Source organism: Balaenoptera borealis (genome assembly GCF_965194805.1).
Source record: "Balaenoptera borealis genome assembly, chromosome: 11".
NCBI classification, from domain to species: Eukaryota; Metazoa; Chordata; class Mammalia; order Artiodactyla; family Balaenopteridae; genus Balaenoptera; species Balaenoptera borealis.
In genome coordinates this window covers 17,496,969-17,641,147 of record NC_138868.1, presented here as the reverse complement: position 1 = coordinate 17,641,147, position 144,179 = coordinate 17,496,969, and the positions used below count along the sequence as shown (strand labels likewise).

Sequence of the window (144,179 nt, the reverse complement as noted above, 5' to 3'; positions counted from 1 at the left end):
TACTCCTTCTAATACCTATGAGGTATGAACTATTGTTGCTCTCCTTTTACATCTGAGGAAACAAGTTTATAGCATTTAAAGCACTTGACAAGCTTGTATGTGACAGAGTTGGAATTTGAACCCAGATTGTTAGTTCCCAGGGCCCAGGCTTCTGTCCTATCTACTCTACTCTGTTTACTTTTTACAAAAGCACCTCTGGCCCCACAAGAACACTTGACCACTTTTCACTGAACAGACACTGTTTTAATTTTTTTTTTTCTAATCATCCTTCAAGGCACATCAGCCTTCCCTCTGGGAAGCCTTAACAAACATTCCTGAGGTCAGTTAGTGGTAACCTGCTCTGAGTTCCCCTAGGGTTCCCAAATACTTCATACTTATGTTTCCCAGAGCTCTCACCCATTTGATGATAGTCAGCCACATGTGAGTTTGCCTCTGCTATTGGGTTGAAGCAAGGCATAGAGGAAGGGACATGGGCTTTGAAGTTAGTTAGAACTGTTTCAAACTCCAGTTCTTCCTCTTCTTAGCTATATGAACTTGGGCAAATATTTTAACCTCTATGAGTTTAAAAAAAGGATAATGCCACAAGAGAATGGCTGTGAGAATTTAAATGAAATAAGACTATGTTAAGCCCTGACATATGGTAGATACTCAATAGATAATAGAAATTATTATAACTGTTTGGATAACTGTTCAGTGAATGAAAGGCAATTTTATCTTGACCTACCATTGTCTCTGTTCTTCTGAAAATTTCATATAGCAACATTTCCTTAAAACATAAATTCCAAGGAACATACTTAACCTCCTCATTTAAGAAAAAGAAGATTTTTATAAGCACATATTTACAAACTATTAAGATAGTCCTTTAAATATCTCTCTAATAGTCATCAAAATAGATCCCAAAAGACTTCAGCTTCCCAATAGTTAGTTTAATTTGAGTTACTCTAAGACTTTAAAAATCATAAAACTACAACTGTCTTTAAATGGCTGACAAGTTCTAACTGAATTAGATTCTAACCTCTTTCCTCATATATCTCAATGAGTAACGTTTTTATTGTATTTCCATCTCAAGTGCAAGAGTAAAATAAATGAGACACAGAAATCTCAAATCCAGGGGCTTCCCTGGGGGTCCAGTGGTTAAGACTTCTCCTTCCAATGCAGGCGGTATGGGTTCTATCCCTGGTTGGGGACCTAAGATCCCACATGCCTCATGGCCAAAAAACCAAAACATAAAACAGAAGCAATATTGTAACAAATTCAATAAAGACTTTAAAAATGGTCCACATCAAAAAATCTTAAAAAAAAAAAAAAGAGAAGAAAGGAAATCTCAAATCCAAATGTTGGTGGAGACCAATAGCAAAAGGTTCTTTCAGGTTAACTGTAGGATAAAAGGTTTCTAAAGGAGCCTGAGAACAATTCTGTCTCCAGTAAACACATCCTCTGAGGGTATGTGTAGAGTGAGACTAGCCATGTGAGTGATGGGTACGTGGGGTTTCATTATATTCTCTCTGTATAGTATAGAGTTATTTGAAATTTTCCATGATAAAAAAAGTTTAATAAGAAGCCAAAAATATCATCATCATCATTGTCATCATCATGATCATCATAATATCACCATCATTTGCTAGATGTATTAAGAGTTTTCTAGGTGCAATATCTCTCTTAATTCATGAAATTACTACTTCCTTTTGAAGAGAAGAAAACTTAAGCTTAAAGAGATTTACAATACATTTCTCAAATTCACACTCCTAATAAGAGGCAGATTTCAGGACCAAAAATTTTAACCAGTTCAAGATATTCAGAAAGAGAAAGGGGGAAAATTGATATTCTCCAGGGAAAAGAAATGTTTCCTCCTTCTCTGTGAGAATTGTAAGCAGCATTCAAATAAAGACACCCCAAGCTGGAAGTAATGTGACAGCGGGAGACACATATGTGGCCCATGGACTCCTAGGGAGTGGAACCAGTAGAGCAGACCCCAGCACTAACTGGAGATGGAGCTGGCAGAAGTGAGAAAACAGCACCTCCATTGGGATCTATCAGAAAGGTAGACGAATCAGAAAATTTGTTGAATCAGAAAATTCAGAATGTACTGTGTGCAAAAACTGGAGAAGGAATCAATAACCCAATCTCATGGAGATTCGTCCAGATGTTTCTTCTCCAAGAAAAAGTGTGAAGTGAGTACTTTTCTTTGAATTTCAGGAAATGCAGGCAGCATAACCAAGGGAAGCACATATCCCAAGATTTCACAGGCAGAACAGTGTCTCCATGAGAGTGGAGGAAGAGAGTGGTCATTCAGAGCCCCAAGTCAGCCAGGAATTCTCAATGGCAATGTGAGATACTCACACTCAGTGTCTTTTGTCAACATGCTACAAATATTTATTGAGGAAATATTATGTTCTGCTCTGTGCTAGATGCTGAAATACTATAGCGAAGAAGACAGATTCAATCCTCCCAAGTCAGTGGGGGAAATCAACAAAATGAGTCAAAGAAAAAATAAATAAAATTTTAAAATTCTAAGTACTGCTGTGTTTGTTTTCTAGGGCTGCCATAGTAAAATATCACAAACTGGATAGATAATACATCAGAAATTTGTTTTCTCACAATTCTGGAAGATAAAAGTCCTAGATCAAGGTGTCAGCAGGTTTGGTTTCTTTTGAGGCCTCTGTACTTGACTGGCAGATTGCCTTCTCTCTGTGTCTATCTATGTGTTGTCTGTGTTCTAATCTCCTCTTCTTACGAGGACATCAGTCGTACAGGATTAGAGCCCACCCATATGACCTCATTTTACCTTAATTACCTTTTTAAAGGCCCTATCTCCAAATACAGTCACATTCTGCAGAAGTAGGAGTTAGGAATTCAACACACAAATTGTGTGTGTTGGAGTGGGGGGGAAGGTGGGGACACAAGTCAGTCCATAACAGCCATGAAGTTGAAAAACAAGATGCTGTGCTCTGAACATCACTGCAGATTTTATAGACATTAAAAAGACGGTAAGCAACAGCATACCAAAGAATATCACAACATAGATGAAATGAACAAATTTCTTGACAAATACAGCTTATCAAGAATGACACAGAAGAAACAGAAAATCCGAATAGCCCTATTCCTGTTAAGGCAGTGGTTATCCCAAGTGTGGTTCTCCAGAATGGCAGCATCAGGTACACCTGGGAACTTTTTGAAATGTAAATCCTCAGGCCTCACTCCAGCCAGACCTATGAAATCAGAATTTGGAGGTGCAGTCTCAGCAAGCTGTGTTTTAACAGACCTTCTTGGTGATTCTGATATCATTTGAGGACTGCTTGAATACCATCTCCCCACAAGAAACCCAGGCCCAGATGATCTAGCTAATAAATTTTATCATAGAAGAAAGAAAAATACCAGCCTTAGAAAAACTCTTTGAGAAAATAGATGAGAGAACACTTCTCATCATTACTTTTATTTCTACTCCCTTATGGAAGATGTAGGAGATTCTCTTTATCTGCCCTTTGATTCTTGTTTTGAAGTGACTCCTGGTTTCTTTGGGATGAGCCACTTTGACAGACAAGAGGTCCACAGTGTCCAGGTGGCCACACTGAATGCCTTCAAGTAGAGAAGTCTTTATGAATTGTCTTTTTTCCTTTGCTTGCAGCCCTCAGAGGAGTGGTTATCTACTTCTCTGCGCAGCAGCTAAGGCTCGAAACTCATCCACAAGGATACCCACAGCACAGTGACCGACCCTGCCCTACGCTGTCATAACAGACCTCACTCAAGCCAGAGCAGAGACCAGGACTCAGATAACAAAACTGATTAAAATCAACTATTTGTTCATGTTATTCTCTCTAAATAAATACCCATATGACCTTCCCAGAAAAAAGATGATATTCTCACCTCTTTCAGGAAGTCCTGCCTATCCAACCTGAAGGGTTAGACTCTGATTCTTTCTCATAGCATGGGCACCTGCCCCTCATGGTACCTTTACAGTTGCAACCTAATGTTTCCTTTCACGGTCACTTACTTAGTCTTCTTCCTTCTCCTCACTGTAAGCTCCAAGAAGGCAAGAATCTCTTCAGCTTTTGTCTATCATTGTATCCTAACACTTAGAAGTTAACAGTGCCTGGCATATGCCAAGTGAGATGTCCATAAACATGTTAAATAAAAGGATGAATGAATTAATGAGCTTCAAGATTGAGAGCAATGTTGGAGTGGGAGGTAGCATCTAAACTGAGATCTGAAGGATGAGATGCACAGCTAGCTCTGGGGATAATAAGTGGGAGAAAGACAACTCCCAGCCAGAGCAGAGTATGCATGAAAGGCCTGAAAAAAGAAAGAACCTGACATGTCAGGAAATAGTTGTATGACACAGGGCCATATGTTAATTAAACTTAATGTAGCATTGATGTAAGAATGTCTTGTGTTTCAGATATTCTTCGATATGTGGGGAAAGTTTGTAAGAAAGGGCTAGCAATACCCTATGAAGCTAATTACTTTAGGGAATTCAAATAAAATGAACCAATGAGGAAAGAGCAGGGATCAATAATTCCTAGTTTTTCCCCAATCTCAAACTAGGAAAGTATCTTCCTTAATCAGAAATAAGCGCTCCCAGATTGCAAAGAGTATCAATCATCAATCTGTAGAAATTCAGCTACCATGAATACCCTGTGACTATAAGACTTTATTATGATTTTATAGCTAAATTTTGTGTGGCTTTGGACTCAATTTATTGTTACTGTACATGGGTTTTTTAGAGCACTGAATCTGTTCCAGGAATTCAAAGGTTGCTCCATTGGTTCTGAAACACTTGCAGAGGAATAATTTGTTCTGTGTGCACATAACTTTGAAAGACTGCTAACACAAGGCTTTATGAGTCATCATGGAGAGCTGCAGTTGGTAAGATAAGCAATAAACATGTTTAAGCGTTTGCTCCTAAATTACACATTAGTGGAAATGCATAAATGTATACATCTTTCATTAAACACTCTCACATACAATGCACTGCTCACCAGGGAAAGAACAGAGTCTAAGAGTCAAAATATCCCATATTTGAGTCCTAGTCAGTAGACTACTGACTTCTTGCCAGTAGTCAGCTGTGTGACCTTCACTACAACATCATCATGATATATTCATGTATGTATGTTTATCTCCATTACTAGATTATAATTCCTTAAGAACAGAGGCCATGTTTCATTTTTTAAAAATCTGTACCAGCTCCTATTGTGACAGGCACTCATCAAATGAATGTTGGGTGGTTGGATGGAATAAATAAACAGTGCCTGTAATAGACAAGATAGGTATTATCCTGTTTACCAGTGAGTTAACTGAAATAAAACAATTGCAAGGTGAAAGGTATATGTAATTAAGGTGAAATTATATGGTATTGATAATAAATTCAATAAAGGGGAGAGAATAAGACAAACCAGCTTGTCTCCAAACTTAGCCAAGATTGTAGTTGACTCACTTAAGAATACCTCTGGAGGGGGGACCTTCAAGATGGCACAAGAGTAAGACGTGGAGATCACCTTCCTCCCCACAAATACATCAGAAATACATCTACATGCGGAACAACTCCTACAGAACACCTACTGAACGCTGGCAGAAGACCTCAGACCTCCCAAAAGGCAAGAAACTTCCCATGTACTTGGGTAGGGCAAAAGAAAAAAGAAATAACAGAGACAAAAGAATAGGGACGGGACCTGCACCAGTGGGAGGGAGCTGTGAAGGAGGAAAGATTTCCACGCACTAGGAAGCCCCTTCGCGGGCGGAGACTGCGGGTGTTGTTGGGGGGGAAGCTTCGGAGCCACGGAGGAGAGCGCAGCCACAGGGGTGCGGAGGGCAAAGCGGAGAGACTCCCGCACAGAGGCTCGGCGCCAAGCAGCACTCACCAGCCCGAGAGGCTTGTCTGCTCACCCGCCGGGGCAGGCGGGGGCTGGGAGCTGAGGCTCAGGCTTCGGAGGTCGGATCGCAGGGAGAGGACAGGGGTTGGCGGCATGAACACAGCCTGAAGCGGGTAGTGCGCCACAGCTAGCCGGGAGGGGGTCCGGGAAAAAGTCTGCAGCTGCCGAAGAGGCAAGAGACTTTTTCTTGCTCTTTGTTTCCTGGTGCGGGAGGAGAGGGGATTCAGAGCGTCGCTTTAAGGAGCTCCAGAGACGGGCACAAGCCGCAGCTGTTAGCGCAGACCCCAGAGACGGGCATGAGACGCTAAGGCTGCTGCTGCCGCCACCAAGAAGCCTGTGTGCGAGCACAGGTCACTCTCCACACCTCCCCTCCCGGGAGCCTGTGCAGCCCGCCACTGCCAGGGTCCCGTGATGCAGGGACAACTTCCCAGGGAGAACGCACTGCGCGCCTCAGGCTGGTGGAATGTCAAGCCAGCCTCTGCCGACGCAGGCTCGCCCCGCCTCCGTACCCCTCCCTCCCCCGGCCTGAGTGAGCCAGAGCACCCCAAGCAGCTGCTCCTTTAACCCCGTCCTGTCTGAGCGAAGAACAGACGCCCTCAGGCGACCTACACGCAGAGGCGGGGCCAAAACCAAAGCTGAACCCTGGGAGCTGTGCGAACAAAGAAGAGAAAGGGAAATCTCTCCCAGCAGCCTCAGAAGCAGCGGATTAAATATCCACAGTCAACTTGATGTACCTGCATCTGTGGAATACCTGAATAGACAACGAACCATCCCAAATTGAGGAGGTGGACTTTGGGACCAACAATATATATATATATATTTCTTCTTTTTCTCTTTTTGTCAGTATATATGTGGATGCTTCTGTGTGTAATTTTGTTTGTATAGCTTTTCTTTTACCATTTGTCCTAGGGTTCTGTCTGCCCGTTTTTTTTGCTTTTTTTTTTTTTTAAGCATAGTTTTTAGCACTTCTTATCACTGGTGGATTTGTTTTTGGTTTGGTTGCTCTCTTCTTTCTTTTTTTGTTTCTTTCTTTAAATTACTTTGTAATTTTTAAAAATTTTTAATAATTATTTTTTATTTTACTTTATTTATTTATTTATTTATTTATTTATTTTCTTCCTTTCTTTCTTTTTTTCTCCCTTTTATTCTGAGCCGTGTGGATGACAGGATATTGGTGCTCTGGCCGGGTGTCAGGCCTGTGCCTCTGAGGTGGGAGAGCTGAGATCAGGACATTGGCCCACCAGAGAACTCCCAGCTCCATGTAATATCAAATGGCGAAAGCTCTCCCAGAGATCTCCATCTCAAGGCTAAGACCCAGCTCCACTCAACAACCAGCAAGCTACACTGCTGGACAGCCTATGACAAACAACTAGCAAGACAGGAACACAACCCCACCCACTAGCAAAAAGGCTGCCTAAAATCATAATAACGTCACAGACACCCCAAAACAAACCACTGGAGGCGGAACTACCCACCAGAAAGACAAGAGCCAGCCTTATCCACCAGAACACAGGCACTAGTCCCCTCCACCAGGAAGCCTACGCAACCCACAGAACCAATCTTAGCCAGGGGAGGCAGACACGAAAAACAACGGGAACTATGAACCTGCAGCCTGAGAAAAGGAGACCCCAAACACAGTAAGTTAAGCAAAATGAGAAGACAGAGAAACACACAGCAGATGAAGGAGCAAGGTAAAAACCCACCAGAACAAACAAATGAAAAGGAAATAGGCAGTCTACCTGAAAAAGAACTCAGAGTAATGATACTAAAGATGATCCAAAATCTTGGAAATAGAATGGAGAAAATACAAGAAACATTTAACCTAGAAAAACTAAAGAGCAAACAAAAAATGATGAACAACACAATAAACGAAATTTAAAATTCTCCAGAAGGAATCAATAGCAGAATAACTGAGGCAGAAGAACAGATAAGTGACCTGGAACATAAAATAGTGGAAATAACTACCACAGAGCAGAATAAAGAAAAAAGAAAGAAGAGAATTGAGGACAGTCTCAGAGATCTCTGGGACAACATTAAACACAGCAACATTCTAATTATAGGGGTCCCAGAAGAAGAGAAAAAGAAAGGGACGGAGAAGATATTTGAAGAGATTATAGTTGAAAACTTCCCTAATATGGGAAAGGAAATACTCAATCAAGCCCAGGAAGCACAGAGTCCCATACAAGATAAATCAAAGGAGAAACACGACAAGACACATATTAATCAAACTATCAAAAATTAAAAACGAAGAAAATATATTAAAAGCAGCAAGGGAAAAACAACAAATAACATAAAAGGGAATCCCCATAAGGTTAACAGCTGATCTTTCAGCAGAAACTCTGCAAGCCAGGAGGGAGTGGCAGGACATATTTAAACTGATGAAAGGGAAAAAAATGTACAACCAAGATTATTCTACCCAGCAAGGATCTCATTCAGATTTGACAGAGAAATGAAAAACTTTACAGACAAGCAAAAGCTAAGAGAATTCAGCACCACCAAACCAGCTTTACAACAAATGCTAAAGGAACTTCTCTAGGCAGGAAACACAAGAGAAGGAAACGACCTACAATAACAAACCCAAAACAATTAAGAAAACAGTAATAGGAACATACATATCAATAACTACCTTAAATGTAAATGGATTAAATGCCCCAACCAAAAGACATAGACTGGCTGAATGGATACAAAAACAAGATCCATATATATGCTGTCTACAAGAGACCCACTTCAGACCTAGGGACACATACAGACTGAAAGTGAGGGGATAGAAAAAGATATTCCATGCAAATGGAAATCAAAAGAAAGCTGGAGGAGCAATTCTCATATCAGACAAAATAGACTCTAAAACAAAGACTATTACAAGAGACAAAGAAGGACGCTACATAATGATCAAGAGATCAATCCAAGAAGAAGAGATAACATTTGAAAATATTTATGCATCCAACGTAGGAGCACCACAATACATAAACAGACATAAAAGGGGAAATCGACAGTAACACAATCATAGTAGGGGACTTTAACACCCCACTTTCACTAATGGACAGATCATCGAAAATGAAAATAAATAAGGAAACACAAGCTTTAAATGATACATTAAACAAGATGGACTTAATTGATATATATAGGACATTCCATCCAAAAACAACAGAATACACTTTTTTCTCAAGTGTTCATGGAACATTCTCCAGGATAGGTCATATCTTGGGTCACAAATCAAGCCTTGGTATATTTAAGAATATTGAAATTGAATCAAGTATCTTTTCCGACCACAATGCTATGAGACTAGATATCAATTACAGGAAAAATCTGTAAAAAGTACAAACACATGGAGGCTAAACAATACACTACTTAATAACCAAGAGATCACTGAAGAAATCAAAGAAGAAATCAAATAATACCTAGAAACAAATGAAAATGAAAACACGACCACCCAAAACCTATGGGATGCAGCAAAAACAGTTCTAAGAGGGAAGTTTATAGCAATACAATCCTAAGTCAAGAAACAAGAAACATCTCAAATAAACAACCTAACCTTACACCTAAAGCAATTAGAGAAAGAAAGTTAGCAGAAGGAAAGAAATCATAAAGATCAGATCAGAAATAAATGAAAAAGAAATGAAGGAAACAACAGCAAAGATCAATAAAACTAAAAGCTGGTTCTTTGAAAGATAAACAAAATTGATAAACCATTAGCCTGACTCATCAAGAGAAAAAGGGATAAGAATCAAATCAATAGAATTAGAAATTAAAAAGAAGTAACAACTGACACTGCAGAAATACAAAGGATCACAAGAGATTCCTACAAGCAACTCTGTGCCAATAAAATGGACAACCTGGAAGAAATGGACAGATTCTTAGAAAAGCACAACTTTCCGAGACCGAACCAGGAAGAAATAGAAAATATAAACAGACCAATCACAAGTACTGAAATTGAGACTGTGATTAAAAATCTTCCAACAAACAAAAGCCTAGGACCAGATGGCTCCACAGGCAAATTCTATCAAACATTTAGAGAAGAGCTAACACCTATCCTTGTCAAACTCTTCCAAAATATAGCAGAGGGAGGAACACTCCCAAACTCATTCTACGAAGCCACCATCACCCTGATACCAAACCAGAGAAAAATGTCACAAAGAAAGAAAACTACAGGTCAATATCACTGATGAACATCGATGCAAAAATCCTCAACAAAATACTAGGAAACAGAATCCTACAGCACATTAAAAGGATCATGCACCATGATCAAGTGGGGTTTATCCCAGGAATGCAGGGATTCTTCAATATATGCAAATCAGTCAATGTGATACATCATATTAATAAACTGAAGAATAAAAACCATATGATCATCTCAATAGATGCAGAAAAAGCTTTCGACAAAATTCAACTCCGGTTTATGATAAAAAACCCTCCAGAAAGTAGGCATAGAGGCCATATAACCCACAGCCAACATCGTCCTCAATGGTGAAAAACTGAAAGCATTTCCTCTAAGATCAGGAATGAGACAAGGATGTCCACTCTCACCACTATTATTCAACATAGTTCTGTAAGTTCTAGCCACGGCAATCAGAGAAGAAAAAGAAATAAAAGGAATCCAAATCAGAAAAGAAGAAGTAAAGCTGTCACTGTTTGCAGATGACATGATACTATACATAGAGAATCCTAAGGATGCTACCAGAAAACTACTAGAGCTAATCAATGAATTTGGTAAAGTAGCAGGATACAAAATTAATGCACAGAAATCTCTTGCATTCCTATACCCTAATGATGAAAAATCTGAAAGAGAAATTAAGGAAACACTTCCATTTACCATTGCAACAAAAAGAAAAAAATACCAAGGAATAACCTACCTAAGGAGACAGAAGACCTGTATGCAGAAAATTATAAGACACTGATGAAAGAAATTAAAGATGATACAAATAGATGGAGAGATATACCATGTTCTTGGATTGGAAGAATCAACACTGTGAAAATGACTATACTACCCAAAGCAATCTACAGATTCAATGCAATCCCTATGAAACTACCACTGGCATTTTTCACAGAACTAGAACAAAAAATTTTACAATTTGTATGGAAACACAAAAGACCCCAAATAGCCAAAGCAATCTTGAGAAAGAAAAACGGAGCTGGAGGAATCAGGCACCCACTCTTAAGACTATACTACAAAGCTACAGTAATCAAGACAGTATGGTACTGGCACGAAAACAGAACTATAGATCCATGGAACAGGATAGAAAGCCCAGAGATAAACCCACACACCTATGGTCACCTTATTTTTGATAAAAGAGGCAAGAATATACAATGGAAAAAAGACAGCCTCTTCAATAAGTGGTGCTGCGAAAACTGGACAGCTACATGTAAAAGAATGAAATTAGAACAATCCTTAACACCATACACAAAAATAAACTCAAAATGGATAAAAGACCTAAATGTAAGGCCAGACACCATAAAACTCTTAGAGGAAAACATAGGCAGAAAGCTCTATGATATAAACCACAGCAAGATCCTTTTTGACCCACCTTCTAGAGAAATGGAAATTAAAACAAAAATAAACAAATGGGACCTAATGAAACTTAAAAGCTTTTGCACAGCAAAGGAAACCATAAACAAGACGAAAAGACAACCCTCAGCATGGGAGAAAATATTTGCACATGAAGCAACTGACAAAGGATTAATCTCCAAAATTTACAAGCAGCTCATGCAGCTCAATATCAAAAAAAACAAACAACCCAATCCAAAAATGGGCAGAAGACCTAAATAGACATTTCTCCAAAGATGATATACAGATTGCCAACAAACACATGAAAGGATGCTCAACATCACTAATCATTAGAGAAATGCAAATCAAAACTGCAATGAGGTATCACCTCACACCAGTCAGAATGGCCATCATCAAAAAATCTACAAACAATAAATGCTGGAGAGGGTGTGGAGAAAAGGGAACGCTCTTGCACTGTTGGTGGGAATGTAAACTGATACAGCCACTATGGAGAACAGTATGGAGGTTCCTTAAAAAACTAAAAATTGAACTACCATATAACCCAGCAATCCCATTACTGGGCATATACCCTGAGAAAACCATGATTCAGAAAGAGTCATGTACCACAATGTTCATTGCAGCTCTATTTACAACAGCCAGGACATGAAAACAACCTAAGTGTCCATTGACAGATGAATGGATAAAGAAGATGTGGCACATATCTACAATGGAATATTACTCATCCATAAAAAGAAATGAAATTCAGTTATTTGTAGTGAGGTGGATGGACCTAGAGTCTTTCATAGAGTGAAGTAAGTCAGAAAGAGAAAAACAAATACTGTATGCTAACACATATATATGGAATCTAAAAGAAAAAAAAATGGTTATGAAGAACCTAGGGGCAGGATGGGAATAAAGATGCAGTTCTACTAGAGAATGGACTTGAGGACATGGGGAGGGGGAAGGGTAAGCTGGGACGAAGTTAGAGAGTGGCATGGACATATATACACTACCAAATGTAAAATAGATAGCTAGTGGGAAGCAGCCACATAGCACTGGGAGATTAGCTCGGTGCTTTGTGACCACCTAGAGGGGTGGGTTATGGAGGGTGGGAGGGAGGGAGACGCAAGAGGGAAGGGATATGGGGATATATGTATACGTATAGCTGATTCACTTTGTTATAAAGCAGAAACTAACACAGCATTGTAAAGCAATTATACTCCAATAAAGATGTTAAAAAAAAAAAAAGAAAAATACCTCTGGTTGGTGTGTATACCTCCTGGCAAGGAGGCAACAAAAGGATTAGTGGTTGTGTGGTGCCTGGTTTCCCTACCCTGGTTTTCCTCCTCTCCCCCTCCTTAATCTCTTTTTTTTTTTTTTTTTTTTTTTAAAGAATTTTTTTTTTTTTTAAGGCATTGTTTACTTTATTTATTTATTTTTGGCTGTGTTGGGTCTTCGTTTCTGTGCGAGGGCTTTCTCTAGTTGTGGCAAGCGGGGGCCACTCTTCATCGCGGTGCGCGGGCCTCTCACCATCGCGGCCCCTCCCATTGCGGGGCACAGGCTCCAGACGCGCAGGCTCAGTAATTGTGGCTCACGGGCCTAGTTGCTCCGTGGCATGTGGGATCTTCCCAGACCAGGGCTCGAACCCGTGTCCCCTGCATTGGCAGGCAGATTCTCAACCACTGCGCCACCAGGGAAGCCCCTCCTTAATCTCTTTACTCAGGTTCTGCTGTAAAAGCTAGTGATAGCTTCCCTTTTTTGCAACTTTTATATTTTTTCAAATCTAATATTTTCACTTGGTTCCATTTTGGAAGGTTATTAATATCTTCCCTTATATCCTTAAGTATATTTATCATACTTATGTTAAATTTTCTTTCCATCTGTTCGAATAATTTTGCTTCAGATGGTAAATGTTAACCAGTTTTGTGTCATCTCTCATTTGGGGAAGTTCTACTCTGGTGTCTGGTTATTTTGGCTGGTGATCTTGTGTTCTCCTAGGGGTATCAGCCAGCTCATCTGGCCATGCATATTGGGAAAGGTCCAAAAGCCAGGCCCTATCTTTGTCACTACAAAGATTAAGGATGGGGAAATTATGAGTCACAGGGTAGAGAACCCCAGCACTAGAACCACCACTCTTGATTGCTGCCACCTCACCAGAGAACTCTAGCCAGTGTTTCACCTTTAAATCCTTATTTAGGGATGAAGGAGTTTAAAACAAGTTCTCCCCTCCCCTCACCCCAAATGTGCCACTTTAACATGTGGATTACTTTAAGCTGAAATCGATGAAAGCCCAAAAGACTCTGGAAGAGATATTTACCTTTCCTTTAATTGCCTAAAGGAATTCAGATAGAGGGCCTTGTCCGGGAAGAGAACCATCACCAGAAATAACTACAAAGAATATGGGCGAGGTGTTGTAAGGTGGGGAGCTCTGCAGGGCCTAAGGATCAAAGTCTCTGTGTCCCATTGTCTCTGCATGGAACAGCAAACATTTGTTTACCAAACCTTTGCTCTTCCCAACTTCCTGTGAATTGTCTTCCTCTCCTCTGCAGTCTCAGACCCCTAACCCCTTTTCCTTAGCTCAGAATGGCATATAAGCCTCAGTTGTCTGACTGCCTATGGATCTTATATTCTTATGGGACCCCATATGTATGTAATTAATTTTTCCCCTGTTAATCTTTCCTATGTTAATTTGACTATTAGACCAGCCAAAGAACCAAGAAAGGTAAAAGTTTTTCCTCCCCTACAGGGAGAAGCAACACAGGGAGAAAGCATATCCTCCCTTGCTATATAGTAGCCCCCAGGGTGGGGGGAATGGAGGAGCAAATTCCCAAGGTCAGTCAGTCCACACCTATTCCCACCAATTCTTCACCCCAACAGGACAGACACTAGCCCTAGTAGCCTAGCACTGGAAGAATTAGACATTGATTTGTCTTAAGGCAGAGGTCGGGGATGGGGTGTGGGGAGCTGAACCCCAAAGATTTTCTCCAGCCTCTGGCTTCCCTATGTCTCGAGCCAGCCATCCACCTCTTAGGCTCACCACCCAAGATAGTCCTCAGTCCCCCAGGGCTTCTCACGCTTTGTTTTGTTTGTTCCTAGCTTCCACTATCCTGGATAATTACCAGCTATAGATTCTTTAAGGTTGATTTTGAAGTTCGTTGCCGGAAGCCCATGCTGGTTTGCTTATTTTTAGGACCTGGAAGCCCATCTCCTCAATGGGTTTCTTGTAACAGACGTTTTGGCCAGCTTTCAGTTATGATTAGTCAACATGCAAATTGTGTTTGAGAAGCAGTTTAGCCATATGAACCAAAGCCTTCAGATGTGCTTAGCAATTCCACTTTTTAGAAATGTATCCTGAGGAGATAAGCTGATATGTATGCAAAAGTGTATAAGGTCATCTACTGCGGTGTTATTGCTAATAGGAACAATTTGGAAACAACTGAGTATTCATCACAGGGGATTGGATAAATAAAATCTGGTATACAAATGCAACATGATGCTGTTTAGTCATAAAAATAATGATATAGATCTATATTTATGGGTGTAAAAGATATACTCAGCAACTGTTAAATTGCATTTAGAATATGATTCCATTTATGTAAAATGAAAGAGAAAAAGGGAGTAAGAGGTCTGGACCACATACGGCAAAATGCTACCAATAATTCTCTCTGGGCTTGGAATTTAGGATTATATTTGCTTTCTTCACTATGATTTTCTATATTTTTTGATATGCAAACATTTATCTTTATAATCTCTATGATCAGAAAGAAATATGTCTATTTTTATCTTTGAAAATTAAAAACATGAAACATCCCCCAAACATGAAGCCACAGACTAAACTTCCCTGATGACTTTAGCCCCATTCATATAGTGGCAGGGGCTTCAGAATAACATGCTGCAGGCCTTCAGCAATAATTTGCTGTTTTATAACTTTTAAGCTCCTGTAACCCAGGGGCACAATAAAATAGGAAGGCTAATTCAGTGGAGCTGAAGAAACACTAATTCTGGGGAAAGGGTTTCCCCAGAGCTTAGTCACTTGTAACCCAGTGTGGGACCACCGGGGCAAAGACAGCAAATGCAAGCTGATGAAATATTCGTGGTCTTGACTGCTTGGAGGGGTTCACTGAAGCATTGTTTATGCTGCTATTTCCTGCAAGTCTGAGGGGTTCACTGAAGCATTGTTTATGCTGCTATTTCCTGCAAGTCCGAGGTGACCAATCAGCTGATAACAGGTTGGGGGAAAGGGGTAGCAGTGAACATAAACATTGTCAGAATACGGTGATGAAAGTAGAAATCAAGAATGAGTCAGATACCTTGCTGATGCTCCCTGGCCTTCCGACCTTGAGATTCTTGGCTTAGAATCTGGAAACGTAATTCAAATGAGCTAATGGGCTCCCCTGGAGCAAAATAGCTTTTGGTCTTGGTGAGAAATGAAGGAACAGCTAGTTTCCTGAGGCATCAGAAAAGGATCAACACTTGGGCCAAATACAATGGTTGAAGCTTCCTGGAGTGAGAGGAAAATGACTCTAGGTCAGCAAGATCGGGGCATTCTTAGTGTTTATTATTAATATTAAAATACATTTATATTTATTAGTTATTTCAAGAAATCAGGTTTTTCCCACTATTTAAAGAACAGATACTGAGAATGAGACCAAGTTATCTCACAGTTTACCTCCACCTACTATATAAGGAGGTACAAAAAAGCAGGCACAGCTTAGCAGGTGGACTAAATGACCCAAGAAAAAATCATTAATGCTGATGATTTCAGAGTCAATTTAGTGACTCTAAACTAAAGGGGAACTTACCTACTCTGTACTGCCCACTATGCTGGGCACATTATATGCATAATCTCATTATTTCTCACAAAACTGAATATCTCTAAGATAGGAAAATTATCCCCAAGTTGCAGATAAGGAAAAATGAGGATCAAAAAGTAATTATCTTGGCTCAGATTCAAAGCCAGTTAAGAGGTTCGTACCCAGATTCAAGACAGCTCTGTTTGGCTTCAGGAACAGAATAAATGCTCTTCACACCCACTCACCACTTTGGCTCCCAAACTCCTCTCATTGTTAAATAGCTGCAAATCAAATGTCTTGTAGTGTAACCTCCACAGTGAATGTTAAGCTAGAGTCTCTGATAACATGGCTAGGTTGGTTTGGTAGGAACACCAAGGCTTCTACCATGGTCTGAAAACTTGGTTGTTGATCCAGTATCCAGTCCTCTTTCCCTCTTCCTGATTACACCTCCAAGCAGCCCATGTACTTGAGGAAAGGCTGACTCCATCCCACAGCTCCAGGGCTTAACCCTAACCTACTCAAGCCAATCAGCACATTCCATCATCCTGGCCAGAATGCTTGGATGAGGGAGGAGGACATGTGATCCAAACAAGTCTATGAAGGTGAATTTCAGGATTCTTGCTTGGAATGCTGGTGGGACCTGGTGTGCAGATGTAAAGCCTGGAACTGCTGCAGCCTTTTTACTATCAAGTGGCAGGCCCAGTGTGGGATGAAGCTGACATAGTAAAGGGAAGAATGAAGAAAAAGAAAAAAAAGGAAAGAATGAAACTGGGTCCTCAATAACAGCACTAAATTGCTAGATCAGCCAAACTTGTGTCTGGATTTTCCTACTATGTGAGTCAGTAAATCATTATCTAAGACAGTGTGAGTTTTGATATTATTTCCCAACTGATACAGAATATGGTACCAGAAGTGGAGTTATGAAAGTAATAAACCTATAAATGTGGAATTGGCTGGATAGAGACAGTAAAGAGAAGGGGAGTGAGAACCCATTGATCTCAAACTGGGAATTTGGTGTCTTTGTTCCTCGATTGTGAAACAACTGGTTATACTATAGCCTATTAATAAAATGATCATATAGTTTATTGTCCAAACTAGAACATATTTGAGAATGAAACAGAGGTGCCATTAATAACTATGTCAGATAATCCTTCACTGTTCAGATTTCAACCCACTTTTTTTCCCTAACCCTTGGAGCCCAGCAGTGCATTTACAGTATGTATTTGTTGTAATTTATCCAGGATCTGGCATATTTTCACTTCCCCCTGCAGCATGTCTTTATAGTGGAAATAGAAATTCATACCAGTTCATTATGGCTAGACTGAAGTCACATGTGAGGAAGAAGCAAGCCAGGAGAATAGAAAATAGGCAACAGCCAAGGAGGTTGACTTTATCACAAAGGTGATGGGAAACCATTACAGGAGTTTAAGAAAAGTAGTGTCCTACTGAAACTGTGTAACTCAGATTGGGACTTGAACCCACGGTCTCCTAATTATTAGATCACACACCTGATCTCAGGACTTAATGAAGCTCAGGTTCTTGATGTCTCATTGCAGAAAGAATTCAGTGAGAGACAAAGTGATAGGTAAGAAGTGGATTTATTTAGAGAGAAACACACTCCACAGACAGAGTATGGGTCATCTTAGAAGGTGAGAGGCCCCCAAATATGGGAGTGGTTAGTTTTTATGGGTTGGGTAATTTCATAGGCTAATGAGAAGGAGGATTATTCCAACTGTTTTGGAGAAGGGGCAGAGATTTCCAGGAATTGGGCCACAGCCTACTTTTTGATCTTTGATGGTCAGCCTCGGAACTGTCATGGCACTGGTGGGTGTGTCACTTAGCTTATGCTAATGTATTACAATGAGCGTATAATGAGGCTCAAGGTCCTCTGGAAGGCAAATCTTCCGCCATCTTGGATCTAGTTAGTTCTAACCAATTTTTATCATGTCCTATGGCTATGCCATTCTTTTAAAGGTTGTGTTGCGTCCCCTTCCCTCCTGTTTCACTATCAATCTCCCATTTAAAAAAAAATCAGTATTGTGCAATGAGGAAGACAGATAAGAAGAGAGGAAGCTACATGCAGACTACTGTTCTAAGAATAATGAGCATTTTTAACACTGATAGTGGCAAGGTGGAAAGGAGGGGACAAATTTGAGAGATTGAGAAGCAAAAGGGGAGCAAAACGATTTACCTGAAGCCAATTCTCATAATGATACATTCACCTAAAATTCTAAATAACAAAATAGCATTTCAAAACTGATATGACAGTTTCAGCCCATTTTGAGAGCAATCATTCTTTTAGGTTCCTTTTTTTTCTTCTGCAATGTTCAAGGAAATTTCCTCAATTTATCTCAGGGCATTTTCACATTTAGATCATATGGCTCCTAATTGTTTAAAGGATACAATGAATTTTATATACAAAACATTGAGTATAGTCCCTTTTGTCTATTCATTCATTCAGCTGTCTTTTCCAGTTATGCCTACCACTGAGCTTTTCAAGGATTTTTGTCCAATTAGTCTAAGGGCACATCTGTCTAAGTTTCATTTTTCTAATGTGTTTATCACGTTTGTAGAATTCCACATGACTCTCCTAATTTATCCCTTTTGAGGATTCTTGCCTCTTGTTGAATTCTGTGTATGTGTTTTGCATTTTCTGAGTACTCAACTGATTTATTAAGCAAATTAGATCTTATCTAATATTTTCCCATGTTTTGCTAAGTATGACATTTTATACAGTAGAAATTAAAAGATGTAATGGATATAGAGAAAGTCTCTTTAGCTCCACAGAATTTCACTTTATACAAAATAATACTGGATCACAAAACCCTAAAAACAAAATCCACCATAATATCACATGTTATTAGGAATGGCATGCTGGTAATCAGAAGCATTTTTATGGTATAAGTTCAAGGTAGCTTGGCTAGTTTAATGAGTCCAGGACTTGAAGTCAGACTTGAACTTGAATACTGGCCATGACACTTCTAAGCCATGTGACCATGGCCAAGTTATTTGACTTTTCCAGGCCCAAATTTCCTTCATTTCTATAGTACTAAGATTTATTTCATAGGACTGTTGTAAAAATTAAATAAAATAAAATAATAAAATAAAAATTAAATAAATTAAATTTAAAATGATAATAAAATAAAGGACTCAATGCATACATGCATGGGAAGTACTTTTAAAATAGTAGCTATTGTCATAGATTTTATTCCAGGTTCCTCTGCCTTCAGTGAATTGCATAGAAACCCAGTGTTAGGACAGTAATTTTCTTATCTGGAAAATGGGATAAGAGTATTACCTCTTTTGTAGGGCTATAGTGAGAATTAAATGATATAATGTATGTAAACATACGGAATTGTGACTGATACATACTAGGCACTCATTATATTTAGTCATTATCATGATTATTACTACTTTTTACTCTGATTAAATGTAAATCAAGTAATACTTTTATTCAAATACTCACCATGAGTTGAGTTCTCGGTATCTTACATCTCAAGAACTAAAACCAGCACTGAATAAGCCCCAAACTTGGCTTTAGTTAAAACTGTAAGGAGATGGCTATATACAGTGTTGAAAGGACCTCTTATCAATTTCAAATGTATCTCTTGTAACATCTCAGAATCTGTTATCTACAGAAACAGGACACTGTAAGTGGGAAGCTGATAACCAGTACCTGAGTGCCAAGATTAGAGTTTGCATGACATCACTGAAACTTCCCTTTTCAACTTTGGCTAGACAAAAGAGGAGATTTTAGGGGCCGGAGTGTCCAGCAACCCAGTTAGTAGACTCAGACTGTGGAATTGCAACTTCTTATAATGTTGATACTTTATTGACACCTTGAAATAGCTCATGGAAACAATTGCACACACAAATGCACCTAGCATTATGGGCCTCCTGGAGGTGAGATCTCCTAGAACCCAGCAGATCAGTTCACCAAGTGGTGGGGGTGGGGGGGGGAAGAAACTTTATAAAACTTTGCTTGAGAGCCAGAATAGGTACAGGTCACTCATAACTGCAGCCTTTTAAAACGATGTGTTGATAGAGGGTTGTATTAGTTAGGATTCAGTTGCTGTTGACACCCAAAATTTATTTATCTCTCATTTAATAATCTGAATTTACATAAGCAGTCCATTGCAGCTGTCAGTGTCAGAGACCCAAGTGCTTTCTGTGTTTTTGCTCCACATTCCCTACAATATTACTGTCATCTTTAATTCCAAGATGGCACACCATGATGGTCTCACTCCAGCAGAAGAGATAAAGGAGAAGAAAGTCACACTTCTTTCCTTTAGAGGCATGACCCAGAATTTATATATGTCACTTCCACTCATATCCCATCAGCCAGAACTTAGCCACATGCACACTTACCTGCAAAGGAGGCTGGGAAATGTTATCTTTGTTTTGGGTGGCAAAGTGCCCAGCTAAAGCTTGGAGTTCTGTTAATATGGAAATTAAATGAGAAAACATAATAAGAAACAACTAGCAAACTCTATTTAAAAGGCAATTTAGATTGGTAGTTGAGGATACAGGCCTTGGAGGCTGAGAGCCTGGGTGTGAGTCATGAAATAGCAATTAAGTAGGTGGGTTAGCTCTCAGTTCACTGGGTGATCTTGGCAAAGACATTCATCTCACTAAGCTGCAGTTTCCTCATAATATAGTGCCTATTTCATCAGATTATTGAAAGAATTAAAACCACTAATCCAAGTAAATTTCTCAGCGTAATTCTTGGCACTTAGTAAGTACTCAATAATGTAAACTATTATTATCAGTAATTAGAAACATCATTTCCTCATTCCTGGAGAAGGGGTGAGTATATTTTGCATGCAGGATCTGTAGGGACAGGAAAAGATGTTTTTACGTATATGTTTTTTCCAAATAGTCTCTTAAAGTGATCTCAGTATATCTCTGTGTTGAGTGTTGAAGAAAATGTGTCAAGCTTTATATGGTAAGCAGTTATTCCCACATGCTGCTCTGGGCACTGGCAGCTTTAAAATCATCTGACTCTTAGTAAAACATGTGGATTCCTAAGTGTCCCACAAATAGAATCTCCAAGCGTATGACACTGTATTTTTAATAAGCTCTCTGAGATAAAGCTGATACGCTGCTAAGGTTTTAGAACCATTACCAGAAAAACCTTCCAGCTGACACACAAAATCATGAGCTAAATAAAACAGTTATTGTTTTAAGCCTCTAAGTTTTGGAATGGTTTGTTACCCAGCAAATGCTAACTGAAGCAAGGAGATAAATTATTAAAGGGAGATGTTTCAGAATAAAAAATGCCTGTGTTCAAAATTCCAGCTTTTCTTCTTACTAGGCATGAGGCTCTAGACAGCTAATTTAATTTCTCTGACTCTCCATTTCTTCATCTGTAAAACTGGGAAAACAAACATAACCATACCCTGAGTTCTTCTGGAAAATCAATGAGAAATGTGGGAACCACTGTGTTTGCTTTACAGTATTATTATTATTATTATTATATCATCATCATTAAGTTGCTTTGAACTGAGCTATATGCTAGAACAGAGCTATTGCCAGGTTCCGGAGATAAAGAAATAAATCTAACAATATATTGGCCTGAGCAAGGAGTCAATAGCAATCTATAGACAAGAATTGGATTGTGTAACCGCTATCGGAGGTTGCACAGGGTTTGTCATTCCCAGAAAACATCACTAAGGTTCCAATTCTCAGGTTTTAGGGAGGGGGGAGGGGGAGGACAGGAAGCAGCAGCAATCAAATAGGAATGGGGGCATCCTATTGCTACAGAATAGAATCTGGGAGAGTAGCGGGGAGCATTGGCTTTAGATAGAGAGAGGCGTCCAGGAGGAAGCCCCACTGGCCTTCAGGTTCCTTATGAAATAGAAACAAGAACCAAACATCCAGGAGAAGCTTGACATAATGAGAAACAACACAAATTCTGGAATCAGAAACACTAGTTCAAATCTAAATGGGTCTCAGTTTGCTCATCTATAAATTGGGACTATAGCACCAATATGATTCACATGTTGGTTCGTATGGTAGTTGTGAGAATTTGACAAAATACTAATATAAAATGCCTCCCATAGTACCTAGCACAGGGTAAATGATCAACCAACATAATTTCTTTCCCCATCTCTTCCATGTTCATAAAGTCACTTTGTTGTTCATCTCCTGACATAACTAGTGTCCTGTCACCTGGGGATGCAGTAATATCTGAAGGCCAGAACACTGACCACAAATACTATTTCTGGCTTTGTGACCTCGAACCAATCACTTAGCCTCTCTGTTTATCAGCTTCTCACTGGTGAAATGAGAATAATACTTCCTGTCCCTGATGCATTTCTCAAGGATAATGGGATGATTCATTCAATTTTAAAACCTAACTCGAGGCTTGATCATGCTGTGTAGAAAAACAAATAAAACACAAAAGGAAAGTCAAATGACTAATATTTAAAGTCCTGAGGCACTAGTGCATAGTCAGTGACATTTCCATCACCGCCAATTCCTTTCTCTCTGTCTCTGTTTTTAATCTTAGACCCTGTCATGGAGAGATGCCCTCCTTAGCCTGGCTTTGCTGTCTCTTTTCCCCCTTCTCCCCAGCCCAAGTCTACAGCTCTTCAACATGGACAGAAAACCAAGGTGAGGGATGAATATGCAGGCAGGAAGCAGAGGTAGAAACAGGCCTGGGAAAATAACACAATAATAATTTATTGAGCACTTACTCTGTGCTAAGCACCCTGCTATGTACTTTACACGTGTTATCTCATCTAATCCTAACAATTCAATGAAGGAGATACTGTTTTAATCTTAGGAAGTTTCAACAATTTGCCAAGGTCACACAGTTAACAGTAATAGCAGAGCTGGGATTTAGATCCAAGCTGGCTGACCTCAAAGCTCCCTAGCAGTTTAACCTTTAGAGTATAAAGTATATTCAAGATCAGTGTGGCATAGTGGTTGAGACTATAGGTTCTGCAGTCAGATGCCTGGTTTGATCCTAGATCTGCTTTTATAGAATGACTTTGAGTAATCACTTAGTAATATCTAAGATATATGATAATGTATAGTAGATTATATTATAGGTATATAATATGGCTCATACGTAATATAGGTAGTATATGTTACATATATAATACAAATATTAATATATTAGTATATTAATAATAATATATATGAGATATATTTTATATATAGTAGATATATACAAAGTAGATTTTACTTATGTATATAGTAGGTAGATATATAGGTAGATATATGTGTGTGTCTGTGTATATATATGTGTGTGAATATATATATGCCCAATCTGATTTTAATAATCACAACCCCACGAGGAAGATAATAGCATTATCCCCACTTTACTAATGGGGAAAGTGAGACACAAGAGGTCAAGAAACTTGTTCAAGATTACATAGCTAGTAAATGGCAGAGACAAGTTTCAAACTTGGGCAGTTTAGTTCCAGAGTCCATACCCTTGACCACCACACCATTCAGCTGCCACTATGTGTAGATGCTCCACTTGTGCTCTAGCTCCTCACCATGTCCTTGGGAGCTGCAGCTGCTTTGTTGCTTCTCCAGCCTTGATGCCAAAGTCTAGGAGGCACAAATCAAGTCGTCCCCAGAACTCTCACCACACTCCACTCTGGCCCAGTGGCAGCATCAGGTGAGCCCAGGAGCTCCTTCAGTGCAGCAAGCACCCCACCAGACTAGACCAGAGATGCGAGAGAAGGCAGGCTCTCCAGATGCAGGCAGCCCCGATCTCCATGACTGGGTCTCCTAGGGCCCTTCTTTTGGCCTGAAGTGCTGTGGTGGAGAGAAGAACCTCCTTCTACCCCCCAATTTTCTTTCTGTAGCAGACACTGCTGCCGTCACTGCAGTAAGTCCCTTGGGATCTCTTTTATCAGCTCATCCTCCAATTTCTGCAATGCTTTGCTGCTAATAGGGCAGCTGGGACCTCCAGAGGATGGCCTTGGGCACCGAGAGCTAAGAGCAGACCCTGTGTGAGAGTACAGAAACCCAGCTCCTTTGCGTCCAGACAGAGCAAACACTGACGTGTAACTCGTTTTCTAGAGTTCCCTCAGGGATCAGCCTGACCCAGGGAACTCAGCCGAAGTAGCGCCCTCCTTGGTCTTCCTCCTCCCTGTCCATCCTCCCTCTCCCTCGCTGGTTTCTCCAGGGAACACTTTCCTAATAAATTACTTGTGCATGAATCTTTGGTTCAGGGTCTGCTTCTGAAAGAACCCAACCTAAGAGAGAATCTTGGTTTTATTTTGTCTCAATGACTTTCTAGGCTCTTCTTAAATGCGCTTGCTAATAGTGACCGAAATTGGTGGGCATCTCTTAGCAAGTCTTGCATAGATATGACTGACAACTTTCTTAGTAGAAGGTGTGAGCACTTATCAACCAATGTCCTTAGCTTCAGGGGCTCAACTGAAGCTCCAGAAAGAGCAGGACATTTTCAATTCAACACCCTGTTATGTGATTTTCCCCCTTAGTATTGTCCAGACTCTGTGCTAAAAGAGAACCTCTATCTTTTCTTCCTTTTATGCCTGTTTTAGAGTGAAACTTTCTCCTCAGCTCTGACATATTCACTGGGGCTCTTATGCTTCAGCTGTCATGGAGATGAGTTTGCCTCCATTTGGAGAACTGACAGGTAGGAAAAATATTTATAAAACGAAAATCAAAACCAAGACACCTGGCTGCCACCGGGGAGCCTGGTAGTGTCACATGAAGGCTTTCTCCTCCACAGCCTCTAGCCAGTATCTCTCATTTAACAGGCTGCTCAGAAGTCCTCCCCATTCCTCTCTTAGGTTCATTTCACAGAGGCCAACAAATTCCTTCCCTGTGAAGCAAGTCATATCCTGGGAGATCATAGCCTTCAAGTCATGAAGTCATGACACTCACTGAGGTAAACAGATGAGGTTGCTAAGAGTTGGAGGTGACCTTCCCAGACCTCCTGCTGTCCCAAGCCCATCCCAAGCAGGCCTATCCTCTAATAGAAGCTCCCAGTCTAGGAAGTCCTAGTCTAGGGAATGAGGAAAGGTGAGAAAAGCATTTGGGGCTCCAAATATGCCTGGAGCAGTCCTGTGTGAAGTCTCTTACTTTATGTCAGTGACATCAGTTTCCATAAGAGTAGCACAGATGGATGCTTAGAGGAAAATCAGTGAATAGTGTCATGCAGGGGGTAAGAGCATGGGCTTAAAGTCACTCAGATCTGGGTTCAAAACACTTACTGGAATGTACCTTAAGGCAGTTTATACCTTTAAAAAATTATGTAACTTCTTCAAACTTAGTTTCCCCATCTGTAAACTGGAGGTCTTGCCTTAGAAGGTTGTTTTGAAGACAAATGAAGAACCTATGCAAAACAATTTTCACAGTGTGTGGTGGTTTTGTACAGTCAATTCAGCCAAGCTAGAACTATGTTGCTCAGAATTCCCGTCCCTGCCTGGCCCTGGGTTAGCTTGTGTGAGATTTGGAGAGGAGAAGTGAAGTAGGGATTCCCTGGCCGTCCAGTGGTTAGGACTCTGTGCTTCCACTGCAGGGGGCACGGATTCGATGGCTGGTGGGGGAACTAAGATCCCGCAAGCAGCATGACGGCCAAAAAAAAAATGAAGCAGCAGCAATTGGCTCTGAAGCAACTGGGTGCCAGGCACCACTGTAGCCCACCCACGTGGCTGCTGATTTGTTGGGTGTTGTAGTCTGGACTGCTTTTCAGCTTCTTTGAGTCTCAGGCCAGAACACATGCCAGCCACTTCTGCTGGTCACCCACATCACCAGTGGGGTGGGGGTGAAAGACAGACATGATTCCAGTTTGTCCTCTCTCTCCCCAAATTTATGGCTGGTTTTTCTCTTTAGTGGCTTCAGGCTCATCACCAGTGGTGGTGACAACAGCCTCCCATGCCCTTCTCCAGCTCCACAAGCATGCAAAGCCTAATCCCAGTAATAAACCCTTGATTGCCTATGACTCATAGACGTTCTGTTTCCCAAGCAAACCTAATGCTCACAAAAGGAAACACTGGCATAATTTAAGTATAGACAGTTGTTGAAGGTATTATCTTTTGGTTCCAATCCAAACTCCACTTTGGCCAAATCACTTAGTCCTTCTGAGACTCAGTTTCCTCAGCTGTGAAGTGGTGATAATAATATGATTTATTTCATTGGCCAATGGAAATGGTTAAATGAGGTTCATTAAAAGTAATAGGCAGACAGGCTTCCCTGCTGGCGCAGTGGTTAAGAATCTGCCTGCCAATGCAGGGGACACGGGTTCGAGCCCTGGTCCGGGAAGATCCCACATGCCGCGGAGCAACTAAGCCCGTGCGCCACAGCTACTGAGCCTGCGCTCTAGAGCCTGTGAGCCACAACAGCTGAGCCCACGGGCCACAGCTACTGAAGCCCATGTGCCTAGAGCCCGTGCTCTGCAACAAGAAAAGCCACCACAATGAGAAGCCCGTGCACCACCACGAAGAGTAGCCCCCGCTCACCGCAACTAGAGAAAGCCTGAGCGCAGCAGGGTAGAACCAACACAGCCAAAAACAAATAAATAAATTTATTTAAAAAAAAAAAAGGTAATAGGGAGAAAACTTTTATTTCCCATTTTAATTCATGGGTTTAACATTTGGAGATCCCTCACCAATAAATAAAAGCTTCATCCTTCAAAGGATCTTTGTCAATAATGAAATGATATTTTCATCCTCCATGTGTTTTATGCTATTTATCAATTGGTTTAGAACTGAGCCATGAAAAAAAGGATGCTGCTTATTAGACCCCTTCAAAGACACCTCCCTGCCCCACCGCCACTCAACAGTTAGGACATAAATAAATGATAATAATAACACTTTGCTTTTGTAAGGGTTCAGTAGGGACACTTCCATCAGCATTTCATTTGCTCCCCCATCAAGACTATGACCCAGACAGCATTAAATAGCTGGATGCTACAGACACTGCACCAGAACTCAAAGGACCTGGGTTTTCACCCTGGCTCTGCCAAAAAGCATCTGTCTCCTCACTTGTCTGAGCCTCAGTTTCATCTACAAAAGGGAGAGGGTTGAATTCATAAGGTCCTTCAAATCCCAGCAGACCCTAAGTCTATTATTATTTTCACTCTCCCTACGGGGTGGGGAGGGGGAAGGAAGTTACAAGAGATTAAAGAGCCTAATTAAATGCTTTGCAAGTTATGGTTCCTGGACGAGTAGCAGCAGCATCACACCAAAATTATTAGGAATGCAAATTATCAGGCCTCACTCCAGATCCGCAGAATCAGAAACTCTGGAGGTAAGATCCAGAAGTCGGTGTATTAACAAGACCTCCAAGTAATTCCAATGCATGCTCGAGTCTGTAAGGCACTGGCTCTATCAGAGTTTCACAGCAAAAAGTAAGTGGCTTAGCCAGGACTCGAACCCAGGTCTAGGACTCCTTTCTAGTTGTCCTATGGATCTGGAGAAAGGGACCTTATAAGAACAAATTCATTTGAAGACAAGGCAAGTCCAAAAATATAAGCAAAAGAACAGAACTAAATTGTGAGTAATATTCTAAAAACTCTCAGGGGTTTACAATTGGGAACCTTTGATCCCTGCCCCTAGACTAGGCTGAAGCTGGACTTTGTGCTGTCTCTGACCCAGACGTCTGAACTTTTCACTGGATTCTTCCATTGAACTGTCAGATGGTAACCAAGGAGGCTGCAACTAGTGGACAGGCATAGTGCAGCAGAGAAAAGAGAAGGCATTAACTGTTCAAATTCAGCATCTGATATTTTTCATTTCTGTTATTTCTTTTAACATATACACATATGTATTCAAAAATGCACAAACAAGATAAATTCATGTATGCACTAGGTATTTTTTTAGTTCCATATTTTACTTCTCCTTTTCCTTTTTCTTTTCTTGATTCCTACCTCCCTCTTCTTCCCTACACCCACTCAGATAATGCATGTAAATAATCTAGTATATTTTTCTCCATGGTGAGATAATCAAATACACAAACTTTCACACACATACCTTGTTTTACTCATACTTCATGTAAATTCTTCCACAATGAGAGATATGGTACAGCTCTCTCCCAAGCTTCTCAAAAGCTATGTAATAGCCCCATAATGTCAACCTACAATAATTTATATGGGGCAGTCCCTGACTAATGGGAATTCACTAGGTTTCCAATTTTTCACAACCTCAAGTGTTGTTGCAATAAATAATTTCATACATATGTGCCTGTGTAGTGGTGATTTTATTTGTATAGGATAGATTTCCAAGTTTAGAATATTGGACTCAAAGGCTTTATGTATTTTTAATTTAATAGATGTTGCCATGGCTCTTCAAAATGGCCATAACAATTTACATTTCCAGCACAATGTATGGGAGTGCCCATTTCTTGCATCCCAACCAACATTAAATGTTATCTGTCTTTTTAATTTTTTTTAAACATTGTAAAGTGATATCCAATTGCTATTTTAATTTGCATTTTCCTAATTTACATTTGAATTTGACCTTTTCATGTCAATGGACTTGCTCTTCCACGCCTGCTATGTCATCTTAAAAGTGGTCATTTTGCCTTAACTCAGCTATGACTGTAGGAAGTATATTTTTAGCTCTAAAAAGTCCTTTCAAACTGTACTTGAATCTTTTTAAATACACTTACTTTTCTGTCCATATTGTCATGTTTCCTTCAACAGCTCTATTTATGGCTGAATTCAGTATGCTCTGCTGGATCTGGCTATCTCTGATTTGGATATATTGTGATTTTTCTGGATAACTTAGGCTCAGGTGTTGTTGTTGGACTATCCTACCAGGTAGCAGTCCACAGTGGAGGAAGGCAAAATGTTGCTCTGTAGGAGCCTCCCTGTTCCTCAAAGGCAGGGATGACTAAGACTGTACTTTTGGCTATTCCTTGGCATCTCAGGTGTTGTGGAAACCCGGCACACACACATGGAGGGCCATCAAACTTCTTCCCAAAATCCACACATCTCTTTGGGCCAAACTCTTTATAGCATCCTCATTTTATAACCCCTGCCTCAGGGCTCTCTGTCACCAGTAGCTAGACATTGGCCCAACCCGCAGAGCAGAAAACCCTGTACAAGTTCTCTCCACTGGGACTGCCACGGAATCCATGGCCTCACTTCCACCTAGCAACCTGCAGGCCCAACTAGTTGACTCAAAAGAGGAAGATATATTGGAGTTGATTGATAATGGAAAAGAGGGTTAGTTTCATGTTGCTATCTTTCCAGAAGTCCCTCTAGAATCAGCATCTTCATCCAACCCCACATCCTAGTGAACCTGTTTCTTCCACCACAAAGCAGCAAGTCCTACTGAAAGATCATCAGCTTTGGAGTCAGGGATTTGTGTTCAAATCTGCCCCTTACAAGTGCAATCTTGTGCATGCTACGGAATCAGTATTTCTGAGTCTCAATTCCTTGTTTATAAAATGGTACTAGTTGTGAAAAATAAATGAAATAATATATTTAAAACACTTTGCCCTGTGTGTAGCACATGATAGGTTTTGCAGAAATATTAGCCTCTTTCCCCTGTGATTTGATTTTCAAGAAGTGATGGTTGACCAGTTGGCCTTCCTCTTGTTTTGACATTTCAGCAACAATAGTTCTACTCAGTTGCCATTCTTTATACTTGCTCTTACTCAATCCATCATCTTGAAGTATCTAGGTTAATGGCCAATGTTTCAGGCATCTTGGTGTCCCAATGCCTTCCTGGGGGTGGCAACTATGCCTTACAAATTATGAAAACCACATATCGCAAAAGGGGAATCACCACTGACCTCGGACATACAGTTAGAGGCCAAACTGGAAAGGAATGTTCAGAAATCGGCTCTGACAACAAAAGCTGAAGGCATTAAGAACATAATTATCCTTTTAAAGGTTATCATATAATTGAATCTCTAATCTTGCTTGAATGTAGATTAATTCACTCCACTGAGATCTCTAGGAAAAAGCAATATCCCCAGAGCTCTGCAGGAAAGCCAAAAGAATTTTTAATTGCAACAAATTACATAAAGAGATTCTGCCTTATGAAAGGGGAAAATATATGGCAAACTTTTCTGGGATAATTGAAGTGAAAGATATCAAAGACCTGTTAATAAGGGCCCTAAAACCCATGCACTGAAGAATAATGTCAGTGTCCACATTTTTGGAATACCCATCTCTATATATACAGGTAGAAAGAGTTCTCTCTCTCCTGTACTCCCTTCACCCCCTCAGAATAGGCAATGACAGTATTTTACACCGTATCAGAAAATTCTGGGCAGAATGATCTCTAGGTTGCCCCAGCAGACCTGAGTATTCATTACAATACCATTTTACAAAGATTAGTTGACTTGCTTAAAATCTTGCAGTTAGTAAATGATGGATCCAACACTCGAAATAGGCTTTCTGACTCCCAGTCCATTCTTCTATAGGAATGGAAAGTATGGGGACAAACCAAGCTCTTCGGCAAAATGTCAGAGAGAAAAAAATAGAAAGTGGCAAATACGAAAAATGTCTTCTCAAAGCCCCTAGAAATAGCCAAACTCAAAAAGGTGGATCATTTTAATTCACACTTTCATGACTCAACAATACATCAAACCAAAAAGTATTTACTGAGCTCTTACTATGTGGAAGACACTATGTTGGAAACAATTAAAAATGGGAAAGAGTAGTCCTTTTCCCTGAAAGTGCTTACAATCTTCAATAGGTAAAACAAGGCTTTTTTGATGCTTACTGCTACCATGACCTTGAAAAGAACTCTGTGTAAAGCTAAGTAGGAGAAGGTTGCAAAGAAACAGGCAGTAAGAACCCAAATGGAGAAGGAGAAAGACAAACTAATTTAGAAAATCTATTGTTTGTGTGTGCAAACCCATTTCCCTCCTTACCTCTACCCTAAACACACACGCGGACACACACAGGCACAGACATTTCACGCACTTTTTTAGATGTTTTACAACTAAAAGTAAATGGTAGGAGCAATTATGCAGGGAAGTCATTTCCTGATGTTACCGATAATGTCATCCTTGAGAGAGCAGCTAAAGGATTCTCCGGGCAATGCAGCTCAGGACGTGGCTCTGCCTGCACCGAGGTAGCTAATGATCTCTGAGTCAGAGCTTTAACCCCATCAAACCTTTTCCTTGTTTTTTCACTAGCATGGGACACTTATGATTCCTCACATGTTCTGTGCAAATGTACAAAATAACTTCTGCACCTGACAATGAAAACATTACCAGGGGGAAATTATATATGAGGGACATTTGTAGATTTCCTTCCTTGTTTTCTTAGAGGGTAATTTGAATTGTTGTCAGAATGACAAATAAAGGGATGAAAAAGCAGGAGGCAAACATGTAAGTCTGCTGGGAGGCATCACTTTGAAGATGACTAACATGCGTTGACAGGGATAAGGGAGAGAATAAAGAAAAGTGGTATTGGCCCTAAAACTAAATGCAGGGGCCACACGTGAATACATAGCTGAGCATTGATATAAAAAGTGCTGAGAATGAGTGGTACATTTAACCATAGAACCCTGCCCAACAATAAAAAGGAAACTATTGAAACACACAACAAGCTTCAGAGAATTATGCTGATTGAAAACAGCCAATCTCAGAAGTTACATACTATACAATTCCTTTTATACAAACTGCTTGAAATCACAAGATTATAGAAATGGACAACAGATTAGTGGAAGTCAGAGGTTAAGGAGAAGGTGGAGACAGGAGGGAAGGGGGTATGGCTATAAAAGGGCAACATGGGGGAGCCTTGTGGTGGTGGGAATGTTCTGTATCTTAACTGCATCCATGACAATATCCTAGTCATGATATCGTACTACTGTTACCACTGGGGGGGAGCAGATAAGGTGTACATAGGACCTCTCTATACTATTTATTATATGAAATAAATTGTATGTGAATCTACAGGGATATCAAAAGAAAAAGTTTAACTTAAAAGAGATAAGGAGGTAAAATCCCAAGCCAATAAAATCAAAAGTGATTTACTCTTAGAAGCAGATATTGAGGGTGGAGAAGGATAGGGAAAGGGGTTACTCATTTTCATTAAAAACCTTGTAGACCCATCTAAATTTATTGAATTGTGTGTTAATAATTAATTTTTTAAAGTGCTGCAAAATACTATTGTGATGAAAGAGACTAAAATGGAATGGACTTATGAGGTGTCACCTTTTTCTAATGGAAAAAAATACTAACATTTATTGAGCACTTGTTATTTGCCAACCGCTGTGCTGAGCATTGGACATGCACAGTCTCATTTAACCCTCAGGGAAGTCTCTGAAGTGAGTGCTTCTTTCCCTCCATTTCATTCACGTACAACTGAGGCTCAAAGAGCTTTAGGGATTTCTCAGAGTCACCTGGCTAGTAAACAGCACAGTCCAGAGCTTCAGGGCCCATGTTCTTAATGATACCCCTTGGGGAGGGTAAACAGAAGGGGTGAGACGGACCTTGGAATCAGACAGATCTGGATTAGAGACCAAGTTCTACAAATTATAGTTATGCAACTTTGGACAAGTGACTTAACCAGTGTGAGCCTCTGCTTCCTCATCTACAGTGTAGGAACTGTAGTACTACCCACCTCAGAGGGCTGTGGGGAGAATTAAATGAGATCATGTATACTAAGTGCTTGGTACAGTACCTGAGAAATAACCCTCAATAAGGGATGGCTATTATTACTATGATCGTTATGTTTGACAGTGTTACTTCTCATATGGGTTTCAGGTAAAGCTCTTTCTCCAAACCATGTCCGGAGGCTGCTGAACTTCCCTTTGAGATAATGCTGAACTTCCCTTTGAAATGACTCTGAACTTTGTGTTTTTTATCAGATGAGGGAGCAGGAAGGAAGGGTTGATTTTCATGAATGACATTAGTCAGAAAACCACCGGGGATTCTGTGACTGCTGAGCTCTCCTTTGGTATCCAGGAGACCCAGAGGGGAAAAAAATCACTGCCTGGCTAAGTAGCTACTGCTTTTTGCTTTGTTTTGTCACTTTGTTGTTTTCAAGTGAAATACATCAGACATGCAGAAAAAGGCGAAGACTATTAGAACACCCAAGTTCCCACCTCCCTCCCCAAGTGCTAACTTTCCAAGACAGCTTTGAATGAGTCCAGGTTTCTCATGCAGATCACTTTCTAGTCTTAGGGCTGACATCACATATAAGTCCATTTTGAAGTCATTTTTGAGCTTCTGCCCAATGTTAAGCATAAAAGAGGAGTCCAAAATTTTCCTCCTCATAAGAGCTTATCATCAAAATGGGATGACAGACATTGAGATAGACATATGCCCTGATTTCTCTTTGGGGAACCCCTTGGCCACAATGTTTGACTAGCTAACTATGCTCTGTCTCCAGGGCCTGACCAATGAGGATCCCCCTGGCTACAAACTTTGGCTCACTGGTAGACATGTAATCTGAGTTAGGCTAATTAAAGCAAGCCCCAGAATTTTACTGGGGCTATGAGAAAAGAGGTGCTACCTAATTGCTGGAGTGGAAGGATGTAAGCCTAATGCTGGAGGGGGCACCACAAATAGAGCACCTGCCTGGGAATCAAAGCAGCACAGAGAAAAGAACATTGCTGAGTGACACCACTGAGTCCCTGGTGTTAGGTCTATCACTGGACTTCCCAGTTAATGGGCCAATAAATTCCCTTGCTGTGCTTACATGTGTTGGAGTTGAATTTCTGTCCTGAATAATATAAAGCAAAACACTTAATGAGCAAGACAGGACATAACAGCAAGCACTTATGTCGTTCTTACTACGAACACTGCATTCTTCTAGGCATTTTGCTTGTAGAAACTCATTTAATCCTCACAAGAACACTCTAAGGTATAGGTTCTACGATGGTCCCCAGTTACAGACAGGAAATTGAGCACAGAGAAGTAACTTGCTCTGGAACACTGAAGTATTCAACGGCAGAGCTGTGATTCAAATCCAGGAAACCTAAGTTGGAATCTAAATAGTTAACCATGACTGCACAATTCAGAAAATGAATGGTTATAGGAATTCATGATCAAAGAAAAAATGTGAAACATGGTTACCAAAAATAAAAAGATACTTTTCATACAGGATATTGTGTTTTTTTAACTGGGCTTTAAAGGTTGAGAAGCATAAAATGACAGACATGGAAAGGGAAGGAGAATTCCAGGAGAGCGAAGACTTGAGCAGAGGGAAAGAAATGAACACAACAGGAGGGGAGCTTCAAGATGGCGGAAGAGTGAGACGTGGAGATCACCTTCCTCCCCACAAATACATCAGAAATACATCTACATGTGGAACAACTCCTACAGAACACCCACTGAACGCTGGCAGAAGACATCAGATGTCCCAAGAGGCAAGAAACTCCCCACGTACCTGGGTAGGGCAAAAGAAAAAAGAAACAACAGAGACAAAAGAATAGGGATGGGACCCGCACCAGTGGGAGGGAGCTGTGAAGGAGGAAAGGTTTCCACACACTAGGAAGCCCCTTTGTGGGCGGAGACGCCAGGGGCCGGAGGGGGGAAGCTTCTGGGCCGCGGAGGAGAGCGCAGCCACAGGGGTGCGGATGGCAAAGCGGACAGATTCCCGCACAGAGGAGCGGTGCCGACCAGCACTCACCAGCCCGAGAGGCTTGTCTGCTCACCCGCCGGGACGGGCGGGGCTGGGAGCTGAGGCTCGGACTTCGGAGGTTAGACCGCAGGGAGAGGACTGGGGTTGGCGGCGTGAACACAGCCTGAAGGGGCTAGTGCGCCACAGCTAGCCGGGAGGGAGTCCGGGAAAAGGTCTGGAACTGCGGAAGAGGCAAGAGACTTTTTCTTACTTCTTTGTTTCCTGGTACGTGAGGAGAGGGGATTAAGAGCGCTGCTTAAAGGAGCTCCAGAGACGGGCGCGAGCCGCAGCGATCAGCGCGGACCCGAGAGACGGGCGTGAGACGCTAAGGCTGCTGCTGCCACCACCAAGAAGCCTGTGTGCAAGCACAGGTCACTCTCCACACCGCCCCTCTCGGGAGCCTGTGCAGCCCGCCACTGCCAGGGTCCCGTGATCCAGGGACAACTTACCTGGGAGAATGCATGGCGCGCCTCAGGCTCGTGCAACGTCACGCTGCCTCTGCGGCCGCAGGCCCACCCTGCATCCGTGCCCCTCCCTCCGCCTGGCCTGAGTGAGCCAGAGCCCTCGAGTCAGCTGCTCCTTTAACCCTGTCCTGTCTGAGCGAAGAACAGACGCCCTCAGGCGACCTACACGCAGAGGCGGGTCCAAATCCAAAGCTGAACCCCAGGAGCTGTGCGAACAAAGAAGAGAAAGGGAAATTTCTCCCAGCAGCCTCAGAAGCAGCAGATTAAAGCTCCACAATCAACTTGATGTACCCTGCATCTGTGGAATACCTGAATAGACAACGAATCATCCCAAATTGAGGAGGTGGACTTTGGGAGCAATAATATATATATATTTTTCCCTTTTTCTCTTTTTGTGAGTGTGTATGTGTATGCTTCTGTGTGTGACTTTGTCTCTATAGCTTTGCTTTTACCATTTGTCCTATGGTTCTGTCTGTCTGTTTCTTTCTTTTTTTTTTTAGTATAGTTTTCAGCGCTTGTTATCATTGGTGGATTTGTTTTTTGGTTTGGTTGTTCTCCTCTTTCTTTTTTTTAATTACTTTAAAAAAATTTCTTTAATAATTATTTTTTGTTTTTTATTTTAATAACTTTTTAATTTAATTTAATTTTATCTTTTTCTTTCTTTCTTCCTTTCTTTCTTCCTTTCTTTCTTCCTTTCTTTCTTTTTCTTTCTTTCTTTCTTCCTTTCTTTTCTCCCTTTTATTCTGAGCCATGTGGATGAAAGGCTCTTGGTGCTCCAGCCAGGCATCAGGGCTGTACCTCTGAGGTGGGAGAGCCAAGTTCAGGACATTGGTCCACCAGAGACCTCCCAGCTCCACGTAATATCAAATGGTGAAAATCTCCCAGAGATCTCCATCTCAACACCAAGACCCAGCTCCACTCAATGACCAGCAAGCTCCAGTGCTGGACACCCTATGCCAAACAACTAGCAAGACAGGAACACAAGCTCATCCATTAGCAGAGAGGCTGCCTAAAATCATAATAAGGTCGCAGACACCCCAAAACACACCACCAGACGTGGACCTGCCCACCAGAAAGAAAAGATCCAGTCTCATCCACCAGAACAGAGACACTAGTCCCCCCAACCAGGGGAGGCAGGGGATTACCCAACCCACTGAACCCACTGAACCAACCTTAGCCACTGGGGGCAGACACCAAAAACAACGGGAACTACGAACCTGTGGCCTGCAAAAAGGAGACCCCAAACACAGTAAGTTAAGCAAAATGAGAAGACAAGAAAAAAACAGCAGATGAAGGAGCAAGGTAAAAACCCACCAGACCTAACAAATGAAGACGAAATAGGCAGCCTATCTGAAAAAGAATTCAGAATAATGACAGTAAAGATGATCCAAAATCTTGGAAATAGAATGGAGAAAACACAAGAAACTTTTAACAAGGACCTAGAAAAACTAAAGGGCAAATTAAAGGGCAGAAGAATGGATAAGTGACCTGGAAGATAAAATAGTGAAAATAACTACTGCAGAGCAGAATAAAGAAAAAAGAATGAAAAGAATGGAGGACAGTCTCAGAGACCTCTGGGACAATATTAAATGCAGCAACATTCGAATTAAAGGGGTCCCAGAAGAAGAAGAGAAAAAGAAAGGGACTGAGAAAATATTTGAAGAGATTATAGTTGAAAACTTCCCTAATATGGGAAAGGAAATAGTTAATCAAGTCCAGGAAGCACAGAGAGTCTAATACAGGATAAATCCAAGGAGAAAGACATCAAGGCACATATTAATCAAACTATCAAAAATTAAATACAAAGAAAATATATTAAAAGCAGCAAGGGAAAAACAACAAATAACATACAACAGAATCCCCTTAAGGTTAACAGCTGACCTTTCAGCAGAAACTCTGCAAGCCAGAAGGGAGTGGCAGGACATATTTAAAGTGAAGAAAGGGAAAAACCTACAACCAAGATTACTCTACCCAGCAAGGATCTCATTCAGATTTGATGGAGAAATTAAAACCTTTACAGACAAGTAAAAGCTAAGAGAATTCAGCACCACCAAACCAGCTCTACAACAAATGCTAAAGGAACTTCTCTAGGCAGGAAACACAAGAGAAGGAAAAGACCTACAATACCAAACCCAAAACAATTAAGAAAATGGTAATAGGAACATACATATAGATAACTACCTTATATGTAAATGGATTAAATGCTCCAACCAAAAGACATTGACTGGCTGAATGGATACAAAACCAAGACCTGTATATATGCTGTCTACAAGAGACCCACTTCAAACCTAGGGACATATACAGACTGAAAGTGAGGGGATGGAAAAAGATATTCCATGCAAATGGAAATCAAAAGAAAGCTGGAGTAGCAATTCTCATATCAGACAAAATAGACTTTAAAACAAAGACTATTACAAGAGACAAAGAAGCATGCTACATAATGATCAAGGGATCAAGCCAAGAAGAAGATATAACAATTGTAAATATTTATGCACCCAACATAGGAGTACCTCAATACATAAGGCAAATGCTAACAGCCATAAAAGGGGAAATTGACAGTAACACAATCATAGTAGGGGACTTTAACACCCCACTTTCACCAATGGACAGATCATCCAAAATGAAAATAAATAAGGAAACACAAGCTTTAAATGATACATTAAACAAGACGGACTTCATTGATATTTATAAGACATTCCCTCCAAAAACAACAGAATACACTTTCTTCTCAAGTGCTTATGGAACGTTCTCCAGGATAGATCATATCTTGGGTCACAAATCAAGCCTTGGTAAATTTAAGAAAATTGAAATCGTACCAAGTATCTTTTCCAACCACAACGCTATGAGACCAGATATCAATTACAGGAAAAAACCTGTAAAAAATAAAAACACGTGGAGACTAAACAATACACTACTTAATAACCAAGAGATCACTGAAGAAATCAAAGAGGAAATCAAAATATACCTAGAAACAAATGACAATGAAAACACAATGACCCAAAACCTATGGGATGCAGCAAAAGAAGTTCTAAGAGAGAAGGTTATAGCAATACAATCCTACCTAAAGAAACAAGCAACATCTCAAATAAACAACCTAAATTTACACCTAAAGCAATTAGAGAAAGAAGAACCAAAAAAACCCCAAAGTTAGCAGAAGGGAAGAAATCATAAAGATCAGATCACAAATAAATGAAAAAGAAATGAAGGAAACAATAGCAAGATCAATAAAACTGAAAGCTGGTTCTTGGAGAAGATAAACAAAAGTGATAAACCATTAGCCAGACTCATCAAGAAAAAAAGGGAGAACACTCAAATCAATAGAATTAGAAATGAAATAGGAGAAGTAACAACTGACACTGCAGAAATACAAAGGATCATGAAAGATTACTACAAGCAACTATATGCCAATAAAATGGACAACCTGGAAGAAATGGACAAATTCTTAGAAAAGCACAACCTTCTGAGACTGAACCAGGAAGAAATAGAAAATATGAACAGACCAATCACAAGCACTGAAATTGAGACTGTGATTAAAAATCTTCCAACAAACAAAAGTCTAGGAGCAGATGGCTTCACAGGCAAATTCTATCAAACATTTAGAGAAGAGCTAACACCTATCCTTCTCAAACTCTTCCAAAATATAGCAGAGGGAAGAACACTCCCAAACTCATTCTACGAAGCCACCATCACCCTGATACCAAACCAGAGAAAGACGTCACAAAGTACAAAAACTACAAGCTAATATCACCGATGAACATAGACGCAAAAATCCTCAACAAAATACTAGGAAACAGAATCCTACAGCACATTAAAAGGATCATACACCATGATCAAGTGGGGTTTATCCCAGAAATGAAAGCATTCTTCAATATATGCAAATCAATCAATAATACACCATGTTAACAAATTGAAGGAGAAAAACCATATGATCATCTCAATAGATGCAGAGAAAGCTTTTGACAAAATTCAACACCCATTTATGATAAAAACCCTCCAGAAAGTAGGCATAGAGGGAACTTACCTCAACATAATAAAGGCCATATATGACAAACCCACAGCCAACATCATCCTCAATGGTGAAAAACTGAAACCATTTCCACTAAGTTCAGGAACAAGACAAGGTTGCCCACTCTCACCGCTATTAATCAACATTGTTTTGGAAGTTTTAGACACAGAAATCAGAGAAGAAAAAGAAATAAAAGGAATCCAAATCGGAAAAGAAGTAAAGCTGTCACTGTTTGTAGATGACATGATACTATACGCAGAGAATCCTAAAGATGCTACCAGGAAACGACTAGAGCTAATCAATGAATTTGGTAAAGTAGCAGGATACAAAATTAATGCACAGAAATCTCTTGCATTCCTATACACTAATGTTGAAAAATCTGAAACTGAAATTAAGAAAACAATCCCATTTACCATTGAAACAAAAAGAATAAAATACCTAGGAATAAACCTACCTAAGGAGACAAAATACCTGTATGCAGAAAATTATAAGACACTGATGAAAGGAATTAAAGATGATACAAACAGATGGAGAGATATACCATATCCTTGGATTGGAAGAATCAACATTGTGAAAATGACTATACTACCCAAAGCAATCTACAGATTCAGTGCAATCCCTATCAAACTACCACGGGCATTTTTCACAGAACTAGAACAGAAAATTTCACAATTTGTATGGAAACTCAAAAGACCCCGAATAACCAAAGCAATCTTGAGAAAGAAAAACGGAGCTGGAGGAATCAGGCTCCCTGACTTTAGACTATACTACAAAGATACAGTATCAAGACAGTATGGTACTGGCACAAAAACGGAACTATAGATCAATGGAACAGAATAGAAAATGCAGAGATAAACCCACACATATACGGTCACCTTATCTTTGATAAAGGAGGCAAGAGTATACAACGGAGAAAAGACAGCCTCTTCAATAAGTGGTGCTGGGAAAACTGGACAGCTACAAGTAAAAGAATGAAATTAGAACACTCCCTAACACCATACACAAAAATAAACTCAAAATGGATTAAAGACCTAAATGTAAGGCCAGACACTATCAAACTCTTAGAGGAAAACGTAGGCAGAACACTCTATGACATACATCACAGCAAGATCCTTTTTGACCCACCTCCTAGAGAAATGGAAATAAAAACAAAAATAAACAAATGGGACCTAATGAAACTCAAAAGCTTTTGCACAGCAAAGGAAACCATAAACAAGACGAAAAGACAACCCTCAGAATGGGAGAAAATATTTGCACATGAAGCAACTGACAAAGGATTAATATCCAAAATTTACAAGCACTCATGCAGCTCAATATCAAAAAAACAAACAACCCAATCCAAAAATGGACAGAAGACCTAAATAGACATTTCTCCAAAGAAGATATACAGATTGTCAACAAACACATGAAAGAATGCTCAACATTATTAATCATTAGAGAAATGCAAATCAAAACTACAATGAGATATCATCTCACACCAGTCAGAATGGCTATCATCAAAAAATCTACAAACAATAAATGCTGGAGAGGGTGTGGAGAAAAGGGAACCCTCCTGCACTGTTGGTGGGAATGTAAATTGATATAGCCACTATGGAGAACAGTACGGAGGTTCCTTAAAAAACTAAAAGTAGAACTACCATACGACCCAGCAATCCCACTACTGGGCATATACCCTGAGAAAACCGTAATTCAAAAAGAGTCATGTACCACAATGTTCACTGCAGCTCTATTTACAATAGCCAGGACATGGAAGCAACCTAAGTGTCCATCGACAGATGAATGGATAAAGAAGATGTGGCACACATATACAATGGAATGTTACTCAGCCATAAAAAGAAACGAAATTGAGTTATTTGTAGTGAGGTGGATGGACCTAGAGTCTGTCATACAGAGTGAAGTAAGTCAGAAAGAGAAAAACAAATACCGTATGCTAACACATATATATGGAATCTAAAACAAAAAACAAAAAAGGTCATGAAGAACCTAGGGGCAAAACGTGAATAAAGACACAGACCTACTAGACAATGGACTTGAGGACACTGGGAGGGGGAAGGGTAAGCTGGGACAAAGTGCGAGAGTGGCATGGACATATTTACACTACCAAATGTAAAATAGATAGCTAGTGGGAAGCAGTCGCATAGCAGAGGGAGATCAGCTCGGTGCTTTGTGACCAGCTAGAAGGGTGGGATAGGAAGGGTGGGAGGGAGGGAGCCACAAGAGGGAAGAGATATGGGGATATATGTATAAGTATAGCTGATTCACTTTGTTATAAAGCAGAAACTAACACACCATTGTAAAGCAGTTATACTCCAATAAAAATGTAAAAAAAAAAAAGAAATGAACGCAACTGTACTGTGTTAGGGCAGGATGAATAAAGACCTTATATTGATTTTTTTAATTCTAGGGAAACAGAGAAACTACATAAGATTTAATGGGCACCATGATACTTTTACTCTGTAATTACTATTTCAGAACACTAATGGGAAGAGAATGAGTTTAGCCAAATCCCTGAGCACATTTGAGTTGGAGCAGCTAACCAGGAGAGCCAAGTTACCTTCTCTATGAATCTCCCTGGTTCTCTAACCAAGTCAGAGCCGCACAGAGCGTATGGTGGTATCTGGCTAATGGTTAAGAGCTTTAGAATTAGATAAGTTGGGTTCAAACCTCAGCTCTGCAACTTGCTAGTTACGTGACCATGGGCAAGTTACTTAATATCCCTGAGGCTATTTCCTCATTTGTAAAGTGAGGTTCAGAAGCTCGACTTCCCAGCATTGCTTTACAGTTTAAATGAGATCATGTACATATGTGCTTAACAGAGTGTCTGGCACAAGTAAATTCCCAATAAGTGGTTGACGGTATCAGTAATGTTATCAATATCAAAATAGCGTAAGAATGAAGGAAAATGCTACTTCTTGGTGCTGCAAAGATCCAGGTCATTTCGCTGGATCAGCTACCTGTCCCGCTGGGAGGTGGGAAAAGGAGCCATCGAGGCCAATAAAAACCATCTATCACTTTCCTTTTCCAAGCCAGCCGTAGTAATTTTTCAGCCACCGAAATAATAGAGAAGTTGTTCAATCTGCTGATAATTTGATTCTAATTAGAACCTCCATCCACAATGCTGGAATTGCAAGGGGGGAAAAAAAGCAGAAATGAAACAGCAATTAACCTTTGGTTCTGAGCTTTATTTGCTCCTACCCAGCATGGGTCAGTTGCCATAGAGATTGTACCTACGTGATCTGCAGATGTGACCAAAGCCGCCTGGAGCCTCTGAACCAGCCTCCTCTCAGTGTGGCTTCAGGATAATTAAAAATCTGCTAAAAGAGAATTGAAAGTTGATCTGAAACTCTAATCTAAAACTGACTTGAATGGAAGTGGAAGGGGAAGGGGGACGGGGAGGTAGACATGGAGTAGGGAAAAAAATTAAAGAACACACATTAATTTGCCTGACTTGTAATTGAAAAAGCCGGTTTCTTTCATACACAACTTTCCAGAGTCTGTCCTTGGCTAAGGATAGACTGAGATGATGAGTAGGAGGAAATGACGGTGTGGAAAATTGTCGCTTCTATTAGAAGGGGACCTCTTAGCTTCGGGTTGTGATCAAGCCTCCCTTAGCCAGGGAAGCTAAAGGGCAGAAGAGCTTAGCTACAGTTAGTCTCTAGAAAAGTGGGTGGGCATGAGGGAACCAAGCAAAGCCAATGAGTGGCATGCAAATTTCTTGGTCTAGGCCAAACCCGAAATAGCATGAGAAAAGCTGTCTGGACCATGACTTCTAGTGTGAAAAAAAGAGAGTCCAACAAGCCCAGTCCCTGGAATCTCACCTCCCTTCAGGAAGTCCATTCACCATTTGCCCAGTGGATTCTTTCGTAGCCAGGTTAAGCTTGGACTACATCTGTCTCCACTACCCAGCTAGATACAGGCTGTTTTCATACCTTTTGACTCAGCACTCACAAAATCAAGGTCAGGCAGATAATTAAGTTATTTTCCCCTCCAAATCTAAGAGCTGTTAATTACCCAACACAGTGCTAATCACTATTAGGGAACAAACTAGCGTCTGACTTAAGTGGATTCTAATTAAAACTTGAGTACTATCTTCTACAGCAGTGACTTTGAAAGTTACTTTTTTTCATACACACAAGATATTTGCTATCCATATAGGAGGCAACATTGCCTGGGGAATTCCGTAAATGCCCCTTCCTTGGTGAAGCCTTCCCTGACCAGAGCCCCCAATCATTCTTGACGACATCATCCTGTTAACGAATAAGTTCTTCATAGAATTTATTATTTGCTGGAATAATCTTGTTTATTTGTTTGCTAATATTTGCTAAAAGCTTATTAAGAGCAGGGAACTTGGTGCCTTACGTTTACCTGTATTTTCATTGCCTAGAACAGTGTCTGGACAGAGCAAATATTCTATATGCATTTGTTGACTGAATAAAGGAATGTTTCCATAGGCTTAGTCAGTTTATGTGCAACTTACAGCAAATCAATTATCATTTCCCCCTCTTTCTTTCCCTCTCTAGAAAGTATTTCAGAATGTGTAAGAGTGACAGAATTATCGAACTATTCATTCTTTGTTTCAACAAATATTTATTGCATGTTTACTACATGTCAGGTACTGTGCTAGGTGCTGGCAATAAAATGCTAAAGAAGTTAGACAGGGCCCCGGCCTCATGGCACTTCCATTATACTAGTGAGAATAGCTGCTGTACATTGATATACCAATCAAAAGTAAGATTTAGTTGTTAGGAATGGTGATCATTGCTATGGGGGAAACCTAGAAGTGATGCGATAAAAAATGACCCAGGGCAAGAAGTGTGGAAGGAATTTCAGCTCAGGCGGTCAGGGAAGGCCTTTCCCATAAAGTAACATTTGAGATTCCATGAAGAGCTGGGATAAAGGAATTTGAGGCAGAGGGAACAGAAAACACAAACTCCCTGAGGTAAGAAAGAGTTCAGCACTCTCTAGAACTCAAGGGTGGTGGTCCAGGGAGAGAGAAAGAGAAGTCAGCAGAGAAGTGCATTCATTTACTGCAGGGTCTTGAGGCTCGGGGAAGGGCTTTGTATTTTATTTTTAGTACAATGGAAGGCGCCAGCAGATTTAAACAGGAGAATGACACGATCTGATCTACATGTTAAGAAAATTACTCTGGCAGCTGGGTGGAGAATGAAAGGAAGGGCAAGACTTGATGTGACAGAGCAGTAAGGGGGCTGCTGCAGTTAGATGACGGCTCATGCTTTGTCCTTGGCTGGTTACAAAGGCAAAAAAGAAAACTAGAGATAACTTCATTTCATTCTGATATATATTATTATGACGTTTTAAAATAAATCACTTGCAAATCTGAGTTCTTCCTTACAGTAACAAAGTGAATCATACTTATTAGGACATACAAGCCTGCTGTGACATAATGACTGCCAAAAAGTTGCTTTGGAGAAATTTACCCTTGTGGGGCAGGCCAAGAAGAGACCTAGGAAGCCTGGGGTTTACACACATGCACTTTTGGTCCTGTAGGTATGACTGCTTTGCCGGCCTCTCCTAGCCTGTTACTGGATTTGTCATCTCTTGCCACTGCACATAGCCTGGGGCCTGACCCCAGCAATGCCACTGGATCAGGTCCCTTCAGGGCAGAGTCCATGGCTCCTGGGTTAGTTAGCACCCTGACTCCGCTGTCAGAACTCTCAAATGATCAATATTTCCCAACAGTGGCCATTGCAGGACACTCACTGGTGACCCACTATCTGGGAACTCAGTCACATTGAGACAGAGGTAGGGGTAGACAGTGTTTCACCATCAAAACTGTTTGCTTCCTAAGATTGCCCAATACAGCCATTCTCAACTTCGTGGCACAGCTGTAATCACCAGTAGCTTTTTAAAAACTAAGGTTGCGGAGATAAGAATCTCTGTGTGTAGAGTTCAGAGACCATTAGGCTTTTAAATCTCTCCAAGGGATGCTAATGGCAGCCAGGGTTGAGAACCACAGGCCCTAACCCAGCTGTCTTACCTGCCACAGCTTACCTTGTTTAGGACCCTGTGGGACCTCCTGCCTCCCAATCCGCACTCCTATGTTGGGCTTTGACAAAGGAATACATACCTTCCAGCAGACTCTAAGCACTTTCGTTTAATTGGTGCTTACCAGATGCCCGGCAAGGTCATCAATACGTTGCCAATGTTCCTTCATTTTACCCTCATAGCCACCCTCTGAAATAACAGTATCAAGAGAGGCTGAGAAAACTCTAGCTCAAAAAAGTTATGTAAGATACCCAAGGTCCCAAGGCTAATAGGTCAGTGTCTACACCCAGGTCTTCTGACTCCACAGCCCATGTTCTTCATCGCTAAGCAGTTGTAACACTGTCCCTTAGAAAAACAAAGGTTTCAACCCCAGTCCTGCCCTTTACAAGCTGCGTGACTTGGGGTGAGTTATTTAACTTCTCTGAATCCCAGGTCCCTCTCTGTAAAGAGTCTTTTGCCCACCCCAGATCTCCCCTCCCCCATACTTTTTCCACTAAGAGTTATTAGATCTCAAAAGCATTGCATCTCTCTGCTACCTGCCTTGGCCATCTTACAATGGGACACTTCAAATCTTAGCCAGAGACCCTCAGCACGTAGCATAGATTTTGGACCAAAGTAAGCAGTCAATGTCCATTGAATTGAACAGTATGGCCTCCCAGCGGGATATGTCACATAATTTGGGAATTTGGGTTGGGCTCTGGTATTCAGCCAACACCCCCCGCCCCTGACAAGAGCCACATTGACCCTTATTGATCTCTCCTATTAGGCGACTGAGGGCACTCAGTGGAAAACTGCAAAGGGCAAGTTGTCTGTGTGACCCCAGTGACTCATTTAAGAGGACTGACTATATTTGCATAACTTTGCATATGTTATGCATCAATCTATGATATACTTATTCAAGGCAAAGAAGTTGCAGATGCACAACACCAAAGATAAGAGTGATTTCCCACAACATACAATGCAAGTGTTTGTTAGAAAACCATGCAATTCTACAGCCCTCCTCCCCATCACAACCAAAGTTGGGGAGTCCATACTATCAAAAGATGACCCTTGTCAGCGTGAGAAGGAGGGGAAGCCAAGGTCAGAGTTGAAGATCAAAAATCAAGAAACTTAATCAGCATCCCGTGTCCCTACTCCTACTCTTTTAGTACTATGAAACCTGAAGGCTAGAGAAGATACAGGGCTCACTTTTGCACTCCAAACCCCTTGCAAAGTACCAGGATTATATTTGCAGCTTGAGGATCCTTGAATTAAAGAAAATCAACCATCCCTTCAATCCCAGAAAGGATTTTTCTTTAAAAGATCTTTGTGAAATGGCAAGTGCTTAATATAATAATAATAATAATTTCATAGTATTGGTTCTTGTCTTTGTTCATTTGTTCATTCAACAAATATTCGTTGAGCATGCACTGAGTACCCTATCCCCTTCACTGTGCTACTGGAGTTACAGGGGAGAATATGATGAGATCCTTCTTGATACAGAACTCACAATCCAAAGAGACAAAAAGCAACAATACACCACATGAACTTGAGCAGCTTCATTCATTAAGCCTCAGTTTCTTTATCTGAAAAACGGAGAATAAAATGTCATTTTTCCATGGTTGTTGTAATAGAATATAACAGTCTCAGTGTGGTTTCTAACACATAGTAGGTACTCAATGAATGACAATCATCATCATAATTATTATTGCTCTAAGGGAATATCATGAAGGTACTATGGAATCACAGAGGAGGGTATACCTAACTCTGGCAACTATTCAGTGGGGGAATAAAGGCATCATGTCACCAAGTCAGCGCCATACTTCAGAGTTTTACAACATCACTGCCTATGTACCACTTAGCAACTCCCAAATGCCTATTAACTTGTCATTTGGACACCTCATCTCAGAGCTCTGTGTCTCTTTCAGTCCACAGTGACATCTGACGTCTAGCTCTTCACTTTCCTGATGGACCTGAGGGGTCTGCTGAGGAGAAAAATAGAGAGAAATTGAGGGCACGTAACCACTAAAATTAATTACTCACAAACATTAGAATCCAGACACCCACTGCAGTCATGAAATACTGATAAAGATTTGCTGAAAGCCATTTATATTAAATTACTTTTATAATAACATTTAACTTTTAAGCATTAAATATTTAGTGTTCCTCCTTGTCATTTGCAAATAAGCTCCCAGCTGTTTCATAGCTGGAGGAATCTATGCCCATCCTGTCTTGAGGGCCTACAGGGCTGAACATCAGACCAGCAGCTTTGAGAGTTGAGACCAGCAGATGTCAGTGACTCAACATCAGCCAACTCTCATTCATTCAACAAAAACTTACTGAAACCCCTGTTGTTCCAGACAGCTGCTTATAAAGATATATAAAGCATGATCCCTGAACTCAAAAACTAGCAAGATAGATACAAAAATTCAATAATTACAAAGTGTTGCCTTCATTTCCTCCACTTTCAATGCCAAAAAAATTACTTAAGTTCATAGGAGAATTGAGATTTGGCAGGGCAGAGGGTGCCTGTTTAAGGCAAGGGGATTAGCATGGGCAAAGACAGGGAGGTGAGAAAGAGCAAGATGCATTTCAAAAACTACTAAGTAATTTTGTTGGCAATGAGACAGGAGGATACCCATCCCTTGCCATGTGTACAGGCTTTGTTTCCAACTGCAAATCCCTTTGAACCACTCCCAACCTGTATTTGGAACAGCCCTGCTGGGTCCTCTTGAATTTTTAAGATAATAGCATTGGCATTCTGTATTATGTGGATAACCTAATAAATGTAAAAATAGACCCAAAATGTATGATGGTTAAACATAAAAGAAGTTTACATGCTGTTTACATAACAGTATAGGGAGGTAAATGGATTGTCAGGTGGGGATGGGGAGGTGGGTTAAGGTTCTGCTCCACACAGTCATTCAGGGAACTATGCTGACACAGACTGCCTTCTTTCACAGGTAGGTTCCATCACCCACCAAAGAAAATCTTCATGGCAACTAGCCACTAGGAGAAGAGAAATTGGAAATGATGCACATTACTTGTGCTCATCTTCCATTGGTCAGAACTCAGTCACATGGGTGCATCTACCTGCAAGGGAGGTTGGGAAATGTAGTCTGTCAGTGTGCTCAAGAAGAGAGGAGCACAGGTCAAGATGGCAAACTAGGAGGACGTGGAATTCACATCTCCACACAACTAGGGCACCTATCAGGCACTGGTGGGGGACCACGGATACCTAACGGGATCGGAGGAACCCCCAGAAACTGGGTAGGACATGGGGCATGGGAGGGAGTGAAGGGGGAGGAGAAGTGAAGGTGGGACAGGACTGGCATCACTGAGGGGTGGCTGGGGGAGCGGAAGGGATCCCAAGCCTGAAGGGGGAAATTGGGGAACCATTGGGAGGGCAGAGGATCAAAAGGGAGCATCACCAGGTTTCCCCTGCCCCCTTGGACCCCCAGGAACCTGTTGAGATCCCGGGCCTGCACCTCTGCCCACCTAGGCCCTCTCCAGCTACGTGGGTCCTGAGGGAGTGGGAGGAAGGGAAGGTAGAGCAAAAGTAAAGACCGGACCTCTGGGACCAGCATCCCTGAGGGGTGGCTGGGGGAGGGAAGGAGTTCCTACACCCAGTGGGACCCACCCATGGTTAGGGGTCCAGCAGTGACGGGGGAGACCCTGGAGGAGACAGTTGGGGAGGGACACAAAGGAACAGAAGGGAACGGGGCCAGTGCTTTCCCTGTCCACTTAGGCACTGAGAAGCCTGTTGGGCTCCCAGGCCTAATCCTCTGCCCTCAGAGCCTCCCTCCTGCAGCGCAGAACACAAGCCCCGCCCCTACACCCCCACCCAGGGCCCCACCTCTACACTCAGAGACCCCCTCCAATGAGCTGAGCCTAAACACCACCCACAAACCCTCACTCAGGGCCCTACCTCCAAACTCTGGAATCCCACACTCCAGAGGCCCTCCTTTCCGCATGCTGCCTCTCCCCTTCTGTGCAGGTGCTAAGCAGAGGCCCTGCCACACGCTTGAATGTCACCCTGCCTAGGCTCCACCCCATGCTCAAACATTACCCCCTCACCCTCCTAGGTCCTGCCCCACCCTAAACCCCACCCCTGCCTAAGTGCCATCACCACCTAACTCCACCCCCATAGCCAAGACGTTTTTTTTTCTTTTTTCCTCTTTTAGATTGGGGTTCTCTTTTACCTTGTTGATTCATTGTTGTTGATTCTTCTATATTTTTATTTTGCTTAATAAATGTTTTATTTTTCTAATTTTATTTTATTCTTTATACTTTGTTATTGCTCTCTTCTTTTGGCTTGTTCCACCACCACCACCCCACCTTTTTTTTTCTGTTGTGGTTTTATTTTACCTTGTTGCAGTTGTTTCAATTAGAGTTTTATTTTTCCTAATATATTTTATCTTTCTAATTTTATTTATTTTTTTATTCTTTGATATTGTACTTCTCCTTTATTTCTTTCTTTCTTTTTCTTTTTTTTTTTTTTTTAACCATGCCACAAAGCTTCCGAGATCTTGGTTCCCAGGCCAGAGGTCAGGCCTGAGCTCCTGTGGTGGGAGCTCTGAGTACAAACCGCTGGACTAACAGAGAACCTCAGATCCCAGGGAATATTAACCAGAGTGAGGCCTCCTGGAGGTCCTCATCTCAGCACCAAGACCTGGCTCTATCCAACTGCCTGCAAACTCCAGTGCTGGACGTCTCAGGTCAAACAACCAGTAAGACAGGAACACAGCACCACCCATCAAAAAGAGAAAAAAAAAAATTGAAACGACAAAAAAATATGTTACAAACAAAGGACCAAGGTAAAAACCTACAAGACCAAATAAATGAAGATGAAATAGGCAACCTAACTGAAAAAGAATTCAGAGTAATTGTAGTAAAAATGATCCAAAATCTCAGAAATAGAATGGAGAAAATACAAGAAACATTTAACAAGGATCTAGAAGAATTAAAGAGCAAACAAACAGTGATGAACAACACAATAACTAAAATAAAAATACTCTAGAAGGAATCAATAGCAGAATAACTGACACAGAAGAACAGATAAATTAGCTGGAAGATAAAATGATAGAAATAACTACCACAGAGCAGAATTAAAAAAAAAGAATGAAAAGAATTGAGGGCAGTCTCAGAGACCTCTGGGACAACATTAAAAGCACCAACATTCAAATTATAGGGGTCGCAGAAGAATAAGAGAAAAAGAAAGGGTCTGAGAAAATATTTAAAGAGATTATAGTCAAAAACTTCCCTAACATGGGAAGGGAAATAGTCAATCAACTCCAGGAAGCACAGAGAGTACCATACATGATAAACGCAAAGAGAAACACACCGAGACACATATGAATTAAACTATCAAAAATTAAATACAAAGAAAACATATAAAAGGCAGCAAGGGAAAAGCAACAAATAACATAAAAGGGAATCCCCATGAGGATAACAGCTGATTTTTCAGCAGAAACTCTGCAAGCCACAAGGGAGTGGCAGGACATATTGAAAGTGAAGAAAGGGAAAAACCTACAGCCAAGATTACTCTACCCAGCAAGGATCTCATTCAGATCTGATGGAGAAATTAAACCTTTACAGACAAGCAAAAGCTAAGAGAATTCAGCACCACCAAACCAGCTTTACAACAAATGCTAAAGGAACTTCTCTAGGCAGGAAACACAAGAGAAAGAAAAGACCTACAATACCAAACCCAAAACAGTTAAGAAAATTGTAATAGGAACATACATATTGATAATTACCTTCAATGTAAATGGATTAAATGCTCCAACCAAAAGACATCGACTGGCTGAATGGATACAAAAACAAGACCCATACATATGCTGTCTACAAGAGATCGACTTCCCAGCTAGGGACACATACAGACTGAAAGTGAAGGGATGGAGAAATATATTCCATGCAAATGGAAATCAAAAGAAAGCTAGAGTAGCAGTCCTCATATCAGAAAAAGTAGACTCTGAAACAAAGACTATTACAAGAGAAAAAGAAGGACACTACATAATGATCAAGGGATCAATCCAAGAAGAAGATATAACAATTGTAAATATTTATGCATGCAACATAGGAGCACCTCAGTACATAAGGCAAAGGCTAACAGCCATAAAAGGGGAAATCAATAGCAACACAATAATAGCAGGGGACTTTAAAACCCCACTTTAACCAATGGACAGATCATCCAAGATGAAAATAAATAAGGAAACACAATCTTTAAATGACACATTAAACATGATGGACTTAATTGGTATTTACAGGACATTCCATCCAAAAACAACAGAATACACTTTCTTCTCAAGTGTTCATGGAATGTTCTCCAGGATAGACCATATTTTGGGTGACAAATCAAGCTTTGATAAATGTAAGAAAACTGACATCATATCAAGTATTTTTTCCAACCACAACACTATGAGACTAGTTATCAATTACAGGAAAAAAACTGTAAAAAATATAAACACATGGAGGCTAAACAATATGCTACTAAATAACCAAGAGATCACTGAAGAAATCGAAGAGTAAATCAAAAAATACCTAGAAACAAATGACAATGAAAACAAAACAACCCAAAACCTATGGGATGAAGCAAAAGCAGTTCTAAGAGGGAAGTTTAGAGCAATACAATCCTACCTCAAGAAACAAGAAAAATCTCAAATAAACAACCTAACATCACACCTAAAGCAGTTAGAGAAAGAAGAAGAAAAAACCCCCCAAAGTTAGCAGAAGGAAAGATAGCATAAAGATCAGATCAGAAATAAATGGAAAAGAAATGAAGGAAACAATAACAAAGATCAAAAAAACTAAAAGCTGGTTCTTTGAGAAGATACACAAAATTGATAAACCATTAGCCAGACTCATCAAGAAAAAAAGGGAGAAAACTCAAATCAACAGAATTACAAATGAAAAAGGAGAAGTAACAACTGACACTGCAGAAATACAAAGAATCCTGAGAGATTACTACAAGCAACTATATGCCAATAAAATGGACAACCTGGAAGAAGTGGACAAATTCTTAGAAAAGCACAACCTTCTGAGACTGAACCAGGAAGAAATAGAAAATATGAACAGACCAAACACAAGCACTGAAATTGAAACTGTGATTTAAAATCTTCCAACAAACAAAAGCCCAGGACCAGATGGCTTCACAGGTAAATTCTATCAAACATTTAGAGAAGAGTTAACACCTATCCTATTCAAACGCTTCCAAAATATAGCAGAGGGTGGAACACCCCCAAACTCTTTCTACAAGGCCACCATCACCCTGATACCTAAACCAGACAAAGATGTCACAAAAAAAGAAAACTACGGACCAATATCACTGATGAACGTAGATGCAAAAATCCTCAGCAAAATACTAGCAAACAGAATCCAACAGCACATTATAAGGATCATACACAATGATCAAGTGGGGTTTATCCCAGGAATGCAAGGATTCTTCAATATATGCAAATCAATCAATAATACACCATATTAACAAACTGAAGGAGAAAAACCATATGATCATCTCAATAGATGCAGAGAAAGCTTTTGACAAAATTCAACACCCATTTATGATAAAAACCCTCCAGAAAGTAGGCATAGAGGGAACTTACCTCAACATAATAAAGGCCATATATGACAAACCCACAGCCAACATCATCCTCAATGGTGAAAAACTGAAACCATTTCCACTAAGATCAGGAACAAGACAAGGTTGCCCACTCTCACCGCTATTAATCAACATTGTTTTGGAAGTTTTAGACACAGAAATCAGAGAAGAAAAAGAAATAAAAGGAATCCAAATCGGAAAAGAAGAGGTAAAACTGTCTCTGTTTGCAGATGACATGATACTATACATAGAGAATCCTAAAGATGCTACCAGAAAACTACTAGAGCTAATCAATGAATTGGTAGAGTAGCAGGATACAAAATTAATGCACAGAAATCTCTTGTATTCCTATACACTAATGATGAAAAATCTGAAAGAGATGTTAAGGAAACACTCCTATTTACCATTGCAACAAGAAGAATAAAATACCTAGGAATAAACCTACCTAAGGAGACAAAAGAACTGTATGCAGAAAACTATAAGACACTGATGAAAGAAATTAAAGATGATACAAACAGATGGAGAGATATACCATGTTCTTGGATTGGAAGAATCAACATTGTGAAAATGACTATACTACCCAAAGCAATCTACAGATTCAATGCAATACTTATCAAACTACAAATGGCATTTTTCACAGAACTAGAACAAAAAATTTCACAATTTTTATGGAAACACAAAAGATCCTGAATAGCCAAAGCAATCTTGAGAAAGAAAAACGGAGCTGGAGGAATGAGACTCCCTGACTTCAGAATATACTACAAAGCTACAGTAATCAAGACAGTATGGTACTGGCACAAAAACAGAAATATATATCCATGGAACAGGATAGAAATTCCAGAGGTAAACCCATGCACCTATGGTCACCTTATCTTTGATAAAGGAGGCAAGAGTATACAATGAAGGAAAGACTGCCTCTTCAATCAGTGGTGCTGGGAAAACGGGACAGTTACATGGAAAAGAATGAAATGAGAACACTCCCTAACACTATACATGAAAACAACTCAAAATGGATTAAAGACCTAAATGTAAGGCCAGACACTATAAAACTCTTAGAGGAAACATAGACCCACCTCCTAGAGAAATGGAAATAAAAACAAAAGTAAACAAATGGGACCTAATGAAACTTAAAAGCTTTTGCACAGCAAAGGAAACCATAAACAAGATGAAAAGACAACCCTCAGAATGGGAGAAAATATTTGCACATGAAGCAACTGACAAAGGATTAATCTCCAAAATATACAAGCAGCTCATGCAGCTCAATATCAAAAAACAAACAACCCAATCCAAAAATGGACAGAAGACCTAAATAGACATTTCTCCAAAGAAGCTATACAGACTGCCAACAAACACATGAAAGGATGCTCAACATCACTAATCATTAGAGAAATGCAAGTCAAAACTACAGTGAGGTATTACTTCACACCAGTCAGAATGGCCATCATCAAAATATCTACAAACAATAAATGCTGGAGAGGGTGTGGAGAAAAGGGAACCCACTTGCTCTGTTGGTGGGGATGTAAATTGATACAGCCACTATGGAGAACAGTATGGAGGTTCCTTACAAATCTAAAAATAGAACTACCATATGACCCAGCAATCCCACTACTGGGCATATACCCTGAGAAAACCATAATTCAAAAAGAGTCATGTACCACGATGTTCATTGCAGCTCTATTTACAATAGCCAGGACATGGAAGCAACCTAAGTGTCCATCGACAGATGAATGGATAAAGATGTGGCACATATATACAATGGAATATTACTCAGCCTTAAAAAGAAACAAAATTGAATTATTTGTAGTGAGGTGGATGGGCCTAGAGTCTGTCATACAGAGTGAAGTAAGTCAGAAAGAGAAAAACAAATACCGTATGCTAACACATATCTGTGGAATCTAAAAAAAAAAAAAAAAAAAGGTTCTGCAGCAGATGTAGAGAATGGACTTGAGGACACAGGGACGGGGAAGGGTAAGCTGGGACGAAGTGAGAAAGTAACACTGGCATATATACACTACCAAATGTAAAATAGATAGCTAGTGGGAAGCAGCTGCATAGCACTGGGTAATCAGCTCGGTGCTTTGCAACCACATAGAGGGGTGGGATAAGGTAGGTGGGAGGGAGACGCAAGAGGGAGGGGATATGAGGATATATGTATGCATACAGCTGATTCACTTTGTTATACAGCAGAAACTAACACAACCTTGTAAAACAATTATACTCGAATAAAGATGTTAAAGGAACAAAGAAAAGAAAAAAAAATACATTGCATTTTTTAAAGAGGATTCATGGAGCAATCAGCCTATCATGGGCAATAGCAAACTTAAAGCAGCAAGGGCAAGAACACAGGTAGACCTGATCAACCCTGGCACCTTCTCTGGGCCTCAGGTTCCTTGTTCCCAGAACAGAAATAAACACTGACATACAATTATATGAACTAATATGTATAAAATACTTATCACAGTGCCTGGCACACAGTAGGTGCTCAGCACATGTGGCAGAGCTGGTAGTAATTTGCAGTTTGTCACTATTCATGGGTAAGAGATTATCATACGCTGTATGGAAAACAAGTAAATGCCAGGTTCTAGCCAGTGGGAGGGAATTAGCCATCAATTCAGTTCACGCTCTCCTCCACCTCAGCACTTGCTCCTGGTGGCCCCCACTCCTCCTGCCTGGGAACTCTTAGCCCTTGATAAGAGACGAAACTTCCAGTCCCTACCCTGAGAGTGCTCCTGTTCAGCCTTTAACTGCAGCCCAGACAAACCACTGGGATCGTTCTGCCTGTCACCGCATAGAAAATCCCAACCCTCCTATGCTGATGACATTGTACCCACCACTGGGTGCCCAAATATGCGCTGACTGGAAGGAGGTCTGATTGCCCAGCAAATCCATTTGTTCCTTGTTTTAGAGTGATCAATCATTTACTCACATTTCAGTGAAATGGCCTGAAACGGGTAAGGAAAAAAGAACCCAGAGCTTGGGCACAGGAGATGAGAGGCAGTCTCAGCAATGGCACTGAGCAGGCAGCCAAGTCAAGAACAGCAAAGCCTCAGGGTCTCTGGGCTTCTCAGCCAGGAGTCGAGGGGCTGCCGCGTGCTTGAGTCTCAGCAGGGATCTGCTGCTGCATTTCCTGCTAAGCTTCAGCTGCAGTCACTCACTGCCCCCGTACTTAGAGCCTTTTCAGTTCAAGCTCATTCCTGGAGTCCCTCCCTCAGCTTCTGGAGCAGCAGCCCTGAGAGCTCGTTTCAGGCAGCTCTTCTTCAGCAACCACCAATAAATATGTGCCCCAAAACTTTCACCCATTCAGATTCTCTGACCCAGCAATTCTACCTTCAGTAATCCATCCTAATGAAATAATCCTGAATATGAAAATAGCCTCATACACAAAGATGCTCACCAGCAATACTATGACAAAACAGCAGCAATAACCTATGTAATTGGTTGGAATATCATCACCCGTCCAACAGTAAGAAAATTGTTTAAATTAGAGGATGAAACATCAAGACATTGAAATACATGTTTATCATGAATTTATGATAAAGGAAAGTGAGCAGACTATTATGTTGCAAGAGGAGTAAGAAACAATAGTAGTATGAGTACAGTTCTGTAAAAAAATTAATAAATAAATAAGCAGAACCATGGTTATACAAGATATTATCATAGGGTGAAGCTGGGTGAAAAGTACACAGAAACTATAACCATTTTTGCAACTTCTGGTAAGTCTTACAACTATTTCAAAACTAAAATTATGTCTCAAAGAAAGAGAAGCAATTGTGCATGAGGAGGCAGCATAGAATAATGACTAATAGCACATACTTTAGAAAACTAAGTGTAGGGGATCAGTTATGGAAGGGAGTTTAAATCTAATCTGCTTTTTCCATTTAATCTCTGCTCATAACAAAGCTCCCTTAAGAATTATTTCTGACACTCCCCCCCTTCCTTGCTTCTGACCATCCTATCACTAGAGGCTTTTTAGCACAGTACTCCAGAAACCGCAGCTGACACATGAAGTTGATCTCTCACAACTGTAATCATCAGAACAGTAGTAACATTTATTCATCATTTACCACTGTGGGCCAAGCACTGTGCTACATATTTTACAATGATGGGTCTTCACCATGACTTTCAAAGGCAAGTATTAATAATTCCATTTTAAAGATGAGAAAATAAGACTGAGAGGTCAATGACTTGTCCAGCTTATCATAGCTGATGAGTAACCCAGGCAGAATTTAAAACAGAGCCATTTAACTTCAAATCCCAGGCTCCTTCCTACACAAAGTATTTATCAATTATTTAATTTTTTAAAAGTCTCTTTATCTAATGTAACAGCAGATGCCTCTTTAGGGCTTCAGTTGCTCATCTGTCAAAGGGAGCTGTTGGACTGAATAAGGGCTCAATGTGAGACACAAGGATTCCCAAGCAACTTCAGCTCGCTGTCTCCCGGAGACGTTTCCCCCACCAGGCAATGGTCTCCAAGTTCAGTGATACCCAATCGCTCAGAGAGCTTTGAATCCCACGGCTGGGACCCAGAACTTCTGATTTCCCTAGCCTGGGATGGGCTTAACCGTCGGTGTTGCAGCCAGGACTGAGAACCACTCACCTGACATGTTGACCTTCCTCCTCTCCAATTCTTATCCCATCCCATGATGCCCCCAATTCCCCTAGTCTGCCTTTCCAAATCATGCTTCTCACTGGAACCAGAATGATCTTTCTGAAACAGATATGACACAGCACTCCCTGTTTATACAACTTCACTAACTCCCCAGAGGTTACCAGGTAGAGTCCTTAAGATTCTCATGGGACCTTTCCCAACCTGGCCCCAGACCACCCTTCCAGCATCTTCTGCAGCCACTCCAAACCAGCACCCCCCCCCCTTGAGCACTTGATATTTCCCAACATTCTATGCACCACCACACCACTCAGCCCAGCTCACCCTGTTTCCCCTTATCGGGAAGGCCCTCCCAACCCCCCATACCTACTCTACCTGTTCAGTCAGCCTTCAGATCCATTGCCCCTGTCCTGCCCTGCTTTCGCCTTCACACCTCCCTGCATCTTCCAAGGATTCTTTCCTCATTCCCTCAGGCAGAGCTTAGAATTCTGTCATCCATGTTCTTATGTGTCTCATAGGCAGCTACTAAAGCCCAGACCACGCTGAATTATTAAGAGTACCAGTTTTGCTCGCTTCTCCTCTGCGACTGTGAGCTCCCTGAAAGCAGTGCCATGCTCACTGCTGCACCCCTACAGTAGAGTATGAGTCTAAAATATCCCGTCAGTATTTGTTGAATAATGATTGAATGAATGAATGGACAGAATCAAAGAACAAGCAAATGCTGTGCTCAGGTTTCGCCAAGAAAGACCCAAACACCTTCCGCACAGCTTCTTCCTCAGCCCAGCAAGGTCTCCTGGCTGACAGCCACTTGCACTGAAATCAAATAGGGCAGAGCAGCAGCGAGAAGTGAAGAAAAAGTAGCCAAAGCCAGGACTTCTCCTCATGGCTGAAATCAGCATTCTTATACCGGCAGCCCATACGCTAAACAAGCCCACAGAAGCATTTTGTTTGACTCAGAAAGTGTTTTAAAAATTGGGAAATTCCACCCAAAATCCAGCTCTACACTTACTCCTAGACTATCAGAGAATCAGACAACCCTCAACCTGCATTCCCACCAGGCTACAATGACTGGGGCTGGGTAACTTCTGAGAAAGCCATAGTCCCTACCTGTCCCTATTGTCTTCACCCAGCTCACCACTCTGGATGTTTCCTGCCTGGCCCCCGCAGGCATTTGAGTTTGCAACCACCGGTTTAAACAACCTGCTCAGTTTAAGGAGTTAAAATGCCTGTGTATGCTCCCTCCAAGAATAAGAGGAAGGATCTTTTCAGCTCCATTTCTCTCCAGGCTAGGGAGTTTAATAAAACCCAGCAGACACTGCATGGATTTAGCCCTGAGAATGCCAGGGGCCAGGGCTGAGAAAGGAGACCAAGGTGGGGGAGGAGTGGGCCGCATGTGACACAAAGAGGCTATCTGGAAGCGTGACCCTCTGCTCCACTGGGCTGAGATAAGCTTCTCAGCGGGACTGTTTATGGGAGGTGAAGAAGGAGCTGGACACACATAGAGGAAACGGTCAGGCAGGAATTCCCAAGCAGGTCTGCTGGACTAGCAACTTCTCGTGAAGCTTTAGCTCCACTCACTGGCTGGCTGTAAATTAAGCTCCAGAAAACCAGCAAAGCTCAGCAAAGCCTTCAGGCAGCCCCAAGGCACTGCTTGGAAGAGAAGCTTCAGTTCATGCTTTCACAGAGCCCTTTGATGGGAGTAACAACTTGTGTTAGGAAGAGGGTCCGCAAAAGAAGGGGGTTAATATCCCCCCACTCCCGACCACTCCTCGCCAGTGGTCCAGGTCACACTTTGCCTCCTCATCGTCTTTCTCCTGCTTTGAGGCTCCACCATCTAGGCGAGAAGGCAGCTCACTTCTTTTAAGTACCCACTACTCTTAGGCTCACAGGCAGACCCGGGTTTGAAGCTTATCTGATTTCAGATGCCCTTTTTTAGAAAAAAGCTATAAAATTATGAATACAAAGTAGACTCAGTGCCTTGAAAGGGCAAGTTCCTAGTTAATCCCCCTCTGGTCAGGGGTTTTCCATATGCTATCTCAGAAAACAGAGGCTGGGCTCTTCTTCACCTAGCTGGCAGAGAACCAGCTAGGAGAATAACCTCTCTTTGCCTCAGTTTTCTGAGAAATGGGATAACACTAGAGCTCACTCAAACTGTTGTTGGGAGGACTGAGGTAATACATGTAGATGGTATTTGCTTAATAAATGTGAGCTATTACTGTTACCTCATTTACCCTCACAACAGCCCTGTAAAGCAACCATTATTCTCTCGATTTTAGGTGAGAGCGGGAAATCTCCCTCCTCCCCACCTGCTGCAGACTGCACCCAAGCCTGCCTTTGCTGGGTGGAATCCCAGAGTGCCTGGACCTTCTTTTATCTCCTCTACTGCAACCAGGACTGACTAACTGTCTTCTGCTCTGTGACGGATGAGTTAGCTCACCTGACCACCCAACCCAACCCTTCTGAGAATAAGCTGTGATGTGTTCATAGGTGATAAGGTATAGCAGGTAACTAACTCCACTTTGGTAGACATTTCAGCAGGAGTCTTTCAAAAAGAAAGATTTACCCAAGAGATGGAATTGTCAGGGACCCAGGGATGGGTCCCTGAGAGGTACATGAATCAGAAAGGAAGCCATGGTAGCATGGAAAAGCATCCACTTGAAGTCTGATGACCTGCTAACCTTGTGACCTGTTCAAATCAGTTTTCTTCTCATTTGTAAAATAGGAAGAATAAAAATAACATAGGACTATTGTGTAGCACAAATGAGGCTAATGTATATGAAAACGCTTTGGTTGCAGTAACGATAAAAAATAAAAATAATTTTTAAATATTTATAATTGTTTTTATTTTTTTAATAAAAAATAAGTGTACCAGAGTTCCCTGGCAGTCCAGTGATTAGGACTCTGCACTTCCACTGCAGGGGGCGCAGGTTAGATCCCTGGTCAAGGAACTAAGATCCCACATGTCGCACGGCGTGGCCAAAAAAATAAATAATAAATAACTACACCACTCAACAGTTTTCTGAGTAGTTACTTCATACCAGACAATGAGTGCTTCATATACATTAAGATTCACATTTAATGTGCCCAACTGCTCTCTTAAATACTATTATTTTGTCCTTTTTCAGATAAGGAAACTGACTGAGGCTAGGGAGGCTTTGACCAGTCTTAGGTAGAGGAGCCAGTAATAAGTTTTGCGTTTTAGAGAAATTACTCTGTGTGACTGAATTAGCAAATGAATAAACGAATGAACGTTACCAAAGCCCATCTACCTAGGCTTTTCTTTTCTGCAAGCTAGGTGAATGTACTTTCCCACCCTCTCATATAATAATAAAAATAGGTAATTATATTACCTAATGGACAGTAGATTTTTACCACAAGAGGGATGTAAGTCAATTAACATTTTTGAGGGATTTCTATGTGCTATATACTTTCAATTTATTATCATGCAAGTCTCATTACCCCCATTTTATAGATGAGGAAACTGAGGCTAAGAGATGACAAGCAATTTTCTTCAAACCACAAAGACATCAGGAAGGAGAAGTCTGTATTCAAACTCAGGCCTGTCTGACAACAAAGCCCATACTCTTTCCTCTACTCTATAGCCTACATTCTATGAATATAAATATTTATTTTCTTTGATCAAAGACTATCATTTTCAAAGAGAAGCCAATTGCATAAATAGTCTAGCCATGTTTCAATACATGAGTTTTCCAAAGAAAACCAACATATTTTAACATACACTATTATCTCAGCATCCATACTAATTAAAAAAAGAAACTTGTCCATCATGTAAAGTTTCTTACTTAGAAAATAGAGCATACCTCATTAATAAGTGGTGCACATAAAAAGAGTGGGTTTTTTTCCATTGACAATGGTTAACTGTAATTTCTATTTCCAAACCTGTGTATATTTGTTTTGCAATGTTTCCCGAGGATTCTAAAATCTTTGAAGAATTCTAATAACTCCTTGATAAATGCTTTATTGCAATGTTAAAAAAAAAAAAAAAAGAATATATAGCATAAATGATTCAAGTGAGGGTGCAACTGAACTGGAAAAATTACCCCAAAGGATACTGCTGAATGCTGACAGGACTGCAGCCTCTGAGACTTCTCTAAAAAATGTTTGTTTTGATGCTCACATTTCTTAAAAGCACGTAATCAAGGAGAATAAAAATAAAACCTTATCCTCATTAGTAGGGGATAGTGGGAAAAGTCTTAAATCTGGAGACAAAAAAAAAATGAGTTCAAGCTCTTAATTACTGGGTAATGTGGGTCAAGACAGTGATCTTTTTTTAAGTGAAGTATAGTTGATTTACAATATTATGGTAGTTTCAGGTGTACTGCATAGCAATTCAGTATTTTTGCAGATTATACTCCATTATAGGTTATTACAAGATAATGGCTATAATTCCCTGTGCTATTCAGTATAACCTTGTTGCTTATCTATTTTACACACTGTATCTGTTAATCCTATACCCCTAATTTGTCTCTCATTCCCTCTCCCCTTTGGTAACCACAAGTTTGTCTCCTATATCTGTGAGAGACAGTGATCTTTCTTGAATCTCAGTTTGCTCACATGTAAATTGGGAATAATAATACTTACATCACAGAAGGCAACGTGAAGGCTGTTTGAAAAGCATAACCCCCTATTCTATAAGAATTATCAATCTTTAACACCTTAGAGGAAAACAGTTTAAGAGTTCAGAATAGTTTCTTGTTCCTAAGAGTATGTGCATTTTAAATGAGAGAGCTTGGAGAAGATAGTGTTAAGAAATAGATCACACACTGATTTTATGTTATCTCATGACAGGGCAGTATTTGGGGGTTGTTCCAGCACCCTTTACATCCTATTAGAGGGATTGCCTCCTGAGCAAGATAGCACCTCTTTAAGTATATGCAGGTTCACCATGTACAGTTATCCAGCCAGGGTATTTGCCTAAGAGCTAGGGGTGCCATTCACATAAACTGTAGCAACCGGCACTTCTTGGGGTTGGACAGGGCACAACCTGTATAACCGTTGACCACAGATCCGGTTGGGGGTTGCTAGATCAAAATGGGTTTTCCCAATGAATTCTCAAATGGGAAGATGCCATTGTTAGAGTGGGGAATAAAGATCAGCTACTAACACGCTTGGTGTGAACCTCTTTTCTAAAGACCAGCACAGAAAGCTATCTGCTTCCATGCAGGGTTAGGTAAGAATCCAGTTTTCTCATTTTGTGCATGATGCAAATAATTATTGACTTCACAGGGCTGTTGTAAAAATCAAGTGGCATCAAGACAGGGCAAGAACTGCCCCTGTCTATCGCTATACCTATGCCTTATCCGAGGTAAAGGACTGCCTTAGTAAGCTAAGGAAGCTCACACAGGGACCTACTGAGGCTCAGATTTAGGTTTCAAATGTTAATAAACAGATGATCTGCCTGGAAATGCAATCTCCCTTCATCTCTACATTCAAAGAAAGCGTCACTGCGATGAAACAGAAGTGTGACATCACCAAGGCTGTGGCTCTCAACCTTTCTGTAGATCAGGATACCTTGGGAGCTTTAAAGAAAATACATCAATGATGGAGCTTCTCCACCAAGAGACTCTGATTTAATTGGTTTGGGAATAGTGCCAGGTATCCAGAAGACCATGCTTACTAGCCAACGGCACAAATGTCACCAGCTTACGAAGGAGACTTCTGTGAGACACTAGAAAGAGCCAGAAGGAGTCCAAAGACCTGATATCTAGTCCTGTCACTTTGATCTTGTGCAAGTCACATGTCTTCTCTGTGAAGCTCTTAGCACATTTTTGACATAAAAGTTCTGAACCCCTGAGCTCTAAGCTCCCATTCACTAGCTCGTTATGAGATAGGACCCCATGTTTGTCATTAAAGTGTGACTTTCAAAACTTCAGCTTCTCTGAGACTCAAATTCTCCACCTGTCAAATCAGGAGAAGGCAATTGACTAAAAGAACAAGCTCAGGGAGTGCCCTGAAAACAATATGCTCTGTCTCCCTATGATTTTTCAGCCAACAAAACACCTCTCAGATGTATTTGGTAAGAAACTGTTGCCCTCTGTACTTTCATTGGTTTCTCCTCACAGGAGAGGGAATGATTCATCTAACATGGGAGGTGGTAAGAGACAGACATCCCATTCTCCATATACCTCTACTGGGGAAAGGCGAACCTGCTACGTGTCCCCTAGGAGACCTTCCTCCCCCAGGCTCCCTGCACTCACCTGGTATGAGGCAGTTGGCTACCAGCCCCACCCTTCCTAAATGCAGATCCCAAAGTCTAGCTGCAGCAAGGGTTGGGGGGTAAATGAGGAAGGGCATCTGGCCACAGATCCAAGATATGAGATCCAATCCAAGTGATAAACCTGAAATTGGAATCCCTAACTATTGTATATATTTTGCAAATGATCCAGGATTCAAAAGCAGGATGGATCTTGATTAACTGGCCACTAAAATTCCAAACCAAATATCCTCCATATGTCTCCAAAGGGTTGTTGTAAGGATCCAAAGAGATACTGGATGAAACAGTCCTTGCTTCCCCATTACTTCTCCAGTAAAAGACGGTGCATTTCTTAGACACCGATCAATCAGGCTCTAAGGCAAAATGAAGAATACCACTTATTCCAGGGATTCTCTTAGAAAGGCAACCTCATGTTTTAACCATGAGTCTCAGTAATTGCTTAATGAGCATGGCATTTTTTCCTTCCTGGTGCCACTGCTGTACACCAAGCCTCAGAATTCTAATGGGAATTTCTCCTCCAGCCAAGTTCACTCCTGGCCTTCCAAGGAAATACTCAAAATGGTTTTGTCATTCACTCTGTTTTCTGGTTAAGCAAGGAGAAAAGCAGAGCTGGAGTGAAGCTGTCGCCTGTACAACACAGTGGGGAGAGGAAAAGTAGCATAGTTTTTAAAGACTGTCAGCTTTTAGGGCTTCCCTGGTGGTGCAGTGGTTAAGAATCTGCCTGCCAATGCAGGGGACATGGGTTCGAGCTCTGGTCCGGGAAGATCCCACATGCCGCGGAGCAACTAAGCCTGTGAGCCACACTACTGAGCCCACGTGCCACAGCTACTGAAGCCTGCATGCCTAGAGCCCAAGCTCCACAACGAGAAGCCACTGCAATGAGAAGCCCACGCACCACAACGAAGAGTAGCCCCTGCTCACCCCAACTAGAGAAAAAGCCCACGCACAACAACAAAGACCCAACGTAGCCAAAAATAAAAATAAATACAAATAAATAAATTTTAAAAAAATTTAAAGACTATCAGCTTTTGGGCCAAGCAGGCTGGGCCTGAATCCTTGCTCTACACTAACTGTCTTGGTCAGCTCAGGCTGCTACAACAGAATACCATAGACTAGGGGGGGCTTCTGAACAGCTGAAGTGTATCTCTCACAGTTCTGGAGGCTGGTTCATAGATGGCTGACTTCACACTGCATCTTCATACGGCACAAAAGGGCAAGAGAACAATCTGGAGACTCTATTATAAAGGAGTCATGGGGCTCCACCCTCATGACTTAATCACCTCCCAAAGGCCCCGACCTTTTAATAACAGCACACTGGGGGATGGGATTTCAACACATGAATTTGGGGAGGACACAAGCGTTTGGTCCATAACACCGACTGTGAGACTCTGGATGATTTGTTTAATTTTACTGAGCCTGTTTTCCTGACCATAAAATGGGGATGACAGTGGTATTTCTCCTCTCTAGTGATGAGAAGATTTGATAAGATGCTGTGTGCCCTGCATCTAGTGCAGTGCTTAGGACATGATAACCACTCCATTAATTTATCTACCTTTTGTATTTTCCATTAGCTACTTACTAATAGCTGGGCAATATAGGTGGCCTCTCTGAGTTTTGCTTTCCTCCTTGGAAAACAGAGATAATAAAAGACCTACACTGAAGGGTTGTCATGAGAACTGGAAAGAGACTAACATATCTATCACTTAGAAGGTACTCAATAAATACAGCTACTATTAGAGTGATCATGAAACTGGAGAAATTAAATCTAAGTATTTATCAGGAGACGTTTTAGGATGAGCTTTTAATTTTTTTATTTTTTAAAAAATTTATTTATTTATTTATTTTTGGCTGCGTTGAGTCTTCGTTGCTGCACACGGGCTTTCTCTATCTGCGGCGAGCGGGAGCTACTCTTTGTTGCAGTGCGCGGGCTTCTCATTGTGGTGGCTTCTCTTGTTGCAGAGCATGGGCTCTTGGCACGCGGGCTTCAGTTCTTGTGGCGCACAGGCTCAGTAGTTCTTGCTCCCGCGCTCTAGAGTGCAGGCTCAGTAGTTGTAGCGCACAGGCTTAGTTGCTCTGCGGCATGTGGGATCTTCCCGGACCAAGGCTCGAACCCATGTCCCCTGCATTGGCAGGCGGATTCTTAACCACTGCGCCACCAGGGAAGCCCCAGGATGAGCCTCTTTGTTTTTTCTTTTTGAATTTTTGAATTTTATTTATTTTTTTATACAGCAGGTTCTTATTAGTCATCAATTTTATACACATCAGTGTATACATGTCAATCCCAATCACCCAATACAGCACACCACCATCCCCACCCTCCCGTGGCTTTTCCCCCTTGGTATCCATACATTTGTTCTCTACATCTGTGTCTCAACTTCTGCCCTGCAAACCAGTTCATCTGTACCATTTTTTCAGGTTCCACATACATGCGTTAATATATGATATTTGTTTTTCTCTTTCTGACTTACTTCACTCTGTATGACAGTCTCTAGATCCATCCACATCTCAACAAATGACTCAATTTCATTCCTTTTTAGGGCTGAGTAATATTCCATTGTATATATGTACCACAACTTCTTTATCCATTCGTCTGTCGATGGGCATTTAGGTTGCTTCCATGACCTGGCTATTTTAAATAGTACTGCAATGAATATTGGGGTGCATGTGTCTTTTTGAATTATGGTTTTCTCTGGGTATATGCCCAGTAGCGGGATTGCTGGATCATATGGTAATTCTATTTTTAGTTTTTTAAGGAACCTCCACACTGTTCTCCATAGTGGCTGTATCAATTTACATTCCCACCAACAGTGCAAGAGGGTTCCCTTTTCTCCACACCCTCTCCAGCATTTGTTGTCTGTAGATTTTCTGATGATGCCCATTCTAACTGGTGTGAGGTGATACCTCATTGTACTTTTGATTTGCATTTCTCTAATAATTAGTGATGTTGAGCAGCTTTTCATGTGCTTCTTGGCCATCTGTATGTCTTCTTTGGAGAAATGTCTATTTAGGTCTTCTGCCCATGTTTGGATTGGGTTGTTTGTTTCTTTAATATTGAGCTGCATGAGCTGTTTATATATTTTGGAGATTAATCCTTTGCCCGATGATTCGTTTGCAAATATTTTCTCCCATTTTGAGGGTTGTCTTTTTGTCTTGTTTATGGTTTCCTTTGCTGTGCAAAAGCTTTTAAGTTTCATTAGGTCCCATTTGTTTATTTTTGTTTTTATTGCCATTACCTTACGAGGTGGATCAAAACAGATCTTGTTGTGATTTATGTCAAAGAGTGTTCTTCCTATGTTTTCCTCTAAGAGTTTTATAGTGTCCAGTCTTATATTTAGGTCTCTAATCCATTTTTAGTTTATTTTTGTGTATGGTGTCAGGGAGTGTTCTAATTTCATTCTTTTACATGTAGCTGTCCAGTTTTCCCAGCACCACTTATTGAAGAGACTGTCTTTTCTTCATTGTATATCCTTGCCTCCTTTGTCATAGATTAGTTGACCATAGGTGCATGGGTTTATCTCTGGGCTTTCTATCCTGTTCCATTGACCTATAGTTCTGTTTTTGTGCCACTACCGTATTGTCTTGATTACTGTAGCTTTGTAGTATAGTCTGAAGTCAGGGAGTCTCATTCCTCCAGCTCCATGTTTTTCCCTCAAGACCACTTCGGCTATTCAGGGTCTTTTGTGTCTCCATACAAATTTTAAGATTTTTTGTTCTAGTTCTGTAAAAAATGCCATTGGTAATTTGATAGAGATTGAATTAAATCTGTAGATTGCTTTGGGTAGTATAGTCATTTTCACAATATTGATTCTTCCAATCCAAGAACATGGTATATCTCTCCATCTGTTGGTATCATCTTTAATTTCTTTCATCAGTGTCTTATAGTTTTCTGTATACAGGTCTTTTGTCTCCCTAGGTAGGTTTATTCCTAGGTATTTTATTCTTTTTGTTGCAATGGTAAATGGGAGTGTTTCCATAATTTCCCTTTCAGATTTTTCATCATTACTGTATAGGAATGCAAGAGATTTCTGTGCATTAATTTTGTATCCTGCAACATTACCAAATTCATTGATTAGCTCTAGTAGTTTTCTGGTGGCATTTTTAGGATTCTCTATGTATAGTATCATGTCATCTGCAATCAGTGACAGTTTTACTTCTTCTTTTCCAGTTTGTATTCCTTTTATTTCTTTTTCTTCTCTGATTGCCGTGGCTAGGACTTCCAAAAGTTTGTTGAATAATAGTGGTGAGAGTGGACATCCTTGTCTCGTTCCTGATCTTAGAGGAAATGCTTTCAGTTTTTCACCATTGAGAATGATGTTTGCTGTGGGTTTGTCGTATATGACCTTTATTATGTTGAGGTAGGTTCCCTCTATGCCTACTTTCTGGGAAGTTTTTATCATAAATGGGTATTGAATTTTGTCAAAAGCTTTTTCTGCATCTATTGAGATGATCATATGGTTTTTATTCTTCAATTTGTTAATATGGTGTATCACATTGATTGATTTGCATATATTGAAGAATCCTTGCATCCCTGGGATAAATCCCACTTGATCGTGGTGTATGATCCTTTTAATGTGTTGTTGGATTCTGTTTGCTCGTATTTTGTTGAGGATTTTTGCATCTATATTCATCAGCGATATTGGTCTGTAATTTTCTTTTTTTGTAGTATCTTTGCCCCTGGTCAACAATAAGCTATTCAAGAGAAGAAATTGTGTCTCATTTCATCTCTGCACTCCCAGTGCCTGATGCCTACAACACAGTAGGAACTCAACAAAATTCTGTTTATGTGAACTAGACAAACTCCCTAGCCCATACCTCAGGCTTGACTTCATGGGTCAACTATGGCAAATTTTCAGCCACTGAAGAAACGTTCATTAAGATATTGTTCCTTGAACTGTGTAATCTTCCTCTAAATGTGGTTAGAGATAATACAGCTTTCTCCTGCAATATATGGTCAAGAAAAAGCCCCAGATTTTTCATTAGTCTCACTGTATTCCCTCTGCCTGGAGCTCCCTCCTCCCTCCCTTCCTCTGTCCCACATCTGCTCCTTCTTTCACACCTCAACCTCAACAAATGCTTTCCTGGTCACTTTATGAGCCTATGCATGCTCCCTGTCCTAAACACTCACAGAATCAAGGCATCATAAAGTCACGTGAGTATTTTAAAGATCACCTTGGGTAGCCACTCATCAGATGCAATAATACCCTGTACAAACATTCCTGCTGAGTGCTTATTCAGACTAGCTTAAATACCTTGCACGACACGAAACTCACCTCTGTTTAAGATGGTCCAACCCATCTTTGGTCAGTTCCGTTAGAAACTTATATTTAGCCCAGACTTTTCTCCTGTAGCTTCTACCACTTTCTTGGCTGCACCTTTGCCTTTTGCAGGCTCCCAGTATGGGATGTCTCTGCCTTTGATAGTACAAACTGAATTTAACTTATGGTACATGTATATGCTATCCTCACAACCAGATTAAAAGTTTCTAGCAGGAAGTCACCATGTTTTATGTTCTTTGTGCCTAATAGGTGCTTAATAAATATATACTAAATAAATGTTGGAAACACTTCTTTGCTGTGTTGCCTTCTTTCTGTTGGTCAGACTCATCCCACTGGGGCCACCATAAACAATTGCTTTTTCTCCTCAGGTGCTTAACAGCAGGGTCACGTAATGCTGAGTAAATGGAAAGAGAAAAGGAAGGAGGAAGAAACTGTTTTTTAAATTCCATCTTCAGGTGCACCGGGAAGCAACTTTCTTTTGCAGGCACATTATTTGCAACCTTGCCAGTCACATATCAAAGCACGGAACAACCAAAGTGCCGTCCGTTTCCCTCCCAATATGCATGGGAGCTCACATTATGTCCTGGTGAGCTGTGAACAAAAAGACGTAGAATATATCCCTAATTGCTGTTTGCTTGGATTATTTTGAAAGTGGTCAGAGGGCTTTCTACTTTGCTGAGTGCTTTATGAAACACATCCAAATTTTCACTGAATGTTTAAATGTTTGGTCCACATTCAAGTGTTTGACAGCTAGTTGAGTTTTTTTCAAACCAAAAATAGATAAAGGGCCCCCCACTTCCTGCAGAATACTGAGGAAGGAATTGTTTGACTAATTTAATACTGTCTAGGGTAAAGGAACTCAAATCTGGTCCAACTTAGAAAATATTCTGATTTTTAAATATAAGAATGATCAGTGTTTTGTTTGTTTTATATGGCGGCTGGGGAAGTAAATGTGACTGGAGACTATATTCATTAAAATTATGGGAATAATAAACATCTGATCATATATATCACTTTGCAAGAGAAATATTAAAATGACACTTTTCCTATTGTCTGTTTGGACTGAAGCCTCCAAACTAAGAATAATAGACATCAATTACACTCACACTGTAGAACAAGGGGTTAGGTTTGCAAAGATGATGGTCTAAAGCAAGGCTTGCAATAGGCCCGATGAGGTGGATTGGCCAATTGAGGAGTGATTAGGAAAACTTTGGTGAATCCCAGGCAATTTCCGAGAGTGGGGGAGCTTCAGAAGAAGCATTTAGAGAGCTTGGCACTGTTCCCTGGAATCTGGGATAACACAGAGACAGTTATGGGAAACATGCCTGAAAAAGTCTAAAAGCAAGAGTTTGGTCAGCCTAATGGCAGAGTGGAGAGTAGTTGAGACAGTTTGAAAAATGATTACACTCCTGGAGTCTAGTGGCACAGTGAACCTGCCTCCTGCTGCAGGCTGTCTGCTGTCTCCACCAGCCCTGAGTCTCCTGGAAAAGGACCACTTGGGGGTGAAGGTAAGCCCAGCAGAAAGAAGCTGAATGTGAACCGGCAGAGGTCAGGGCTTGGAAGTAGAGGGGTAGGGGAGATCATTAACCTCCAGCAAGAGAAGCACTGTTGCAACAGAGAAATTGCAGGTGCATTACAGAAACCTCCCAGGAAACGGATAGCCTCATCCCTCCCCTGCCTGCAACCCTGGAGGAGCCAGAGGTGGCACGTCCAGTGGAAGAGAGGGAGGAGAAAAGCTATGTGGAGAAGCAGATGATCACACCCTTCCCTTAAAGCAGGTTTGAAGCCTGCCTTAGGCCTTGGCTAAGGTAATGAGAGAGTTTTATAATTGGATGAAAATGTGGAGTTCTGATATTAGACTGAACCTTACATTTCATAACCTAAAAGAGATAGACATTTATTCATTCTAAGAGGAATCAGAAAACTCATGCTACCTAGCCAAGATTTCATCCTGAATCTAGGAAAAAATGACTTAATGGAGCAAGTTTAACAGAAAGTGATAAGAAAGAATAAATTTGCTTTCTGCTTGTACCCCACTGAGTCCAGCTGCCAAAATACATTAGTTATAAATGTCTTGCTTTCAAAAAAAACAAAAATGAAATAAAACAATAACAAAATATTACTCTGAGGATAAAGCCCCAAATCCTCACATGGCATGTGTTTGTGTATCTGGCCCCTGCAAAGCTTTTGAATTTCATTTCATGCCACTCTCTACCACAGTAGCTCCAGCCACATGGCTTTCTCAGAATGCCTCAGAAATACAAGTAGCTTATCCCCTCAGGTACACACTCTACCCTCTACTTGGAATTGTTTGCCTCCTCTCATCTTCACCTGCCTAATTCCTCCTTGTTCTTAGAGTGCTCTGGTTGTAAGCAACAGACACCAGCAGAAACTTAAGCAGGAAATGAATTTATTGGAAAGGTAGGAAGTAGCTCACACAAAGACTGTTAAAAAAATAATTACATTGGGACTCCCCTGGTGGCGCAGTGGATAAGACTCCACGCTCCCAATGCAAGGGGCCTGGGTTCGATCCCTGATCAAGGAACTAGATCCCACATGCATGCCAAAACTAAGAGTTTGCATGCTGCAACTAAGGAGCTGGCGAGCTGCAACTAAGGAGCCCAAAAGCCACAACTAAGGAGCCCGCATGCCACAACTAAGACCTGGTGCAACCAAATAAATAAATTAATTTAAAAAATAATAATTACTTTAAAGACACAACTGGAAAATAACAGAAGTCAAGGAAGCCTAAGCAATTAAGACGGTAGGAAATGATGGGCAGTCTATTCTGGAAAAGGGATCATCCTCAGCTTTTTGTTTTGTTTTGCTGGAGAGTCACTCCTAGGTTGGGACACGTGCCCACCCCTAACTAGGGGAGGGCAGAGTGTTTGGGTACAATGAGGCAACAGAAATTTCTCCAAAGAAAATCAGGACACAATTTACACAATAATGGTGGGCAGGCAACACAACTGAAATCCACTTCGTTTAAGGACCACTTCAATGTTTCTTCCTCTGCCCGTTAGTAGCCACAGACTCTTAAGCAGGCTATTTATAGTATCTGTGTCTCAGTTTATTAATCTTGAGATAGTATAAGTATCTGCCTCATAGGTTAGTGGTGAAGATTAAATTAATGAATATATGTAACCCACTGAGCAAAGTGCTAGCACATAGTGTTAGCTAATATTATTTTTTAGTAAAATTTTCCATAACCTCCCTAATCTCTGCCAGGTCAGTCCATTATATTCTCCCATCCCATCTTGTATTTCTCCTTCGAGCACTTATCATAAGTAAACTTGCAGAATTACTTCTGTAATTTTTACTTAAATGTGTGTATCCCACTAACATCATAAGGACAGAAGAAACATTTATCTTTTTCACCTTGTATTCTCAATGCATAGCGCATAGCATAGTGTATTAGGCTGACTAATAGCTCCCAAAGATAACCAGGTCCTAATCCCTGGAAGCTGTGAATGCTACCTTATATGGCAAAAGCAACTCCGAAGATGTGATTAAGTTAAGGATCCTGAGATGGGAAGATTATCCTGGATATATGGCTGGGCCCTAAATATAATCACAAATGTCCTTATAAGAGGAAGGCAAGGGGAGATTTGACTGCAGAATATGAGAAGGCAATGTGAAATCAAAAGCAAGAGGTTGGAATAATGCAAGGAAGGGCTCACAAGCCAAGGAATGCAGGCAGCTTTCAGAAGCTAGAAAAGATGTGTGAACACATTCTCTAGAGCTTCCAGAAGGAACCAGCCCTGCCAACACCTTGACTTTAGCCCAGTGAAACTGATTCTGGACTTCTGGCTTCCAGAAATATAAAAGAATAAATTTATATTGCTTTAAGCCACCAAGTGTGTGGTAATTTCTTATGGTAGCCATAGGAACTAACACTCAGACACTCAAAAAATATTTATTGAAAAATAAATGAGACTTAGAAAATGAACAAAAAAAGTATCAATCAAAGCCAGCATAGAAGTTGATGTACAAGACTAATCTTCATGACAAATGTAAGACTGAACAACTTATTTTGGTCCACACATCTAAAATTTCATTATAGGTACATCAGTTAAATACTGAATATCCTTGAACTTGTCAAGGTTTTTAGTTGAAAATTGAAGAAGTTATCATTGACTGGGAATGACAGGGGCCAGGAATTTATTCAAAGGGTAGCATATGTCTCAGACTCACCAGGATGATTGAAGAACCAGGTTCAAGGCCAGCCATGTATGGTGTGCATTGCAACACAGCAGCCCTGTTGAAGATCTGCAGCCAGGAGCAACATACAAAACATGCCACATCATTGGTCTGGGGAAGATACCATTGGCTCTGTCACCAAACACAGCACTGTATTACCAAGCACTGACTGCCAGCATTATTACTGCAGTTTCCGATCATCCTGTAGCACTGCAGCCAGAGAGTTCCTCAAGAGTCCTAAATTGCAATAAAGCCTAGGAAAGTAAGGACTGGGCATTTTCAGCTTCTGTAGTAGGAGGCATCTCAACGTCTCAACAAGATTCAGAATGGGAACAAGGGAGATCCCCCAAACATACGAAGAAATGGGTCAGGTGATGGGTAACCATAAGGGAAAGATAAATACGTACTACAGTCTCATATCCAAAGCTTACAGTGAACTGATTTTCAAGCATCAGACTTGAACATGAATTCACAAAACCAGAATGTGCAGTCATGCATCTAATGACCTCCTGTGCTCAATCACTTCTAAATTCAAATTAAAGCAGGTAACAGAATACAGAAGATATTGAGGTTAAATATGTCAATCTCTAATTTGATCATTAAATGAAATGAAAATGCCTTAAGGAATTTTTAAAGACTGATTTCCTTGGTCAGATCACCAAATGGCATGAAGAAATGCCTGGTTTAATCTCTCTATCACATTGTCCCATTAGATTTAATTAAAGCCGTATCAACTACCTGCCAAAAAAAATAAGTAATATCTTATTTGGGGCAACCAAATAACTAGAGTTTGGGGTAAATATTAGATGTCATTATAATAAAGGGAGAATAAAAATCCCAGACCTTAGATTATCAGAGTCTACCACTTAAAATAGCCATACAACTAGAATTTTGCCTTCTTCTGTATCAGGCAATGTGCTAAGCACTGGGATTTTTTTTTTTTTTTTTTTTTAATGATTAAGGAGGAACCCCTGAAAGAATTTATATTCTGCAGAGGAGTTAAGGAATGAAGACATGTAAATAAACTAATTTAATAATAATAAGTTGTAACAGGTGATCTAACAGATGTGCTATGGGTTGAATTGCCCACACCCGCCCCCCCAAATTTATATGTTGAAGCCCTAGCTCCCATTACTTCCGAACGTGACCTGATTTGGAAATGGGATCATTGCTGATGTAATTAGTTAAGATGAGATCAAACTGGAGTAGGATGGGTCCCTAATTCAATATGACTGTTGTCCTGATAAAAAGAACACCATGTGAAAACACAGACAAACACACAGGGAGAAAGCCATGTGAACATTGGAGCTATGCTACCACAAGTCAAAGAACTATGGCCACTCGTGCTCCCGCAGTGTCCACGGACACTCCTTTTTCCGCAACCGATTTTGCACCCACTCGCGGCGGAGCGCACTACGTGCAGTGACGTGAAGAAGCCGCGCGCCACCCAGCAGGCCACAGCCGTTTGGGAGCCCGAGACTCTTAAAACGGCAGAGCAACTTTTTCCAGGAAAGATGACAGACCAGATGTGCACCTTTCTTTTCAAAAAGCTTGGGCGAAAAGGGGCTACAGGTCTCAGAAAGCGCCCGATCTGCCACCAAGAGTCCGGAGACGACAGCAGCAGCAGTGACGAAGGCAGCGCTGTGGTTTGCCCGGAAAAGAAGCGGACGACCCACAATCCGATGATACAGAAGACCCCTGGCAGTGGTAAACAGAAGGCAGCTTACGGTGACCAGAGCAGCCAGGAGGAGGAGAACGAGCCCGAGAGTCTCGGCGTGGTCTATAAGTCCACTCGCTCAGGGAAACCCCTGGGGCCAGAGGATATGGGGGCGACTGCTGTCTACGAGCTAGACACAGAGAAGGAGCGTGACGCACAAGCCATCTTTGAGCGCAGCCAGAAGATCCAGGAGGAGCTGAGGGGCAAGGAAGATGACAAGATCTATCGGGGAATCAATAATTATCACAAGTACATGAAGCCCAAGGATACTTCTATGGGCAATGCTTCCTCCGGGATGGTGAGGAAAGGCCCCATCCGAGCTCCCGAGCATCTGCGTGCCACCGTGCGCTGGGATTACCAGCCCGACATTTGTAAGGACTACAAGGAGACTGGCTTTTGCGGCTTTGGAGACAGCTGCAAATTCCTCCATGACCGTTCAGATTACAAACATGGGTGGCAGATCGAACGTGATCTTGACGAGGGTCGCTATGGTGTCCATGAGGATGAAAACCATGAAGTGGGAAGCAATGAGGAGGAAATACCGTTCAAGTGTTTCATCTGTCGCCAGACCTTCCAAAACCCAGTTGTCACCAAGTGCAGGCATTATTTCTGCGAGAGCTGTGCGCTGCAGCATTTCTGCACCACCCCGCGCTGCTATGTCTGTGACCAGCAGACCAGTGGCATCTTCAATCCAGCGAAAGAACTGATTGCTAAACTAAAGAAGCATAGAGCTGCAGAAGAGGGTGGTGCTTCTGATTTCCCAGAAGACCCCGATGAGGGTCCAATTCCCATTACTTAATTTTCCCATTATTCTCATATCTCAAAATAAATGTTGTTTTTGGGGGAAAAAAAAACACAAGTCCTTCCCTAGTACCTTCAGAGAGGGCATGGCCCTGTCAGCACCTTAATCTGTCTTCTAGCCTACAGAACTGTGAGATAATAAATTTCTATTGTTCTGGGCCACTCAGTTGTTGGTACTTTGTTATGACAGTCCTGAATCCACTGAAGTTGAAGCATAGAAAATCAATATACAAAAATCAGTCACATTTTTATACACTAACAATGAACTATCAGAAAGAGACATTAAGCAAACAATCCCATTTGAAATACGATCAATAGAATAAAATACTTAGGAATAAATTCAACCAAAATGGTGAAAGGTCTGTACACTGAAAACAATAAGACATTAATAAAAGTAGTTGAAGATGACACAAATAAGTGGAAAGATATTCCATGCTCAAGGATCAGAAGAATAATTATTGTTAAAACCTCCATACCACCTAACGTGATCCACAGATTCTATGCAATCCCTATCAAGTTTCCAATGGCATTTTTCACAGAATAGAATTAACAAATCTAAAATTTGTATGGAACCACAGAAGAACCCAAATAGACAAAGCAGTCTTAAGAAAGAAGAACAAAGCTGGAGGCATTGCATGTCCTGATTTCAAACTATAGTACAAAGCTATAGTAATCAAAACAGTATGGTATTGGTATAAGAACAGACACAAAAATCACTGGAACAGAATAGAAACCCCAGAAATAAACCCATGCATATATGGTTAATTAATTTACACCAAAAGAGCCAAGAATATACAATGAAAAATGATAGTCTTTGCAATAAATGGTGTTGGAAGACTGAATAGCTACATGCAAAAGAATGAAATTGGACCCCTATCTTACCATACACAAAAATCAACTCAAAATGGATTAAAGACTTAAGCATTGAAGACCTGAAATCATAAAACTCCTAGAAGAAAACATAGGGGGAAAGTTTTTTGACATTAATTTTGATGATGATTTCTTAGATATGACACCAAAAGCACATGCAACAAACTCAGAAGTAGATAAATGGACTACAACAAACTAAAAAGTTTCTTCTCAGCAAAGGAATCAACCAACAAAATAAAAAGATAACCTACTAAATGGGAGAAAATATATCTAAAAAGGGTTAATATCCAAAATACATAAGGAACTCATACTACTCAATAGCAAAGAAAACAATTTGATTTAAAAATGGGTAAAGGAACTGAATAGATATGACGAACAACTGACCAACAGGTATATGAAAAAGTGCTCAGTATCACTAATCATCAGGAAAATACAAATCAAGACCACAATGAGACACACCTCACACCTGTTGGAATAGCTATTATGAAAAACAAGAGATAAGTGTTGGGAGGGTGTGGAGAAAAGGCAAGTCTTGTACACTGTTAGTGGGAATGTAAATTGACACAGCCTTTATTACTATTATTACAAATAAAGAAGGCAGAAGGAAACTTTTGGAGGTGATGGACATGTTTATGGCATATATTGTGATGGTGGTTTCATGGATGTATATCTCCAAACTCATCAAGTTGTGTATATTAAATATGTAAAAATTTTTTACATCAATCATACTTCAATAAGGGGTTTAAAAAATATAATCTGAAGATATAACTCACTCCACCATCCTCAACAAATAAGCAGAAATGATACAATAATTACTAACATAGGACCACACAAAATGCAAAATGTAGACTTAGTGCAGCTTTAATAATTACAAATTAGGCATTCTTGTTGAAAGACTACATTCTCAAACTAAATCATGAAGGACATTTTTGTAATTTGGAAAATTTATAGCTAATGATGTAGAGTTCCCAAAACACATTCTAAGTTACAAAATATCTAGCACAAATGTCTACATGGTTCATTCATTAATTCCACAAATATTTATTGAGAGAAGCTTTGTGTTAGGCATTGACCATGACAATAGATAAAGCTTTGCATAAAAATATTGTCAAGTAAGAAAGATATATTAGCTATACGATAAATGGAAACATTTATGCATTTAGACTGCTAGGCAACTACTTCATTTTTTTTTACATTAAAGAGTTAGTTCATACCCAAATTAATCTATAAATCCAAATACAGTGCTAATCAAAATCATAACATAGTTTTTTACAGAACTTATATGTCAATTCTAAAATTCATATGCAAGACTAAAGGGTCAAGAATAATCATAATTATTCTGGGAGAAAGGATGGGAGACTTACCTTACTAGATCTTAGGATATATAAAGCCATAGTAATGAAGACAGTACTGTTTTGCTTCAAAGAGGACCAATATACTAAGGAAACAAAAATATTAGAAACAGAGCTATACACATATGGAAATGTGATATAAGACAAAACTGGTATTTCAGATTCCTGGGAAAAGAATAGACATTCCATAAATTGTGTTGGAACAACTGGCTTTCTATATAAAATAAATTATATCCCCTTATCACATCATATATGAATTTTTATAAGTTCCAGATGGATGAGAGACCTTAATGTAAAAAGCAAACTTTTACAGCTATTAAGGAAAATACATGCTTCTATGACTTTATGGAAGTATTTCTTTGGTTATACGTAAACTTGACCACATCAAAATTAAAACTTCTGTAAGACCAAAGCCACAATAAACAAAATTAGAAGTCAACCCACAGTTTGGGTATAGATCTTTGCAGCATATGTAACAAAGAATTAATTATATGAAAGGATGATGTTAGGAAAACCAAGACTTGGCTGAGAAAAACAGATCCAAGAAACACACATTCAAGATCAGAAACCTCCAGCTGTCACTCCCTTCAGAGCTTGCAGAGAGATGCAGTTTCAACAAAACTGACACTACCTTTCCCCTAAACCTCTGATTTATATGTGGATGAAAGGAAGTTATAAGTTGTCTTTTGTTTGTAAATAGAGGCTATTTTTCCTTCTTTCCCCTCTCTCTAAGGGAAGGGAAGGAGGGGCTTCCTCTCCCCCAAACCAAGGGAACACTCAAGACAATGATTGGTAAAGTTTGACAATGGCTGCAAGAAGGTCATATTTATATTTTGCTTCTGGTAGGATGTTTACTTAGCCACTGAACTTGATGATCTTCCTTGCACTAGTGGAGTAGGAGAAGAGACGATTGGGAGTGATGGCATGGTGGGAGCCCACAGGACAAAAGAAGGAAGGTCAGGACTCCTGGATCCCAAACCTGCATTCCAGTTTCCTCAGATTTGGGGCTACAGTCTTGCCGGTGATGGTTACATCATAAAGCAAACAGGCACTCAGTTCAAAGAAATATTCTGTAAAGCTGTCAATTGAGGATCAGTGGAAGATATAGCCAATCATGAAAGGAACCCACAACGCCTTCAGAGGCTGCTTGAGAGGAGACCATCATCAGCTGAATCTGTGGGAACCATTATCTTGCCCTATGGAGTCCATAGACATCAATCTCAAACACCATTTAAGGCCAACCAAGGAAAGAACTAAGCCTCAACACTTTAGGAGCATGAAGCAGGGCAGAATCTGCCTCACATCACTCCTGCCTGTCCAACATCCCATGTGTGTTGAGATTACATGTGTCCCATACGCACCCACACATACTGCTCCAAACCCCTACCCTGCAAGTCCCACCTATTTAGGAGGGAGATCTAGAGGATTTTTTTTTTTTTTTTTTGGCTGCGTTGCTGCGCGCTCTTTCTCTAGTTGCGGCAAGCAGGGGCTACTCTTCATTGTGGTGCACGGGCTTCTCATTGCGTTGGCTTCTCTTGTTGTGGAGCACGGGCTCTAGGAGAGTGGGCTTCAGTAGTTGTAGCACGCAGGCTCAGTAGTTGTGGTTCGTGGGCTCTAGATCGCAGGCTCAGTAGTTGTGGCACACAGGCTTAGTTGTTCCATGACATGTGGGATCTTCCAGGACCAGGGCTCGAACCCGTGTCCCCCTGCATTGGCAGGCAGATTCTTAACCACTGTGCCACCAGGGAAGTTCCTAGAGAATTTTTTAATCGAATAAGAGACTTTGATTTTAAAACACTCAGGAATAAATCTTAGAAAATGCTAAGAGTCTGTTCTAATGATGGAATGCGGCTGAAAAGTAATGCAGATGCTGAGATATTGTCCTAGTGGAAAACGAGGCTTCAACATAATACAATTGGTAGCAGTTGATGAAAAAAATAAAAGCATTTGAGTTTATACCTTGATGAGTCAAGTTTCCTCACAAAAACACTAGAAACGTGTATCCATAGTATATAAAAATACTTTCTAATTAATACAAGAAAAGAATGCCCACGAGAAAAATGGGTATTTTCATTATCTAAACTTAGTGGTTCAAAACTAGTCATCATTTCTTTGCTTTTGAGTCTGCGATTTTGGCAGGGCCCCAGTGGAAACAGCTTGTCTCTACTCCATGTGACATTTGCCATGGCTGGAAAGTCAAAGGTGACTTCTTCACACATATGTCTGGCACTTCAGCTAGGATGGCTGGAACAGCAGGGAGACTAGAGGGACATCTCTCTCTCCTCATGGCCTCTCCACATAGCTAGATTGGACTTCCTCACAGCACGGCAGTCTCAGAGTAGCTGGATCTCTTACATAGTAGCTGGCTTCCTCCAAAGAGCAAAAGTAGAGCTTGCCTTGTTTTCTTAGGCCCAGACTGGCACCATGTCAATCCTGCCACATTCTATTAGTCATCCAAGAGAAAGGTGCCCTCATTGTCCCAAGACATAAAGATGTTCATCACAGCATTGTTTGCAGTATCAGAATACTGGAAACAACCCAAATGCCTAATCAGTAATGTTTAGATGAATAAAATATGTTATATTCATATAGTGAAGCAGAAGAAAATTAATAAATGGGATCAATATGCATCAACAAGACTAGATCTAAAAACAATGTTGAGTGAGAAAAGATCGTTAAGAAATCATACACTATGAAACAAATTATGTAATTTTTTAAAAATACAAACTAGAACTACATATCTTTGTATATATATAGTGAAAGTATTAAATCATGGACTGTAAGGACACACACCAAAATCAAGATGGTAATTGCCTCCAGAGAAGAAGAGAAAAGCAGTGTTCTGAGAAAGGACAAAGTAGAATTCAACTTTATTTGTAATGTTTCAACCATTTTATTTTTTAAATCTGGTGGAAATATGATGACATTTTAACATCTTTGATGGCTTTTTACTATAATAGTCTGGAATATTCTGAAGCTTAAATCCTCTTCAAAATCTTAAAAATTTTGAGTTAGCGTGTATTAAAATTGCTAATCTAGGTGGTAGGTCCAAGATACTTAATTTGCATACTTTAGTCAAAAGCTATGAAGGGTCTGAGATTTTATTCTATTTATAAGCTAACAATGTAGCTTGCCAGTTTCACGTATGCTAACAGAACACATGAGATTCCTGGGTCAGAAATAAAAGACCTATTACTCATGATAATAAAAGTAGCCAGAGTATCAGCACTTGTGCCAGCTCCCAAAATCCTAGTTCCCATAAGACAATAAAAAGAAGGTTGTATTATAGGAGATTAATACTGACTTACAGAGCCCTAATTTTCTGTAATGAGCAGAAGACCACTTGGCCCATGCTCTATATACTATCTCTCTGTTTCAAGTCTGTAGGCAAATCTGTCCCTTGCTCCAGAAGGAGACATTAGAGCTATCTTCCAAGGCTGATTGCTATTCAGTAAGTCCTCTACATGTGAACCTTCAAGTTGCAAGCTTTCAAAGATGTGAACGTACATTCCATCAACGTCAGACATGAGTGAAATTGCAGCTTGCCCTCCGTCCCTTATTGCTGATGATCCTTCAGCTCTACCATCTCCCACCTCCTCTCCCTCCTCCAGTCAGTAACTCTTCTTGCCTGTTCACTCGATGCCAGCTCCTGTACACCAGCTGTTGTACTGTACTACTGTGCTTTTCAATGTATTGTACTGTAAGATTTAAAATGTTTTCTTTATTTTATGTGTTTGTTTTTTATGTATTATTTGTGTGAAAATATTATAAGCCTATTACAGTACAGTACCATATAGCAGATTGTGTACTTGGGTACCTAGGTTAACCCTGTTGGACTTACAAACAAAGTGGACTTATGAACGCGTTCTCGGAAAGGAACTTGTTTGTATGTGGGGGACTTACTGTACAAGCATCCTTGAAAAGATAGTCCAGGACAAAGGTAGCCAATGCTTTTGCTCATAAAATTTTCAGAAATGCAAGTGACCTATGGAGAGTTGTCTCCTAACAGGAAACTTTCAATATGTGAAGAGGTACCCCAGTGTAATAGCAGTATCATAGGACTAATTATTATATGTGTTAGATAAAAATATGTACATAAAGTTTTAAAATTTAATGTAGTACTTATCTTATTCTTACTATAAACCCCTATGTTGGGGGAGATCATTGAGAAGACGTGACTGCTGGTTGACTGGAGAGCTGGACCCAGGTAACTGGAAGCTCCTCCTCACCCCCTCCCCTGTCCTTGCAATGTATGTTCTGCCCATTCTCTCTGCCTTGAGAGAACAAGATGTTGTTGAGACCGTCTGGACCAGATATGTGACTGAACCCAGTTAAGGCCTCTATATAAACTTTTAAGATGATGCCTGGCTGGTGAGAGATCTACTTGTCTTGTGGACGCCCAAGACAAGCCTCGTAAGTAATTTCCCTTGCTTATTAAAACTTCCACCTACCAATCTGGAGTGGTCTGCCTCTTTTTTCAGTCTCCCTTGCCCTCCACGTATGGGGGCCAGTTTGTGAACCAACTCTCTACAAGCTAAAAACTAAGGATTATGAAAAAAGCTAACTTGTAACAAAATAATAAAACAGCTTTGCACCTCAAGTACAGTGTTTCTTAAAACATTGTGTCCTTTTAAAATTTTATGAGGAAAGAAAAAAACAACTACATAAGGCCAGAATATTTAAAGGTATTCTAACCCATAAATATACTATACTATAAACAAGGTGCCATAGCAATAAAATGAGCTATAGATATGCTTTAGAATTAACTTCAGTACACATTATGATGCATAATAGCTGCTGGAATCTTTAAACAACTTATAATGCATGTTTACTTCTTTATGTTAGTACGGAAAAATTCAAAATGCCATACAAAGTTTTTTTAAAGGCCTACGTTGAAATTCCAAGAAAGCAACCTGAATTCTAACATAAAGATAATGATAATCGATAGTTACATGAAACTTTTCAGTCTATAAAACACATAAAACATTTTTTACATGCAAAATACTAAAATGCTAATTCCCAAACGACTTAGAAGCAAAAAATTATTCAGACATATACTATTTCCCTATCTAACTACTAAGGGCTTTTTAGTACACAGTGGGTACTGGTTAAAATATAATTATTATAGTACTCAAGCACTGGACAGGAGTTTGAGACAGTGTGAAAAACACAAGTTTTAAAGTCCAGCTTTGCCAGATTTGAATCCCAACTCTGCCACTTTATAGCTTTACAATGTTTAGCAAGTCACAATTTCCATAATCCTCAGTTTCCTCAACAGCAAAATGAAGAGAATAATATCTAAGTTATATTTCAAATGGCTAGCTCTATGTCTGGCACATAATGAGTCTCAATATCAGTTCTTTAAGTTCTAAAGTATTTCTACTTCATATTTAATAATACTAGTAAGTAGATTAAAAAGTACAGGTCAGTGTGGCTTTGAATTACAATTTATTACATGCCAGTAATCTTACTCCATAATTGTAAATCATCCAAAGAGGGGCATCGTCGATTGATTCTTATTAGGGGAAACATTTAAACGTTCTATCTCTTAAGTCCCAGGAGAAACACTTACCTTCTTTAAGTTAAGCCATTCTATCAAACAGCCAACAAATAGAAAGAAAACATGCTGCATTAATTTTTCTATAAGTAATAAGACAAAAAACCAGGAAGAACTCCAGGCCAGAAGTCAGCACAGGTAAGTTAAAGTTCCACTTATTCTTCTAATTAGTTGTGTGGTCTTAGGAAAAATATACTTTCTACTCTCTGAGCCTCAGTTTATCTGTCAAAGAAAGTTTCATTTATTCTAATACTCATGTATTTTTTTGGTCAGGCTCATGAGTTTCTAAAAAATGAATCAGGGACTACCATGCCTGTGAATGACACTATTAGATTCCTTTCCTGCCACCACTGGCCCTTCTGCTCCACAGTCTTTCCAGATTTAAAAAAAGAAGGAAAAGAGGAAGAAAGGGAGAATGAAAGGAAGGAAGGAAGGAAGGAAGGGAAGAAGGGTGGGAGAAAAGAAGGAAGAAAGGAAAGGGGGGGGAGGCAGAAAAAACCCTATTTTGTTCAGGCATCAATCCACCCAGCTCCAAAAGACAAATCATGATTTTTCTGAGCGAATCATGACAATTCTCATCCCCTTTGCACAATATTCTCTTTTCTAGCCTCTCTTGAAACTAGGAGTGTCTACGTCATCCAGTTCTGGTAAATAAGGCATAAGAGATCATCAAGTGAGCTTCTGTAAGAAATTTTCTTCACTCACAAGGAGACCTTTTCCCCACATACTCCCCTCTTTCCTGCTTGGAATGCTAGAGACACAGTACCTGGAACTGTGGCAGCCATATTGTGGCCATGAGCTCACAAACACAAGGTTGATGAATCAATTCCACTCAGGATGATGGAAAAATCTTGGGCCTTTTATACTATCATTGAGCCACTGGATATTACTTCAAAACTTTTTACTAAATAAATAATATACATCATTATGGTTTAAGCTTCTGTTACTTGGGGTATTTGTTACTGACAGCTAATTGCATTCCTGACTGATACATTGCACTCATGGGAGTTTTCCACTGGTAGAGGAGGTAGGCAAATCATTAGAAAAGTGTTGTAGAGTTAAATAATTACTATAATAGAGGTGCAGGTAATTAGTTTACCTAGCTGACAGATTGCTGCAAGGACAAAGAAGAAAAGATATGAAAATGCTGCTGAGAAAAATATGCAGTTCAATATAAAAGGTCATACTGATACTAAAATCTGAGTGGCATCATATATCCAGAAATACCAAAAGCCTACAAAAGAGTAATGTGATAATAATGATTATCACAGCTAACTGTTTCATTTAAAGAATATCTCACCTGACAGAATGGCCATCATCAGAAAATCTACAGACAATAAATGCTGGAGAGGGTGTGGAGAAAATGGAACCCTCTTATGCTGTTTGTAGGAATATAAATTGGTACAACCATTACAGAGAATACTATGGAGGTTGCTTAAAAAACTAAAAATAGAACTACCATATGACCCAGCAATCCCACTATTGGGCATATACCCTGAGAAAACCATAATTCAAAAAGACACATGTACCCCAACATTCACTGCAGCACTATTTACAATAGCCAGGTCATGGAAACAACCTAAATGTCCATTGACAGATGAATGGATAAAGAAGATGTGGTACATATATACAATGAAATATTACTCAGCCATAAAAAGAAATGAAATTGGGTCATTTGTAGAGCTGTCGATGGACCTAGAGTCTGTCATACGGAGTGAAGTAAGTCAGACAGAAAAAAACAAATATCATATATTAATGCACATGTGTGGAATCTAGAAAAATAGTACAGATGAACCTATATTCAGGGCAGGAATACAGATGCAAACATAGAGAATGGACGTGTGGACACGGTGGGGGAAAGGGAGGGTGAGATGAATTGGGAGATTAGGTTTGACATAAACACACTACCATGCATAAGATAGATAGCTAGTGGGAAGATGCAGTATAGCACAGGGAGCTCAGCTTGGTGCTCTGTGATGACCTAGATGGGTGGGATGGGGGATGGGAGGGAGGTCCAAGAGGGAGGGGATATATGTATACATATAGCTGATTCACTTTGTTGTACAGCAGAAACTAACACAACATTGTAAAGCAGTTACACTCCAATAAAAATTATTTTTAATAAAAAAATATAGAATATCTCTACATATTTGTTACAACAAAAACAGTAATGAGGGCTTCCCTGGTGGTGCAGTGGTTGAGAATCCGCCTGCCAATGCAGGGGACACGGGTTCAAGCCCTGGTCTGGGAAGATCCCACATGCCGCAGAGCAACTGGGCCCGTGAGCCACAACTACTGAGCCTGCGCGTCTGGAGCCTGTGCTCCGCAATGGGAGAGGCCGAGACAGTGAGAGGCCCGCGCACCGCGATGAAGAGTGGCCCCGCTTGCCGCGGCTAGAGGGAGCCCTCGCACAGAGGCGAGGACCCAACACAGCCAAAAATAAATAAATTAATTTATATAAAAAAAAAAAAAAAACAGTAATGAGTTGAAGTTAAATGATCAGACTTTTTGAAAATGCTTCATAGAAATTATTCTCCCTCTATGATGGAGGATATTAACATTGATTTGTTTGGTGGAGTCTTTTTTAAAAATACATGCATTTAGTGGATATCTCTGCCTTCCCCTAAATGTTCCACTGTTACTATATTTGACAAATAGGGTTTAAGATAACTTTTACTTTTTTTTTTGTGGCAAGAACACTTACCATGAAATCTATCCTCTTAACAAATTTCATGTGTAAAACATTATTGTTGACTATAAACATATATACAATGTTGTACAGCATATCTCTAAAGCTTAGTTATCTTTCTTAACTGAAAGTTTATGCCTGTTGATTAATAATTCCCCACTTCCCTCTCCCTCAGCCCCTGGTAATCACCATCCAGTCATTGATTTTGTGAGTTTTACATTTTAGATACTTCATTTAAGGGGAGTTATGTGGTACTCGTCTTTCTGTGTCTGACTTATTTCACTGAGTATAATGTTCTCAAGGTCCATCCGTGTTGTCCCATATTGCAGAATTTCCTTGCTTTTTTAAGGTTAAATAGTATTCCATTGAATGTATTTAGCGCATTTCTTTACCCATTCATCTTTTGATGAACATGTAGGTTGTTTCCACATCTTGGCTAATATAAACAGTGCCACAATGAACAAGGGAGTGCTAATATCTCTTTGAGATCCTGATTTCAATTCTTTTGTATATATACCCAGACATGGGATTTCTGGATCAAATAGTAGGTCTATTTTTAATTTTTTTATGAACCTCCATACTGCATTTCATAGCAGCTGCACCATTTTGCATTCTCATACTCAGCGTGTAAATCTTCCAATTTTTCCATATCTTTGCCAACACTTGATCACAACTAACTCTAATGGAGTGATGATTCCCTTGACCCAAGGCTTTTTCTGAGGCACTATATATAATAATCATTTAATTTTCCAAACAGCCCCAAGAGATCATCATTATGACTATCTCCATTTTATGGTGGAGGGAAGTGATTTAACAGCAGCAAAAGTGGCACAGATAGTAGAGTAGCTGGTATTTGAATCAAGGCAATCTTCTGCTAGAATTAATGGATTCAACCACCACAATATTCTACCACTCTGCAAAGCTTTTTAAAAAAGTAATTGTCCTACTTGTTTTTTAAAAAGGAGTAAGGGTTGACTTTTAATTGTAAGAATAGCCAAGTCCTTCAAGAGACAGTTAATATCAGAGCACAGTCCCCATTATGTGCTGATAAAATTGCTCTAGATAAAACGGTAAATAGGGATTCATTCTGCCTTTTACTAGGCAGGAATGAATCCACATTCCACACATTTCATAAAGGAGTAATTAACTATAAAAGAACTAATCAAATGCATATAAACCATGCTCCCTGCTCTTCCATGCTATCTGTGCAAAGTTTGTATCCTATTCTAAACGTCACTGGCGGGGGGAGTAAAGATGGTGGACTAGGAGGACGCAGAATTCGTGTCTTGGCACAGCTAGGGCACCTACCAGGCACCGGTGGGGAACCACAGACACCTAAGGGGATGGGAGGAACCCCCAGGAGCTGGCTTGTGGGACCTTGGTTCCCAGGCTGGAGGTCGGGCTCAAGCTCCTGTGGTGGGAGCTCTGAGTCCAAACCCACTGGGCTAACAGAGAACCTCAAACCCCAGGAAATATTAATTGGAGTGAGGCCTCCGGGAGGTCCTCATCTCAGCACCAAGACCTGGCTCTATCCAACTGCCTGCAAACTCCAGTGCTGGACACCTCAGGCCAAACAACCAGTAAGACAGGAATACAGCACCACCCATTAAAAAAAATAATAATAATGAAACGACAAAAAAAATTTGTTACAGATGAAGCAGCAAGGTAAAAAACTGCAAGACCAAAAAATGAAGAAAAAATAGGCAACCTCCCTGAAAAAGAATTCAGAGTAATGAGTAAAGTAATGATAGTAAAGATGTAATGATAGTAAAGATGATCCAAAATCTTGGGAACAGAATGGACAAAACACAAGAAACATTTAACAAGGATCTAGAAGAACTAAAGAGCAAACAAACAGTGATGAACAACACAATAACTGAAATTAAAAATACTCTAGAAGGAATCAATAGCAGAATAACTGAGGCAGAAGAACGGATAAGTGACCTGGAAGATAAAATAGTGAAAATAACTACTGCAGAGCAAAATAAAGAAAAAAGAATGAGAAGAATTGAGGACAGTCTCAGAGACATCTGGGACAACATTAAATGCACCAACATTAGAATTATAAGTGTCCCAGAAGAAGAAGAGAAAAAGAAAGGGACTGAGAAAATATTTGAAGAGATTATAGTCAAAATTTCCCTAACATGGGAAAGGAAAGAGTCAATCAAGCCCAGGAAGCACAGAGAGTCCCATACAGGATAAACCCAAAGAGGAACACACCGAGACACATATGAATGAAACGATCAAAAATTAAATACAAAGAAAAAACATAAAAAGCAGCAAGGGAAAAGCAACAAATAACATAAAAGCGAATCCCCATGAGCATAACAGCTGATTTTTCAGCAGAAACTCTGCAAGCCAGAAGGGAGAGGCAGGGCATATTTAAAGTGAAGAAAAGGAAAAGACTACAACCAAGAATACTCTACTCAGCAAGGATCTCATTTAGATTTGATGGAGAAATTAAAATCTTTACAGATAAGCAAAAGTTAAGAGAATTCAGCACCACCAAACCAGCTTTATGACAAATGCTAAAGAAACTTCTCTAGGCAGGAAACACAAGAGAAGGAAAAGACCTACAATAACAAACCCAAAACAATTAAGAAAATGGTAATAGAAACATACATATAGATAACTACCTTATATGTAAATGGATTAAATGCTCCAACCAAAAGACATAGACTGGCTGAATAGATACAAAAACAAGACCTGTACATATGCTGTCTACAAGAGACCCACTTCAGACCTAGGGACACATACAGACTAAAAGTGAGGGGATGGAAAAAGACATTCCATGACAATGGAAATCAGAAGAAAGCTGGAGTAGCAACCCTCATATCAGACAAAATAGACTTTAACATAAAGGCTATTACAAGAGACAAAGAAGGACACTACATAATGATCAAGGGATCAATCCAAGAAGAAGAGATAACAATTGCAAATATTTATGCACCAAACATAGGAGCACCTCAATACATAAGGCAAAGGTTAACAGCCATAAAAGGGGAAATCGACAGTAACACAATAATAGCAGGGGACTTTAACACCCCACTTTCACTAATGGACAGATCATCCAAAATGAAAATAAATAAGGAAACACAAGCTTTAAATGACACATGAAACAAGATGGGCTTAATAGATATTTATAGGACATTCCATCCAAAAACAACAGAATACACTTTCTTCTCAAGTATTCAGGGGACATTCTCCAGGATAGATCATATCTTTGGTCACAAATGAAGCCTTGGTAAATTTAAGAAAATTGAAATCGTATCAAGTACCTTTACTGACCACAACACTATGAGACTAGATATTGATTACAGGAAAAAAACTGTAAAAGATACAAACACATGGAGGCTAAACAATATGCTACTAAATAATCAAGAGATCACTGAAGAAATCAAAGAGGAAATCAAAAAATACCTAGAAACAAATGACAATGAAATCGCAACAACCCAAAACCTATGGGATGAAGCAAAAGCAGTTCTAAGAGGGAAGTTTAGAGCAATACAATCCTACCTCAAGAAACAAGAAAAATCTGAAATAAACAACCTAACATTACACCTAAAGCAATTAGAGAAAGAAGAACAAAAAACCCCAACGTTAGCAGAAGGAAAGAAATCATAAAGATCAGATCAGGAATAAATGGAAAAGAAATGAAGGAAACAATAGCAAAGATCAATAAAACTAAAAGCTGGTTCTTTGAGAAGATAAACAAAATTGATAGACCATTAGCCAGACTCTTCAACAAAAAAAAGGGAGAAGACTCAAATCGACAGAATTACAAATGAAAAAGGAGAAGAAACAACTGACACTGCAGAAATACAAAGGATCATGCGTTACTACACGTAACTCTATGCCAATAAAATGGACAACCTGGAAACATGGACAAATTCTTAGAAAAGCACAACCTTCCAAGACTGAACCAGGAAGAAATAGAAAATACAAATAGACCAATCACAAGCACTGAAATTGAAACCGTGATTAAAAATCTTCCAACAAACAAAAGTTTCTCAGGAAGAGTCACGTAAAGCAGTAAGAGCTTTGAATCAATCTTGCAGCCAGTAATTGTGGTATGTCAATTGCCAAGTTCATCTGCCACTTTACTAAATGTTTACTCTGTAAACAGGTATCGTGCTGAGTGCTTTACATACATTATTTTATTTAATATTTTCTGAATGTGACATATGAATATGATACTGATGGAAAATTTGAAACTCAAAGGAGGTAACAAATTATAATGTATACTGTTGGTTGTCTATCTCTTCTTTTCTAACAGAGAAACAACTTTGTTCAGGTACCCACTCCTCCCTCAAATTTTTCAGTGTGATCCTTATCTCAGGCCCCCAGACTGGAAAATTTTTAGCCTAAGTTCATCACAGTAATCTTGTTCCCCTGTCATGATTGGTTTAGATATGGGCATATAAGCCTATTCTGTCAAATGAAAAGAGAAGTTTTCTGTGAGGCTTTTAGGAAAGGTGTTATCACTCCTACAGAAGAGATAGAGAAATAAACTAGTCTGCCTTTTTCTTCTGGAGAGTATGTGGTACCCAGAATCACTGCTGCCACCTTTCTACCCTCTTGAAAATTAAGCCAACTGCTTGGGAAGGACAGAACAAAGAGATCACAGGGGTGGAGCCAGAGTCCTGACACAGTAGGCTTGCAGCCTACCTTGCCTCTGTATTTCTTGATGTGTGAGACAATAAATAGTCTTATCTAAAAATCCAATCTGAGGTGGATTTCCTATTAAGTGCATTTGACAAAACAAGTGGTAGAGCTGAGATTTGAACACCAGTCTGTCCATCTCCAATGCTGGAGCCCTTAACCAGGACACTGTATTTCCTGTGAGTGCTGAAGATTTCTAGAATGTCTGAGGCATAAGACATTATGTGTCCTTCCAACACACCCACACACAGGCGCATTTGTCCCAGTCTGTGAAACTCAGCCTTTGACTTGCTGCCCCCCACCTCCGCCCAGCACCCATATTCCCAACTACTTGAGCTCCTCCAGAAATCAGCCTATTTGGTGGAGACAGAAACTGATTTAGGCCTAGTTCAAAGTGCAAGCTCCATCTCAACCCTCTCAGTCACTGGAGTAGCTGCTTCTTAGAAACACCACCAGTACCACCACCAGGGACTGACTGATCATTACAATCTCAGATGCACTCACATTGTTGAGCATATGCTGATGTCATTCAGCTTGTATCTGCCACCACTGTTTGACCTGCTAGGTCTTTTTGTCTTTTTTTTATTTTTATTTTTGGCCGCACCATGTGCGGCATACAGGATCTTAGTTCCCCGACCAGGGATCGAACCGGTGCCCCCTACAGTGGAAGCATGGAGTCCTAACCACTGGACCGCCAGGGAAGTCCTGACCTGCTGTCTTACCTTGTTTCTCAACCCAGATGATATAGAGCTTTTTCTCAAATAAAAATTTTCCCTCACTACTATATGCTTTCTTTAGAAAACCCAAATAGCAGATCTTAGATCTGCTGTAACTTGAAATAATTTCATTTGAAAAATACAAGAAAAGAACCTAGACTCCTAACCTTGTAATCAAGAATTACCAATGTCTCTCAGGAGCATTAAGACAGCATCCACTGCTGCTCAAAGAAGGGAAGGAAACCAGCATTAATTGAACATCTATGCCAGGCTCTGTGTTAAACTTTTTATGTTATCTCATATACTTAGAAAAATCCTATGAGATAGCTATTGCTAGTCCCTCAAATGACAGATGAGCAAATCAAACTAAGATTAGGTAATTGCCTTTAGGCAATATAACTAGTAAATTTAGAATGAGAATTGGAACCCATGTCCAGCCTAGGCTGGTCTCTGCAGAGAAGAAGGCCATCCATGAGCATTCTGAACCATCCCAGCATACTTCTCTGATTAAATAAGTACACTTACTGGGTCTTAGCTATGCCCTTTGATGTTATTTTAGCCAGAGATACTGCCTGTACTTTTCCTGCCAGACACATTGCCCAGTGCATTGGTGAAGGGGAAGCGTAATAAGAAATTAGATGTGACTATTGTTAAAAATTTAGTAATAGTCATGACTGCAGTGAAAGAAGTAAACTGCGTCATTATCCACCTTAAAAGAAGGTGTGGAGGTCAGGAAATAGCTAAGGTTAAACTAAGTCTGGGTCTCATCATAATTCAGCACCATGGGCAGTGAAAGAGGGGCAATAAAACTGAAATATGAGACAGACAAGAGATAAAGGGAGAAGAAAGAAAATGCTTACCTCCCAGGTTCCTCCAAAGGAATTTCAAACTGTCGAGGGTTTTATTCACCCATTCATTCAGGGCTATTTATCTTCCTTATGCCATCCAAGCTCCTTCCTGCGCGAATGCCATTCTCTCTCTCTTTTTTCTTTTTTCTAATTTATTTATTTATTTATTTATATTTGGCTGTGTTAGGTCTTCGTTTCCGTGCGAGGGCTTTCTCTAGTTGCGGCGAGTGGGGGCCACTCTTCATCGCGGTGCGCGGGCCTCTCACTGTCGCGGCCTCTCTTGTTGCGGAGCACAGGCTCCAGACGCGCAGGCTCCAGACGCGCAGGCTCAGTAGTTGTGGCTCACGGGCCCAGTTGCTCCGCGGCATGTGGGATCTTCCCAAACCAGGGCTCGAACCCGTGTCCCCTGCATTGGCAGGCGGATTCTCAACCACTGCGCCACCAGGGAAGCCAATTCTCTCTCTTTCTTGACAGTGCAGATTACTTCCTCCGTGAGGCCCAAACCAGTTTATTTAAGTTCCTCAGTGGCTTTACTGGCACAGGAGTCAGGCATCTTTCTAAGAAGCATTTTGAGGAGCATGACGTAGGGGCTGACCATTTCCTCCTCCGGTAAAGTTCAAGCAGCACCTAAGACCAGGGAGGGTGTGGCACCAGATTCATCTGTATTAGTTACGCAAGCAACAATTGTTTCCATTTTACTAAAACCACAAGGAGTACTTTAAACCTAGTGAAGTTGAGACTCTGATAGAAAGCTGATTGTGACTCTACATCCTTCATAAACTATAGAAACAGTGCATCAGGCCGGAGGAAGGAGTGCTGGGAACAAAAATGAGGTTAAATAAGGGTATATTGTGAAGACAGGCAGGGATACACATGAAAAACAAAGATGAAAATTTTTGGAAAAGGATAATGCTTTATATGAATTCACCAAGTGATTTGTAAATACATTCAACCTATTGTGAAGCCAAGCTACAAATTTGTAAGAACATACCCAGAGCAGTCTCAAAGAATTTCTCTAGTGTTCACATGCTAATGGATCCCCAGCTCCACTATAACCAGCCGACCTTCACTGGGTCATCATGCCCTGTGCATACACTATTCCTTGAGAACTGTACCATGATTATGTTATAACTATACCATTACACTATATTATATGATATTATTATACTATATATACTATTATAGTATATATTTTGTAGTATAATAGTATAACATATACTATTTTGTTATATGTTATAATATACTATTCTTTGACATTTATTGGGCAAGGGTATCACAACAGTTCATTCCTAACAAGCTTATGAACAAATGTCGGAATCAAAGTTCCATGTTTCTCCCAAAATGAGCCTAATAACATATTTGGATTTTAGCAGGAAAAGAGAACAATTTTATGCTTTTTTCCAAAGAAATGTTTTCTTCTGTGTAAGAAAGTTGTCCTCCTCAGTGGAATAGAAAGTTGTACCTGAAGCATTGCAGAAAGAATAGAATATCTACATTAGCTATCAGATCAGCCAAACAAACCACAGTGGAAGTCATCCGTAGGGTCACAGATATCATGAGCTGACATACACTCTCATTCCCAGAATTAAATCCCAAGCTGATTTATGAGTATTAGGAGAACCTGTATTCAATAGCTTGGACTAAAAGAGCAACTTCCCATAGTGGGATACTACTTGGTATTAATGAAAGTGGTTCAAAAGTCAACTTAGTTTAGGAAATCCTGGGTTAAAGAAATTTTTAATTTTTTTTTTTACTGAAACACTTCTTGGAGACCAATCTGTTCACCTGTTATGAATTTCCAAGAGTGGTGGTATCTTATGCAGAATTTTCCAAATAAAAACTTTTGTTTGGAAATTCCTTTAACATGGAGCAAGTTTCTATACAATTGTTCTGAGGAAACCCTGGGAAATAATTGTACATGATTCAAAGAGAAAATTATTATCTTGAAGCTTGCGTTTAATCGTAGATGTAATAACCAGATGATAAAAGGCATCTTCACTGACCAAAAAAGAAAAAAGAAAAAGAAAAGAAAGAAGAGGGAGGAAGGGAGCTAAAAAACCTCTCATACTTATGATTTCTGTGACTTATAATGTTTGTTGATGTGTCAAGTGGAGATAGTATAATATTTAAACAGAAGATAATTTAACTGAGAACAGCATCAAAGACTGTGACTCTAATGTCAAATTATCTGAGATTGACTGAAAGGTTCAGACAATTATAGCCCTTAATACAGATGAGGAACTTGGACTTCTTTTTGTAAAACTCACTAGAATGAAGGCCTCTTTGATGAGAGACTACTGCATGCAGTTCAAGAATTAGACAAAAGAGGTGATTTATCATAAAGTTACTTCTATGCAAATTAACCTTTCCTGGGGGAATGGGGGAACACTCATACCCTAAGCCCTACTTTTCTTCCCTAAAATTTCAAAACTCTACTTTTAAATTGGTGTTATAAAGTTACAAGTCTGGCGTGAATGACCAACCCTGGGACAATTTATTACCATTATTAGCAGAAAATAATATTCAGGGTAGTCACACTCAAATTAGTTGTCTTTTAGAAAAAAAAAAGAAGCAAATCAAACAGTAAATATGTATATATACTCTAAACATTTATCTGTTGCATGTACATGCTGTTAATACAAAAAAAAAAAAAAAAAAAGAGGGAATAAAAAACTTTCCCCAAAAGCCAATTTGGATCAAATCATGTAACAGATACAAAAGAAACATTAAATTGTTCTTCAATGATAATCCCTCTGCAGAATAGGTCAGTTCTAATTTAGCTTCTTCCAAATACCCCTCTGCTCTACTACACCAGGTCCCTCTAGAAGAGATGGTAATTCTGCCACTATTTGCCAAAGAAGCTTTGAACACTTGAGCACTTCATTTATAAAATGACACAGTAAAGCATCTAATGTCTTCAGACCTAGAACAGGCTTTCATAACAGTCCATGATTTCATTCCTCTTATGCCCAAGATAAAAGAGTTAGGGGGCAGGAAATGAGTGAGGGTAGTCTCAGGTCTCTTCACTTAAGAACCTCAAGGTAGCACAGACATCTGTATCTCTTCATATGCTACTCTTCAAGCATGAATATGGCAGACATTAGTAAACATTGTGCTTCACTTTTGTTTTAAAATCATCTCTGGGACTTCCCTGGGAGCGCAGTGGTTAAGAACCCACCTGCCAATGCAGAGGACACGGGTTCGATCCCTGGTCCCGGAAGATCCCACACGCCGTGGAGCAACTAAGCCTGTGCACCACAACTACTGAGTCTGCTCTCTAGAGCCCGCGAACCACAGCTACTGAAGCCCATGCGCTCTAGGGCCCACGTGCTGCAACTACGAGCCCACGTGCTGCAACTACTGAAGCCCATGCTCCTAGAGCCCATGCTCTGCAACAAGAGAAGCCACAGCAATGAGAAGCCAGCGCACCGCAACGAAGACGCAACACAGCCAAAAGTAATTAATTAATTAATTAATTAATTAATTTTAAAAAATAATAAAGCATCTCTGCCTCCCTGGAAATTAAATCTTGTGTCTAGTCTAAAAGCAGCAAAAAGGTAGAGTTTTACAGTTATACTCTCCACCGTTCTGCATATTAGATCTCCAAATCTATCTGAAACTGTAACCTACTCTGAGGCCATCCTTAATTCTCAACAGCTCGGTTATTGTACCTTGTAAGTGTCGTTTAGCAGCGCCTAGCACAGTGCCTGGCACATAGTAAGTACTCAATATATTTTTGTGTAATAAGGGACAATAGCAGAAATGGGGAAGTTTCACCAAGACTAACTAGAATGGCACCAACATTTCACTCATTCCTTCTTTCCTTCATTCATTTAAGAAATATTTGTCAATCATGGCACAGTGCTAGGCATTAGAAATACAGCAGTAAATAAAACATAATCTCTACCACCCTGGAATTTTCAAAAAACTAAAACAAGGCCAGTGTTTCTGGACTGCAGAGATTAGAGAGTAGTACGCAGAGGCTACGTTATTACAGAGCCTTGTAAGCCATGTTACCACCCTCTGTCTTTTTCCTGAGAGTAAAAGAAAGCATTGAACAGTTTTAACTAGGTGAGAGAATTAAATATGACTTGTATTTTTAAAAGGTTCCTCTGGCTCACTGTAACATAGATTGTTGGGAAGGCAAGAGGGGGTGCAAGACTCCAGCCATTACTAGACTTTTCTAAAGAAGATTAGCTCAAAATTTTCCATATCATAACTGAGATGCTCTTAGCAAGTCAACTGAATGACTTCATGGGCACCAAGATAATCCTCTTGCTCAGGAAACCCCTAATCTGTAGTTTCTACAATTGTGTTAAACACAAAAAGGTCTTTAATTCCATAATTCAAGGGAATCTTTCAAATTCAAAACGTTCCTGGGAGGGCTGGCTTAATAAAGGGGAGAGAAGAGAATTGAGGATGGTTACAGTACTCCAATAGTGGGGAAAAAAGGTGAATAAAGTAGAGGTATTAAAACACTTCTATTACTTCACCCTGGTGCCTTTAACCATGTACATTTCTCTGTCTTAGAAGAGAATGGCACCAAAAGTGGTCTGAGAACCAAAAGCAAGCACCTTGACATGCCAAAACTCTCATCTCTTCTAAGGTTCAAAATATATTTTCTCTGATCCCATTTCTGTTTGCTTCCTTTTATGAGTTAAGACACTTTCACTACTTCTGAAATTACATTGTTCTAAACACAATAAAACACATTTCTACATGAAAGGACAATTAATAAGCCAACTTTCATGTAAGTTAATTTCCTATTTTTTCTTCAGCTTTTCAATGTTTCTACTGCATTCATAAAAATAATGTAAAGAGCCCTCCAAAGGACAATTAAATACATTACTTTCATTTTTACCCAGTGACTATGTAGCCTACAAATAATTTCTCTTTAGTATCTTGTGAATTACACTGGTCTGTTCACCATGGATATGGAGTATTACTGATAGTCTTCTCTCTTGCACATCTTAAACTACAAAAACTTCCTCTTAATACAGGAAAATCTATTTGATACAGGCTCAATTAAACCTGGAATTTGTTTTAAATGAGTCATGAGCACTTCAGGCAATTGATCCTTTGGTTTTGATCCTGTGGCTTCTGCTCTTGGCAACAGAACAAGACTGCTTCAATACCATGGATGGAACCTGGCTCCCACCTTTGCTTGTATATCCATATCTATAGCTTTCTTGGGCTGCCACAACTTCTAGCAATAAATACAGAAACTCAATACTGTGTGAGAATAATATTTAGGTGTGAGTAAGAAGTTTAAGAATCAAGAGAATACTTGATTTGCCTTTTTTAATAGCAAATGCAGCTTTTCTAAAATAAAAAAAAGAGAGAGACCAAAAGCTGAGCCAAATATGTAAAAGCCTTGCAGAAATTATACTCTCTTGAAAAGATGTCCAATTGAAAGATATTCACAGAAGCTGAGAATCTGTTAAATTTCATTCATCCAACTACTGTCATAGTATCATAAGGTTCATGCATATTTTTTGGAATTTCAACTCTTCTCAGTAATGTTTACTAACCAACTACTATAGGTAATGTGAAAGGGCCTTGTTAACTTAGTCAAACTAAACCAGAGTGTGGAATATTTTTTATCTTATCATAAGACTCATGGGGTTCTAGGTATTAAGGTCTTTGTCAAATCTGACCTCTGAGGTGGTTATATTCATAAATCTTAGTTCAGATAATAGGAAAATATTCCTTCAAAAAATATAGGAAAAAATCCTAGAGATTATTTTACCAAAATGACCACATGTGATATTAACTAGAATAAGCCAATACAAAAATTTTTCCATATTCATTCATTCTGAAAGCAGGAAATAAACATAGGCCTAAAATCCCTAATCAGAAATCCTTGGGGCCATGTACATTTCAGAATTCAGGAAATTTTAAATTTTAAAAAGATATTAAATTGTACATTATATACCCCCTAGAGTGGTCTGAGACAGCACAAATTATCAAACACTTATATTTATGCAGTAAAATATATGAATATTCACCTCGAGTAAGGTAAAGACTGTAAATAGCTTCACATGATCAGGTAAAAATTTCTACCAAGTGAAATCAGATCAGACAGTTGAGGTTTTGCCACCAAGGGTGTTTCAAGAAAATAATTTTTACAACTTTTAGATTGCAAAATTTTGAATATGAAGTTGTGGACCTAGACTGAGCAGTAGCCATCACCTGTGTGTTAAGATTTAATATTTTCAAAAAACCTCTGAGGAACATTTTATTATTTTCATTTTATAGATGAGAAAATGTAGGCTCAGAGAAATTAAATAACATGATTAAGCTCACACACCAGTAAGAGGGGTAATCAAGAATCTAAGGAAGGCTCTCTGCATCTACCATCTGTGCATTTCCTACCACACCTCCTCAAAGGAGCACCACTGTGGCGCCTAAGTGGACAGTCATTATTCTGTCTACATTCCATTCAGGCTCCGAGAGTAAAGGAAAGGAGTGTGATATTATTTTTATAAGCCAGAATTGTAACTGGAGATTTTTTTATACTTCACTGAACATGTTTGTGGCAGAGAACTTAATTTCACTTTATTCCACTTCACGCATGAGAAATGGGGTCCAGTTCCTAACCTCCTATCATTTTGATGTCTTTACTGAAAGTCAGCTTCCCTTCTGATGTCAGTTTGTCATGAATATTATCTGACACTCATCAATTGATGAAAATCACAAATTCCACTCTCTGCAGCTGGCAGGAAATGAATTAGCAACATTTCCTGGAATACACCCAAATTTGCTGGAAAAAAAAATTGTTAATGTGATCCCGGGTCCTGAAATTTCTTCCACTGTTGTGACTAATGGAAAGCTTAAGGAATCTGAGAGATGGAAAAGTCTTCAGTTATCATCTAACCTAACCCTTAATATTATGGATGAAGGGGCTGAGACCCTGATACATACTTTCTCCATCACTTTATAGGGCTTACTTTGAACTTAATTGTAAACTAAAAAGAGAAGTAAACCAATATTTACCAAGGAAACCAATGTGATGATGTATTTATGCAGGCATCGTCTTAAAGTATGATTCTCAACAAAACAAACAAACACCCCCATCAGCAGAAGTAGAGCTTGGGGAAACACAAGTAAAGGAGGCGGTGACCTTGGACCTCCCCCCTGGCCAAACAGTATGCCAAAAATTTACTAATTTGCATATAATATGACAGCATTGCCATCAAGCTAAACGTACATTTTCAGATCACTAGATAGTCTCAGAAAGGAGACAGTTTATCATGTATCATTCCATTTGCCTCACTGGCTTCTCCAGTTACATTTGCTACCATGAAGGTGTTACTACTATCCCCCAATACTACTACTATTGGCTGCCTATTTGGCCAAGAGAAGTTCCATACTGTTAACCTACGTTAAAGACAGATGGAACTGTGCAAAACGAACAAATACCCTGAACTGAGATGTGCCAGTATGTTAAATAACAATGAATTTGACCCTGTATGTGAGTCAGCCAAAGGAGACCAACACAGGGAAATGGTTTCATACAAAACTGTGGCTGAGAGCATAGATTCTCAGGGAAGGTTAAGCCTTGACTGTGCCACTTATTAGACCAGCCTGACCTTAGGCAAGTCACAAATCTGTTGTTTCAAAATTTTGTATATTGATTATGTATTACTTTCATAGTAAGAAATAATTAAATGTGTCAACTGAAAAAAGCTGCCTTTATTATCTATGACTGAGTTATGCTTCATACACATGTTTAGGGCATCCAGAGGTCAGAAAAAAAGATCAAACTAATATATTGGAGAAAATTGTGTCAGAGAAAGAGCATGAACTAGCACTGCCTTTTATAAGTCTCTCATTACTGTGCATTTCAGTTTCCTCATATTTCCTCATCAGAATATTTATCCAGCAAGATAGCTAAAATATTTGTATTTTTAAAAATCCAGCCTTGTACTTAGTGCATAGTATCTGTTCAAAAAAATGATAGCTCTCATTTTTATGATGTGCATAAAGCCTATATATTTTCTTTAAATCTAATCCAAATAAGTTCACAAAGATTGTTAGGAGTAATATTTTCTTTTTATCCAATTTATTTTTCTGAACACCTTAAACCCCTCTCTCCTCCTGTAGGGAACACCGTCTGTTAACTTTGGATTCAATTGAATTGAAACAGCCTGTATCCGGGTGATATCCAGGATGTCTACTCAGGAGGAACCCAGACACCGAGGAAAGACCAATCTGGTGCTTGGAAATAACTTGGCAAGCACAGTGATATATAGAAAGGAAAAGAACTACAGACAAAAGCAGCGTAGTGTCCAGCTGTAGGAGAAAGCTGCTGAAGGAACAGGGGCAAGAATTAGATGATGGTGATGAGGAGGATGAGGATTATGGTGATGATGATGGAGAAGAGGTCAACAATGGTAATGAGAAAATGGAATCACAGAGCGGCTAAGGGAATTGGTCAAGTTAATACAGCAGGTAAGCGGTAGAATTTAAATTCTAATCTTAGAAATCTAGCTCCAAAGCCCTTGCTCTTAACTCCAAAGCAATGAGTTAAGTACAATTCCTAGTTCACAAAAGTGGAAGGCAGCCCACTTCACTGCCATGGGAGCAAATCCAGCTGTTTCTATAACAAACCTGCCTCATGTCTACCACTCGGAGCTTGGCTTTCAGACTCAACCACTGTTTCTGACTCCAAGCCATTTTTTTCTGACCCTGTGCAAAGTAATCCACCCTGTTTGTAATGATTTAGGTAGAGCACTTCCTAGAGGTGGGATAACCTGTCAAGGCTCTCTACGTCCCTAGAATCCTAAAATTTGGACAACATTAAAATGGGAGTGTAAACCAGGCCTACTTTTACTTCATTGATAGTTACTCATTCTGAAGTGCTTTAGGTGGAAAACAACCTTGACTTGTTTCCAGTATAATTACAGCCCACAGCTTTGATGAAACAAAATTTGAGGAACAAAATGAGTTTTTCTTAATGATCGACATTTTTCTTGATGTATATGTGCGTGTAACCACACAAATGCGCAAGATCTTTTGGGTATGTCTGCTTGTGCATGTAGAAGGATAGAGGGAGAGAGGTTTTCATTGAAGATATGCCTTGAAAACTGAAATTGGGCCACTGCTAGCCCCTAAGTTTCCATTGTGTGAATTAGAAAAGGCACCGCTTTTGGGTGATTGCAGCCACAAGGGAACATGGTTTGACTGACATAAGTTGTTTCTAGCTAAATTAAAAAAGGACATCTCTTTCCCCAGATGGACACTGCTCGATGACAGGGTACATGGCTTGGCAAGTAAACCAGAGAGTGAAGTTTAGTTCCCACTTGACCCTTGGTTAGGTTCCCTTGTGTATGGTACAATCTGCACGGCATCCATGGTGCCCTTGACTGGGGACATCTAGTTGTCCTGGAGATTAGAGGAAGAAAGAGTGAACTAAGGAAATGGCATGGCACTCTGGGAAACAAGTGGGGGCATTCAGACAATGAGTGTTGACAGACAGAGCTTAAGAGTTACAAGCACTACATAGTTCAAAGAAATATGCCAGCCCTCACCTTGGTGTCAGAGACAAAATTACCAAGAGTGTATGAAAAAAAAGACTGGACATCCAGAACTAAGGATATCATATAAGAAATATTAGAAGCCACTCATGGTTCCTCCTCACTTCCTCTATCAACCCAGAGAGACCCCCTTAGTTACACTTCTAACCTTTATTTTTAAGTTTGAATCATGGGAACATAGGATCATTATTAGACTTACAGAGAACCAGATAATGCCCAGACCCTGCACGGATTCAAAGGTCTAAAGAGACATTGCTGAAGCCAAGTTAAAAGCTAGAAAAATGACTGTAAAAAAAAGTAGATTTTTTTTTTTTTCTCTTCTTGAGGATGTTTAAATGTCTTCTGGCATCCTACCATGTTCCTGGGAGGCTTCAACTTTTTACCGCAGATCCATTCATTGGCTGTCACTTGCCAGGTAGTATGGCCTTCACCTTTGGAAGAGTTACTCAAAACCCGTCTCTTAGGTTGGCCTTTCCCATTAGCAGTGCTGGCAGTGACGTGCATGGCATGATTCACGGGACTCCAAGAAGGTCTTTGCACCAAAACCATCTTCCTAATTGACATCTGAAATGCCATTATTAACATTTTATTTCTATGAGTTGAAGATTTCCTTCTCCCCAGTTCTAAAGCAAAGATAATAGAGTACCTTCCCCAAGATATCCACACAACTCTCTCCTTCACCTCCTGGTCTTTGCTCAAATGTCAGTGATACCGTCCCTGATGACCCTATTTAAAATTCAACTCTACCACAACCCCCCTTTCTTGCTTTATATTTTTCCATAGCACTTACCAACATCTGACACATGTGTACCTTATTTTTATATTTATTTTTCTAACTCCTTCTCCCCCCTTCCAACTTGAATATAAATTCCATGAAGGCATAAATCTTTATATATTTTGGTTATACTTATATTCTCAGAGCTGGAACTGTGCCTAGCACATAGGAAGCATTCAATAAGTATTTGTTGCATGAATAAATTAATCATCAGCCAATAATAAATTAATGAATGATATATTTGGTATAATTTTTTAGTGGAGAAGATCAGGCAGATCAAGGATCTGGAAACCTGGGAAAAGTAATGTGAGAAAGAATTTGAAAAATAGAGAGAAGAGAACTGAAAAGCCCAGCTCACATCTTTTGTTGTGAGATTTTTTCCAACATTGTATAGGACTGCTTAAAAATCACAGTTTTTGTAAATCAGGGAAAAGATATAACTATCTTCAATAGATATGACCCATTATAATTGAATTGTCCCCCGTCAAGTGTGGATCCCAATGAATGTATTTTAACATTGAATTCTTCAATGATGAATGTATTAATTATTATATCTCCGCACTACTTCCTCTACATTTGTGTGTGACTATGAATGTGTCCCCTTGCGCATTTAAGGTTGCATTTTTATTTCTTTCCTCTACTTTCCTGTGTCTTCCTTTCAACCTCTCAAGCCAAAGCCACCTATCCAGACCTAAAATTCTGGAGGTTCCACAGACAGCCCAAACAGAAGAACCCATAAATAAAAGAGGTCTGTGTATTCCATCTTATGGACTGTTGAGATGAGGGTCTATTAGAAGCATAAAAAACATTTAATCTAAGATTATTATTATTATTATTTTCAACAAAGCTGTCACTGTTTTGAAATTAAGTCCAATATTAAAAGCACTTAATATTTTGCAGTTTTATATAAATTAATATTATTTAGGTCAACTTTCAAGTTTTTAAATCATAATTAATAAATCCCTTTATGTCTGGTTTTTAAAGATTTCCCTATTATTTAATATGACTTTATTATAACTTTGAGCCATCTGTTTCCCATAGGTATTCCAGATTCAGGCTCAGCCCTCTTCTCCTCTGTATTTACACGAAGGAGAGACCCATTGCATTAGAAAACATTTATATGCTAAAATCAAATGCTGGAATGATGGTCACCAGGAGTTGAGGGGGAGGGGGGAATAGGGAGTTATTAATCAACAGGCATAAAATTTCAGCCAAGATGAATAAGTTCTAGAGACCTGCTGTACAACATTGTACCTATAGTCAACAAGAATGGATTGTAGACTCAAAGTTTGCTAAAACAATAGATCCCATGTTAGATGTTCTTATCATAATAATTTTTTAATTGAAGTATAGTTGATTTACAATGTTGTGTTAGTTTTGGTTATACAGCAAAGTGATTCAGTTATAATATATATATATATTCTTTTTCATATTCTTTTCCATTATAGGTTATTACAAGGTATTGAATATAGTTCCCTGTGCTATACAGTAGGGCCTTGCTATTTATCTGTTTTATATATAGTAGTGTGTATCTATTAATCCCAAACTCTTAATTTATCCCTCCCTCCCCCTCATAATAATTTTTTTAAAAGATGGTATCTATATGCTGCTAATTCCCTAATATTTATTTACCCCTAAATCTCATCTCCCTCCTGAGTGCCAGGCTCACAGATTCACTTTCTCCCTGGACATCTCCACTCAGATATATATTAAGCAATTCAAATGTAACAGGTCCAAAATGGAGCTCTGGATTTCTGACCAGTATTAAACAGTTTATCAGGTATGTGAAGTGCAGCGTTTTCCCAAGCCCTTCATAAGCTAGGATATGGTGTTATTTTTCAAGAGTTTTCCAGACTTGGGACTACAGTTGAGAAATGAAGCTCTGGAACACCCTTGGGAAATGTCGTTCCGGATCCAAACAGCTTTGACGCAAAACCTATGATTTTCAACTAGAACTAAACTACAGAAGCCAAGTTTGTGCCTCTCCGGTGAAGGCATTCCTAGAAGCATTAGCATGGCAGAGAGAAGCTGGACTGCCTACATTGGGCTGATATTGTTACCAAACACAAGTGTCCCTGACACACAGTGAGGCCAAACAAACCGAAACGACGGACTTTGGAGCAAAGAAAGATTTACTGCAGGGCCATGCGAGGAGAACGGGTGACTCATGCCCCAAAAAACTCTGAACTCCCCGAAGGGTTTTAGCAATTCATTTTTAAATGGAAGGTGAGGAGGAATTTCCCAGGGTATGTGATCAACTCATGCACGATTCTCTCATTGATTGATGTTGAGGTAACAGGGCAATTAACATTGTCAATCCTTAGGCGCCAGAAGGTCTGGGGGCTACTACGTGCTCATAATCATCAAGTAGTTAATTTTGTTAGAGCAGGCAGATAGCTAGATATGAGCAGAGAGCGGAGGGCATGGGCCAAATGGCAGGAAACCATATGTCTTGTAAACGAGGGTCCTTGGGCAGACAAAAGCAGGAACCTCCGGACTGACAGGGAACCACACATTTTGGGGTTACAAGTGTCCTGGAGGCAAAGAAAGGTGGGAAAACGAGGGAATCTCCATTACCTTAATGTAACCTTTTGCTCATTATGCTCTCCTTACGATAAAATTAGCCTTGCAAATAAGAAGTAACCATCCGGCATCAACGCCATGACATTTCCAATCAAGGCTAAATAAGGACCAAAATCTCTCCTCCTCTAGGGAAATTGCACCCTTCCAAGATTAACAGAGAAGCACCTTTCTGATTCTTCCTACCCACTTCATATCCCTCACTTGGTCAGTGCCTTTCCCCCAAGTGTATGCAATGTCTATCGTTCCAATCTCATATGAGTTTTTAGAAGATGACTTCTATCTTGTAGCCATGCCATGAAATCATAAAGATGGGGAAGTGAGGGCATCAATATACCTACTGCTTCCAGGAAAAAGTAGTACATTCCTTCCAAATGATAGTAGCAGTGACTCAGCAGTCAAAGGCCATTATCACATTAAGAATCCCATTGTATTAGGCAAAGAACTAGCTCTGTAGTCAGGCTGACCTTGGTCCCCAGTCTGGTTTAGTGGCATAATGATTCCATGCTCTTTTAAGTAAGTTACTTAACTGCTATGAGTCTTAGTTTCCTCATATATGAAATAGGAATGATCAAACTACATGGAAGGGTTACAGTGAGAAAAATTTATTTATGTATTCATGTATTTAAAGTGCCGAAGAAGTGCCTGTCTCATAGTAGGCTCTTATTATTAGAAGATTAACTCTTAAGCCCCACAGTATATTTTTAGGGAATTACCATTTTAATACTGGCTACATTTTGAGTCTTACAGGAAGCTGCCTCCAAAAATGAGAAGAGAAGTTTTATAATCTGAGTAGATTAGATTTTCATAAAGCACAATGAAGAATGCAAGGGGCTCTATCAAAACCCATAAATATGCCAACATGCATGAATTATGCAGTCAACTCTCAAAATTCATGTAAGGAAAGAAAGTAGATGGGGACATTCCAAAAGAGTGAATAATCTAGAAAAATCATTTAGATTTGTCTTGACATTTGCAGTAAATTCAGAGGTATGTGGTGTTCGGGGAAAGGGATTTTTAATGTATCTTCCATACGAAATCCTGACTCAGGACAATCAGCCTGACCATGGCATTTTCCTACATCTCTTCCCACACTAAGGACTAAACAGAGCCTCAATGAGGCTGATTAAAAAAAAGCAGTGTAAGCCAGACTTCACTGACTCAGACTTCTCCAACAATAGAGATAGCTTCATTCCCTGCATAAAATCTGTATGTACGATAAGGGCAAATGGAACTGTTAAAGAGAAAAGGCCCAAAATGGGATCACTTGTGCTAAATACCAGGATAACAAATCTACAGTTAAAAACACCTAAGCTAACTGCAGTTTCAACCTTCCCCAGAAACGTAATCTTAATCAACCAGTTTGGAATTTTCTGGCCAGCACCAATGAGGTAACATCAATTGAGCCTTCTCCATCCCCCAGAGGAAGAAGAGGTAATCTGCATGATAAAACCCTTGCATTCCCTTTCCCAAAAAAGATGTCCTGGCCTTAAAAGAGCCCTTTCTTTCCTTTTCTTAACAGCTCCCTTGCCCTCCCCTTCTTCCTATAAACCCTTCCATTTTGGTACAACCCCTCAAGTACCCTACTAATTGCTATATGGATGCTGCCTGATTCATGAATCATTCATAAAACCAATTAGATCTTCGGTTGAATTTTGTTTTTTAACAGAGCGAATATGGAAATACCAACAGAGCAAGCACTTGCGTCACCACAGATAAATCAAAACATGTAATCAAAACACAGGTAATGAAGATTTGGGTGTGTTGTCCTCTGGCAATAGTTCACAGTATTAGTTGTGGGTTGAGAGAAGCAACAGAAATGATGTTAGAACTAAAGAGAATGTCCATGGGGACACAGCTCTGTAAAGCACTTGCATTGGGCATTGCATTTGTAATTGGAGACAAAAAGGGCACTTCCCTCAGTACCATGGAGACTGGTAAACTCTAAAGCTATATTTTGAAATTCTAAAAAATGAAGTCTACTGTTTTTCCCAGGCTCACAGAGACCCAGCCTCCACTGGCTTGAAAAACTATCCCAAGACTTCTCCAATCTGTGGACTATTGCTTGAAAAACATGGTCTCAATTACTCCCCTCTCTGTATCCACAGTCCTTGCATTGTGACTTTGTAGATTCTTCTATCAAAAGGTAGACTCTATTTCCCCACCTCTCCAATCAGGGCTGGCCTTGAAACTTGCTTTGATCAATAGAATGCCACAGAACAGACTGTGTAAGTTCTAGAGCATAAACCTTCAGAATGCTTGCAGCTGCTAAACTCTCAGAATCTTGCCCAGAGGCCTGGTGAACTAGCCTGGGCAAGTCTGCTGTAGGATGACAGTCCACAGGGAGCAGAGATAAGCTATCCCCACTGAGGCCATCCTAATTAAGCAGCCACAGGACAGTCTGGCAGTTAAGATAAATGAGTGAGCCCAGCAGGGAATAGAAAAGCCACCTAGATGAGCCCAGCCCAAATTTCCAACCAATAGAATTATAAGGTAAATAAATGGTTGTTGTTTTAAGCCACTGTGTTTTGGGGGTAATTTGTTACATAGCAGAAGCTAACTGACACACCATCTCAGGAAGAGATGTTTGAAAAACAAGCTTCAATATGCACCAAGGATAATGGCTTTCTGAGTCCACTGCCTGCCTCTGTCAAGAGCAGCTATGGCAATCCAGGAGATCATGATAGGAGCACTTGCTAAAAGGTAGTACATCTTGCTCAAGGTCCCACTAGCTCTTCTGACCGCAAAGTCCAGGGCCGGAATTCACATGTATCCTATCTTCCTAATGCCCACCAGTCTCCTGTGAGGTCATTACCAACAGGTGCTCCAAATGGAGTCTCGATCATTCAGTGGTCAAGTGTGCCTGTCTGGAATCAGTCACCCCTGGATTAAAATAGCAATTCCACCTTTGGGCAGGCTCCTTTATCTCACTAACCTCAGTTTCCTCACATGTAAAAGAGGAAAAATCACATTGCCCCACGTCCCATAGGATAGTTTTGGATGATTAAAGGAAATAATAGAGATGAAGTGCTTTGTTGGCATAGCACCTGACACTGAGGTTTAGTAGATGGAAATCAGGTATGTTGGTACTTGAGATATGGGTCAACATTTTCACACAGTGAAAATCAGATGTACAGAAAAATAATTAGTTTGCTTTCCTTTATTGGATATTAAGTAGCATCATATTAGGTGACCCCATGCCATTAATGATTGAGGAAGTAGTGGAGTGGAGGAGTTTCTGTCCTCTCTGCTCTGTCCCCTCTAATCTCTATAAGAAAGGCTTCTAGGGACGTCCCTGGTGGCGCAGTGGTTAAGAATCCGCCTGACAATGCAGGGCACACGGGTTCGAGCCCTGGTCCGGGAAGATCCCACATGCCGTGGAGCAACTAAGCCTGTGCGCCACAACGACTGAGCCTGCGCTCTAGAGCCCACGAGCCACAACTGCTGAGCCTACAGACCACAGCTACTGAAGCCCGTGTGCCTAGAGCCCGTGCTTCGCAGCAAGAGAAGCCACCGCAATGAGAAGCCCACGCACCGCAATGAAGAGTAGACCCCGCTTGCCTCAACTAGAGGAAAGCCCGTGCACAGCAATGAAGACCCAACGCAGCCATAAATAAATAAATAAATGAATAAATTTAAAAAAAAAAAAGAAAAGAAAAAAAGAAAGGCTTCTACCTCCCCTTCTTATTGGGTAGAAATTACTTGTACAGCATACCTCCCTTCATTCTTACTTTGTGGGCATTGCTGCCCAGGCAGCCCTTCCTCTCTTCTCTCATGTGACACCAACTCTCACGGCTTAGCCTAAATGGCAGACAGGATGTAAGGAAAGAAGTGGGAGTACCAATAAAGCTATCAAGATTAAAGGGTACTTTATAAACAAACTCCTTAATTTAAGACATTCCATATTAGAATGGAGATGAGAACCATTTCATATTTATCAGATTTGAAAAATTATATAGTCTGGGTAACACCAGCATTACAGAAACTGTAGAAACTCCCTCACGTGACTGAAAAAAATTACAAATTGGTATAATCACCTTGAGCCACCGTCTACCATGTGATTCTGATCTACCTCTTTCCCAACTCTGTTCGAGAATCACTGATCTTCAATACTTAGAATGTGCCTGGAGTTTTTATATATATATATAAATATATATATATATATTGCTTTATTGCACTTCACAGATACTGTGTTTCATACAAATTAAAAGTTTGTGGCAACCCTGCACTGAGCAAGTCTACGGCACCATTTTTCCAACAGCATTACTTTTAATTAAGGTATGTGTATTTTTTTTTTAGACATAATACTATTGCACACTTAATATACTACAGTATAGTGTAAACATAACTTTTACATGCACTGGAAAATCAAAAAATTCTCACTTTATTGTGATATTCACTTTATTGCAGTGGTCTGGAACTGAACCCACAATGTCTCCAAGGTATGCCTATATATATATATGTATATATACATATATACATATATACTTTCTACTATTTTCTCTATCCTACAATTCTTATCTATTGTAATCCAGTGGAGTATCCAATGTAATGCAATGGAAAAACGCAAATTTAATCCAAAATTAGATTACAAGTGTAATCTAAAATTACATTTAATTTTTAAACTTTAGTTCGTTAGAAGTTTGATGCTTAATTTTTAAAGCCAAAAATGATTAGCCTTTTTAGAAATAACTTCTAATACACATTAATGAGGATTCAAAGGAGATGAACTAATTTCTTAACACAATGTCTATATTTTCTCATAAAATCAGATACTATCACCTATAAGAAACTCTATACATTTGAGCATTTCTCAACTAACCCTCCTCTTTGGTTCTTTGTTAAATGTTAGTGTTTTTGACAGAATAACTTCAGTTTAGTTATGACATTCTATATTTTATAGAACAGAGTCGATGAAGTGGATTCTAGCAAAAGACGTATTCTCTCACAAACCTCTCCCAGACTCAGAAGAACTGTCCAGTAGGGTTATCATTTAATACAAAATGACAAAATGAGCAATACTAAACACGCTTTTTCACCCAGGCAGTATAATATTTAAGAGAGCGGGCTCTGGAGTCTGACAGCCTGAGTTCAAACGCTGACTTACACCACTTACTAGCTGTGTGACCCTGTAAGTTAGTTAACTTCCCCGTGCACATATCTCAAAATGGAGATATTCATGGTACTGCCTCACAGGATCTTTAAGAATTAATTAGGATAACCACAAAAAGCATTCAGAGCCTGGCTGGCTCTCAATAAATGGTAGCTATATTTAGAATCATACTTTCCTCCTACTGTTTTTCTGAGGAGGGAGGCTGCTTATGCAGCAGGCTGGCCTCAAACCAGAGCCTACAGAAGGGAAAGAACTGAACACTTACTCAAGAAAACTTTCTGGAAATATATCACTGCATTTAACACCCAAATGTTTAATCATTTGGGTGATTAATTTCATTGATACATACTGTGAACTTTAATATACTGGCAATTGAAATCTAGTAAAGTAAAATTCTGGAATACTGCTCCAGTTTGCAAAATCCTAGACACATGGTCCCAGGACTCTGAATGAGGTCAAATTAGAAAGAACACTGGACTAAGAGCTCCACAGACAATATTCTGGTTCTAGCTCTACCGTTGCCTTTTGGATGCCCTTGAGTAAAGTGCTTCACCTCTTGGAATCTCAGTTGTCTCATCTAGGACATGAGAACCATAATAATCCATGTCCTACATACCACACATGTATGCATATGCATGTATAATTCGTTGTTGTGCAGCTACAAGGGGTACTGTGTGGAAAAGCTTAGTGGATTATAAAATGCTATGCAAATTTGAGTTATTCATTATTATTACTCTTAGAATCTTTCTTTGTGTGAGTTGCCCCATGAAAGAGCCTAAAGCAAAGTTTTATTACCTGTGTATAGTTTATTTGGAAACATTATCCCTAAGAGCAGGAAGAAGTAAGGGACAGGGGGAGTGAAATAGGAAAAAAGGGAAGACCAACACAAAGATGTGTTTTGAGTTGGCCACCACGATGGGCGACTGGTTACTAGCTTCCCCAGAACCTTCCTAGACACATACCAAAGTGCATATCAGAACCATCCTCCAGGAAAGTAAAAGAGGAGTATTTTATTTATCAGTTTCTGTCTCGAATTCATCATGAGGGGCACCATGGGAGCATTGACTCCCTTGCATTTGAGAGTTGCATCCTCCCATAGGAGGCTGACATCATTAAGTCAGAGGGGTCCATGGCAAGAAGTACGAGAGGGGAGCACTTGGGTTGCCCCTACATGAAGCAGGTCTCAGCCTGCAGAACAGGTTGTCACACAATGGCTGGAATAAAAGGCTTGAGATGATTTGAAGTGGTTAGTAGACAAGGGATGTCCTGCAGAGCCCTACTGAAAGATCACAACCTTTACTATCCCTCTCTTGGGATAACAGAGAAATGCAAGCACAAAGTCATTACAATTTGGAGAAGGACAGAGTTCTACATTACCTTTTTTCTTACCTTGCAGGCAAACAGATGGTCACATGATCCCATTTTAACAAACCTTTGCATCTTCACTCACTCCTTCCTCTCCCATTGCCCCACCCTTCAGTTACAAGATGTAGCTTTAATGTAAAATCCACAGTTCAAAGATTTTTCCAAGAGAGCTCAAGGCTGACTGGATTTTTTTTTTCTTTTTTCTTGTGGAATGAAGTGAAAAAATATAATTGGAAGGCTTGATGGCTGCATGAGCACAATTTCCTATCTTCCCAACTATAGCAGGGAGGTAATTCAGCCATTTTGAACTGCCATTCTGATGCAGTCAGTCCTGATCTGTAATCAGATAAGTGATGCACAAATTAGCATTTGGATGGCTTTGTTAACCACATTTGAGAAAAAAGTCTCAATGGACAGTGTTGCACAGAAGATTCAAATACCTTTGGTGTCAGACACACAAGGATTCCTTTTCTTGCTCTGGCACAGGCAGCTGAGTGATATTAACACCTCTCCCCAACAAGTCTCTATTTTCCCATCTGTAAACAGAAACCCATATCACAGAGTCATAGTGACGATGAGAAATTAAGAGATATGTGTTCCCACCTAAAACGATGCCTAGAAAATAGGAAGCATTCAATAAATCTCATTATCATCATCACCACCACTATTATTTTTGTTAGCTTTTAAACTTCTGATGCTTCTTACAGAAAATGTAAGCTAATGTTCCCAGCTCCAAATTTGAGATCAGTGACAAGCCAGAGAGGAAAGTCAGATCTACTAAACAAAGAGACCCTCCAGCTCAGCGGTATGTTTGCCAGGCATAGGAACTCAGTCTACTCAAGAAACATTTATTGAGCACCTATTTTATGCCAGGCACTGCGCTAGGTACCGTGGAGAATACAGACATGGTGAAGGCTCACAATTTGATGGGCAGACATGTACTCTCATCTCTATTACTGTTCAATTTTTTCTTTAAATTTACCCTCTTTTAGTTATCTACTTTTGCTACCTTCTAAGAAATAATAACCGTGAATTCTAAATTTGATGTGATAGTTCTACAATTTTCTAACACAGTTAATACCCTGTTAATAAATAATGTTCAGCTTAGTGCTATGTTAAAAAAGAGTTATACAGGGCTTCCCTGGTGGTGCAGTGGTTGAGAATCTGCCTGCCAATGCAGGGGACACGGGTTCGAGCCCTGGTCTGGGAAGATCCCACATGCCGCGGAGCAACTGGGCCCGTGAGCCACAACTACTGAGCCTGCGCGTCTGGAGCTTGTGCTCCGCAACAAGAGAGGCCGCGATAGTGAGAGTCCCGCGCACCACGATGAAGAGTGGCCCCCACTTGCCACAACTAGAGAAAGCCCTTGCACAGAAAAACGAAGACCCAACACAGCCAAAAATAAATAAATAAATAAGTAAAATTAAAAAAAAAAAAAGGAAGTAACAAAAAAAGAGTTATACAAACCACATATTTGGAAGCATTAACCTAGTACAATGCCAAGGACACAAACTTGCCAATTTGTAAAACAAGTGAATAAATGAATGAGTATGTCAGTCAATCAGCCCTGAGCCTGACTCTAATAAGAACCAAGCTGGGAGATGGAGGGTCTCATACTGACTTCTGAAATTCCTTCCTGAGCTAATAAATTATTGTCCATTAAATGAATCCATTAATCAATCAATCCCATGCCTAAAGCTGGAGGCTGGAAGAAAAGGAGGGAACCGCCTTCTGAAATTCCTGACTTGGTCACACAGACAAAGTGTGTTTTAAAAGAAAGACATTTTTTGGACTTCCCTGGTGGTCCAGTGGTTAGGACTCTCTGCTTCTACTGCAGAGGGCACGGGTTCAATCCCTGTTCAAGGAACTAAGATCCCACATGCCGTGCGGCAGGGCCTAAAATAAAATAAAATAATGAAAGAAAGACATTTGTAATCGTCAAGCAGCAGATAAGCGCACCTTCTTTGGCTGCATCTAGAGTTGTGTGAACATCCTTCCTCTCATGGTCCATTAGCTTCCAGGAAACAAGTGAAGTGTCTCTCAACTGTCTTTCACTTAATCTTTGCTTCCCTCAAAGGAAGGAAAGTGTTTTCAGGCTGAGCGCTAATGAAATTGGAATCCATCTTTTCTTGAGCATTTTTGTTAACACCCCTTAACCCTCCCAAATCCAACCGCGGCCTGACCTCTGGGTGAGCATTCATGTGGGAGGAGGGGGGATCAGTAAGGAACAAAGAGGACAAGCAGATTTATTTCTTCCTGCACAGCACACTCCGTGTCTGTATCGAGCGAGTCTCAGCATTAAATTTAAATGGGCTTTTTTCTCTTTTGCTCACAATTTGCACTTATTAGTTAGAGCCAGACCTGAAAGCTATATGCTCTGGTACAATGGAAATATCATGACTGTTAGAATCAGAAGATCCCCAATTTTTAATCCACATTTTGCTACTTACTCCCTGTGGGATCTCGGGTAAACAAGGAACCAGAGAACTTCAATTTTAGTTCCATAAAAGGAACACAGCAGGATACGACCACCCAAACTGTTTCACTATGAAAACCCAACTTCGGGGGCTTTCCTTCCTTTATTTTCGTTTCATTAATAGTGGCACAACCTAGTCATGAGAAAAGAGCAATCCGCTCCCTCCCTAACTGCTCCCTATTTATTCCCTCCAGAAGGAAATAAATATTTTTCTTCTAGGAGAGAAGAGAATGGTCTTAGGTTTGTTTTGTTTTTGTTTTGTTTTTAAGATTGAGGGGTTTTCCCCCAGGTGCTCATGATTTGGGTTGTTCACAATTGTGCGTGAAATTGCAAGAGAGAGAGAATGTGTGTGTTTTTCCTGTTGGGGCACCGTGAGGACTTGGAGGGAGGCGAGAAATGGAACACCTCAATCTGGAGTGGTTTGCTGTGGCTTGATCTGATACTGGAGAGTTTTCTAGAAAGCCTCTCTTCCATTCCCACTACACATCCCAATATACATGCAAGGAGTGTGGTCTGAGAGCCCAGTGGCCATGTTGGACTGAGGTCTTTGCCAGGCAACTGGCCCACTTTTACTCAACAGAGAACTCATAGTAGGCATATGAGTCCTGCCATCAAAGCCAGTCTCTAAGAAAGGGGGAAACTGTTCCACCTGTAGCAGCCTTGCCTGGTGACCTCCCAACAGGAATGATGGATGACTATTACCACAAGGACTTACTCAGGTGTCCACGTAGCCTGTGCAGGTAGGTGTCTCCCTACAAAGTTCTAAGGCAGCCAACTCTATTAGAAGGAAACTCGCCTGAGTGTGCGAATGGTTAGTAAATGTTGCTGTTAAAAGAGAATTTTGTCCCTTCACCTTTTTGCTGTTTTTGTTGTTGTGTTGTTTTTTGTTTTTTGGCCGCACTGCATGGCCTGCAGGATCTTAGTTTCCTGACCAGGGATCGAACCCGGGCCCCCAGCAGTGGAAGCACAGAGTCCCAACCACTGGAACGCCAGGGGATTCCCATCACGTTAAAAGTGTCTTTTTAAGACCCCCTCCTAAAGACCCCCTTAAAAGGGTCTTTTTAAGATTTGAATAAGCTAATGGACAAAGAGACAAGATCTGTTTGATTGTTCACATCTTCTTCCTTTATCTGTACATTACCTACCCTGAGTTTTGCCATGGCCAAGGAAACTACTAAATTCAGCAGACCTATCCCCTGATAGTAAGCGATGCCATCTATAACTAAACCAATATCTTTTTCTTTTTGAGTTGGAGAAAAGGCAACCCTGGTGATCCCAGGAGTGAAACAGGATAGCTTGTTCACAAACTTGAAAACAAAGAATGTCCAAAGAAATGTTTTATTCCATTTTTTGATTCCTTTATTAGGATATATTAGCATTAACACATTAGAAATTGTGTTGATGTTAGCACTGAGAACATCCTTAAGAAGGGAAAAAAGGAACAATATTTCAATACTCATTGAAATCTTCCCAACCTACCCTTGAATTTCTTCATTGTGAAGGGGATGGGGGAAGTGAAGAGGTTTGGGAGATGGCTCAAAGGAGAAAAATGGCACATTAGACTCTTGAATTTTCTGGATTTAATATTTGAGGGCAATCCAGAAAGTCCAGAGTGTGGAATAACTCTTAGGGCCATTCAGCCGGAATTTGAATCATGGGTCACAAAGCTGGTGTTCCGGCTCAAGTCATTTAGTGGGTGAGCCTAATGGATCGTCTAGCTCAGCCTCTCAAGGCCACCACTTCTGCTCTGTATTCAGTAACTCTCACGGAGTTATAAAAGAAAAATACTGCCTAGTAACAAGAAAGCCAACTACTAGTGCTGATGTTGTAAATAAAGAGATCTAAGAAAGCAATGACTTCATCAGAAAACAGAACTTGTGGATAAACTAAAGAGCAGGGAAAGCTGGGATCAATTGCAAACCAGAAACTCAGGTATGCTAGAAACGTGATTTTAAATTTAATTTCTATTTCAATCTCCAATTCCAATTAATGGTAAAAACACTATTTTGGATATATTGAGCTAAATAAAAATATACTATTAAAATTAATTTCACCTGTCTCTTTTTACATTTTTAATGTGGCTGCTGGAAAACTTAAAATTACACATGTGGCTCACGTTACATTTCTGCTGGATAGTGCTGGTCTTTATTATTTGGAAGACTTTGTTGCTGTAGCACTCAAATGAATTATTCAGTGAGCCTTAAAAACTGGTGAATCGTGAGATGTTCTAGTATATGTCAAAGTTTAAAAATATTTAATTTTAGCCAGTTTGGGATCCGCGCCTCCCCAACCCCCTAGCTAACCACACACACATGCACATGTACACATCCTCTTTTCTAGAGAGTCCATCTGAGTTCCAGAAAGTTGTCATAGTACCAAGGCTTTGTAGCAAGAGGGCAACAGTCTTTGGTTGTCATACAATCATATGGGCACACATTGTGATTATCCTCATTCCATGAGGTCCTCATCCCTTAATTCAGTGAGTCATTACAAGACTATAACCATTTAAGAGTCTCTTTGTGTCACATCCATGCTATGGCCAACATCACAGAAAATACTCCTATGGGGTGTGAGTAAATTGTAAAACTATTTAAAGCCCATCCATCTTCTAGACAAATAATACAACTATTTGCTCCTGTGACATGCTGAGGTCTTGCCCTCTCTTTGGGTTCTACTCACAAAAGGGGAGTCTGGTCAAGCTGCATGACTGACCTAATTCTTCATATCTCCCAGTAGTCACATCTTTTGCCAAGTGACTTTGCAGTTCCTTTAGTCGATCATATTTCTCTGTACTTTATTTGTGATTTGGTCCCATGACTTTCCTTGAATTGAATGAGATAAAAAGGACAGTGTGTCAGTTCCAAGCATAGGCTTGAAGAGGCTGTGCATGTTTCCACTCAATCTCTTACACTCTCAGAAGAATATACCCAGGCTATACCACTGGGCTGAGGAGGATGAGAAACATATGGGGCAGAGCCAAGCTTCTCCACTGAGTCCAGTTTAGATCATCTGATCCCCAGCCAACACCCAGACATGTGAGTAAACAAGCCCAGCTGAGATCAGCAGAACCACCAAGCTAAGACAAATCAGCTTCATCCAGTTCCCAGCCAATCCACAGATGCATGAGTTAAGTAAATGCTCCTAGTTTGGGGTACTTCGTTATGCAACGTTAGTTAACCAATATAACACCATAGTTCGTCTCTCTGGGCAGAACTCCAAACTTATCTATAGGACTTTTTTGCCCCCAGAGCTCAGCAAAGTGTGAACAAGGTGCAGAGCCCAAAGAAATGTTATTTTCTAAATTTTCCTCTCTTCTCTCCAACTGTCTTCCTCTCTCCAGTTCTAAAAGGTCTTGTCCAGGCTGTGGCTAGACATTTTGCCCTCATCCATCATTTAGGCCCCCAAGACCTAGACTCTTTGTTTTAACTGAATTCTGATGGGTTAGCCGTTCACTAAGGCAACAAGCATGAAATGCCTCATCTGAATGAATGGGAGGATGGGGGTGACTAGGAATATATGGAATGGGAGATGAAGGGGGAAATCTCCCTTAGCATTTCAAAATAGTTTTGAAAATATGATTTCCCCAAATCATATTTGCTATGGTAGAATTTGCCAGTATGGGACTTCTATAATGGCTCAGAACCCTCAAAGTGTTGGTGCATACTGAACTTCTGAAAAGATGGTCCCTCTTTCACAATAGGCAGATTTGGGTGCTCTCTCATTTAAAAAGATCCCCTCTTCTCCGGGCGGAATAGGAGAGAGTGGACAGAGCTTAATTTGAGAGATATTGGAGGTCTCCTCACTCCATAAATGTCTTCTCTGCTTGCCTATATTTGGAACCTGAAATTTCTTGATTATACTTTCATCCTTTTGCACCTCTATTATTATGTTTTTTTCTTCAAGAGTCTCAGGGTGATGATAATGTCTCAAGCTTTTAACAGAGATTAATTCCCACTTGGGTACTGGCAAGAGCATCACCTGAGGTCAAGAGACCCAGTCCTGGGTCTGTGACTGACCAGCTGGGCAATGTAACTGAAGTCAGTCCATTCTGGGGTCTCAGATTCTCTATCTATAAAAGGAAGGGTCTGGACTGCTGGTCCTTATAACTCTGAAACACCACCGAGTCCTAAGATACTGTGACTTATAAGACAACTGATAGAGCAGTGCCTTTGGGAGAAGAAAGTAGGATAGATTGGAAAGAGGATGAGAATGGAGTGAGTATGGGAACAAGAGAAGGCAGGATTCAGGAAGTTTTGTAAAAATGCAGGCCAGAGGGCTTCCATATTCAAGCTTTGTCTATTTCCTAATTAAGTCTATAGTTGCTTCACCTCTCCCCTCCCCATCCCCTTGTCTCCATCTGCAAAAACAGGTGTGCAACCAAGAGACCCAGATGGATAAGTTTACACATATCACATATTCTGATGGCAGCTCCAACTCCCCTGACCCCGCCTTTTCACCAAACCCTGGCCACTCTCCATCCTCTGTGGCCTGTATATCATCTTTATAGGCTCAGGTACCAAAAACCAGGAAGTTATTAAAGCCCAGTTCTGGCAATTTCACTGAACTTGACAGATCATTAAGAAGATTCATTCTAAATACATTCAGACCAGCTCTGGCACTTTCCCCAGGCCTGAAAGATAGGTTCTCATCACACAGTGCAGAGGAAAGCTAGCTTTGTGATATCAGCCTCCCTTTGCCTCTAAGACTGTCAGGGACTCCTTTGGCACACAATTTCCAGAGCAAGAACTGGAAATGTAGATTCTGGTGGCCACTTTTCTCATCATGGGGAAGCTCTTCTGCAACAGATAGTTTTGAGCTACCTGTATTTGCATATGGTTTCCTTTTTGGGGGGACATAATTGACATTTATTTGTTGCCAGTTCTTTGTCACTTCTCAAATTGATATTTTGGTACTATTTTTCCTATGAGATTGTGTCTTGATTTTATTTCTTATAGTCTATATATATATATATATATATATATATATATATATATATATATATATATATATATATGACCATAAACCCCTTTACATCAAATGTAAAATGCTGAAGTCAAGAAGACAAGCAAAGCCAACAGATTTTAAAATCCACCTATTCCAGTGGTGTTCTGTGTGGTATATATAGGGTACTCAGTATATTTTTGAATGAATGAATGAATGAATCCTTACTCCAAATGAGATCTTAGCTAGATGTGTGTATCAGTCAGTTGCTACTGCATTATAAATAACCATAAACATATCAGGGTCACACAATAATATGTGTTTATTATTAACATGTGTCTGGCTATGCCTCACGTCTCTCATTCTGGGCATCAGGCTGGAGGAGCTGTAGCTTCCTGGAGCATATTCTTCTTGTAGCTGAATTTGAAAGCTCTCAGGAGGGGTGAGTAGAAAGAGCAATGCCTCTTTAAGGCCTAGGTTCAGAAAAGGTATTGTCACTTCTACTCACATTTCATTGGCCAATGCATATCATAGAGCCAAGCCCAACCTCAATGTGTGGGTAAATCTTCTTCTCCCAAGAAGGCAGAGGTGGTAAGGGAATGAATATTTGCTCCCCAAAAATCTAATCTATCAGGCTCCAAATATAAAATAGGAGCTATAGCTGCCCTGGTTGATGGTTGGGACAAGCCAGCCCAGAATCTTCTCTAGATACCTGGTTTCTCTCTCCTGCCTTCTATGGTGGTTCCTGAGATGCTTCATCAGAAACCAGGACCCTACAGGACACAATTTAAAAATAAAAGCAGTGCTTAGATTTGTCCTGGATACGATACCAAAGTACCAGGTTCATGAGTGGGGAGGGAATTCTAGGCTGAGAGAACAGGATAAACAAAAGACAGTTATTGTTGTTGTTGTTTTTACATTTTATTCCTAGCACCAAGTACCATCCTTAGTACATTGTGGGTACTCATTAATCAATGTTTGACAAAAACAAATAAAAATCATAGTGAAAACAGACTCCCTAGTTGAACAGAGCAGTGTATAAAATGTTCAGCTAGGGGGACTTCCCTGGTGGCTCAGTGGATAAGAATCCGCCTGCCAATGCCGGAGACAAGGGTTCGAGCCCTGTTCCGGGAAGATCCCACACGCCATGGAGCAACTAAGCCCGTGCGCCACAACTACTGAGCCTGCACGCTAGAACCTGCGAGCCACAACTACTGAGCCCATGTGCCACAACTACTGAAGCCCACGCTCCTAGAGCCCATGCTCCGCAACAAGAGAAGCCACCACAATGAGAAGCCTGTGCACTGCAACAAAGAGTAACCCCTGCTTGCCGCAACTAGAGAAAGCCCGTGAGCAGCAACGAAGACCCAATGCAGCCAAAAATAAATAAATAAATAATTTAAAAATTAAAAAAAAAAAATTTTCAACTAGGTTTGCAATTTAAATTTAGCATCAAACACCCTTGGTACTTCATCCCAAAGGCTGTCAATGGAGTCAGTGTATCAATAACTAGGACTCTCAAGATGCAAGTAGTCTTGTGCAGGACTCATGACCCTAAAGGCAAGAACCTCACACCTTGTTTGTTGGGAAGAGCAGAGCTAGTTTCAGGCTCCTAAAATACACTGAGAAATCACTAAGATGTTGAGGCACAAGTGAAAGACGTAAACATAGCCATTATGCAAATTATCCTCATGGAGCAACTGACCCAGACCCAAACCTTAGTCCAACTATTCGGCCATTCCAGATCTTGCCTCAGGACCCCTGGGCTGGCTGACCCACTTTCCAAACTATTTAGCAACTGCTCAGGGAAGTGTTCATGCAGTCAGACCAAAGGGCCATAAACTTCATGACCAGCCCACTCATCCTAGGTATAATAACTAGCAGCAAGGAGGCTGGCTGTACTTATTACTATTGAGATAATTTCCAGGTAAGAGAATCCATTGCTGTAGAATTTCCCTCCAAGTTGCACCAGTGCAGCTTTTAAAATCTGGACTATTTCCCACATGCAAATGGGGCCAAATATAGTTTATCATCCACTGATAGGAAAAGTTATCTGCACAGCTGTGGATCCACATTATTTATGCTCTGAGCAGGACAACACTGTAAATTATTTGCCATATGCTGGAACTCAACAAGGACTGAGTTTATAAATATGATATTAAACTCTTAAGAGGGAGTTGCAAACCTTTATAAAGCCATCAATTTTTAAAATGGTTTAGAAGTACAAATTAACAGCTGGATGTGGGTGCCATCTTCCAAAAACAGATGGCATTGGCTTTTCTAAAAGCAACAAGATCCTGAGACCAAATGCGAAGATCAGGACTTGGATGCTTTCTGGAAATCTACTTCAAAGCCCAGAATAATGAGTAAGATTCAAAGTTCTTTACCTGGAGGCTTCCCTGACCACCCCAGTCCATGGTCTGAATTTCCCTCTGAACTCCTATTACCTTGCTTCATGCTGCACTCATTTTAAACCTAATGACACACACTTTGCATTATACACAAATTTTCAGTTCTCTTATTCATATCCTATTATTTTCCCCAACTAAACACTAAAACACTAAATGACTAAAATACTTCTGCTTTCTATAACATCTTCTAGAAATACATTGCATAGAAAGAAAAAGTCCCCCATAATCTGACCTCACAAAGGTGACCACTGTTGACCATTTGGTGCAGAGTTCTTCAGATACTATTTTTGGTCCATGGACTGATATATATGTATCTTTAAACAGAAATTATACCACTTATACTATCCTTTTTCCTGTTTCCCCAATGTACATGGTAAGTTCTTTAAAGGCAGGGATTTTAGATCAATAAATTATTTATTCCAATATCTACTATGTATTAGGTGCTACCAGATATGAAAATAAATAAAGCAAAAGACTCAGATTGAAGAGCTTACCTACCTGGCAAGGAAAAAAACATGAAAAATAATTATTATAAAACAAGGTGACACAGGCTGTAATGCAGGTTTATAAAAAGTGCCATGAAGAAGCCTTTCAGTGGGCCTGCAAGGAGAAAGGACATACCTCTGTCTGACTTAATCAGCTACAAAGGGACTGGTTTGGATTAGGACTCAGCTGTTAACTCCTCTCTCCACATGCTCATACCTTGAAAATATTGGCTCTACATGATTTCTTGGAGCCAGTTGATGTGAAGCATATTAAAAACTCTTGTTCTCTCCCTCTTAGCTGACCACACTGACATGAAGATGTAATGATACATTGTGATGTCTAACTTTGGGGATCTCTGCACTCTCTCTGTAGGATTCCAGGATTCTGAAAATGAATCTGTTTCAACAAGACGGATATCACTGAAACCACCTCCTGCTCTGTCCCATCACCAATACCACCACCCAGCCCTTCCTTGATATGCAATCTGGTCAAGTTACTTCACATCTCTAAGCCCTGGTTTCCTCTCTGTAAAGTAAGAAGAATCATGCAACTTCAAACACTAAGAGAAAAGCGTGTGCTTTATTCAATTCTGATGATTAAATAAGATAACATTTATGACAGCCCCAGCTTTTACAGTGGCTATTCAGTAACTGTTAAGGTAATGGGTATATAAGACCCAGGGAATGTAATAAGCAGGACCCAGGGAATGTAATCAGCAACTTTATTTTATTTTTCACCTCTCTATCCCTTTATAATGCTCTGGATAAATTGTTGAGTAGATCTCAAGACATTTCTGCTCACGCCAGAGAGTCCTCGGGTTTCATGAAGCTGGAAACACGATCTCAACTCAGTAGTTCTAATGTCCCATCTTGTGGAATATTCCAAACTCCAAATTCAATTTGACAACAAATCTCTCCTTCTTCAGCTGGCGCCTGCTGCAAAGTAGCTAGTTTTAGTGAAAAGGGGGTCGTGGTCTTCCGTATCACCTCCTCCAAGCTGCGCGTCCTGCCTACTCCCTCTTCTTGATAACTGCGGTTTCTGACTCCACCACAAGGGTGCTGTGGGGTTGGGAGGTGGAGGGTGGAGCAGGGCAGTTAGGAGATGTTAGGGGACTAAGAATGTTCTTGCATGACCGGCATGCATCTCAGGTGGTTCTGTGCTCTCTGAGCCTAGCACATGTTTAAAGCTGGCTTTCTCTCATGGCGCTTTTTATTCATTCCTCAGAGACCCCCAATATCACCCTGACCTAAGCCAGCATTCTCAACCTTAGCACTATTGACATTTGGGTCGAATAATTCTTTGTTGTGGGGAACTTTCCTATGCATTGGAGATTTTAAGCAGCATCCTTGCCCTCTACCCACTAGAGGCCAGTAACATCTCCCCCAGCTCTAACCAAAAACATCTCCAGACATTGCTAAATGTCTCCTGCAGGGCAAAATTGCCCCTGTTGAGAACCACTGACCTAGCAATTATATTCTATTAAGAGGGAAGAAAAAGCAATGATCTGAGTACTTTTTAGGTAGATTTGGGTTAGGAAGAGAGTAATGGGGGGAGGGGAAGTATCATTCTCTGCCTATACTTTGTAAACATATCCATTCATCTAGAAGCTGATACTCTTCCTATCTGATGAATCCACATCACGAATCTTTAACCTTTGCCCGAAGTACTCTTGATTATGACTGCTAGGGCTGCAAAGCACCGGCACGTTGAAATTCTGACGTCACAAGGCACTGATGGAACGTCTGTCACTCACTCAACTTCCCTCCCAGCTGGAATCTCTGAAAATGCTGAGGGACGGTGGAAACTGACTTGAAGAGTGATCAAAGAGATCTTGCAAATTAAGAGGGATGTCATTACTGAACTTTAAAGGAGCCTGGCAACTAAAAAGGAGAATCATGTTGCTCCTCTCTTTTTAAAATGTTCAAAGAACTCCTAGTTTAAAACCTTGAACAAGGGCTACAGGGCCCTGAATGATCTGGTCATCTCTCTGCCCACTTGTTTCCTCCTTTCCTTGCTCCTCCCTCCCTGGCATCCTCCCTATCTCTCTACTGCACTCAATTTCCTTTTGGACTTCTCTCTTCCCTGATGGCTTTCTCTAGATTCTCTGCCTAAGTCCTATTCATATTTCAGATCACAGCTGTCAGTTCCTCAGGGAAATCTTCCTTGAACCCTCAGACTAGGATAGAGACCTCTTTTACTTTCTCACAGGAACCTTCATAGCACTACAACAATTATAACTAACAAGTATTCCTTTAATGTTGAGTACTAGACTAACAGTCCCTTGAGGCCAAGAACTGTATCTCCTTTGTTGACTGCTGTATCCCAGCACCTAACACAGTACAGTAGACAATCATTGAATGAAGGAACACATAAATAGATGAATGAAGGAGTGGTATCAGGGAGACAAAGAAAGGGGAGAGAGACAGACAGACATAGAGAAAAGGCAGGCAGAGAGCATCAGCTTGCCTTCTGATAGAGTGATTTACGTGTCAATGAGATCCTGGGGGCACGCCCCCCCCATGCTCCTGATCCCCAGAAGACACAAACAATACCTCCTCTCCATGTCTGACTAGTAATTTCAGATGTCAGCCAACTCTCTCTGTTCTCCTTGGAGAGACACAGCCCTGAGGAATCGGAATACACTCCCTGCACATTCCCTTGTAATAGCAGACACGGTGAATTGAATCAGCAGCCTGGGCTTAGGGACAAATTGCATTTGGAAATTGTATTTATGTATCAAAAAACTAATTACTGCCAAGTTCCACCTCAGTAGTACTTGATGATTTCATTATTAGATCTAATTGCACTTCTGTTTAGGATAAGAGTTTACTGTCTTTTCATTGATAATGGAAATTGAAGATACAAAAACGTGAATGGCTGTGAGGCCTCTTTCCTTAGATGATTTCTGGCCCGTGCAAAACAAAGTAGCCTTCACCACTTTCAGGCCCAAAATACAAATGTTTGTTTTATGTTTGCCTGTGTTTTGTGGCCTTTTGGTTTCTGCTGAGCTCCAAAGATGAGACCTAACAGTTTGTACCCACTTTTAGGAATACACCAAAAAATATAAGCTTTCACATCTGAAGTGCTCACTTTCACAAAACCACAAATGGCTTATTCCTACAAATATCCTCCATTCTTCCTCTGACATAAGAGGCAGAGCAATGGGAGGTACATTTCTTCATAACCATTTGGAGAGAGGGCTGGTGCCACTGTCCCCAGAATCGGGGCAGCTCTGTCTCCAGCTGGGATGGAAGGAGCTTTGGGCTAGTGTCACGGAGTCACCAGCAAGACAGGTGAGGCAGGATGTTTTACCCACTCACCGAACCTGGGAGCAGCAGGGCCTTCCATACCACTGGGTCCTGCCACGTTTTAATGAAGTAAAGCACTAGATTTTCCCTGTTAGCATTTCTGATTTGTCATTTTATTGAGTGGCGAAAGGGCAGCCAGTTAGCAGCTGAAGCAGAAGAAAGAATCTGAACTCCCAAAATCTAACAGGAAGATCCCCATCCTGACCTACACCCAGAAAGAAGGAAACTCTGTGCCTTAATAGTGGGTTTTAATTTAAAAAGAAATTCAGGGAAACATCACACAGGGCTCTGGAGGTACTTTCACAGCTGTGGACTTCCTGCCACCTCATCAAAGGAGCAAATGTTGGCTGGCTGGGTGGATGGATGGCTTGTGTGTTTCCTTCTTATGACCAAGGTCCCAGTTCCCTGGCTTCTCACACCTTTACCTCTTTCAAGTGCCTCTATTTGGCTTGTGGCTCTTTAGCCTGGGTCTATGCAGTCAGTCAGCTGGAGGCTGAGAGCATGTAACCACTGTGTGCAGAGATCCGAGGGCCAACGGGCAGCTAGAGGACAAGGACACAACCTCTTTAGGAGATGAAGTCTGGCGGGGCTCCCACTGTTTAATCAGGTTCTTAATAGGCTTCACTTCCTGGTGCCATCACATCCTGCTCTCATCAGGGAAGCGGCGTCCTCTCTGACGCTCCCTGTGTCTCTTTGTCTCAGTCTTTGTCGTTTTTGGTTTCTTTTTCTGTCTTTCTTTTATTCTCATCCTCTCTCTGTCTCTCCCTCCCTCCCTCCCCCCACTCCTTTTGTCTCTTTCTCTCTCTCTTGGTCTATGTATCTCTCATCTCTCTCTCTCTGTCCTCTTTGTGTCCCTAACTCTCCACGTGTCTCTAATTTCCTCTGTGTCCACTTTTCTCTCTCATTAGAAAAGCAAAGCCCAAGCCTGGATGCGGGGGGTGGGGAGTCTGGGAGAGAATGGATACATGTATATGTATGGCTGAGTCGCTTTGCTGTGCACCTGAAACTAGCACAACATTGTTAATCGGCTATACTCCAATATAAAAAATATATAGATATAGATATATTTTGCCTTGAAAAAATCTAAAAATTAAAAAAAAAATTTTAATAAAATATATAGAAAAAAGAAGAAAAATTCTCAATTTTATTAGTAATTAAAAAACAAATTACAGAAAAAAAAAGAAAGAAAGAAAGAAAGAAAAGCAAAGCCCAGACCTTGCCTCCTGTTGGGACTGAGCCGCCTTTCCATCGGCCCCCCTAACACCTCCACAAGTTCATCCTTTCTGACCCCTCCTCTCCCTTCTCCCTAGAAATCCAGAGCAGCTCCTTGCTTCCTGGGGTCCACACCGACCTGCTCCTCGACTTTGCTCCCCTTCTCAAGCTCCACAGCTTTCCAGTGCTTGCTCCCTGCAGCCTTGATTAGCCCCTCCTGACAACGGTTCTCCAGGGTCTCACGCTTCCCCCAGCCCTCCTACTCCACAGTCACTCCAGTATTTCTTTCACCTGCCTCATGGAGCAACCCATCGAGGTACCCAGTGCTTCTCCTTTCCCAAGAATCCTGAGTAAACCATAGAGCAACATTAAACCATTCCAGTGCAAAGCCAATATGTGCATTTCTAACATTCATTTTTAATAATATTGCTCCATTGCTTCTGGCCAATTCAAATAAGGAAATGCCCAAAGCCATATCCACTTTGAAGATGAGAGATGGTGCCATACAATCTCTGCAATGTCTATTTGAAAACATTTCCCCTGCAGTTTTGTGAAGAGAATGTGTTTATTCATTCTACAAACATTTACCGAAGGCCTACTACGTGCTAGCACACAGGGCCACTGATATAAAAACGGAGAGTCATATTCCCTGACATGTTCAGCAGGCCGTGATCCAGCACACTCATCCCCTGCGGAATGACTCTCATTTACTCCTGAAGATCCTGCCTCTATGTGAAAAACCATTAAATAAAACAATAGTTTCATTAATTTTAATGGAAAAAATTAGAACATATGGCATCCTAACCAATGATAACTAATTTGCACAGATAGAATGATACATCAGTTGAACAGTGAAGGCAAGTTTCTACAAGTAATAAACAATAATTTGAAAGTAAATTCAGTCAGTACATGAAATATGGTACCATCGAGATTTATTACACGTCACACGGGATGAAGAGCAGGTGGCAGGTGATGGGTGAAAGGAGGTGAGTGGGAGCCCAGTCGGGGAAAGGTGAATTCTCCTTTCTGCACCACTGGCTTCATCAAAATGCACTCAAAATAAAGTTATAGTACAGAAAAATACATTTAGGAGAAAATGAAGTCCAAACAGAAGAAGGCTTCTAAACATGGGGAAAAGATACTCCTACCTAACGTGCTGAAAACTCCTAATGGATGTGACCTCCTCCTCTTTTTCTTTCTAAACTGGACTGGTACAAAAGAGTGTGCAGGTTAACATTGTTTGCAATAACAACAACTATTTTTAAAAATATTAAAAAAAAAATAACCCTGACCACCACCCAAATGCCCATTGATAAGGAATGGAAGTAAATCAAGGTACATCCATGCACAGTAATCATTTGTAATAATTTTTTAATGAACAAGGTAAATCTATAGTTAATGATATAGAACAATGCCCAAGATATAGTGTTAAGTTAAAAAAAACAAGCTGTGGAAATATGTGAGCATGATTTATATACTCATAAATATATCCTTTTTTTTTTTAATGATCTTAGATGGATAACATAAGAAACTATTTACAGGTGTTAGTCCTAAAGGGTGTGACAGAAGAACAAGGGGTAAGAAGGGAGTCTTTCACTTTTATTTTATATCCCCTGTGACTGTTTGAATTTTATCATAAGCATTGATTATTGTTAGAATAAAAAGTAGATAAGAATTTTTGAATTAAGATCAAAATATAGAGGAAATTGTTAACTCTGAAAATTTCACATTGTTATCTAGATGTCTGGTTATTCCAGGGTCCACAGCAGTGCCAAGAACATTCCCATTGGGGTCGTCTTTACGCTTTGGATTTTCCTGAAATGCTCTCTCCTCCAGCCTCCGGCTCAGCCCATCCTCCTCAGCCTCTCCTGGTAGAAGGGTAGGTACTTCACAGCACCCTCATTTACCTGATTTACCCTCTCCATGAAATTGCTTGAGGGATTTTCCAAAGTAACAATTCCCTCTTCTAGATATTAATTAAGGAGTCCTGTTGCCACTTCACTTAACTATCCTAAGGTCCAAACAGAAAAGTCTAACTTCTCTGACTCCACAGAGGCCAATAAAATGCCTCTCTGAGGAGACTTCATATAAGCAAAGAAAATTCATTTGAAAAGGTGAAGCCGGGCTTCCCTGGTGGCGCAGTGGTTAAGAGTCTGCCTGCCAATGCAGGGGACACAGGTTCGAGCCCTGGTCTGGGAAGATCCCACATGCCGCGGAGCAACTAAGCCCGTGTGCCACAACTACTGAGCCTGCACGTCTGGAGCCTGTGCTCCGCAACGGGAGAGGCCGCGACAGAGGCCCGCGCACCGCGATGAAGAGTGGCCCCCGCCCGCCGCAACTGGAGAAAGCCCTCGCACAGAAACGAAGACCCAACACAGCCAAAAATAAATATTAATTAATTAATTAATTAAAGAAACGTTAAAAAAAAAAAAGAATACAGGGACCTCAGTCATATAATTGTAAGAAAAAAATAAATTTTCAAAAAAAAAAAAAAAAAAAGGTGAAGCCCATCAGTCAGCAGGAAGCTCCCAATCCTGCAGCAGGTACATGCCAGGTGCTTACCTCCACTGTAATAATATCTGTTTCTGTGGAGAGGGAGCTAAATTCCATCCTGCTGGGCTCTCAGGGCCCCAGTTCACGATGCGGTGACCTGTGCTGATGCCTCCCGAGGTGAATCTGTTCTTTTGTTTGTTTGTTTGTTAAAGCACCTTGGGTACTCTTTCTTTCTTTCTTTCTTTCTTTCTTTCTTTCTTTCTTTCTTTCTTTCTTTCTTTCTTCCTTCCTTCCTTCCTTTCTTCCTTTCTTCCTTCCTTCCTTCCTTCCTTCCTTCCTTCCTTCCTTTCTTTCTGTCTTTCTTTCTTTCAGCTGAGTTAGGTCTTCATTGCTGCACGCAGGCTTTCTCTAGTTGCGGCAAGCGGGAGCTACTCTTCATTGCGGTGTGCAGGTTTCTCATTGCCGTGGCTTCTCTTGTTGCAGAGCACAGGCTCTAGGTGCACAGGCTTCAGTAGTTGTGGAACGCAGGCTCAGTAGTTGTGGCTGGTGGCTCTAGAGCACAGGCTCAGTAGTTGTGGCACACGGGCTTAGTTGCTCCGCGGCATGTGGGATCTTCCCGGACCAGGGCTCGAACCCATGTCCCATTCATTGGCAGGCAGATTCTTATCCACTGCGTCACCAGGGAAGTCCGTGAATCTGTTTTTTCCATTCTAGTTTCCCCATCTCTTAAATAGGGGTGCCTATTATTCTTGCCTCTGCTGCTTTTTTGGGGGGAAGAAATCAGTCAGGGATGACCAAAACACTACATAAGTGTCTATAAAATACAATAAAATAATCACAGCTCTTATAACTTAAAAACCCACCAGGGCCTCCAAATCACTTGGGAAAAGCATTTTATATGTGACTATAAATCATACCATCTGCTGCACTCCCCTGATTTTTAAATCAGATCACTGCCAAATCCAAACATCAAAAAAAGAAGAAAATAAGATCTTTTTGAGCTTTATCATAACTTTGGGCCTCTGCACCCCACAGCAGCTCAGTTTTTCCTTCTAAGACCTGGGTCTTCCCCAAGGATATTCACTCAGATCAACTTCACAACTGACTAACTTTTAAAAAAAAAAGTATACATCACACACACACGTGCCACTGGAAGGCACTCTCCAAATACTGGAAAGAATTAGTATTGGATTATCATGTAGGAAGGAAAGAAGAATTTTTTAGAAATTAACCAAACTAGGGATCTAATTCTGAAGAAGTTGGTGAAAAAGACTAGAAAGGAAAAGATCATCTTCACATGCAAAAATGTGTAGCCTCCTCCAACTTCATTCAACAAATTTTTATTAGTCACCTACTGGGAAGGAGTGGGGAGGCCTGGAAAGAGCACAGGCTTTGGAAAAAGAATGAACCTGGGCTCTATGACTTGCTACTTCTATGGCTCTGGGCAAGTTGCTTCACCTCTCTGATCCATAGTTTTCTCTTCTATTAAGTGAGGATTTTAATATCTCCTTTACAGAGTTGTTTTGGGAATTAATAACAAAACATATGTAAAATATTTAGCACAGTCCTGGCATATGGGAGACCCTCAACGTTTGTTATCTATTCTCATTCTCTGTCCCGAGAAACAGTGACAGGAGAGACAAATAAAGACACACCTAGATTGGGGATGTTAGCATCTCATCTGCTTCCAGGTCACAAACACAGCTGAATTGCACACACAAGGGAAGATCAAGCAAGAAACCCTTTCCTGAGGAAAACTGGGGCCAACCCTGACATGCAAAACTGCATCACACCAATTATTCTGATCCAGGCAGAGGTGTCTGGACGCAGCGGATAATTAGTGGCTGCCCCAGTCTTTGCAGTGACATGACTGGTGCTGTTTACTGTAATTACATTACAGTAAAATGATGAGTTTTCCCATAATTGGTAGTTACAGCGTAATTGTGACTACACAGAATATTAACACCCTAGTTGCCAGAGCCTTCCAAAAATCTTAGCTAAGTAAATATTTCCCTTCTCTCTGGGCAGCAAAATGAGGGAACTGGAACTTTCTAGGACAGCCTCTCACATCTGCCCTTCTCGTACTTCATACACCAATCTCCTCAGATTTTTCAAGGGATCCCACTTTGATCTCTGCAAGGACCCAGTGTCATGGACCTTCCACCTTCCTTCCCTATTAAACCTGTGGTGACAGCCAGCAAACATCTGACAGATTCATTTTATTTACAAGTATGATAGCAAGCGCTAGGCTGAGAGTGAGGCAGGCCTGATTCAAATCCTGACTTGCCCACTTTATTTCCCTGTGACTTTGGCAATCATGTAACCTAGCTAAGCCTTCTTTTCCTCACTAAAATGGAGATTATACCACCCACCTCGTGGTACTAATGTAGCAGCAGGTAAATGAGTTACAGCACATAGTAGGCACTTAAGAAACATTAGTTAAATTTAAGGGTAAGTTACTAATCAAAATTAATAGGATGTTGTTCCCAGGTTTATTTCTATTTTTAATGGTAAAACAAATACTTTGAATTAAATCAAAGTCATTATTCAACAGGTACGTAAAGTATTTGAGGAAGCAGAACAAGTTTTTCCAAACTCCTTAAGTCCCATAATAGTGTCTAGCCACTTAAGAGGTGGAATTGCATGAAGGTTTAACGCACATACCACAAATCCAGATGGCTCACGTTCAACTCCCAACTCTGACACTTTCTAGTTGTGGGACCCTGAGCAAGTGACTTTTAACCTATCTGGGTTACTATCTCCATCTACAAGGGAGGAATATTTATTTTACTAAACTCCTGGGGTTGTTATGAGGATCAAGCAAGTTAAAACACATAAAACTGGGAGTAACTGGCACATTGGAAGCACTCAATAAGTGTTGATGTTATCATGATTCTTATTCTATTAACTGCTGATCTAATTGTACTTTCACTGATGAAAGGGATAAAATAATCACTAGAACCAGAAGAATGTCCATTTGCATCAGGAAAGCTACAAAAGCCACAAATACAAACTTGGAGAAGGAATGGAAGATTTATAGTTTCATAGCAGCAATAACTTATATTCACTTTATGATAAGTGCTATAATCTAGGAGTCATTATGAAAAGAAAAAAAAATGAACTTTCCCAAATCCCACCAGTGATATAAAGGTGTTAATGTCATTTTGAGACCTCAGGGTACTCTAAGATAGACCAATGGAAGGGCTTATAACCAGAACTGGGGAGTACAGCAGTAAATAATGAACAAACTCAACAGTAAAAAATATTTTGTAATTTTTAAGTTCAAGGATTGGATTAATTAAACTGTAGCAGGGTATAAATTTATGCTTCTCCTTTTCAAATTTGACCAGTCCAATGAGACGCTTTCAACGAGCATTTTGTTTGCCTTATATTTTTGCCAACTTCTATTACCTTATATTTGGAAAGGTGGTTGGCAACACTAAAAAAACAGAAATTTGTGTCTTAAATTGTGACATCTCAGAATCTCCATAGAGATGAACATCAAGGTGAAACAGAATTCATTAAATGAGAGGGGACAGGTTTATGCTTTACAGTAGAATGGCTATCATTTTGTCTACCCAGCTTTTGCTTTCTGGTGGGAATGTCATTCCCTGCCCACCCTCCCCACATACAAACTCTAACCATGAGGTTTATATAGGAGTAGCCACATTCTTACAGATCACAACCCTAAGACCACTAATGATTGGTCTTGGATTGGGCCCCAGACTCAAACAGGGCCATGATGATATCCTAACCACCTGGCTGCAATTGATTGGCTCAGGGGAAGCCACCTGACTCCTCCTATCACCCCCAGCCAATCAGGCTCTTTCCAAGGATTGAGCCATAGATTGTGTGATTAAGTTGTTTCCCACGGTAGGAGCTGTAAGACATAAAACTTAGAACCACTGGCAGCAATGCTTCCCCTCCCTTTGTAAAAAAAGAAAAAGAAAAAAGAAACAAAAGAAAAAGAAGCAGTTTCTAGTGAGAAAGAATGCAGGTGACACAGTAACAAATAAAGAGAGGACTAGTGATCCTCCAGCCCTTGCTCTAGTCTTTTCTATTCCCCATATTTCTAGGATTTGATTAGCCAGCCTCCCTTAGATTTCATGGGCTAATCAGTTCTCCTTTCTGACAAGTTGTATTTCCATCTCTTGCAACCAAAAGAGCTCTCTTTAGATTGCTCCTAAATCCTGAGAAGAAGCATAATGTCATCTTTAAAAATCATATGTAGGTGAGTTTTGACACCTTCACCAAAAACTTTCTCAGTTGCTTTCACAGAGGGAAAGAAGAGACAGGCTGTGTGGTTCGGTGAATAAAGCAGGAAACAGGAAGAGTATCAGGCCTTGGACTGGAGAACTACCTCCACCGTTCTCTAGCTAGTAACATGGGCAGGCCCTTTAGCCTATTTAAGTTAGGGTTTCTGCATTTATAAAATACAAGTATTAGATCACAAGACTTCTAAGACTCCTTCAAGCTCCCAAATCCTAACTTCCAGTTTCATTTCTCTAAGTTAACTGCTTCTGGGGTATCAGGATTCACAGGTGTCTGTCTAGCAGAAGTTGTTTTTCAAAACTTCTTCCCATTCTTCTTTGGTTAGTCTGGAAGCTTGTGTTAGCATCTGAGCACTAATTTTCTCACTCATCCTTTCTTCCATTAAATCCAGCACTTCTTGGAAACTGGCTGGAAGGCCACAGCTTGGATGACAGAGAAAGAGGATTAAGAAGAACAGCTCCTTGGAGAAATAAGACTAATGAAGAAACAGTGCGTGGTGATCGCCTCTCTGGAGAGGAGTTTAACCTTGGGAAAGATTCCACCTGTGGTGGTTGAAGATGCTGGTACCTTTGAGAGAGGGTTGCGGAAATTAGCCTCGGGTTACACTCAGCGAGGCAGAGGGCTTTAAGGAAAGGCACTTGGAATTTGTTCAGGCCCATCTGTGGGGAGCAGATGTCACCAGGAGCTTGAGGCCAGGATGTGAGCCAAGGTCGAGGAAGAAGTCAGGAAAACCCTAGTGACAGATCTGCAGAGCCAGCGGCCATGTCTCTTACAAAAATGAACCACTTGCTTCCAACACTTGCAGCCAGCTTCGCGGTATCTGGGAATGAAGATGAAAAGGTGACCGGCGCCTGCCAAGCAGATCACAGCCTTGCCTGCGACATCTGAAATGGCATGTTTAATCACTGTAGCGCACTTTCTCTAGCCTCCTAATGACAGAAGGAAGTCCCTAATGAAATTATTGCTCTGCTGGCTGAATTAATGATTTCCAGGTAGGGTGCTGGTAAACACACTGCGCTACATGTTCACAGGTTAACGGAGGCCACGTTGTGGAGACCCTGACCCCACGGCTAACTCATCACAGGTAGCTAAGTGTTGGGAAGAGAAAGGGCTAACCAAGGGGAACCAGCTGTGGGTGCCATAACACTGAGCCTGGAAGAGTGCTTCCGATTAGGAAAAGGGGGAAAGGGAGAGAAGAGGATGAGAACTGTGTCTAAAGATGGGAAAGAAGGCGCCAGAGGACAGATGAAGCCACTCCTGTCCCTGATGGGCAGCCTCTGCCACCTCCTCCACCCAACTTCCTACCCACTCTTTTTTTTTTTTAATTGGCATATAGTTGCTTTACAATGTTGTGTGAGTTTCTGCTGTACAGCAAAGTGACTCAGCTATACATATACATGTATCCACTATTTTTTAGATTTCCTTCCCATTTAGGTCACCACAGAGTACTGAGTGGAGTTCCCTGTGCTGTACAGTAGGTTCTCATTAGTTATCTAGTTTATACATGGTAGCGTCTATAGTTATCTAGTTTATACATGGTAGCATCTATAGTTATCTAGTTTATACATGGTAGCGTCTATAGTTATCTAGTTTATACATGGTAGCGTCTATAGTTATCTAGTTTATACATGGTAGCGTCTATAGTTACCTAGTTTATACATGGTAGCGTCTATAGTTATCTAATTTATACATGGTAGCGTCTATAGTTATCTAGTTTATACATGGTAGCGTCTATAGTTATCTAGTTTATACATGGTAGTGTCTATAGTTATCTAGTTTATATACGGTAGTGTCTATAGTTATCTAGTTTATACATAGTAGTGTCTATATGTCAATCCCAATCTCCCAATTCGTCCCACGCCCCCTCCCCCCCTTTTCACACCCACTCTTGCAGACTTCACCCTTCCCACCTTCAGCCCCTCTCTCTCATCCCACATCCCACAGTTTGAAGCCACACTGAGTAGATTTGCCCAATGGTGAGCCTCATACTAGGATCCAACATGTTGGAGAGAGAGAAAAAAAAATTTTTTTTCCCCTGAATGTGTTTTTTAAAGCCATCAGGAGCCCATGCATCTTTAGAAGTGACAAACTCACCTGTGGCCTCACAGGGTCCACAGCGAGGATGACACACACGAGCCAGCCTCAGAGGTGACAGGCTGCATCCCATTTCCTGTGGCTACCGCTGCTGCCATCTGCATCTGAGTCAGTCGGGGACGCAGGCCAGCCACAGGGACTGCCAAATGACAGAGGGAGCAGCACGAGAGCGGCGGGGGGGAGGGAAAGAGGAAGCCCACTAATAGCTCGCAAGCATGTCTTCTAAAAAGCGTGTTAACCAAACAAGCTGCCATCCCTTAATCCCTCCCGCTCCTTCCCCAATGTACACTAATTGAAAATTAAGTTTTCAGTTTGAAGCCATTTTCTAATTCTGTCTCATTCAGGAACAGTGAGAGCCCCGGTGTTTTGCTGAATTCCCTATGTGCTTTTCACGAGCTCCCTCAGGAAGCCGACAAAAGAGCCTTGTCAACATGTTCCTGACAGCAGCAGGCGGGGCCGGGACAAGGCTAAAGATTCTGCAGATCTTGACTGGAAGTGGAAGACATTTCCTCCTTCCTTTTTGCACCCCCTCGGTCCCCAGTTAAACTGTTGTTGCAACCTGGCAAAGGGAACCCTCTCACTCATCACTGCCCTGTCCCCAGTGTGTTAGGGAAGCCTTGCCAATTAGACCATAAGCTCCCTGTGGGCAGGGACTCTGGTACCTAGACGGCCCTTGATCTCCTAGGGTAACTGACTCCAGGGAATGGACCTACTTAAAGGAGAGCAAAATGTCATAGTAAATAGTGAAAAACAGGTTTATCGGGGGCTCTGTATTAAAAACTGAAATGAAAGTTATAAAAATTGATTTATTTTTGCTTATATTTGATAAAATTTACGTCATTATTATTCCAGAACCAAGAATAAATCATGTGCTGATTCCTCTGGCGTAATTTTTCCACACAATTGTATGACTGCACAGTAGGGCGTTCTTGATTTCGTATTTAACTTTCACAGCAAGAGCAAATGAGAGAATCATTTTTGAAAAATATTTAAAGTCTTCCTCATTTTTCCCAAGGGACTCTCTTAAGCACTGGATATTCTAATCACTGTCTCTTGAAGAAGCTCAGATGTCCTTATCCTTGTCGACTGCTTTAATTTTTAAGGGTTCTTCCCAGTCTTGTTTCGCCAAACAGCATACGTGCAGCTCAGATGTCCTTCCAACCTCAATTCCATTGACTTCATCAAATCCTACACCTTTTACAGTATTTCCAGTTTCACTTTGCAATTGACTTATATTGAATTTGCTTTGCAGTTATCAGATATTCACCCTTCATAAAACATCAAGAGCCTGACACCCACCCACAGAGACACTGGGTAATACAAGAGGAAGGAGACCAGAGCTGATCTGGAAAGGATGTCTGATGGGAACTGTTGTAATTGGTGGATTCATTAGTGAGTATTTTCACTTGCAAAACCTTTCCTGTGCAATTTCATAGGGTTCCTGTGATTTGTTAAGTAACTCAGGTATCCGCCACAGGTTGTTACCAAGGTGTGATTTCAAAATAATCTAATTCTAATGAACGGTTGGGCTACTAGGAAGGAGAAGGAAGGAGGCTTTGTTTGGGAACTTAATTAATGAAGTCTTCCCAAGGCATCATTATAAATAAACTATGATAAATGACATGGCCACTATACCCCCCTTTTCAATGTCTATGACAAGCAAGAATCTCATGTGCTTTGACTGAAATGTAGGTCTGAAAATGCAGATTTTATGATTAATGGAACTTGAGTGACATAAGTGGAATGCTAGAGAAACTGAAATCTTGGGGACAAAAGGAAATGGGTAAATAATACGTGTGAATTTTCCTGGGGCTTGAGGAATGGGAGGGGGAGCTGTGGTGGTGGTGCATAAGCTTAAAGAAGCTTCAGATGGCAAGTAGAAGTAAAAAGATTGGAGGAAACTCCAAGATCAGGCTGGAGAGAAAAGGAAAAGAAAGATCCAAGGAGTTAAAATATCAATTCACCTTGCTGGAAAGGGACTAGGACACCAGCTATTAAAAGTGCAATTCAGGGCTTCCCTGGTGACGCAGTCGTTGAGAATCTGCCTGCTAATGCAGGGGACACGGGTTCGAGCCCTGGTCTGGGAAGATCCCACATGCCGCGGAGCAACTAGGCCCGTGAGCCACAACTACTGAGCCTGCGTGTCTGGAGCCTGTGCTCCGCAACAAGAGAGGCCGCGATAGTGAGAGGCCCGCTCACCGCGATGAAGAGTGGCCCCTGCTTGCCACAACTAGAGAAAGCCCTCTCACAGAAACGAAGACCCAACACAGCCAAAAATAAAAAAAATTTAAAAAAAAAAGTGCAATTCAACTATATCTGAATAAAAAAAGAAACAAAAAAGGAGCAATTCACAGAGAGAAAAGCAGTGGTTCGTGGCTTGAGTGCTTATAGAGAATGTAGTTTCAACAAGGAACTTGAGAGTTGCACTTGGTTCCCTCACATGATTGTGCTTCAAAGTCTGACTCAACCGTTGCATGACCACAGGTAAGTGACCTAACTTCTCTTACTTTCTGCTCCTCATTATTAAAACGAGATGTCACTCTCCAAAGAGATTTTGAGGGTTAGAACTAGTATCCATGTTATTGTGATACACAAGTAAGTCCCCTACATACGAAGAGTTCCAAGAGTGCGTATGTAAGTCCAATTTGTTCGTGAGTCCAACAAAGTTAGCTTAGGTACACAACTAACACAATCAGCTATATAGTACTGTACTGTAATAGGTTTATAATACTTTGCACACAAATAATATATAAAAAACAAACCCAAAAAACCCATTTTTAATCTTACAGTACAGTACCTTGAAAAGTACAGTGGTATATTACAATAGCTGGCATACAAGGGCTGGCATCAAGTGAACAGGCAAGAAGAGTCACTGACTGGAGGAAGGAGAGGAGGTGGGAGGTGGTAGAGCTGAAGGATCGTCAGCAATAAGGGACGGAGGGCAAACTGCAATTTCACTCACGCCTGACGTTGATGGCACAGATTCTGGTTCCTTGCTGGATTCAATTCTATCTACCATCTTGAAAAAACGATCCAGTGATATCTGGGTAGTGGCTCTTTTTTTCTCATCATGGATGACACGGTAGCACTGGATTGCATTCTGAACAGCAGCTGCAACCTTCATGTACCGTTCTACGTTTGGGTCCTGTGCCTCAAAAACTATCAGTGCCTCCTCAAATAAAGAAAAATCCCCTTGCTATTTCCTGTGTTGTGGATCTCTTCGGTTCTTCAGTTACTTTTTCTTCCTCTTGTCTCTCTTCGTCCTTTCTCTGGGCCTCCAATTCCACCAGGTCTTGATTAGTAAGCTCCACGTTCACATCTTTGAAAGTTTGCAACTTGAATGTCCGTATGTAGGGGACTTACCGTATACTATATCCTGACTGGCACAGTCATTCTCTAAGTGGTAGCTGTGATTATAATGATGATGATAATGTGGGCAGAGCTAACATGTACCCAGCCAACCTGGGGACAGACAGGTAGAACTGTGTTAGCCTAAACCAACAACAGTTACTAATCCTGATCCCATTATAAAGCAGACTTTGTTCTCTATACACATGTCGGAGGAGGGAGCACTAAGGAATAGGCTGTCATAGTGAAGTAAAGAAGAGCCTGTAGCAATCCAGCATTGAGATAAAGTGAAGAGAAGCATTCCACTCTCAGAGGTGGCCAGGAGCCGTGAAGAAGCAGCCTCCCCTGCATGTAGCTGGGATGATCTCAACCCAGAAATCAGTCAGTGTGTGTGGGGAAAGTTTTGCCATCCTTGGCATTACAAGATTAATGGCAGGAAAAATAAGACATAATCGCAGTATGAAATCGTGGAAAAGGCAGGAAGACTGGGAGGTTAAGTCCTGGCTCCTTGAAAATGATAATAACAACATCAATCTAATGCTTTCATCCTGGGTACTTGGGTCAAGTTGGGTTCCCTAGAAGCAGAGCCTGAGGCAGGGACTCAGATGCATGTGACTTGTTGAGGCCACGTGCTCAGGAAGGACCTGTATGGGAGTGAGGCAAGAGGAAAGAGCTGAGCAAGGATGTGGTCTCAGATGAAGTCTAGGCTAGGTCAGTAAACTGGGAAGGGGGGAAGGGAGAGAGGTCAACCTCCCAGGCATCTCCAACAAGGTGGTTCCTGTCAGCCAAAGACAATTCTCCACAGAAGTTCACAGGCTGGAGTTGTTAGCCATGGATCAGAATGGGTGCACAACCTAGTAAAGGATCTGGGAGGGCACCAATGGTTTATACTACAACACCTTTCCAGGCAGGTGCTTTAGGTGTATTAACTCATGACAATCCCATGAGATTCTCCTGATTTACAGAGGGGAAAAATGAAGCTCAGATAGTCTAAGTAACTTACTCTCAATCACCCAGCTTATGTGACAGAGCCAGGATATGAACCCTGGCACTCTGGTTCTGGAACCCACACACCTGGCCACTGTTCTACTTTATGAGGTACTGTTATAGGTTGAATTGTGTCCCCTCCAAAAAAGAGGTTGAAGTCCTAACCCCCAGTACCTCAAAAAGTGACCTTACTTGGGTATAGGGTCATTGTAGATATAATGAGTTAAAATGAGGTCATTGTAGAGTAGGAAGTTCTCTTAATCCAACATGACTGATGTCCTTAAAAGAAGACACATGAGGAAAGAACGCCATGTGAAGACAGAGGCAGAGATTAGGGTTATGCAGGAGCAAGCCACAGAACTCCAAGGACTACCGGCAAACCACCGGAGGCTAGGAAGAAGCGAGGAAGGATCCTCCCCTACAGATTTCAGAGGGAGCATGGCGCTGCGGATGTCTTAATTGCATACTTCTAGCCCCCAGAACTGGGAGAGAATACATCTCTGTTGTTTTAAGCCATCCAGTTAGTTCATGGTACTTTGTTACGGCTGCCCTAGGAAACTAATATAGGTACTAAAAGAGGGTACTAAATATTGGGGAAGAAACTGTTCTCGTATAGTTATTAATTTTAAGCTCAAAATAATGATTTACTCAAATGTACATTATAATCATAGGCAAGTGTTTCAAAATGACATATATACAAGAAATTCACAGAGCCCTCAGGGAGATTATAAACTGCGTGTTTAAGCTCTGAGGCTTGGAGTCATACTGGCTTCTAAATCAGTTATTTCTTTAGCAGCTGTGTGGCCTTGGACCAGTTTGCCGACCTCTCTACTCTTCAGTTTTTTCATTCGTGAAATGGTGACAATAAGAGTACCCTCTCCTTAGAATTGCCAGGAGGATTATATGAAATAATACACTTAGCATTTAGCATACAGGCTGGTACATAGTGAGCGCTAAAGGTGAGCTATTATTTCTATTACTGCTTTGAAATCCAATCACTACGGACTTTGGAAAACCTGAGCTCGCTTCTCAGTTCTACTCCTGGGTATCCATGCACCTCTGAGCCTCCTTTCCTCAGCTGTCAGTGGGATTGAGCTAAAGTAAAGTATTGCTGCAAAAGTAGAGCAATCAAACAGGACAATATATGTGTATAAATACACTCTAGGAATAATAACGCTCTTTGTAAATATGACACATGGTAACGATGAGAACTTATCATTCTCCGCTGAATTAAAGAGAACTAATTATGGGGCTGGCAGGAGGAATCGTTTCCTTCTGAAATCCTATAGGCCAGAACTTCTCAAACTTTAAGGAGTACATGTGTCACCTGGGTGGCTGGTTAAACTGCAGATTCTGATTCAATGGGTCTGGGATGAAGCCCGACATTCTGCATTTCTAAGAAGCTCCCAAGTGATGCCCACACTGTGGGTCCAAAATGCACTGAGACATGAGATTTACCAGTCAGATGGGGTTCACATCTTGACCCTTAGGACTGCATCCCTTCTGGAATTTAGGGAGATAATGTATCCTCGTTCTGGGAACAAAACAGAAGGTCTTTGTTATAAATTTTGTATCTGTGCTTACTGTGTTGGGGATAAACCCTATCAGAAGAGCTCTAGAGAAGTCCCCCTGGGGATGAATGCCTATTGGTGCCCTGAGGGGTGCTGAATTTTTCCCAAGGGAGCCCCCTCAATCTCAATTGTTCTCACCACTCCCAATGGTCCCATCCCACAACACAGCCCGCGGCAGGGCTGAAGAGCAAATGCTGGATGAAGAAAAATGATGGAGACTTATTGCCACCTACTGGATGAGGAGATAAAAGTAAGGGTATGTATAGTAAAAATATTTCACGGATCCCAGCTCTTAAATCTGAGAAGGGCCAGGAAAAGGCAGGGAATTATAAAACCAGAAAAGACCTTGGAGACTGCAGGTTCAACCCTCCAATCATTGAGTTCATCCCAGAACATAAGCCATCTAGGCCTGATGCCATCTCTTTCCTCAGTCTTTGTGCCAATTCTGGGAAGAATAACAGCTATAATTCACTGAGGGCTTACTATGGGTACCCAGGGACATAATTTGTATTATCTCATTTAATCCTCATAGCGTCTCTCAAGTTAAAGAATACTGTTATCACCACCTTTGCAGAGGAGGAAACAGAGGCTTAGAGAAGTTAAAAAATGTGTTTAAGTTCACCAGGCATTAGGTATTTGCTCCAAAGTCTGAACCTAACAGATAACTAAGGGCAGGCACAGACCAACCGGCTCTCTGCCTTCCTGGTTGTGTGGGGGAAGCACAGTCACTAAAGTGGGGAGTCAGGATCCCCCTTTTACTCTCTTACCTCTTCCCCCATCATCACCAAATTATATCCTTAACCTTAGTTTTTGGAAACACTCCAAAGTTGAGGCTTCTTTAGTCAGCAAGCTACAGAATCGTACTTTCTCCATCCTGGAATGTGTATCCCACTGCACTAGTTTTCTAGAGCTGCTGTAACAAAGTACCACAAACTGAGTGACTTAGAACTTTATTCTGTCAGAGTTCTGGAGGCTAGAAGTATGAAATCAAGGCATCAGCAGGGCCATGCTCCCTATGAAGGCTCTAGGGGAGGATACTTCCTGGCCTTGTCCTAGCTTCCAGTGTTTGCCAGAAATCCTTAGCATTCCTTGGTTTGTATTGGGTTGGCCAAAAAGTTCGTTCGGGTTTTAGTACCATGGAAAACTCGAACGAACTTTTTGGCCAACCCAATAGATGCATCACTCCAATGTCTGCCTCCATCATCACATGACTGTCTCCCCTGGGTGTCTTGTGCGTCTCTTCTCTTCCTATAAGATTACCAGTCACATTGGATGTAGCCCCCCTCCCACTGCAGTATAACCTCATCTTAACCAATTACATCTGCAATAACTCTATTTCTAAATAAGGTTACATTCTGAGGTTCTGGGAAGGACTTGAATGGGGGTGTGGCGCAGGGGGGTATCATTCAACCCAGTAGATCCACCCTAGTGGCGCTGAGAGTGACCACTGAAGTCCAACTACCTAGGTTCAAATCCTGGCCCCAGCCCTAACCAACTGTATAATTTGGGACAAGCTACCTAAATTTGTTAAGCATCAGTTTCCTCACCTATAAAATGGGTATGATAATAATTATCTCCATCTCATAGGCTTACTGTGAAGATTAAAAGAATTAATACATATAAGGTAACTCTCAGAGCCTGGCAGTATGATGTAATTCCTAAAGCCCAGTTGCCTGGGGTTTGAATACCAACTGTGCTGCTTACTAGCTTTACAGTCTCGGGCAAGCTACTCCACACTTCTAGGTCACAGGATCCTAATTTGTAAATTGAGGAATGATGATGATGATAATTACACCTACCCATGGGGAGCAGGGCGGTTGTGAACATTTAAAGAGTTAGAGCAGAGCTTGGCACATAATAAATGGTCAATAAGTGTTACCTAATGTTACCTAAGATCATCCCTCTCAGAGCTCTGTAGAAGGATTAACTGATGGAATCCATTGAGACCATGGGTCTCAGGACCTGCTCACTAAATATTGATGATGATGATGAATTTACACTAGGCCTGTAAGAGAAAGAGAGAAACAGCTGGAGCCTTAGGCCAGAGAGACTCCATAGGCAGGAAAATAAAGAATTAGTATTCTCGGTTCTCCGATTTTAACTTCAAAGTAGGGATTATGATGATAACTGAGTTGAATGAGTCCCAGACTGTCAACTCCCCAGGGTGACAGCTCTGTTCCCTTCCTTCCCGCACAAGCCCAAAGGCACTGCCGTCTTCCTGCCTCCTGGTCTACCTCCTGGGGTCTCTTTCCCTCAGGGTTGCTGTGATGAGTGATACAATCTCTCCAGTTCCTTCCTTCCTTCCTTGGGGGTCTCTGCCATCAAGCCCACAGTTTCCTTTCCACTTTCAGGGCTTGATTCCTAATCGCTGAAGGAGAAATAAAATACAACAAACTGGAGAGGAGATAAGTGTTCCTCAACTTCCCCCAGACATAGACCACGGTCTGTTGTTTCAGACTCTCTCCCTTAGATGATGCCTGAAAATCTTGGTTTTTTAAAATAAATAAATAAATTTATTTATTTATTTTTGGCTGCATTGGGTCTTCATTGCTGCACACGGGCTTTCTCTAGTTGCGGCGAGCGGGAGCTACTCTTCATGTGTGCAGGCTTCTCTTGTTGCGGAGCACGGGCTCTAGGCGCGCGGGCTTCAGTAGTTGTGGCATGCAGGCTCAGTAGTTGTGGCTCGCAGGCTCTAGAGCACAGGCTCAGTAGTTGTGGCACATGGGCTTAGTTGCTCCGCGGCATGTGGGATCTTCCTGGACTAGGGCTCAATCCTGTGTCCCCTGCATTGGCAGGCGGATTCTTAACCACTGTGTCACCAGGGAAGTCCAATGCCTGCAAATCTGATGGTCTCCTCTTCTTCTCTCTCTTTCCTGAAAATGGTGTTCACCAGTCCTCCGGCTGTCACAGACGCCAAGCCTTCCTACATGCACAGGGATTTCTTCCTACTGGTGTAGTTTAGGAA

At 40.6% G+C, this 144,179-nt stretch overlaps 2 long non-coding RNA genes and 1 pseudogene across 3 annotated transcripts; 1 reads left to right on the top strand and 2 right to left on the bottom strand.

Annotated features, from left to right (window-relative positions):
• Positions 1-6,958: 6,958 nt before the first annotated feature.
• On the bottom strand, positions 6,959-23,382 carry LOC309606590. Its single transcript, XR_014231970.1, has 2 exons — positions 13,038-23,382; positions 6,959-12,689 (listed from the first exon to the last, which is right to left on the bottom strand). It is a non-coding gene; the product is annotated as an uncharacterized lncRNA (long non-coding RNA).
• Positions 23,383-53,565: 30,183 nt separating this feature from the next.
• Positions 53,566-85,795, top strand: LOC309606536 (E3 ubiquitin-protein ligase RNF113A pseudogene; annotated as a pseudogene). Its single transcript, XR_014249629.1, has 2 exons — positions 53,566-53,576; positions 66,891-85,795. The product of XR_014249629.1 is annotated as an E3 ubiquitin-protein ligase RNF113A pseudogene (transcript).
• Positions 85,796-85,801: 6 nt separating this feature from the next.
• On the bottom strand, positions 85,802-143,821 carry LOC309606595. Its single transcript, XR_014231975.1, has 3 exons — positions 141,102-143,821; positions 111,640-112,151; positions 85,802-92,870 (listed from the first exon to the last, which is right to left on the bottom strand). It is a non-coding gene; the product is annotated as an uncharacterized lncRNA (long non-coding RNA).
• Between the last annotated feature and the right edge of the window lie 358 nt (positions 143,822-144,179).